Source organism: Pleurodeles waltl, chromosome 7 (genome assembly GCF_031143425.1).
Source record: "Pleurodeles waltl isolate 20211129_DDA chromosome 7, aPleWal1.hap1.20221129, whole genome shotgun sequence".
NCBI lineage: Eukaryota > Metazoa > Chordata > Amphibia > Caudata > Salamandridae > Pleurodeles > Pleurodeles waltl.
Genome location: NC_090446.1, coordinates 873,409,451 through 873,553,629, shown reverse-complemented (window position 1 = coordinate 873,553,629; position 144,179 = coordinate 873,409,451). Strand labels below are relative to the sequence as shown.

The following is a 144,179-nucleotide window of genomic DNA, read 5'->3' as shown; positions in this document are numbered from 1 at the left end:
ACCACAACTCCTAGGTATCTGTAGGAGCTTACTTCCTCCAGGGTCTTTCCATTTAGGAACCATTTACGCTGGCCGGTGGGTCTGTGATTTATGGTAATCATTTTAGAATTGTTGTGGTTGATTTCTAATTCATTTATCCTAGCAAACTCTTCTAATTTGTTTAGCAGTTTAAGCATGCCTATTCTGGTGTTCTTAATTAGTAATAGGTCATCTGCACATCACATATTAGATAGCTGCTGGCCACCCAGTGAGGGAGAATGGGATGATTCCATGTTTAACTTTGCAGACAGATCTGCTATATACAGGTTAAAAAGTGTTGGGGCCAATACGCAGCCTTGTTTAACACCAGCTGTTGTTTTAACCGCCCTGGATAGATGTGAGGCGCTCCCTAGTTTTACCTTCACCCATGTGTCAGAATAAATAATTTTGATTACTTTTATAATAGTAGCTGGAAGCCCCCAAAGCTGCAGTTTAACCCACAGTTTACCACGGGGGACACAATCAAAGGCGACATTAAAATCAACAAAACACAGATAGGTGGGAGTTCTGGTTGCTTTTGCTCTGTTGGTAATGAGTCCCAGTGCCATGAGGTTTGTTAGTGTTCCCTGATGTTTGGTAAAACCACTTTGATTGAACGGCAGAATGTTGTTGTCTGTAATCCAAGTCTCTAGGTGGTTTAGCACACAAGATGAAAAATACTTAAGGTCGACATCTAGGAGAGCTATTAGTCTATAATTACTTGGAGAAGCCGCGTTCCCTCCTTTGTAGATGCGGTGAATTATTGAGCCTCTCCAGGTTGCCGGGACAATTCCCGTTGTGAGCACACAGTTGAACATCGCTGCCAGGAATTTGGCCCATCTTTCAGTTTCCTGTTTAAACAGTGCCTGTGGTAAACCATTAGGCCCTGTAATGCAATCTGTTAGCGACTTCCCAATAATGTTTATTAATTCTGAGGCTTTCTACAACCTCGGGTTTTTGGCTTTCCAAAAACCCCTGGGTTTGCGGCACGATTTCGATGTCCAACTCCTTTAGATGCAACTTTAGATGGCATACCCATGCTTCCTCTGAAATGTTTGCGTTAATAGCTGACATTGGACCCTTGTCCATTGTATTGATGATTTTCCAGAATCTTTTGGGGTCTGATGATTTAGATGCATAGTGCAGTTTGGCCCAAAGCATCTCCTGCTGCAGTTTTTTAAAGGACCATAATTCGCTTTTTAAAAGTTTCCTTTGCTCTCGCAGGGCTGCCAATAGAGGTCTATTGTCTGGGAATTTTCGCATTTGCCTTAGTAGTTTAGCTACGATTGCTTTCCTTCTCTGTATAGGCTGCGGTAGATGTAATCGCTTTTGGTGGATCAATTGTGTTCCCTTTCTCTTGCTTCCTAAGTTGACTTTGATAATAAGGTCGGTGGCAAAGTTCTCCCAGACCGTTGTCAAATTCGCCCTGCCCGTGGCCATTGATTCTAGCCTTAGTAGAGCCCCTTCTGCTTGCCTTACAATGGTATCAGAAGACCATTTAAGTTGTTTGAGGTTTTCGGTGCCAAATGCCCCTTCCAGGGCTATTGCTTTTTACGGCTTGTGTGGTGATGAGCGGATCCCGATTACCTGTGGCTTGTGATCACTTTCCACTCAGTCCAAAATGCTGAAATTACTCACTAATATGTACAGGGCGGTGGTTACCAGTGTATAGTCTAGGTGGGAGACTGTTTTCCCAGAGGATCTTGTCCATGCTGGTAGGATGTCAGGCAGCTTTTGACCATTTAATGCGAAAAGGCCTACACCTTCACAGGTGCGTATGAAACTCTCACCTAATTTGTCCTTCCTGTTTTTTGATGGGAGGGTTTGGGTGGGCACTCTTTCCACTGTTTGGATGTGATTTTCGCCATGAATGTGGAATAGGTTGAGGTTGAAATCACCCGATATTAGCCAATATGCTGATTGTACCGTACTTTTCATCCTTATCAGTTTGGGTAATAGCTTATCTGTTTCAATTGTTTTGGATTTTGGGTTGATGTATATTTTGACTAAGATCATTGATTCCTGTATGTTCTTTCCCCATCCATCAAGGCTGATAAGTTGAAAGTGTAGGTCTTCCTCCTTGTGCTCTGAAATCTTTGCTAGGATGCTCGTGCTAATATATGTCACTAGGCCTCCCTTTGGCCAGGTTTTTCTGGCTGGACTGAGATATTCTGTGAATCCTACTAACGGTATTGATTCCATCGCCAAGGATTCCTGTAGGAGTATGATATCAAAGGTGCTAAAAAAACCTTGTTACCTCTGAGTCCTCCATTTTTGCCTGCAGGCCACCTATGTTCCACGAGCAGATGTTCAATACTTCTTGTGGGAATGATTCTCTAGCTGTTCAGCTGTTACCCATCGCTCCTGGGGGAGGAGCCGGCGCTACTCATTCCCTTCCGTGGAGGGGTCTCTGACCTCAAACCAGTCTTTTCCTGGCTTCTTCCTTCCAAATTTGGACTTGCAATGGGGATTTGGGAAGCCTTTTCTCGATAATGGTTTCTGCAGGGGCTTTGCTGTCAGGGGTGGCTGCGCATGCTCCATGCAAGACGGGCCGCATGCCTTTTGGCGTTTCCAGATGTTGAGAGTCTAATAGTGGGGGTGGATATCGTTCACCTTTGTAGATGACCACCTCAATACCCCTGGCTTTCAATAGGTCCCTTCTTTCCATAATCTGCATGAGTAGGACCGGCTCTGCAAAGATACTAAGCGTTGGGTCCGTGTGTTGGCTACCTCTGGCTTGGATAAATTTAATTGCAGTGATGTCATCCGAGACCACGTGCTGTGCCTTTATGAGTCTTAGAATAGTTGAGCGATTGAGAACATCGGTGGGAGATCTTGAGGTGAATTCCGGAACCCAGAGCAGCTGGAGGTTTGGTTTGTCATTTTGGGTACCTGCGTGAGGGGCCTGGATTTGCTCTCCATGCTCAATATGTTCCATGTAGACCACTTCACCCAGCCTTGTGCTGTGGACATTCCTCTTGCCGCTTGAATTTGAATGCGGTGGCTGTCTGAATTGTCCGAGCATATGGGTTTTTGATTTTGTGCTCTGCTGGTCCCCTTGGGGACTTGTACGATTGTCTGTAGGTTTGCCAAGCACAGCGGGGGGCCCCAACTGGGGCTTTGTTAGCTGGACAACCCCTATTGGGTCAGAACTGGTCTTAGCTTCAGCTGTTGTGTCGATGCTAGTACTTGCTGGAATGTTGATATCGCCGTTCTGCCTACCACTTGGAGCCAAATGCTCCTGACTTTGTTCATATGAAATAATTTCTGTGTTTTTTTAGATGGATGGTTGAAGTGATCGAGCAGATCTCCTTCTTTTTCTTGCGCGTTTGTGTTCTCTTTTTGATAGAACCCGTGTTGAGGGTTTCTCACAGTTCCCGGGTTTGGCAGTAGCTTGCGATGAAAAGTGATTCTCCATGTTTTTCATTCTGAAGCTTGCTGAAGCAATACTTTCTGCCTGAGATATTTTCTCTCTTATGGTCGACAGTGAGGTTGTTTGAGGGGAGCGGGGCCTCTCCTCTTGTTTTTGCGCAAATGGGACAGATGTTAGCAAGGTAGCAAGGGGAGTTGTATGTGTGTGTTCATCATTCCGGGCGGAGCCGATTTCTTAAAGTATACCTTCTAGGATTTGCGGCAGTTGAGACAATTTATCTACCACCTCCTTGCAGGAGCAGATGGTAAAGTCATTGGCTTGTTTAGCCTGTGCCCTTGTGATTAAGGCATTTAACTCTTCCAGCTTGCTGTCAATACCGGAGACAAATACTGGCATTGTATTTAACAAGACTACTTGAATATCCATTTTATTTGAGTGGAACTGCAGAGCCATAACCTTTGCTTGCCTTGAGTTTACGATTGCAGCCCACATGTCATCTGCCCTTATAACATCCGGGGGTCGTATTTGTGATTGTGGTTGCAGGTTAGATTTGTAGTCCCTGCTTGGGGTACTTTCAGTTTTAGTTGCTTTACGGGCGTGGATCTGAGCGACTATCTCAATTTCGTTCTCGGGTGGTCTAGATGGACAACCCTGCTCCATATTCCAGAGCTCTAATTCCTCACTTTCACATCCAAATGCTGGGAAGGAATGGAGTTTGCGGCTTTGGCACAGGGGGTCGCCTTGCCGGGGGTCTTGTTCTAGGATTTCCGCAGTTGGTACCATCTCTGAGTCCAGAATCAATTGGTTTGCTGAGTTGGATGTTCGACTGAGCTTTGCAGGATCTGCACTGGTGCTCCTTGTGGTTCTCTCTTGCCTGAAACTGGGGGCACTCCTGGTGCCAGAGTGCGGGGCTCCTGCGCTGTGTCTGGATCGTTTAATTTCAGAGGCTGCTTCCTCGTGATCACTATTGCTGGCGAAAGAGGGATGGGGACAGGTGAGTTCACTCTGGGACGCTCTCCGAGGAGTCCTGGCATTTGCAAATCAGATATGGCTGATAGGCCGCCCCCTATGGATTGATAGCTTGGTGCTGGTGATCTGGTCCTTTTTCTGGCACCAGAAGTTGTTACAGCAGCGAAGTAGTCAGTTATCTTGTGGTGATTGTGTGATGGGATCCCCTCTTCCATAGCGTCTGGTTTTCCCCAGTTTGTTTCTTCCATGCTAGGGAATTGTTCAACCTGCCCCCTGCCTGGGCCGTTGCCTTGGGAGTGTCTCCTGCACGAAACGGGGTGATCCAATGTCCAGGTCACTGTTTGCTCTCCTTTTTACTGCTACTCCGACCGTAGTCGGTTCTCTTTTCCTTATCCTCCTTGTATGATTTGTTGGTTGAGTGGTGGCATTACTTTGTGGTTTACCTGATCTCATGCTCCTACCCCTGGTTGATCAATCTGTTTGCTAGTTTGCTGGCGGCAGGGTGGTCTACTCGAAGAGACTTTCAGAAAGCTTTCAGTTGAGACTGCTTGTTGAGAGGCAATGGGAGTGTTCGCTCTCTCTTTTTCTCGCTGACTGCGCAACCTCCTATTGGAATTGGGGTTGTGGGTGATATGCCACTTTGCTTGCTTTCTCCTTGCATTGTCGATGGGCGGGCTGGTGAGGAACTGCTAGCCTGTGGCACGGAAAAAACGGGTGCAGTGATTCCGAGACTAAGGCTCTCAGGGGTTTTGCCGGGCTGCTGGGCTGCCTCTCACTGCTTTCTGTTCCTGGTGGGGTTAAGTTGGGTTGAGCTGCGTCTGTGGTTTATGGCTTGTGGCTTGTGGATTGGTACGCGGAAGTCAGTGGGCTCGTATGTCCAGGCCGAGCTCCACTGCTTGCCGCTGCTGTTGCCGGACACTGAGCATTATTACGCACCTCTGCTCGCACTTCCACGCTCTGCTCTGTGGTTGCACTGCCACGGTTGTCGACCAGTGCAGTCCGGGGCTGTGGCGCGTGGCCTAGCAGGCGTGGTACGGGACCTGGCCAGGCTGGGCTGCGCAAGGTTGGAGCTCGGGCAGGCGTTGCAGGAGCTGCATGGGGTTGTGGGGGGCCATGGGCAAAAGATGGCATTCTGGAGTTTTCTGGAGCCCAGTGTCACCCCCCCACCCCGCCACCCACTTCCAATGGCACTTGCAGAGCTGGGGCAGGTGGGATGGGATGGATCAGAGCTTTTGAACTTTGAAGTTGAACTTTAGTAGCAGGGCCTTGGGCCTTAGCCTCCTCAGCCTGATGAGGATCCAAGGATCCAAGGACAGGGGCCCTCGCCCCCTTGTCCCCCGCAAGCCACACCCACGTTTCGGGCCGCTTCCGCAGAGGTCTGCGGTGGGGTCACAGGGGGCCTCTACCGCTTGACTGGGAATGTTGGGGTGCTGCCGCCGGTGAGTCCGGTGGGGTGGGAGAAGCCGGTGCGCTCACCTGGCTCCTGCGGTGGCTCGGGTGCTCCAGCGGTATTTTGTCCGGCAGAAGCTTTCAGAGCTCCCCCAACGCACTTCCCAGCCCTCCGACTACTGGTGGGAACGCCCAACCAGGTCCAAGGCGATCTGAGGTGGTCCGAGGCGGCTGGCGGCCGGAGACGCGGCACGGTGGTGACGGCGGAGGCGGCGGGTGAGCCTCTGCTGGTTTGAGCCACATGGACCGTACTCGCGTTACGACTCTCAGAGACTCCGGGCGCTCCTTCGGTTTCGGCTTTTTCCACTGACCTAATAAATGTGTATATCGAGGCGTAGATCCTCCTCGGATCCGGAGGAAAAGCAAGGTCCTGATTGACTGGACGCAACCTGACAAAGAAGTTGCAGATGCCATTTTGTTTCTTGCATTGACTGTTGGGGTGGGAAAAAAATGTGTAAAAACATATAAAGGGTCAGGATACTGGTATCCTGACCTGTAGGACACACACAGGGACCACTCATGGGTAAAAAATTGCCCTTTTTTCCAACTAATCCATGGGTCCTTGAATCCTCCTCGGACTCAGGAGAAAAACAAGACCCTGACTGGTTAGCCACAACCTGACCTAAATATTTATGTGTGCGTTAAAAAGTCCATAGGAATCCACTGAAAAAACCAAAGGTTACAGGACGTTATTGTTAGGTTGATGTTTTACCCATACAAAACCATAGAAATTCAGCAGTTATAGTTTATCTTATAGTTATACTTATCTCAAGAAACTATAACTCGTGCCGGAAAGTAACCGTGGACAACAAGTTATAATTTCTTAACATAAGTATAAGTGTACCTATTACTGCTGAATTTCTATAGTTTTGTATGAGTAAAACATCAACCTAACTATATCAGTGAATATATATTAATAGGGGTTTCACTTACCTGATATATACTTACCATTTCATGGTAAATACTTGCGTGGTAAAAGCAATGCATGGTAAATACATTGCGTGCTAAAGGATGTGTGGTAAAGACATTCATAGTAATGCCATACAACCAAGAAGTGAACCAGGTAGTGCAAAAGTGGTGTGTTATGCTAACCAAAACAAACAGGAAATTACACACAGAAAGAGTAAGCAGGGCATTGCTGTGACATTCAAGGCCACAGCAGAATCCTTCTCTACACTGCTGCTCTTTTTGATCAGAATGTCCCCGAAATGAGAGAGGAGAACAACAGTGGGCCCCGAGTTTCTCCCAAGAGTAATTGGAGGATTTCTTTAAGCTGTACAAGGTACAGACACCCGGCTGAAGAATGCAGCTCCTATGGAAATTTGGCAACACATTGCCAGGTCCTACAGTGCACTGGATGTTATAACTATAGAGCTGGGGATTTCCCCAAGTTCTGGTGGGGTCTCCTGGGTTGGACTGCCCTACAGGGCAATCTGGTAGTGCCCAAAGGGCTGGTCTGACAGGTTAGTGTATGGGCTGTTTTTTTTAGCAGTTTGTCAACCTGTTTTATGGTCTGATTACTGCTGATTTTCCTGATATTAACATAAATATTGCCTGCAGCAGGCAGATATGCATACAGTCTCCTATACCTTGCAAAACATCTATACGGCTGTGTTTTTACAAGTTCAAAACTGACCCAATTTGCAGAATATGGGACACTTTTGTAGCTTTATTATTCTCTAATGTGGGGCCTTTTATATTATGGTGCCTATCTTCTGTCTTTGTCCAAGCCTGAAGACCTCTGGCACTGCCAGATCTCAAGGAACAGTATACCCATGACTTTCTCCATTGCAGAAGGAGGTGCTTGAAATTGCTTGGCTGACACTTCGTGATCAGCTAAGGTTCAAGAACAATATGGCAGAAAGTCCTACCATGTGAAAAATGTCTTATTTCATGTGCAGATTGCAAATGTTTTAGTGCCATGTCTTCTTATGTGTTTTACAATGCCCATGCAATGTATTTTGAGGTCTAAAATGTGTAATTGAGAACATTTTGTCACTGTAACTAATGTTTGGATTTTACATGTTTCCTAAAATAAATGTATTAAATGGTGTAGGTTTATGAAGAATGTTCAGGTCACCACAGTCATATGACGAAATAATCATCTGAAGTGACTTTGCAATGCATAACATCTATATCTAAGCCTAATTTTATCAGGTCAGAAATAGTTCATAGATTGTGACCCACATGTATTTAGCCATTCTGACTTTCTGACACACAAAATGTTTATTTTTAAATTCATGTTTTTACAACATGGACTTACAAGTATCCACCATCGCATGTCAAGATGAGTGCGGCAGCAATGCATGCTGCACGTATGGGTCATCATGTGTTGACTACGTACCTACATTCTTGTTTGCCATCATGAAGGAATGCCAGGGTGGCATTGCTTGAGTAAGACCATACATGTATTATGCTAAGGTGAAGTTTATGTCTGTAGATCATGGGCAAAGGCCTGTGTTTGGGGGCAAGTAACAAATGCTTCAGTTGCACTTTTGTTGACCTTATTCACCTGCTATTAAAAGTGGCATAGAGGATTATAAATCTTGTGTGGGACAGGGCAGTGGGGTGTGTGGGGAGTGTGAAAACTGTACACTTTAACAACGTGTTAATTGAGAGCAGGGGAAGACTGGACCAGGGGGAGGAGAAAAACGGTCTCAGCTCTGGGTGTGCAGAAGAGTGAAAAAAAGCCATGGCAGAAGGGGAGTATGACATGGATGCCCCCACCTAGAGGATAACATAATTACAATTAAGGAAGCTCTAGGTGGAGGTTGTGGAGATTACATAGGTAGGTGGCTTAGCTGGACACAGTATGCTAAGAAGAGTCCAATGATAGGGTCCCTGCATTGAGGAAACATACCTAAAGTAGGCCACTCTGTCATCAGGCCGGAATGTGCCTCCATCCCACTGCTCAAAAAAAAAAAACACACACACAAAATTAGGGTCTCCCACTGCAACATCTGTTCGTTTGACTTCTTCTACACATGCTCATCTTAAAGATCGCTACCAAGGGAGTGTGGCCAAGCCGCTGACTGTGATAGCCGCACAGCTCTGAGAGTCATCGAGCGGCTCCTGGGTGACTGACCAGAATGGGCTGCCACAGATAAAACTTCTGATGGGGACGGTGGTGGAGTGGTGAGGAGGAGCACTGGGTGGGGCGTGGCTGACTGTTTTGGGGTGGCCAGATGCTGCTTTGGTTGCGGCTACTGTTTTGGGGCGGCCAGACTCTGCTTTGGTTGCAGCTTACACCCATCCGGCTTGTGTGCCTCAGAGGCCCTGAGGCGACAGGGGCCTCGGGTGAGCCTGAGGTGCGGGCCGACCAGGCAGCTCGGTGCTGTCCAGCGGTGTTGGTGGTTGATCCTCCTTTCCCCGCACCCAGTCTGACATTATGAGAGTGCTGGTGCTCTGCCCCCTGGGCTGGAGTTGGAGTATCCTGGATGGTGTGGCCCTGCCTGGCCACCATTTTAACATCGATGCTGGGCAGCCCACTGCAGAGGGCCTTGGGCCCCTACCCGGCTGCCTGTGGTACAGAGGGAGTGCAGTGGGAGGCTGTGGCCCCAGCACTGCAGGGTGGGCCGTGGTGAACATTATTTCTGTGTGAGCCCCTGGGCTTTCCCCGTGGCTGGGCTCCCAAGTGCTGTGGGGTGCCCACCATAATGAGGCAGGATGGCGGCACCTCCCTTTGAGCCAACTTCAACAGGACGCCTCTACCACAATGCAGAGCTGTTTACGACGTGGATGCGCTAATGAGGAGCTTTCATCTGGCTGCCCTGCAGTAATTTGGTGCCCAGGTAATTGCTGTTTGCCTGGCCCTGAAGTGTGGTGGTGCATGACTTGGGCGTGCTCAGTGGACTTGGTGCAGTGGCTGTGGAGTTTTGGGGTCTCTGCCCCCTATTAGACATGGGCCACAAGAACCCGAAATAGCGAAAAATTACATTTGAGAAGAAGAAGCAGATTGGCTTGGCTGCTACGCCTGCGAGGGATGAGGATGGCGCTCATGATGACCCCATACTTGATCAAGCAGTTGGTGCGGTGGATATAATGGCTGAACTGCGTGCCAGGTTCCTAGCCATTGACACCAGATTTGATTCCTTAACCGCCAGGTTAGACAACATTGAACGCTGGGACCACGGCCTCCCCCTGGTGCGCCTGCCCACCTCATCATTGTGCATCTACTAAATTGTAGGGACAGCAACACTGCCCTTCGCCTGGCCTTGGAAAAGGGCCCTTTGCAGTATCAGGGTGCAGCTGTGTCCCACTTTCAGGACTTTACACCTGCTGTTCAGGACACCAGACGGAAGTTTTCTGAAGTCAAACTAGCACTCCAGAACCTTGACATTCGTTATGGCATGATATATTCGGCTAGGCTGAGAGTGGAGATGGACGGTAGGCCGCACTAACTTCAACTATCCAGGTGATGCCATGGCATTCTGTAAACTGCACCACAAACTTGGTGTGTCACCCCGCGGGCCCGTGCAGGTGGCCGACAATGCGGATGCGGGACCCACTTCCAGCATGGATTTGTTTTCCCCGGACTAAGGCGAATGGGCCTGCTTGAAAAGTTTTGTTCTGCGCAGTTCTGAATTGATCTCCCTGGGTTGTAAATAATAATTACATTTTCCATTGTTCTGTCGCCTTTTTCACAGTTTCCTAATATGGATTGCCCATTCCCATTCCGATTATGCTATCACTCCTGTCTGCGTTCTGGGAGTGCCTCACAGTTGCGCTGCCATGCTCCCATGGTTGATACTGAGATATTTGTTGTTCTGTTGGAAATGTCCCTGTTGGGAGTTACATGAGATTCAAACCCATATTAGATTAATTAGTCCGCTTTGGTGAATTCTCAGGGCTGAATATTAACTGAAGCAAATCAGAGATTTTTCTGCTGACCGACAGCAGTCTTCCACCCATAGCTGAGTTCCCCCTGCAATGGTGTGCTGATTTTGCAAAGTACCTTGGCTGGTGTGGGCAGACAGACACTGGGAGGTGCTTACCCTTCTGTATGAACAGGGTTGTTTCGCGGTTCCCCATCTTCAGCTGTACTACCTTGTAGCGCAATGTCAGTATTCTCACCAATGGTACCATCCTGGCGCTCACCTCTCCTATTCAGTCCCAGAGCGACATCTGGCAGCTCCTGTCCCATTGGACACCCTCTTGCTTAGGGGAATCCCCCTGCACTGCAGAGATATCCAAACTCTCTCTACAACTAGCTGGGCGTGCACACACTGGTCCGCCTACTTAAATGCAACATGCTATATTCCTCAGCACTGATATTGATTAATAACCTTTTTTTACCTACTACAAAGGGGACCCTTGTTCAGCGAACATTACAAACGCTCAAACTCCAGAACCTGGGTGATGTCTTTCCAAATAACCACATATTCTCACGTACAGCGCATACCCGCTTTACGGATGCCACCCATCTGCAACACTTTGTAATTTGTCACCTACGAAGCGCTTTCCGTGCACGGTACTCCACTTATCCACTTGCTCTGGTTGATTTTGCACCACTTACCTTGGATGGTACAGCAGACTTAGGGGCACAACTGGTTTCCAAACTATACAGTGTATGTATTGAGGCCTTCTCCCGGTCTTGGACTCACGACTCAGAGAGTCCTAGGAAAGAGATCTGGGATGTCCCATATCCCCAACAGTTTGGGAGGCATGTTGTACACAGAGTTGGTTTGTCTCCTTTAACCAGCACCATAAATCGATCCATTGAAAATTCTGGAGAAGAGCTTATATTACCCCTTGTGATATGGCCCACTTTGACCAGACCCGCACTCCCCCCTGCCTCAAATATCGTGACCGAGATCTGACTTTCCACACGTGACCTGGACCTGCCCAAATATCAGGCACTGTTGGTGTGAGGTGTTTGATCAACTATCATTTAATGTGGGATGGCCTCTCTGTCCTGATCCGCTCTTGGCTCTTCTGGGTTACAACTGAGATACACCAAAAAGCTATTAGGCGCCTCACAGCTAGTTCATTCTTATTGACAAAACGTGAGATAGCTCTTCTATGCTGCATCAAACGTACGCCAACCTCCATTTCCTGGTTAACCAAGTTTTACATATTGCGACACTAACAGTGAACTTTATGCATCACTCCAGCCTGTGACATCTAGGCCAAAATATATTTGGCAGCCACTGAGGAACTACTTGAGTACACTGGTCACTTCTCCACCATCCTCGCAGTTCTCTGTTGAAGCATGGTGCACCTGTGGTACTATCTTTCTCCCTTTTTATTGACACCCTTGTTCTGAATATGCTGGCTCTATCTTTTTCTATGACACAGATTATGCTCCTGGTCTGTTTTGTCTTAGCAAATGCCATTAACCTGTTCACCATGTACTTGTCATAAACAGTAATGCATGTACTATGAAATAATGACTTGCCATTGGTGTGTGGAATAGATTCTCACTAGACCTGCATTGCCATGTGTTTGTTTTTTGTTACATCTGAAAATGATAAATAAAGTGTTAAAAAAAAGATGGTGCCAGGTGTAGCGTGCACTCCAGACACTTATGAGCCCTCATGTATTACCTAACCCAATTATTATCTCACCATGCCTGCATTTCAGGAGGCCGTGATGCAGTTGTTTGCTGGTTAGCAGGAGCTCTCTAAGTACTTTCTCAAGGCTTTTTGAGCAGTGAATGGCTTCCTATCCTGCTGCACTACAGCCATTTTGTCCAGTCAAACTAACCCATCCCTCCTCATCTGTTGTATTTGTGTCTCTCAGTGTGTCTTCCCCGTCTGCCCATAAACCTTCTCCAATGTGTGCTTCACCTCATGAGTTGTCCAGTCCTGCTCCATACTCCACAACGCCTGTGCCCAGGGAGGCTCTGCAAGTTAATGTCAGACCTGAAGGATGGCCAGACATTTGTGTCCTACATACGGAACAATAATTTAGTTTTGGTTCTTTCTCCTTTTTCTAAGGATAACTGATGTGCAATCCTGAGAGCCCATGTCCAATTTCATATCAACTATGACTGTGCAATATTATCAGTATGCAATACTGGTCCCACATTGAGTACAGGGTATGATTGTGGAGTGGGTGTGGGTGTAGGTGTAGGTATGTTGTTGTTTGGTTGGATTGATGGGTGAAGTGGGCCCGGCAGGTAATCGTTGACCCCAAGTAGCCTGAGGCGCACAGCTTGGCCCTGATTCTTATGGGACAAAGCCAGTACAAACTATATGAGCTTCGCATGGCCCGGTGCATCCTATCCATCATCTCCTGAAGATGTTCCAGATGCAACTTCACCTACTCCTGAAGACTAGCTTCTGTTTTTTTTTAAAAAGAGAGATGTACATAGTCCCTCCTATTTCACAAATCTCACCCTGCCCAGATGCCTGCTGTTCAAAGAACTGATCTCCTCAGAGGACAGCATTTGACTGTGCCAACCCCTAAAACACCTCACCCTGTGTACATGTCCCTCTGAATCAGCCAACTAGTTACCCTGTACACAGAGGATTGACATATGGGAGGTTGAATTGGGGAGATTCATGAAGTGAGTACAAGTCCTCTTCATCTAAGGTTTCCTATCTGTGAGAAGGTGGTAGGGAGACAGGAGTTGCACCTGGGATGACGCATGCCAGAGGAGAGACAACTAAGGAATCTGTAGGCTAAGGGATAATGAGAAGAGAGTACTGTGTAGCCAGGACAGGCATCTTTTTTGTTAAGATTTTGCCTGTAAGCTAACAACCCATAGAAAATCCCCAGGAGGACTACGGGTACCTGGCCATGAGCTCTTTCAGGTGTCATCCCCTGAGGGTCCAGCAGTCATCTCTTCCTCTTCAAAAATGATCGCCAGAAAGATGCCAGAAGTGTATGAGGATCAGGCTTTCTCTGAGGGTTGTATGTCTTCTTCCAGTCAAGGATGGTATGGCATAATATACTTTTGAGGCTTTTTGTCCCTTCCTGCTGTAAGAGAAGGGTAATATAAGTTATTTATCGACTTTAAAGATGGTGCATAGTCACAAACCAGACATGTACGTAAGTCTGAAGGGACAGACGATACTTTAGCAAAGTAAAATGAAATATTAAATTATTATATAAGGATATTTGCTGCTTGGCATGTGCTCAGACACATGGGGTGAAAGTGTATTCCGTGCAACTACCTTGGATGCTCACTTTATGGATGGACCCCTGGAAATTAGCTGCTGGGTAGGTGCATGAGAAGATGCCAATGGTCTTGTGTTCTTGAGGCAGCAGGTGCAGAAAACACTAAGGGGCATATTTATACTCCGTTTGCGCCGAATGTGCGTTGTTTTTTTCGACGCAAATTCGGCGCAAAACTAACGCCATATTTATACTTTGGCGTTAGACGCGTCTAGCGCCAAAGTATGGGCAAATAGCGTCATTTTTTTGCGTGAACGCCTTCCTTGCGTTAATGAGATGCAAGGAAGGCGTTTCCGTCTAAAAAAATGACGGCGACGCAAATGCGTCGTATTTATACTCCCGGGCAAAAATCACGCCCGGGAGTGGTCGGGTCAAAAAACCCCGCATTTGCGCCACTTTTTAACGCCTGGGTCAGGGTAGGCGTTAAGGGGCCTGTGGGCTCAAAATGAGCCCACAGGTGCCCTCCCCTGCCCCCAGGGACCCCCCCCTGCCACCCTTGCCCACCCCAGGAGGACAACCAAGGATGGAGGGACCCATCCCAGGGACATTCAGGTAAGTTCAGGTAAGTATACATTTTTTTTTTTTTTTGGGTGGCATAGGGGGGCCTTATTTGTGCCCCCCTACATGCCACTATGCCCAATGACCATGCCCAGGGGACATAAGTCCCCTGGGCATGGCCATTGGGCCAGGGGGCATGACTCCTGTCTTTACTAAGACAGGAGTCATGTAAATGGCGTCTGGGCGTCGTTAAAAATGGCGCAAATCGGGTGGAGGCGATTTTTTGCGTCAACCTGACTTGCACCATTTTTAAGACGCCCTAGCGCCACTTTTCCCAACGCCGGCGCTGCCTGGTGTACGTGGTTTTTTTCCACGCACACCAGGCAGCGCCGGTCTGCTTGCGCCGGCTAACGCCATTCAATAAATACGGCGCCCGCATGGCGCTTCAGAATGACGTTAGCCGGCGCAAAATTTTTTGACGCTAAACTGCGTTAGCGCAGTTTAGCGTCAAAAAGTATAAATACGGGCCTAAGTGAATACTTTTAACATTCTCAGAGTGTGACTTAGGAGAGCCCATACAGGTGGGACAAATGGTGTCAAAGATGATTAATGTAAAAGAGATGTGGCATACTCCTTTCACATGAATAAACAGACATGCCTTTGTTAGACATGACAAAGGGGAAAATAAGTGAAAATGGATCTTGATAGTAATGTATGTATTCTAGTCATAGAGGTACCCAACCAAAAGACGCAAGAGGGATACATTCCTGGTTGCAGGATGTCCCCTTATGTTGTCTGAAGAATGGTGCATACTGTGGGCAGCAGGGTCCCGTGTTTCACTGAAGCTATTGAGAGAGACAGAGTGTGAAAATATGTATCTAAACCCAAATAGTATAAGGATATGGTAACATTAATGTTATTCATTAAATAAAGATCCAGAACTCTCTACTGGGTGACTGGTACTCGGAGAAAATTGTCAGTTATAGACAGAGATGGACATAATGTGAGAGAGTCTTAATTGCTTTTAAAAAGTGCATAGCACTCAATGATTGTATTGCATGGGCGATACGAGACATGTACATATACTTGCCAATGATGTAGCAGAGTTGAGATTTGTAATTTGTGACATGAGGACACGGAAATTAGGGCCAGATGTACGAAAGGATTTTACCAAATCTATGGGAAGAAGCTTTCGTACATATGGCCCTTAGTTTTATAATTTCAAACATAATACCTGTTGAAACATGCTGAACCCGGCGCACCTGTTGCGCTATTAAGGTTTTTGTTAACATGTTTTTATTGCAACCGGGGCATGTTAAGGTACATGTAGCATGTACATGTACAGTGTAGCATCAGAACAGTATCAGTTCCCATTTCATACCCAGTGACATAGCAGTAAAGTTGCCCAATTACATAATATAGTCACAAAGTAACAATACCGCTTAAGAACGAAAACAGAACTAAGCAGCAGACAGCTATATCAATATTCTTTTGATGACAGAAAGTCCATCGCACGCATCTCAAAGGGTGGGGGTGGGGTGGTGCGGGTGAGGAAAGAGAGTGCACACAAGGACTACGAAGGGAATATAGGGGGAAGTAGAGGGTAGGCAGCAGCCATAGTGACTCGCTGCAGCAGCCATAGTGACTCACTGCATGCTGTCCTTGTCCCACAAAAGCCCACCCAGGAGCACTCACTCAATCTCAGTTGCCAAACTAGTGTTATGTCCCTCCACAGGACGTCTCCAACCCTGATCCCTGTGAGGCATTCAGGGTACCATCAGTCAATAAGCCTACCCTCTCAGGTTTCTAAATCTTGTCCGTCATCGTTATCAGGGCACATCGTCTGGAGTCGTCACTCCTCTGCCACGCCCCATTCATGCAAGTCCTCCAACCACTTACAAACCGTCGATGCAGTGGTCTGTGTCCAACAGATGGCCGCTCGTTGCTTAGCGAGCACCAGTCCCAGGAAAGCAAACCGATGGTTCATCTTTGCCCCACGCGTAGGGTGACCAGATTTTTTAAACCAAAAACTGGAACATTTCACAAAAATAGATGTAATACTACAATTTCACTATGCTCACTAAAGTAGCAAACAAAGACACGAGGCACTAAGAGCCATAAATTAAATACAGTTATTACACATACCATCATAAGTGATGATTACATTGATTTATGTAAAGACTGGTACCTACTCTTCACTGGGACTCATAAAAGCTTGTTTAGTAGATTCTCTAAAAAATCCGGGACAAGTGCTAAAATTACTGAACTCTCTCAAAACACATAATTAAAAACCGGGACTGTCCGGACAAATCCGGGACGCCTGGTCACCCTACCCACGTGTAGGTGTCATAAATGCTCCCAGTAGACAATGACTGATAAGGGTTCCACAGGCACCCTAGTTATTGCTCACAGTACCCGTATGACCTCACCTCAGAAACTCCTTAATCTGCTGCAGTCCCATATCATCCAGAGAAAGGGCGACATAGTAGACCCACATCTAGGGCAAGCATCTGACCGAGCGCCATTGATTCTGTGTAGACGCTGCAAAGTCATATAGGTTGGTTGAGGTAATAAAACTGAGTAAGCTTAAACCTCGCATAACTAGCCACATCTGTAACTTGACCTAACACTCACAGCATTATCAGAAAGCGGCTCTGGTAGGTCATTAGCCAACTGTGCTGGACTCATATCAATTCAGTTTGGCAATCTCCCTTAAGTACTTTGTAAATACAAGAGATTAATCCCCGCATAGACCCAGGATCTAACAGTATCTGTAGAGTCTGCGATTCCACAGGCTATGCAGGAAAATCTGTACAAATCCCACAGAACATGCGTGACATCTTGGTGTATTATAGAAACTGGCCGTAGTGAAGACCAAATAGATCCTGTGCCTCCCTCATCCTAAGGAAGTTACTATTTAGATAAAGGTCGCCAGCTGTGGTGTAGCCCCCTTCAAACCCCTCTGATCCATCACAGCATGCATGTTGGCTTTAGCCAACGGAGGGGCAACTGCCTAGCACATAGTGCCCAGCAAGGGCCTTTTGTAACCGTATGTTCCCAGGCCACGGCCACCTGTTTGACAATAAGGGTGTAGTCACCCGGGACAACCACCCTTGCATGTGGCACTGTGGAAGATCTACGTTTGCCACCCATGCTCCCAATAGATTCTTCTGCACATTTGAGCCATCTGCACACCATTGTCCTACGTACTGCAGGAGGCCTGCAAAGTAATATAGTTACAAATCCCGCAGCCCCAGTGCCCCTTGCTCAGTGTCCATTTTAAGGGTATCCAATTTAACTCTATTCCTTTTACCCACCCTCACCAGGGTTACCATAGGCTATTTAATTTAGCGAGTGTGGCTCTTGGGACAGAGTACATGGCATTCTGTAGAGCATATAAGCAGTGGGGCAATAGAACCATTTTACACAGTGTGACTCTGCCCATCACTGACAGGGGCAGATGAGCCTTGATTCCCCCTGACCCTCAGGACGCTGCCTATATTAAATCAGTAGCGGCCTCCGAGTCACCTGCCCCCTGTATCCCCAGATATTGGAAGTGATTCAGCTCCCACCTGAGTTCACTCACTGGAAGATTGTTCAGTTGTGTGCTCGCCAGGGGAAACAGTACTGTTTTCTGTTTATTGACTGGTAGTCTAGACACTGCATCAAAGTCAGTCATGATCCTTAATAACTTTGCAACCAACCTCTCTGGATGCGTGATATAATTAATCATAAGGCAATACGTGTGACCCTCCCACTTTGATGCTCCACTCCGACATGTCCTGACGAAGCCAGATCGCCAGCGACTCCATCGCCAAAGCAAAGAGGGTCAGGGACAGAGGGCAGCCCTGTCTCATGCCCCACTCTATGTGGATGCACTCTGACACCACCTGACATGTCCGTATTTGGCGACTGCTCCAGCATAAAGCAGGCATATCCAGGAGAGAAACATCAGCTCCAGTTCCATTCTCTGGAGTACCTCCCAGAGATACTCCCAATTTAGCGTATCTAACACCTTCTCAATGTCTAAGGCGGTTTGTGCCACCTCCAGCTCCCCCCCCAGCAACAGAGTGCAACACATGTGACAACCTCACTATGTTCATTGGCATCCTCCAATCCGACATAAAGCTGCATTTGTGCACCTAGTGAATGACAACACCCTGTAATCCAGTTGCAAAGGCTTTTGCAAGTATTTTTGTGTCAACCCCTAACATAGACAGAGTTCTGTAAGATCCGGGGTCAGAAGGGTCCTTACCTGGCTTGAGGAGCATACCTGTCTGGGCTTCTTGCATGGATCACTGTAGCATACCACGACCACGCACCTCCTGAAGTGTTTTCCAGCGTTTCCCCCGGACGCTTGTTCTGCCATGAAGCGAGAGAGTGGCATACCATCCAAGAACCCACAGGCTTCCATTAGGTGACCACCCCTCCATTCTCTATAAACATCCGCAAGGTGATCCCATAGGAGGAGATTAACACCTGCCTTTGTAGCAGTGGTGAAATCTGGATGTTTTAACAATATGATCACCAAGGGCGGGCATTCCTTTTTTAGGAGCCACGCCAACAGGCATCCCTATTTGTCACTGTGGGAAGCTGGCACCCTGTTGCAGTACACCTCCGCACACACTTTTTGCCTGGTGTCTGGATTCAACTTGGACTGGAGTGCACTGGGATCCTGCTAACCAGGTCCCCAGTGCCAGTGTTTTTTTCCCTAAAATTGCCAAGGTATTGATACAATTGGCAACACCTTTAGCTGGCACTATCAGCCCCTAGTAAATGGTACTTAGGTACCCAGGGCATGGGGTACTAAGGGAAGGCCCCTGAGGGCAGCAGCACATATTGTGCCACCCTCAAGGGCCATGCATCCAGATGCACCCAGCACTGCCACTGCAGGTTGAGTGTCCTGGTGCAATTCCAAAATGGAAACCTGATATGGCACACAGCCTGTGTGCCCTGTCCACTATATCCTGCATGCAGGTAAGTCACAACTCTGGCAGGCCTTCTAGCCCTAAGGGAGGGTGCACTATATTGTATGTGAGGGCAGAGCTGCATGAGCAATATGCCCCTTACTGTGTGCTTGCCAAACCTGGGACAAAGTAAGTGAACAGCGGTGCCATTTTAAATGTATGTGCTGGACACTGGTCAAAACGAGTTTACCAGCTACGTGATGGCTACTCTGAACCCTGGGTTTCTTGGTATCAAACAACTCAGAATGATAAATCCAAACTGGTACCAGTATTGGATTTATTACAAAATGTACCCAAGGGTCAACTTGTAGTTTCCCCCTGCCAAAGCTAACTACCCTGGCATGGTTACCATGATCGGTCCCAACCAGCCTGCCACCACCAGCCAGGATTCTGGACCCCTGGGGAGAGAGCGAGGATGCTCTGGGTCCATAGAACGCAATTCCTGGGCAGGGGTACTACCCCAACTCCCCCAGGAATGTGCACAGTGCCCCCTAAAAGCTTCAAAGGGCTTACCAACCTAGAAACCCGACACCCAAGCCTGCATCTAGCAGCAGATGGCCTCCCCCATTGCAAACCCCCACTTTTGGCAGGAGCAACGGTGGGAAAACACACAAAGGACAGGAGGAGTGGTCAGCCCCTGCTTGCACCACCCCTAAGGTGTTGTATGCAAGGTGACCTCTCCATTTCATTTTCCTCCATCTTGCACATAGGGAAACTAGCCAATCAGGTGTAGGGAAGTGACTCTTTGCCCACAGGCTAAAATAGCCACCAAATACGGTATTTTGTGGGCATCCCTATACCAAGACTTCAGATTTTAAGGACACAAGAAGACCAGCAACAAAGAAGAACCAAGGCTCGAGAACTGAAGACCTGCTGCACAAAGAAAAGGCTCCAAACCCTGCCTGCTACACCTAGGACTTGACAATTGCTGCTCAGGGGTTGGTTGGACATTAAACGGACTCAAGAAACCCCCAGAGGACCTCCACACTTTGAAAATTGCCAAAGATCACCCTTCAGAACGAAGGCATCACTCAACAGCCAAAAGGAACCAAGAAGCTAGTGAGGTCAACTTCAGGCTACAGCCAAACCAAACTCCACCCAATGGACCGGGAAGACAAACCCTGCAAATGTGCTATGTTTGGTGGCCCTGTGCCCTCCAGCGGTTCAATCATAAAATTGCCCTGGGCAGTGGTCACTTCACGTTGGACACCAAGAAGGACAGTCCACTCCGGACTGTAAAAGGACCAGGAGGGAGCCTCATCCGAGGGACTTCAGAAGACAACAGGACCTCCCACCAGTGTGACCTTACTGACCTGTAAGTCGCCCTCACAGCGACCCACCTCCTGCTTCCAAAGGGCATCTTTGCTCACAGCTCCTGGCTCACAGATCCCCTCTGCACCCAGTCACCTTGTGCCCTGCACCGAAGATCCAGCTGTGCTCCAAGGGCCCCCAACCCCTTGCGACCTCGACACTCCAAAGAAACCCACCAGACTTACCTTTAAGTCCTCCTGTGCAGAGCTTTTCCAAGTGGCATCGCAGAGGCCTGGCACCCGCTCCAAAAACCACTTCTCGCTGCTCCTGCCAGAATTGGGAGTTGCCTGAACTTCTGCAGCTGATCAGTAGTGGCCATCAACGACCTCAACTTACCTGCAAAAGGAGAACTTGGTAAACACACTGATTGATTTTATATGTAATTTAAAAGCATATCCACCACAGATTCCTGTGGTGTAATTACACACAAAAAGACTAATTTTATTAAACTTCAAAAATTCATAACTTAAAAAGTACTTACCTGATTTTCATGATCTTGGTCTTACATTTTTTATAATAATCTGAAGTATTTTTGGAAATTGATCTTGAGGTATTCTTTTGCATGTATGTCTTGATTTATTAATTCTGTGAGTACAACAAATGCTTTGCACCTCTCCAAGATTAGCCTAACCACTCGACTAAGCTTCCATAATAATTTGAGCATTAGGTGGTCTACTTTTTACCTCTGTAAACCAACGTATGGTTGTCTGGACCCACTAAACAGTGTGCCTAGTTTTTCAAACTAGGTAGAGGGCCAGCCTCCTACAGTCACCTTCTCTAAGAAGTAGTTGGCAATGGTCACACCATACCAGTTGGGCCAGCCTATTCCAGGTCTCCCACACCGTTATGTGGACGTTCAATAATGCCTTGGCCATTCACCCAGGACAGGTGCGTCTTGCTGGATGGTTGTCTACCGCCTCTCCTCCTCAATCAGTTGCACGTGTAGGCAAAGCCTAATGCCGCTAATACGGGATAGACATTCCCCTTGGGTCACTGCTTTGAGGGCGTCCCACTGTACTCCCTCTGTGTTGTGATAGACCATTGGTTTTGAAGTAGCCGACTGTCACTGTTCTAAGTTCCTCACAGAACTGAGCATTGCGAAGCTCCTCGGGATGGAGGCACCACAACCATACTTTGGGCCTATTTCTGCATACTCCCCATTCCAGGAGCAGTGGTGTATGATCAGCGAGGAATCTACCTAGTATATGAACGTTTACTATTTCTGCACTAAGGGGTCTGATGATCATCTTTGAGGTCTATCTGTGTTGAATATAAGTATGTGATATATACATTTGCTCTACATTTACAAAAAGATACATTAATGGCAGCACTGAATTATAACAATGACAGATAAAAGATATAGAATTCACAAACTTTTTGTTGTGATATTGATAGCAGTAAGACGTATATGGCTGATTTGTAGGGGTGTGCTGAGATGTGAGGCCTGGGTGTCACTGTGCCACAAAAGTGCAACTGCTTCTCCTACTGCAAGATGCAATGCTTTAAACATGGGGACTGCATGAACACCAAGAATTATAAATGCACTTTACATAGTAGCAACAACAGTGACATGAAGAACATACTGTACATTGAAAAACAGACTGAGAGAAGATGGTGTGTGATGGATGTATGAATGACAAGAAGCAGAACGAGAGAGCCAGATCAGTAAGGAGTGGAAGTAACAAGAGAGGAGAGGGCAAAGGGGGGGGGGGCTTCAGGGAAAGAGGGCAAAGATGTGTGAGATAAACTCTAATGAGGTAGTCGGAGTGAGGCTTAAAGGTAGGTTGGTCTAGATGTCCAGGGAAGGAGAGTTCCAAAAGTTGGGAAGAGAGGGAAAAGTGAGGAGGATCTGGGAGAGATGACATGGACCGGAGGTGAAACAGCTGAAAGGAATAGTGTCAAGAGAGGCAGCAGGCTGGGGTGATACGGTCAAATTTCCTTGATGAACAGAGGAGTCTGGTTGTGGCATGTAAGGCAGATTTAAAAGGCATAAGGGTAGCTTGGGGGACATTCGAAGAAACAACCTTTCTGAAGTCCAAGTAAATAAGAGATAAGAGCTGTCAGGATTAGTATAAAGAGGTTTTACTGCAAAGGAGGGTAAAGCAGTATGAGTGATGTGTGGGATGTATGGTGGAAAGGATAAGTTTATGGAGGGGGCTGAAACAGAGGCCTCACGTGGTCCACTTACTGGGAGATCCTTTGCCACTTGTGTCCTGAAAAACTTCGCATTTACCCACCTCTTATTGTCTTTCTATTTAGTTTTTAGGTTCCTCACAGTAGTTACCTCCCCTCCTAAACCTCTCAGGGAATCTGTGTGCAACTGCCATCCACATTCCACTGAGGGTATGTGTAGGCAGATCATGTAGTTCCCTGTTATGATCTGTTCCAAAGGTAACTGCAAGGTTTGTCTTCTCAATAAACTTCTTTTTCCTCCTGAGTGGGGTAGGCTACATCAAGGAGACTAGAGCTGGTATCCCCAACATTACACAGTAAAAGTGAAAGAAGTCAGAGCCCAGGGTGAGAGCTGTATTTATTTTCTTGAAGGGTTAATGTTTGTCGGGGTACTGTGATTTTGTTCAGGTTAATTCAGTTTTCCTATTCTGTCCCACTTCTGTTTCTTCATGCAGAAGTGGAGATGTCAACAACTACTGGGACAACTCCTTCTACAGGAGTATGCCTTGCAATCAGGCCCTAAATTTAATAATAGTAACTTTACATTTGTAATTTCAGTAGTAGTTGTCTCAACCCTTCTACCGGATGGAACTTGAAACCTGGAGCTTACGAATACCATACAGATGAAGCTCTACATGTGAACGATTTGCTATAGTATTTACAGTTTTTTATGAAATAAATGTGAATCAAAGTCATTAACAATTCTGCATATGTAGTACAATGCAATACCCAAAATATTGAAAAAGGTTACACTTTTTTGGCCAGATAATTTTCTCATTGACATCTGATGGACATGATAAGGGCATGTGAGAAAGTAAATATTTTAGCATGTTAACCCTCATTTCTTTCTGACTGCTACTGGTGGTAACTGACCATGACTTTGCCCTGGGCTCTGTTCACCTGGATAAGGGCCAGTGCTCTGAACAAAAGGTATATGGTAATGTGGTACAATTAACAATGACAGACTCCTGTAAGTTTTTACTATATAATAGGGCAAGGGGGTTTCAAACTACCTATAAGTCCCTAGTATATAATAGGGCAGGGAAGTTCGGAGGCCCAGTTGATTTCCTGCACTGGAGTGTGTACTGCTGTGTTTCCTTATGTGATGTTTAAAGGTAGCCCTACCTTGCAGACTGTCTTTAAAAAGTAAAATGTGTGTACTTTCAACTTTGGAATTAAAGGTACTTCCATAACGAGAACCTTATTTGTTCATATAGGTCACACTTAAGGTCTCCCTTAGGTGCCCCAGAGGTAGGGTGCCATGTAACTATAAGCAATAACATTATAAAATATGTTTTATATGCCCTGGTGAGGGAATAACTGCCCCTTTAATGTTTCTTCATTGTAGATACTTAGCTCCACAGGATAATATAGGAATATGTTGCATACGTATTGCTGGGAAGGAGCTAAATGTGTCATGACAGGACTCAAAAGATTGGTAATGATAGATCCAACAACTTGCTGCTGTTGAATTTATCATAGCTAATTCAGAAAAGAAGTTATAAGACTTTATTTTCTGTGAGCCAAAACCCAGCCTGCTAATGACATCTCCTCATTGATCAGCTTTAACAGGATTGACCACGCTGCTTTAATGAGGTGATATGTGGCCTGCACTAAACAGAGGTTATCTGATGGGTGGAGGTCTGCAGCTGTAAAGACCAGGCCAGGAAGGGGGCTGGGCAAATCAATCTAGGCTTCAAAGGAAGCATGACAGAAAGGAATGCCAGCCAGGCCTGTCCGCTTTGTAACCAAAAAATAGATACCAGACACAGGAAAGGAATTTGCAAATGGATGGTTTAGAGGGTGAGTGTTATTGTAAATGAGCCACACCAGTAGGTTGGTTTAACCAGGTCTTGCTCCTCTAGAGAGAAATCATCCATCTTGGAATTTAAAGTGCAGCACTTTTTTGGGACAAGAAAATGCCACATTTTGGAGGAAGCTGTCATGTTTTTGGACAGCACTCTGCATCTCATTGGACAGGCACCTTCCTTGTCTCCCAAGATGATTGAATAAATATCTGTTAGCTGCATAGCTCTTCTGCCTGAAACCACAAGAAGAGGAAGGACTGTCCTGCTGGAACCCTAGTCTGCAACCCAAAGGACTGCACTCTGAAGTACTACTCCTGTTGCATACTGGAACAACAGCCTCAATGACTATGCCTTGCTTCTAAAAGGACTAAGGAGTAGTCTCCCTGAAAGTAACAAGTTAACAAAGCTTGCCTGCACCAACTGCTACAAAGGTCCCCAGCTTGGAGAGTGTCCAGTGACTTTTAATTATTTAGCAAGGTACATTGTGGGAATTGTAGTCCTCACTCAATCAGAGTTTGTAAGGTGCAACTACTCACCCGTAAGGGTCTCAAAGCGCTAAGGGAGTTTGTCCGCTGAACTTCAGTTGAATAGCCAGGTTTTAAGGTCCTTCCTGATGGTGACTGCCTGAGGTGCAGGGGCAGGAAGTTTCAGCTCTTTGCTCTGAGGTAGGCGAAGGATGTCCCACCATCTGAGGTCTTCCGTATGCGGGGTACGGTGGCTAGTGCTTGTTGAGCTGAGAGTTCTGGTGGGGGAGTAGAAGCTGATGCAGTGGTTTAGGTAGGTGGGTCCTGGGTCGTGGAGGGCCTTGTTCTTCTCGATAGGGAGCCACTGGAGGTCTCATAGGTGATTGAAGATATGTTAGTGGCAGAGAATGTACACGATGATTCTGGTGGAGGTGCTTTGGATGTGCTGTAATTTCTTGAGGTTCTTCTGGGTGGTATTGGTGTGGAGGGCGTTGCCATAGTGGAGTCTAGTCCTAAACTTCCAAGGATCATCTCAATCAATCAATCAATCAGTCAAAGCATTTGTAAAGCACACTACTCACCAGTGAGGGTCTCAAGGTGCTGGTGGGAGGGGGAAGGGGATGGGGGGGAGGCTGCCACTGCTCGAACAGCCAAGTCTTGAGGTGTGTCTGTCAGAGCTTCTAGATCCTTGGATTTGTGTTTTGGACACTTTGAACTTCAGGAAGAAGCTCCAGAAGTTTGGAAAAGTTTGAAGCAATTTTGGGAAAAAGCTCCTCAAGTGGACCAACCTGACGTTGTGAGTCAAACCGAATACCTTCAACCGCGACCCAGCCGGAATTTCAGGTTCATCCTGCTGAAAGCGCCAGAGCTCCTGACTTCCAGGGTTTGACCAGGGCCTTGCGAAAAACGATCTGATGACATTGGATCAAAATCGACTTGCTGGAAAAGACTGCACAACTTAGAGAGAGAGAAAAGCTCCATAAAAGTTTCTAAGTGCTAAGGTAAAAATTTGTCCGAGGCCTCCCGCTCAGTGTATCCGAGCAGGGCTCCATCGCAGTCTGCCTCAAACTTTGACTTTGTTCCGGTCAAACGCAACCAGATGTCCCCGGTTGGCAATATTGATTTCTAAGATCTAGAAAGCAAATTTTTTTGTTTAATCTTTAAAAATTCTAATCTCTGGTTCTCTTTATTGGATTTCTGTCGTATTGGTGTAATTGTAAAGATAACAATATATACTATTTTTATAAACTGGTGTGGGATTTCCATTGTGTGTTGTGTGTTACTTATTTACTGTATTGGTGTATTTATATGCTTTACATACTGTCTCCTAACTTAAGCCTGCCTGCTCGTTGCCAAGATGGCGACCGGAGCGGCAGCATAAACTGCAGCTCCGTTCCCTGGCCCGAATAAATATCCTACAAGCGGCGCCCGCGCCTCCCTTTTAAGGGGTACGGCCGTCGCTCACCTTGCTGCCTGAAGGCCACACCGACGACTGCAGCTGGGACTGGATTGCCGCTGCCGTTCGGCGGGCGGAGGGCGTTTGGCCGGGTTGCAGCCTGTACCCGTTCTGGTGGCCTGCACGCTTGCTGCGCGCGCGGCGCAACATCTCCCGCGACCCAGAGCTGGAGCTCGGGTTCGTGGTGTGCCCGAGGGACGTGCCGTCGGAGTTCGGACCTCGCTGGGGGCGCTGGATTCGCGCGCCGGCCCGTGGAGGTAATACTGTGGCGGCGGCACCGGCCGGGGCTATCCTACCGTGATGCCGCCTCTCCTGAGTTAGGACCTGCCGGAACAGGCTTGTCTGCCCACCGTCCTCCGGGTGAGGTTGCCGCTGAAGGTGACGGCGCCCCGGCTCCCCTCTGTTCACCAGAGGCCGGTGCTATGTTCTGCGGCCCGGCCTCCTGGCCAGTGCGAGGCCAAACAAGCTGTGGCAGACATTTGGATTCTTAATCCCTGGCCAGCAGCAGTGACTGTCTCCTCTGCACCGGCTCCACCAGTACGGTGGAGCGTCCCGCAATGAGGTGCATCACATTTGGGCGTCGGCCATAAGAAGGCATTTTGTAGTAGCGCTGCGATGCGGGGCTGATCTGTTGCGGTCCCGCGCCCCGCACGGCGTGGCCTGCAGGAGCAGGCTTATAATTTCAGGCGCCCCAGGACCAGGGGCTGCGGCGGTCTGCCTGGTGAGGTCACCCTAACGTGCTGCTCTGGCCGGGTTCATTTTTCGGGCACACAGCGTTTTTACAGCAGTCTCCACAAACCCAGGACTTCGCCTAGAGCCTGCTCGTGCTTCACCTCAGGAGGGGTGAGGCAGCAAGAAAACAGTCGGTGGTCAGGAGTGCAGGGCCTGGTCGGTTGAAAGAAGTGAGCCTTTCGGTGACATTTATCGAGTCACAGTGTGCAATTGTGTTAACTACTCTCCGGTCCCTCAGGGAATCTGGTGCAGATATAGCCCCCAACAAACTACGCAGAGTTCCGCCCTCACCCCTCTAGTCTCTACTCATAAATTCCTACCAGTATCATAATCTTTAAACTTCGCAAGCAATATCCAACACATTAGGCCACTACTCTCCAATATTATTGGCCTACTCCTGCTTTGCTCGTCCTCAACATCCAGACTGAACTGGTGTGACTCCTGACTCGGCCGCACACATTGCCTTGTGATTACTTGTTGTGTTAACGGCCACGCAGACCCGTACTTGCCAAATGGTCAAACCAAAGACCTCACGAGCACCACCAGGCAAAATGGGCCCCGCAACCCCAGCCCACGTCACTACGCAATTGGCTTTGCAGAAGCTGGAACTTACCTTACAATCACTCATGTCACAATTTGAAAAGATATTGCAAGCCATTCTAGACACTGAGACCACTCTAGAAGCCAAAATAGACTCGGTAACAGAAGATCTTAACATACTTCGTACTGATCAACATGCACTGGCCAACAGGGTGTCCGAACTTGAAAAAGACTCTGCAATCCTTCCCCGCTCTGTGAAAGATCTCCAATCGCAACTAGCTCATTTATCAACAGAGGTGGACGCCTTAAAACGTAGAGCTGAGGACGCAGAGGGCAGGTCCCGTCGCAACAACATCCGTATGGTGGGGTTCCCTGAGCGTGCCGAGGGCCCTAGCACTGAATTATTCATAGAACAATGGCTCACGGACACAGTTCTTAAAGATAACATCCCAAAGCTCTTTTCCATTGAGCGGGCCCACAGGATCCCCGGCAGGCCCCCTCCACCTGGCTCACATCCAAGCCCGCTTATAATAAGACTCCTTAACTATCGAGATGGAGACCTTATCCTACAGCTATTCCGCAAGTCTGGTCCGGTATGCTTCGAAAACTCTGTGATTACAGCTTACCCAGACTTTTCAGCAGAAGTACAGAAGAAGCGGAACTCTTTCTATCGTGTTAAGGTATGCCTCCGCAAACATAGCATCAAGTATGCGTTGATGTTCCCAGCCAGACTCCGGGTGTAGGATGATACTCATACACTTTTCTTCACCACTCCGGAAGATGCCTGGACCTGGCTGCATGCCAAGGGTCTAGCCGACCCGTTAGATACTAGCACCCTGGGTGATAATAGGTCTTCCTCCACGTCGGGACGCAGGCAACGTAAAAAACAAGGTGATAAACCCTCACCTGAACAGGTACAAACCGAACGCTCCCTGCTCCTGCGGGCCACATCTAGGTTTGTTAACACATCGCCAACTGTCCTATCTACACAAACGGACGTTGATCTAGAACAGGACGCAAACTCTGACTCAGCGGAATCCACGCGTGGTCCTCTCCTCACGCCGCGCACAGCGGATGACATCTGCTAGGCAATTAAGTTCCACCTACTTCCGCTCTCCAGATGCAGTGGCATGACTCCCCCCCCTCTGGCTGCTCAGTGCTGAATGGGTGTCACTATTGTTTCCTTACTGCGGCACGTGGTCCGCTTGTGGCCCCGGGCAGCGCACTCTGCACCATGAGTAATCCGGGCAGGGTAAATCCATGACTCTGAACCAATGTCCTTCGGCACCCCCCTGCTCCATATGGACCGTTCTTTCAAGCCGGCAATTGCTGGAATTGTTTTCTATCTTTTAGTAATTCAACTGTTGCTATATTTCGTGTTAGAGTGCACCTTTTTATCTGGTTGTTGGTTTTGTCACATGTTAGTTAATCGCAAATACAGCAACAAACGTACATGTCATACCTACTATAGCATTAGGATTACAGCTCACAACATCGCAGATATCTACTGGCTAGTCTTAGCGGGTAAGTGTCACAACATTTTCATAATGGGGACGGAGTACACTCATTTCTCCGGTTACACAAAAGTTATAAAAGCATCATGGCCACCCAAACTCACTGAGGTATCTTGAAATATAAGATACTCACATGGAATATTAGAGGCATGGCAACTCCACGTAAACGGCAAAGGGTTTATGCCTTTCTCAAGAGGCATCAGGTACACATAGCTCTACTACAAGAGACACATGTCTCTAAATCCACGTTGGAAAACACACGCTCAAAATGGAAAGGTCAATTGCATGGCACCACTTCCTCGTCCTTTGCTCGGGGAGTGTCGATTTGGATTGCTCCTGAGGTTCCATTTATCTTATCTCGCACACAATGCGATCCAAACGGTAGACATGTGACACTGGAAGGCACCCTTGATGGGTCCCCTTTAGCCCTGGTTGCACTATACTCCCCAAATGCAAACCAACGCGATTTCCTATCCACGCTCTCCACTGGCAATCTCAGCGACCCCACACTAGAGTGCATATGGGGGGGTGACTTTAACAGCGTCCTAGACACTCAAACAGACCGCTCGTTCCCCCACTTACCACGGCCCCTTCCAATCACGCCTCACAAGCACTGGCAAGCTGGGCCTTAAATAATGGCCTGAGGGATGCATGGAGGGTGGGCCACCCCACCCACCGTGAATATTCTTACTACTCCCCTGTACACAAGCTACATACCAGAATAGATATGATCTTCGTATCTGCAGCCATAATTCAGAAAGTGTGCATGTCTGAATACCTAGCGCGCACCATATCAAACCACAGCTCTTTTTTTTCACATGCACACTCGTATACCAACATGGCGATTGCAGCCAGAAGCTCTTTTAGATCCCCCTTTCAAGCAGATATGTCCAAGAGACTGGCTGATTACTTTATACAGAATAAAAACACAACTTCATCCCGCGCTATAGAGTGGGATGCCCATAAAGCGGTGATAGGCAGACATTGCCTTGCAGCCACGGTGGGGGTAAGAAAAGCACTCACCAAAGAACTACAAGACCTGGAGGTAAAACGCTGCAAAGCAGAGACTGTGGTCTCCAGAGACGAGTCCACACTAACAACACTGAACTCGCTTAGGGCTGCCCATAATGAAGAAGACACCAGACTAGGCAAGCACGACTACATACATTATATGACAAGACAACACGCGGAGGGAGACAGGTCTGGCAGGCTATTAGCGTGGCTGGCCCGCGAACCTTCTCAGCCAACACCCATTGGTGCGATACGCCTAAACCCCGACGTCATTGTCAACACTCAAGCAGGCATCAACAGAGCCTTTTCCACATACTATCGTACCCTTTACATATCTCCCCCCCCCCCCGCCGGAGCAGCACCTAATTGACATACTACAACTTGTCTCCCAAAACCAACACATCCTTGACAATACCGATACTTTGGATGGCCCTATCACTATTGAAGAGCTGCGCTCAGCTCTGGCACAAATGGCGCACAGCAAAACCCCTGGTTCGGATGACCTACCGGTAGAATATTTTAATTCCCATGCTACCCATCTCCTACACCCACTCACAGAGGTATTTAAAGAAGCACACCATAACTTACAATTGCCAGACTCTATGCGCGAAGCTTTAATAGTTGTCCTTCCAAAAGGAGGCCAGGATCCTCACGATGTTAAATCATACAGGCCACTCTCTCTACTCAATACAGATTGCAAATTGCTAGGGAAAGTATTAGCAAACAGGCTTCTCCCCTACCTATCAAGCTTGATACACCATGATCAGTCCGGCTTTATCCCTGGGAGAAGCACCTTCTTAAATATCAGAAGGCTGCTCCACATAATGCACAGTAATTCAGAAACAGAAGCGGTGGCCCTCTCGCTAGATATTGAAAAAGCGTTTGATACGTTAAGCTGGAATTATCTTCTATGCACACTCAAAGCGTTCGGTTTCGGTCCCGGCTTCATTAGTTGGATCAAAACGCTCTATTCCATGCCCACAGCCTATGTCAAAAATGGACGCACTATCTCCGAAGCATTCCCTATAGGCAGAGGCACCAGGCAAGGTTGTCCCTTGTCTCCTTTGCTATTTGCTATTGCCATGGAACCATTAGCAATTAAACTACGCAGCTCCGCACATATATGGGGCATCCCGGAATCTAACACTCATCATATTATATCCTTATACACAGATGATGCCCTGATATACCTGCATAATCACTCTACCTCTATGGTAGAGGTGTTGCAGCTGCTGGACTCATTTGCTCTTGCCTCTGGTCTACATGTCAATTGGTCCAAGTCAAGTATCTTCCCCCTTACCCCTACACCGATTGCCCTCCACATGGCACTACCGCAATATAAATTACCATGGTCACATGCAACCTTTAAATATCTCGGGGTGCAGACTTATCACTCTATTGTAGACCTAAAAGAGGGTAACATTGACAGGGCACTCAGTTCCACCCGCAGCTCAATACCATTTTGGAGCTCACTTCCCCTATGGGTCGGGTAGCAATAGCCAAAATGCTTATCCTCCCAAGGGTTTTATACTATTTTACTGCCCTCCCGTTGTGCTTGCCATGCTCGATCTTTGGTAAATTGCATTCAATATTAACTGACCTGCTCTGGGGCAAAGATAGACGCAGAGTAGCCTTGACTATAACACAACACCCGCAAGAGCCGGGCGGGCTCGGCATGCCTAACTTTGAAAGATACTACGCAGCTGCTCAACTATCGTGGCTATCCACGTGGCTTCAAGACACTCCTCCTACCGAAAGTATAATGTTGCAGGCATATATAGCCCCACAAAAGTTACTGTCTACACTGTTCTCTAGCCCTCACCCCTTATCCGCAAAACTCATACTGTTGGAAGCAGCTCGCTTCTGTTGGCGTAGATACGTCCAAAGCAAGGCTCCCTCTCCCCCTTACTCACCCTTGCTACTGCTGTTCCAATTGCTGGGCACCCAAACCCTTTCATCACACCATGATACGCGGGACATAAACACACTGAAGGTGGGCGATTTATACTCCAGCTCCGCGATGTACACCTTTGTGGAGCTGGTGTCTGCCGGGGTTATGCACAACCGTGCCTTCCTGATATACAGCGCCATTAAGCGGCTACTCAATAACCTCTGGGGTGCGGGCAACATCGAGCCTCCTGAGTCCCCATTACTTACTACCATCCTTACCATAGGTAGCACAAAAGGCATTATAACTAAATTATATAAAGCATTACTAGCAGTAGTTTGTACCACCCTGCCGCATGCTAAGGCACGCTGGGACTCTGTCCTCCCTTCACCACTACCACAAAAAACCTGGGCTGCAGCTCTCGCAATGATTAAATCAATATCCCGCAATCCTCGCCTGCGCTACACCCAATTCAATTACATTCACCACTGATATTTATCCCCGGCTCGCATCCAAAGAATATACCCGAGCACAGCCCGGCGTGTCCAAGGTGTGCTACTCCGGCAGCCAACTTTTATCATATGGTTTGGAGTTGCCACTCACTAAACTCGGCCTGGCACCGCTGTAGGAAAGTACCATCTTGCCTGGCATGTTACCCCCATATTTCACTGTATATATGTTGTTTTAGTGTTTGTGTCACTGGGACCCTGCCAGCCAGGGCCCCAGTGCTCATAAGGGTGCCCTGTATGTGTTCCCTGTGTGATGACTAACTGTCTCACTGAGGCTCTGCTAACCAGAACCTCAGTGGTTATGCTCTCTCTGCTTTCTAAATTGTCACTAACAGGCTAGTGACCAATTTCACCAATTCACATTGGCATACTGGAACACCCTTATAATTCCCTAGTATATGGTACTGAGGTACCCAGGGTATTGGGATTCCAGGAGATCCCTATGGGCTGCAGCATTTCTTTTGCCACCCATAGGGAGCTCTGACAATTCCTACATAGGCCTGCCTCTGCATCCTGAGTGAAATAATATCCACGTTATTTCACAGCCATTTACCACTGCACTTAAGTAACTTATAAGTCACCTATATGTCTAACCTTCACCTGGTGAAGGTTGGGTGCTAAGTTACTTAGTGTGTGGGCACCCTGGCACTAGCCAAGGTGCCCCCACATCGTTCAGGGCAAATTCCCCGGACTTTATGAGTGCGGGACACCATTTCACACGTGCATAGGTCACTACCTATGTATAGCGTCACAATGGTAACGCCGAACATGGCCATGTACCATGTCTAAGATCATGGAATTGTCACCCCAATGCCATTCTGGCATTGGGGAGACAATTCCATGATCCCCCGAGTCTCTAGCACAGACCCGGGTACTGCCAAACTACCTTTCCCGGGGTTTCACTGCAGCTGCTGCCAACCCCTCAGACAGGTTTCTGCCCTCCTGGGGTGCAGCCAGGCCTGGCCCAGGAAGGCAGAACAAAGGACTTCCTCAGAGAGAGGGTGTTACACCCTCTCCCTTTGGAAAAAGGTGTCAGGGCTGGGGAGGAGTAGCCTCCCCCAGCCTCTGGAAATGCTTTGATGGGCACAGATGGTGCCCATCTCTGCATAAGCCAGTCTACACCGGTTCAGGGATCCCCCAGCCCTGCTCTGGCGCGAAACTGGACAAAGGAAAGGGGAGTGACCACTCCCCTGACCTGCACCTCCCAGGGGAGGTGCTCAGAGCTCCTCCACTGTGCTCCAGACCTCTGCCATCTTGGAAACAGAGGTGCTGCTGGCACACTGGACTGCTCTGAGTGGCCAGTGCCAGCAGGTGACGTCAGAGACTCCTCCGGATAGGCTCTTACCTGTGTTGCTAGCCTAGCCTCCTTCCTAAGTAGCCAAACCTCCTTTTCTGGCTATTTAGGGTCTCTGCTTTGGGGAATTCTTTAGATAACGAATGCAAGGGCTCATCAGAGTTCCTCTGTATCTCTATCTTCACCTTCTGCCAAAGGATCGACCGCTGACTGCTCAGGACGCCTGAAAAACCGCAACAAAGTAGCAAAGACGATTACTGCAACCTTGTATCGCTGATCCTGCCGCCTTCTCGACTGTTTCCTGGTGGTGCATGCTCTGGGGGTAGCCTGCCTCCTCTCTGCACTAGGAGCTCTGAAGAAATCTCCCGTGGGACGACGGAATCCTCCCCCTGCAACTGCAGGCAACAAAAGACTGCATCACCAGTCCTCTGGGTCCCCTCTCAGCACAACGAGCGTGGTCCCTGGAACTCAGCAACTCTGTCCAAGTGACTCCCACAGTCCAGTGACTCTTCAGTCCAAGTTTGGTGGAGGTAAATCCTTGTCTCCCCACGCTAGACTGCATTGCAGGGTACCGCGTGATTTGCAGCTGCTCCGGCTCCTGTGCACTCTTCCAGGATTTCCTTCATGCACAGCCAAGCCTGGGTCCCCGACACTCTAACCTGCAGTGCACAACCGCCTGAGTTGTCCTCCGGCGTCGTGGGACTCCCTTTTGTGTCTTCGGTGAGCTCCGGTTCACTCCTCTTCCAAGTGTCTGTTCCAGTACTTCTGCAGGTGCTGCCTGCTTCTGTGAGGGTTCACAGACTTGCTGGGCGCCCCCTCTGTCTCCTCATCCAAGTGGCGACATCCTGGTCCCTCCTGGGCCACAGCAGCATCCAAAAACCCTAACCGCGACCCTTGCAGCTAGCAAGGCTTGTTTGCGGTCTTTCTGCATGAGAACACCTCTGCAAGCTTCTACACGACGTGGGACATCCATCCTCCAAAGGGGAAGTTTCTAGCCCTTTTCGTTCTTGCAGAATCCACAGCTTCTATCATCTGGTGGCAGCTCCTTTGCACCCTCAGCTGGCATTTCCTGGGCATCTGCCCACTCTCTACTTTGTCGCAACTCTTGGACTTGGTCCCCTTGTTCCACAGGTACTCTCGTCCGGAAATCCACTTTGGTTGCTTTGCTGGTGTTGGTCTTCCTTGCAGAATTCCCCTATCACGACTTCTGTGCTCTCTGGGGAATATAGGTGCACTTTACACCTACTTTTCAGGGTCTTGGGTGGGCTTTTTTTCTAACCCTCACTGCTTTCTTACAGTCCCAGCTACCCTCTACAAGCTCACATATGTTTGGGGTCCATTTGTGGTTCGCATTCCACTTTTGGAGTATATGGTTTGTGTTGCCCCTATACCTATGTGCTCCTATTGCAATCTACTGTAACTTTACATTGCTTGCATTACTTCCTTTTGCTATTAATGCATATCTTTGGTATTGTGTACATATATCTTGTGTATATTTGGCATCCTCATACTGAGGGTACTCACAGAGATACTTTTGGCATATTGTCATAAAAATAAAGTACCTTTATTTTTAGTATATCTGTGTATTGTCTTTTCTTATGATATTGTGCATATGACACCAGTGGTATAGTAGGAGCTTTGCATGTCTCCTAGTTCAGCCTAAGCTGCTCTGCTATAGCTACCTTCTATCAGCCTAAGCTGCTGGAAACACCTCTTCTACACTAATAAGGGATAACTGCACCTGGCACAGAGTTTAAGTACCCCTTGGTACCCACTACAAGCCAGGCCAGCCTCCTACATTGGTTGTGCAGCGGTGGGATAAGTACTTGCAACTACTTACCACTTTGTTATTGTGTACTTTTCATAAGAGAATAATATACAAAACAAGTTCAGTGTATGTACACCTAACCAAAACGTTTTGCTTTTCTTCTCTTACACTATCTGCTAAGTGCTGAAAAGTACTTCTAAACTTTCTAAAAGTTTCAAAAAGTTTGAAAAGTTTTTTTTCTGTTTCCTTAAAAAGTCCTGAAACGTTTTCTCTCTTTTATCTGTCCCTAAACCTTTTCTATCATGTCTGATGTAGAAACTGCTCTTAATCTGGTCAGCTCAGCTTATGACCATCTTAATTGGAAAAGTTTGAGGAGTCTCTGCATTGATAGAGGTTTAGTGGTAGATGAGAACCCCTCTAGAGATTTAGGCCCGTATTTATACTCCGTTTGCGCCGAATTAGCGTCGTTTTTTTCGACGCAAATTCGGCGCAAAACTAACGCCATATTTATACTTTGGCGTTAGACGCGTCTAGCGCCAAAGTATTGGCAAAGAGCGTCATTTTTTAGCGTGAACGCCTTCCTTGCGTTAATGAGATGCAAGGAAGGCGTTCCCGTCTGAAAAAATGACGGCGACGCAAATGCGTCGTATTTATACTCCCGGGCAAAAATCACGCCCGGGAGGTGGCGGGTCAAAAAACCCCGCATTTGCGCCACATTTTAACGCCTGGGTCAGGGTAGGCGTTATGGGGCCTGTGGGCTCAAAATGAGCCCACAGGTGCCCTCCCCTGCCCCCAGGGACCCCCCCTGCCACCCCTGCCCACCCCAGGAGGACACCCGAGGATGGAGGGACCCACCCCAGGGACATTCAGGTAAGTTCACGTAAGTATAATTTTTGTTATTTTTCAATTTTTTTTGGGTGGCATAGGGGGGCCTTATTTGTGCCCCCCTACATGCCACTATGCCCAATGACCATGCCCAGGGGACAAAAGTCCCCTGGGCATGGCCATTGGGCAAGGGGGCATGACTCCTGTCTTTACTAAGACAGGAGTCATTTAAATGGCGTCTGGGCGTCGAAAAAATGGCGCTAATCGGGTTAAGACGATTTTTTAGCGTCAACCCGACTTGCGCCATTTTAAGACGCCCTAGCGCCATTTTCCCCCTACGCCGGCGCTGCCTGGTCTACGTGGTTTTTTTCCACGCACACCAGGCAGCGCCGGTCTGATTGCGCCGTCTAACGCCATTCCATAAATACGGCGCCCGCATGGCGCTTCAGAATGGCGTTAGATGGCGCAAAATTTTTTGACGCTAAACTGCGTTAGCGCAGTTTAGTGTCAAAAAGTATAAATATGGGCCTTATTGTCTAACATTCTTATTGAAAATGATAAGGCCTTAGCTGGCACTTCAATTGAGAAGTTAGGAGATAGCTCACACTCTGACTCAGGGGAGCCCCCAGTAAGAGTGTTAGAGGGTGACCTTCCTAACCTGCCCCATAGCAGACCACCTAGCATAGCTGGTAGTAATGTAAGTTCACATCACAGTAGGGATGGTTTTATTCCTGCAGGCCAGGTTGCTAGAGTGCCAACTGTTAGGGAAAGGTCTCCCTCTGTTCATTCACATCATTCTTCTGTGTCAAAGCATTCCCAACCCACCCACCCTGATGACAGACTGTTAGAAAGGGAACTCAATAGATTGAGAGTGGAAGAGTCCAGGCTGAAGCTTAAACAGCAACAGCTGGCTCTAGACAGGGAATCTCTAGACTTAGAAAAAGAGAGACAGAGGTTGGGGTTTGGACCCCATGGTGGCAGCAGCAGTATTCCAGATAGTAATCCTGTGAAAGAGCATGATTTTAGGAATCTGCATAAGATAGTTCCCTCTTACAAGGAGGGGGATGACATTAACAAGTGGTTTGCTGCACTTGAGAGGGCCTGTGTGGTACAGGGGGTCCCTCAAAGGCAGTGGGCTGCTATCCTATGGCTATATTTCAGTGGAAAGGGTAGGGATAGGCTCCTTACTGTTAAAGAAAGCGATGCCAATAATTTTACAGTTTTGAAGAATGCACTCTTGGATGGATTTGGCTTAACCACTGAACAATACAGGATTATGTTCAGAGAAACCAGAAAAGAGTCCTCACAAGACTGGGTAGACTTTGTTGACTATTCAGTGAAGGCCTTGGAGGGGTGGTTACATGGCAGTAAAGTTTCTTACTATGAAAGCCTGTAAAATCTGATCCTGAGAGAGCATATTCTGAATAACTGTGTGTCTGATTTGTTACACCAATATCTAGTGGACTCAGATCTGACCTCTCCCCAAGAATTGGGAAAGAAGGCAGACACATGGGTCAGAACAAGAGTGAACAGAAAAGTTGATACAGGGGGTGACAAGGATGGCAAGAAGAAGGATGGTAAGTCTTTAGACAAGGGTGGGGACAAATCTAAAAATGAGTCTTCATCATGCCCACAAAAACACTCTGGTGGGGGTTGTGGGTCCAAATCCTCTTCTAATCAAGTAAAGAAACCATGGTGCTATTTATGTAAAGTAAAAGGCCATTGGACAACTGGTGCCAGTTGTCCAAAGAAAAGCACCAAGCCTCCCACTACCACAACCCCTACTACAACCTCTAGTGCCCCTAGTAATAGCAGTGGTGGTGGGAGCAAACCTACTAATAGCCAATTCAAGGGAGTAGCTGGGCTCACTTTTGGTAATTTAGTTGGGGTTGGTCTTGTTAGGGAGACCACAGAGGCTGTGCTAGTCTCTGAAAGTGCCATTGATTTGGCCACCTTGGTTGCTTGTCCCCTTAATATGGATAAGTGCAAGCAACTTCCCCTAATAAATGGTGTTGAGGTTCAGGCCTACAGGGACACAGGTGCCAGTGTTACCATGGTAATAGAGAAACTGGTACACCCTGAACAACACCTACTTGGTCACCAGTACCAAGTGACAGATGCTCATAACAACACTCTTAGCTGCCCCATGGCTGTTGTGAATCTCAACTGGGGGGAGGGGTTACTGGTCCAAAGAAAGTTGTGGTTGCCTCATATTTACCTGTAGACTGTCTACTAGGGAACGATTTAGAGACATCAGGTTGGGCAGAAGTGGAGTTGGAGGCTAATGCAGCAATGCTGGGCATTCCTGGGCATATTTTTGCTTTGACAAGGGCTCAGGCCAAAAAGCAAAAAGGACAGGGTGACTTGGATCCTGGAACAATGGACCAAGTGCTCCCTAAAGCTAGGGTTAGTAAGGGTAAATCCCTACCCACTATCCCTCCCTCTACAGATGATTCTACTTCTGAGGAAGAAGAATTTCCCCCCTGGGCAGAACCTTCACCAGAGGAGCTGGAAGCAGACACTGCTGAGCTTTTGGGTGGAGGGGGGCCTGCCAGGGAGGAGCTGAGTGTGGCACAGCAATCCTGTCCCACATTAAAGGGTCTAAGCCAGCAAGCTGTCAAACAGCAAAATGGGGATGTCAGTGACTCACATAGAGTTTACTGGGAGGACAACCTCTTGTATACAGAGGCAAGGGACCCAAAACCTGGAGCTGCCAGGAGATTGGTCATTCCCCTGCAATACAGAGAGTTCCTCCTAACTCTGGCACAGAACATTCCCTTGGCTGGACATTTGGGTCAAATTAAAACATGGGAAAGGCTTGTCCCCCTGTTTCATCGGCCTAGGATGTCAGAGGACACAAAAGACTTTTGTAAGTCCTGTGTGACCTGCCAAGCCAGTGGCAAGACTGGTGGCACCCCAAAGGCTCCCCTTATTCCACTACCTGTGGTTGGGGTTCCCTTTGAAAGGGTAGGGGTTGACATAGTTGGCCCCCTTGACCCTCCTACTGCTTCAGGCAATAGGTTTATCTTGGTGGTAGTGGACCATGCCACAAGATATCCTGAAGCAATTCCTCTAAGGACCACTACAGCACCTGCAGTGGCCAAGGCCCTCCTGGGAATCTTTTCCAGGGTGGGTTTCCCAAAAGAGGTGGTATCAGACAGGGGTAGCAACTTTATGTCTGCATACTTGAAGGCCATGTGGAAGGAATGTGGTGTAACATACAAATTCACCACACCTTATCATCCACAAACAAATGGACTGGTAGAGAGGTTTAATAAAACTCTCAAAGGAATGATAATGGGACTCCCTGAAAAACTCAGGAGGAGATGGGATGTCCTGTTACCTTGCCTCCTTTTTGCTTACAGGGAGGTACCCCAGAAAGGAGTGGGCTTCAGCCCCTTTGAACTCCTATTTGGTCACCCTGTAAGAGGTCCCCTAACACTTGTGAAGGAGTGTTGGGAACAACCTTTAAAAGCTCCTAAGCAAGACATAGTGGACTATGTACTCGACCTAAGATCCAGAATGGCTGAGTACACGAAAAAGGCCAGTAAAAACCTTCAGGCCAGCCAAGAGCTCCAAAAGCAATGGCATGACCAGAAGGCTGTTCTGATTCAGTACCAACCAGGACAGAAGGTGTGGGTCTTGGAGCCTGTGGCCCCAAGAGCACTCCAAGACAAATGGAGTGGACCCCACATCATTGTTGAAAAGAAGGGAGAAGTCACCTACTTGGTTGACTTGGGCACTGCCAGGAGTCCCCTTAGGGTGCTCCATGTCAATCGCCTGAAACCCTACTATGACAGGGCTGATCTCACCCTGCTCATGGCAACAGATGAAGGACAGGAAGAAGAGAGTGACCCTCTCCCTAATCTCTTCTCTTCCACAGAACAAGATGCTCTAGTGGAAGGCGTAGTTTTGGCAGACTGTCTTACTGCTGAGCAGAAAGACCACTGCATAAATCTCCTGGGTCAGTTTTCTGAACTCTTTTCTACTGTGCCTGCACCACTTCTTGGTGTGAGCACACTATAGATACTGGAGACAGCATGCCTGTCAGAAGTAAGATCTATAGGCAGCCTGACCATGTCAGGGACTGCATAAAACAAGTGGTTCAGAAAATGCTTGAACTGGGAGTGGTTGAACACTCTTAAAGCCCATGGGCCTCTCCTGTGGTGCTTGTACCAAAGCCTCACTCTAAAGATGGGAAAAGAGAGATGAGGTTTTGTGTAGATTACAGAGGTCTCAACCAGGTAACTAAAACTGATGCTCACCCTATACCCAGGGCAGATGAGCTCATAGATACACTGGCATCTGCCAAGTATCTAAGCACCTTTGATTTGACTGCAGGGTATTGGCAGATCAAGTTATCAGAGGATGCTAAAGCAAAAACTGCATTTGCGACTATTGGAGGGCACTACCAATTCACAGTAATGCCCTTTGGTTTGAAAAATGCACCTGCCACTTTTCAGAGGTTGGTGAATACAGTCCTGCAAGGGTTGGAGTCTTTTAGTGCAGCATATCTGGACGATATAGCTGTCTTTAGCTCAACCTGGGATGATCACCTGGTCCACCTGCGGAAAGTTTTGGAGGCCCTGCAAAAGGCAGTCCTCACTATCAAGGCTTCAAAGTGCCAGATAGGGCAGGGGAAAGTGGTTTATCTGGGACACCTGGTAGGTGGAGAACAGATTGCACCACTTCAGGGGAAAATTCAAACTATCATAGATTGGGTTCCCCCTACAACTCAGACCCAGGTGAGAGCCTTCTTAGGCCTCACTGGGTATTACAGGAGGTTCATTAAGAACTATGGCTCCATTGCAGCCCCACTTAATGACCTCACCTCCAAGAAAATGCCTAAAAAGGTATTGTGGACAGCTAGCTGTCAGAAAGCTTTTGAGGAGCTGAAACAGGCCATGTGCACTGCACCTGTCCTAAAAAGCCCATGTTACTCCATGAAATTCATTGTTCAAACTGATGCATCTGAATTAGGGGTAGGGGCAGTCTTATCACAACTCAATTCTGAGGGCCAGGATCAACCTGTTGCTTTTATCAGCAGGAGGTTGACCACTAGAGAAAAGCGTTGGTCTGCCATAGAGAGGGAGGCCTTTGCTGTGGTCTGGGCACTGAAGAAGTTGAGGCCATACCTGTTTGACACTCACTTCATTGTTCAGACAGACCACAAACCTCTACTTTGGCTAAAACAAATGAAAGGTGAAAACCCTAAATTGTTGAGGTGGTCCATATCTCTACAGGGAATGGACTATACAGTGGAAAATAGACCTGGGACTCCAATGCAGATGGAATCTCAAGATATTTCCACTTAGACAATGAAGACTCATCAGGTCAGGGCTAGTCTTATTGTCCTTCGTTTGGGGGGGGGTTGTGTAGGAAAGTACCATCTTGCCTGGCATGTACCCCCATATTTCACTGTATATATGTTGTTTTAGTGTATGTGTCACTGGGACCGTGCCAGCCAGGGCCCCAGTGCTCATAAGTGTGCCCTGTATGTGTTCCCTGTGTGATGACTAACTGTCTCACTGAGGCTCTGATAACCAGAACCTCAGTGGTTATGCTCTATCTGCTTTCTAAATTGTCACTAACAGGCTGGTGACCAATTTCACCAATTCACATTGGCATACTGGAACACCCTTATAATTCCCTAGTATATGGTACTGAGGTACCCAGGGTATTGGGGTTCCAGGAGATCCCTATGGGCTGCAGCATTTCTTTTGCCACCCATAGGGAGCTCTGACAATTCTTACACAGGCCTGCTTCTGCAGCCTGAGTGAACTAACGTCCACGTCATTTCACAGCCATTTACCACTGCACTTATGTAACTTATAAGTCACCTATATGTGTAACCTTCACCTGGTGAAGGTTGGGTGCTAAGTTACTTAGTGTGTGGGCACCCTGGCACTAGCCAAGGTGCCCCCACATCGTTCAGGGCAAATTCCCCGGACTTTGTGAGTGCGGGGACACCATTTCATGCGTGCACTATACAGAGGTCACTACCTATGTATAGCGTCACAATGGTAACTCCGAACATGGCCATGTAACATGTCTAAGATCATGGAATTGTCACCCCAATGCCATTCCGGCATTGGGGAGACAATTCCATGATCCCCCGAGTCCCTAGCACAGACCCAGGTACTGCCAAACTACCTTTCACGGGGTTTCACTGCAGCTGCTGCCAACCCCTCAGAGAGGTTTCTGCCCTCCTGGGGTCCAGCCAGGCCTGGCCCAGGAAGGCAGAACGAAGGACTTCCTCAGAGAGAGGGTGTTACACCCTCTCCCTTTAGAAAAAGGTGTCAGGGCTGGGGAGGAGTAGCCTCCCCCAGCCTCTGGAAATGCTTCGATGGGCACAGATGGTGCCCATCTCTGCATAAGCCAGTCTACACCGGTTCAGGGATCCCCCAGCCCTGCTCTGGCGCGAAACTGGACAAAGGAAAGGGGAGTGACCACTCCCCTGACCTGCACCTCCCAGGGGAGGTGCCCAGAGCTCCTCCAGTGTGCTCCAGACCTCTGCCATCTTGGAAACAGAGGTGCTGCTGGAACACTGGACTGCTCTGAGTAACCAGGGCCAGCAGGTGACGTCAGAGACTCCTCCTGATAGGCTCTTACCTGTGTTGCTAGCCTATCCTCCTTCCTAAGTAGCCAAACCTCCTTTTCTGGCTATTTAGGGTCTCTGCTTTGGGGAATTCTTTAGATAACGAATGCAAGAGCTCATCAGAGTTCCTCTGCATCTCTCCCTTCACCTTCTGCCAAAGGATCGACCGCTGACTGCTCAGGACGCCTGCAAAACCGCAACAAAGTAGCAAAGACGATTACTGCAACCTTGTATCGCTGATCCTGCCGCCTTCTCAAATGTTTCCTGGTGGTGCATGCTCTGGGGGTAGCCTGCCTCCTCTCTGCACTAGGAGCTCTGAAGAAATCTCCAGTGGGACGACGGAATCCTCCACCTGCAACCGCAGGCAACAAAAGACTGCATCACCGGTCCTCTGGGTCCCCTCTCAGCACGACGAGCGTGGTCCCTGGAACTCAGCAACTCTGTCCAAGTGACTCCCACAGTCCAGTGACTCTTCAGTCTAAGTTTGGTGGAGGTAAGTCCCTGCCTCCCCACGCTAGACTGCATTGCTGGGTACCACGTGATTTGCAGCTGCTCCAGCTCCTGTGCACTCTTCCAGGATTTCCTTCATGCACAGCCAAGCTTGGGTCCCCGACACTCTAACCTGCAGTGCACAACCTCCTGAGTTGTCCTCCAGTGTTGTGGGACTCCCTTTTGTGTCTTCGGGTGAGCTCCGGTTCACTCCTCTTCCAAGTGCCTGTTCTGCGGGTGCTGCCTGCTTCTGTGAGGGCCCCCTGACTTGCTGGGCACCCCCTCTGTCTCCTCATCCAAGTGGCGACATCCTGGTCCTTCCTGGGCCACAGCAGCATCCAAAACCCCTAACCACGACCCTTGCAGCTAGCAAGGCTTGTTTGCGGTCTTTCTGTGTGGGAATACCTCTGCAAGCTTCTACACGACATGGGACATCCATCCTCCAAAGGGGAAGTTTCTAGCCCTCTTCGTTCTTGCAGAATCCACAGCTTCTACCATCCGGTGGCAGCTCCTTTGCACCCTCAGCTGGCATTTCCTGGGCATCTGCCCACTCTCAACTTTGTCGCGACTCTTGGACTTGGTCCCCTTGTTCCACAGGTACTCTCGTCCGGAAATCCACTTTGGTTGCTTTGCTGGTGTTGGTCTTCCTTGCAGAATTCCCCTATCACGACTTCTGTGCTCTCTGGGGAATATAGGTGCACTTTACACCTACTTTTCAGGGTCTTGGGGTGGGCTATTTTTCTAACCCTCACTGTTTTCTTACAGTCCCAGCGACCCTCTACAAGCTCACATAGGTGTGGGGTCCATTAGTGGTTTGAATTCCACTTTTGGAGTATATGGTTTGTGTTGCCCCTATACCTATGTGCTCCTATTGCAATCTACTGTAAATTTACATTGCTTGCATTACTTCCTTTTGCTATTACTGCATATCTTTGGTATTGTGTACATATATCTTGTGTATATTTGGCATCCTCATACAGAGGGTACTCACTGAGATACTTTTGGCATATTGTCATAAAAATAAAGTACCTTTATTTTTAGTATATCTGTGTATTCTGTTTTCTTATGATATTGTGCATATGACACCAGTGGTATAGTAGGAGCTTTGCATGTCTCCTAGTTCAGCCTAAGCTGCTCTGCTATAGCTACCTTCTATCAGCCTAAGCTGCTAGAAACACCTCTTTTACACTAATAAGGGATAACTGGACCTGGCACAGAGTGTAAGTACCCCTTGGTACCCACTACAAGCCAGGCCAGCCTCCTACATTGGTTGTGCAGCGGTGGGATAAGTACTTGCAACTACTTACCACTTTGTTATTGTGTACTTTTCATAAGAGAATAATATACAAAACAAGTTCAGTGTATGTACACCATCAGCACGCTACTCTGAGCTGCCCCACTATCATTCATTTTCATTATTAATATCCTCATCCCCCCCACAATGCAACAACATAACATATCAGGATGCTTCTTCTGCGGTTAAGCTTTCACGCAATCCATATCCAGCCTGCTTATTATCAAACTAGTTCTGCACCCCATCATGCCCCGCAAGACATAATCCATACCTCAATTATGACCTCCGTTTTATTCATACACATTAGCTGTATTCCCTCCTCTTCCTTCCCCCACCTTCTGTCGTGGATAGCCATCACTAGTAATGACATTAGTGGGGTTTAGTTGCGTCTTTAATTAGTAATTAGTTATTGCACAGTTTTAAGTTGAATGTTTCTTTTCTTTCCCCTATATTTCGTTTTATGCTTGCTTTTCTTGCTTTTTCTCCTTTTTGTTTTGACAACTCATTGTGTAATAGCGCTGTGCAAGCTTATATATGTAAGTAAACACATCGCAAAAATATTAACAGCCAATGTACTGTTGAGTGAATGTTATGATTAATAAACAGATTTTTTTTTAAAGGTACCAGGGGTTGAGCCAGGGACTAATGTTTTGAGACCTTGAATGGACCTTACATTGGAATGGGGGCCTTATTGCTAGTGGTAGGTGGGTACTTACCCCTACTGATAGCCAATCTCCAACAGGGCACTAGTTTGCAACAGGAAGCAAAACGTTTGTAGCCATACATATAATTCAAATAGAATACAAAACAATAATTTTTTCATGAAAATAATTTATTTCACCATTCATTCAAATTCATGTTTACATCTCAACCACGGTTCTCAAAGGAACAGTTATTCCAAGGGGGTAGTCACAATGTAGAAGAATCCAAAACATCTTACATCTCATTTTAAGGTCTAATGGCTTGTATCTTAAAAGTGCCTCCTAGTGATATATATACATAATAATACTTACTTATGTGTGTATAAGATTTTTCGCATACAAACTTAGTAACAAAGCAACGGAGCGCTTTATAAAAAATAAAATTTATATTACATTATAATTGCAGAAGTATTATAGAAAAGAACGTTTTAAAAAGGGCAGGAGCTTTAAAAAAACAGAGAGGCGGGGGCATGGGGGCTGGTGGAATAGAGATGTGGCAGTTAGTAGGGAGTGGGGGGGCGGAGGGGATGCTGAAGTTGACACTTTAGATCAGGTGTTGCTTGAGGTACTTATGAATGTATGGAACATGGTGGGTCTATACTGGGATAGAGTTTGCTTGTATGTTACACAATACTCTTCCCTAGAGTTGCTCGTTAATGGGGGCCCTTTCAGGGGCCCTAGAGTGTGTAGGTAGGGTAAACACTCAACTGCAGACAAACTGCAAAACATGATTGGGAAATGAAGAGCGAAAGGCAGGCCTTTATTCCAGAGATTGTGTACATTTCGGCTTATTATCTGTTCAGCGCCACATTGTAGATGTTTTAACCTATTTTAAGTGGAAAGGTCGATAGACAAGGGTTAGCAAAATGATATTCCTGCCGATAGCAGATAATGCTGCAAAATATGCCATATATCTTATATTTTGCATTTCCTTGCTGCACTTTATTTTTCTCTTGCTGCGTAATTAAGCCACCCACACTAACTCGTTCGCCCTCCCTGCCAGATGATTCCAGTGGCCCTGATTATCCATTAACCCTCTTAATGTTCTTGATTTTTCTGATAACAAGGACTAGATTCTTCAGGAGGCCCTATGAGGAAGCTTCATATTTTATGTACAAGTCAACACAGCAGAAAAGCCAAGAAAGAGGTGGAGACAAAATAGAGTCTCTGTTATTGCATCCAGCTAAAAGTGACTTTCCTCTTCAAGGCGCCAGTGCCTCCAGAGTTGAATGTCGACCTCGTTAAAGAAACGTGTGTTCAGTGAATGTCAACGTTTACATTTGTGGATGAAAACTGCCAGTCCATTTAACCACTGCTCACTGTGGCCTTCTTTTGAAGCAACTGTTCAGAAGTTCTGCCCAAAATCAAGCTGTTCTTCCCGTTGGCGATGCACACTGTGGTCTTCACCACTTCCCGAAAATCTCTTGATGTAAAATAATAGATGAAAGGATCGATGCTGCTATTGAATGATCCAAGTGCAAGGGCGACAGTGTACCATCTGTACAACTGGTTGCTGCGCTCCTGCAAGTTGGTGATGGAGTAGCTGAAATAAAGTACGTTGCTAGGAATAAAGCACAGGAGGAAAGTAAAAAACACAAGGAAGACTAGCCAAATGACCCGACTATGGTTCCTACTCTTGGGTGTGAGGTTCAGAATTATAGCACCATAGCAGAACACAACGACCAAAAAAGGGATGGCAAACCCAAAAACAACCAAGCCCAACATGTAGTAGAGCAGCCAGTCATTCTTATAGCATACTGCGGTAATATCATGACAGGTGGTGATATCTGGACTTTTAAAAGTAACTGTCTGCGGAACCAGGAGAAATGGAATCAGGGCTGCTACCACCAGGATCCAAACTGCTATACAGATAAGAACAGACTTTCTCCACCCCCGTGAGCCCCTGGCCTTAAACGGGTGCACCAAAGAAAAGTAGCGGTCCACACTGATGCATGTAAGAAAGAGGATAGAACAATGAATGTTGACATAGAAGAAGGCAGTGGTCATCCGGCAAAGGGCCTCACCAAAGAGCCAGTTGTTACCCAAAAAGTGGTAGGAGATTTTAAAAGGCAGCACTAAGACGAAAAACATGTCAGCTGTTGCCAAGTTGAGCAAAAACAGGGTGGATGGCACTTTCTTGATTTTGACAGCAAGGACCCAGATGGCCAAAGCATTGGCTGGCAGTCCAGTGAACAGCACAGTGGAGTAGATGGTTGGAAGGAAAATGGTGGTCAATGGCCCTGTGAGCCAATCCAGCTGAGAGGTGTTTAGGAAGTTCTCGGTACTGTTGCAACCATAGTAGCTTCCAAGCTTCTGTCCACTTCTTTTACGACCTGGAATCTCTAAGGAAAGAAAAAAGGTCATCTGTTCAGCAAAGAAGTTCAAATGAGAATTGCAACATCACCTGAAATTAATGCACTGCAAGAAACTTGTTTTCACATCACTATTCCGTGCTTCACATGTCCTTCCGGAAACTGAAATACAGCATCGCAGCACATACTCGTGAAAGTCATGGGGGGAGTTCTTTGAAATGCGGGCATGCTGGCCAGGAAGGAAGCCAGAGTCAAGTCTCATTCATTGCAGGTGATCTCTGTTTCCTCACCTACAGCCACTTGAGGCAGGCTCCCTGATTTATCATCGTATGATTGAAATTAGTGCTAATAAATAATAATTAAATAACAGTGTGGAATATAACACTGGCTCACTACTGTGCATTGGAAAGTGTTTTTCAGTGTTGAAAAGAAATGTCGGAACATTACAGTACTTGTTTTAAATAAATACAAAGCATATGCTAAGGCAGCTCTTTGAGCAATTAACACAGCTAGAGTTGTTCTGCAGATTACTTTCCAAAGTAATTATTAACCATCAGCGTGTGAATGTTTTAGCTGGTAGTTTCAAGACTTAAAATGCATCGAAGAAAGATATCTGACCTCTTTTCCCCTTATCAGCTGTATTTGGGACGACATCCCTACAAAAATCTTCCTTTTATTCTAAACTTCCACATTCCCACCCTCTGAATCCAAGGTTGACTTCACAAAATGAACCATATTTCACTCTAACAGAATTAATTTCCAGCAAATGGGCTTCCTTTCAAAAGAGGTCTGCTGCAGGACCTCGGGAGCAAAGTATGCATGCCTGAGCATCGAAGAATGATCACTGAGCCCATAAAGCAGGGACTAGCAACCAGAAGAATTCAAAACCGAAAAAAAACTCCTATTATACTTTAAATATATAGGTGGTCATTATGACCCTGGCGGTATTGTAACCGCAGGGCCAAAACGACGGGAGCACCGCCAACAGGCTGGCGGTGCCTCCCGGCGTATTTTGACTGCGGCGGTAGCGCCACGGTCGCACCGCCGGGGCCGGCGGTTTACCGCCACAATGGCCCCGGCGGATGTAATCCGCCAGGGCAGCGCTGCTTGCAGCACTGCCCTGGGGATTACGACCCCCCTACCGCCAGCCTGTTTGTGGCGGTTTGCACTGCCAGGAAGAGGCTGGCGGTAAGGGGTGTCCTGGGGCCCCCTAACAGGGCCCTGGCCAGCTTTTCACTGTCAGCATAGCAGACAGTGAAAAGCGCGACGGGTGCAACTGCACCCGTCGCACGGCCGCAACACCACCGGCTCCATTAGGAGCCGGCTTCTATGTTGCGGCCTCATTCCCGCTGGGCCGGCGGGCGCAAACTTGGTTTGCACCTGCCGGCCCAGCGGGAATGTCATAATGGGGGCCACCTGAGTGCGGCCGCATTGGCGGCCGCACGGCGGTTACCGCCTGGCGGGCGGCGGTAGCCGCCCACCAAGGTCGTAATGACCCCCATAATGTCAACATGGCTTTTCTTTTTGAACAATTGTCAGAAGTATGAGTGGGCCAAAGAATCAATGTTATGTCTTCAGAGGTGAAAGCATTGATACTAATCCAATAAATAGAACAAGCATTTGCAATGCAATGGGTCTCGCATTTGCTCGAGTTAGATGTATTAGCATTGTAAACTCCTTACAGGACTTTTCTTGCCACGTAAACTGAAAATGAAAAGTAAAACAGTTTTATATAAGCGAGTCGATGACCACCATGAGCTTGAAGGAGACGCACAAAAGGAAACAGAAGTTCGCTCACAGTCAAACGTATCGGCAAAAGTGCAATTGTCCATGTAACTGGCAAAAGTGCAATTATCCCTGTAACAGGGTGGATGTCATGCAAAACGCTCAACTACTGCCCAGCGAGATCGTGCTGCATAGGAAATAAAAAGAAAAAGGAGTCCAGAAGCCATTCTGAAAACATGGAGCCTCGTATGTTTTCAGTAGTTTACCGATGCTCTTAAGGAGGGCTAAACACTGGAAAAGGTATGACATATGCATGCCTTTCACTAATGACATCAAGCGAATTTCAAAAGGCAACCCCACAAACCAGCAAAACTGATGAGCATGACACAGGCATGATTAAAAGCTCACAGAGAGATTACAACAGGAACATATCGCTTGCGCCCTCGACCCTAAAAATGACTTTCGTAAACGGGCAAAGTGTTATTCCTTATTTGTACAGACTATTTACACCCACATTGTTGCTTACCACAGCAAATGTTACTTATCTGTATTTTTCAAATATATTCTAGCCTGGTGGGCAAATGAAATCCTACTCTTATGTGTCTAGTGAGCATAATAGATTTTGGGCAGGGAGCCGAGCCTATGGGCATGATGTCCACCCATCAGCAGCATAAACGTCACATCCTGTCTAGCAGTGTGCAAAAATACGGCTATGCAGATGGCTGTACAGTCTACTGCTCAGTTAAACCTTTTTTGGAGTATTGCTAAATTTTTGAATGTTTAACATTAAAATGTAATTGGTGCCTTTCAAAGATTACAGTGTGCCCATTAACACGAGCACTATAGCAGTGGTAAAGTGCCCAGAGTCCTAAGGCCAACAGAAGCCAAAAATCAAGAAAAATAGGGGCAAACAGGGAGAACGTTTTTGGGAAGACCATCTTTACGTTGACAGGTCTAACAGTGGTACATATATGTCAACAGACCAGACTAGGGGCAAAAGTGCTGCACATTGAAGTCCCCTAGATTTGAAGATACAGGGTCTGTTCAAACTGGAAATAGTTATCTTTTATTGCCAGGTTGGCACAAACCATTCTTTGCTCCTCCCCTCAGAACTGCACACTTTCTTCTTGTGATTATATAAAATTGATAATTCTACACTCTTGGATATATCAGTAGTCCACTAAAGTGAGGAATTAAGAGGCCATCAAAGTTGTTCTTGGATTGCTTTTAAAAACGTAAAAAAATGAAACACACAAAAGCAATGGGAGGAATGCTTACAAATAGTCTAAACCACTGGCAATTCTCTCTGGGCAGCATTCCAACCCATCATTTTTAATCCTCTGTGTCTCTCTTTCCAAATCAGTACCGACCTTGCTTCCCATGGAAATAGTCCATCCCAAACTGCCAGAAGTAGTCCTCTCTGGTAGGGAGCACAAGCTACAGCAGACAGAGTTTGGCCTAGTTAGACCTCAGTGAGGTATAGTTTGGATCATGTTAGAAATGGGGTTTCTGGTTGGCTAGAATAGGCACCTCAGTCAGCAAAAACTGCCACTCTAGTCAGGGCAATTCAGGTACACTCTCAGGATAACCTGTGCTCACCCTGGTAACTTGGCACAGAGCAGTCAGGCTTATCCTCAGGGGCTATGTGTAAAGCGTTTGCTCAACACACTCACCAGTGACACAATAAATACACCACAAAAGAGATTCCCCACAATGTTTTATACAAATATAAAGTATATTATACATAAATCATAGACTAATACAAAATGAACCAGTCATTACTTAGACAATTAGGTCATTGTCAGACATGACAGTTCATACACTAAGAAGTAGATTCAAAGGCTGCTAGCCTAGTGACATGCATCATGAATCTTCCGTGTATTATGCCATCACTTGTATCACATTTGCTATCCTGAACATAACATATGCCAGTGGGTATTTGGGACATAAAAAACAGCAGTTTGGTCAGGAGTCAGGAGTCTAATGCATACATTTGCCAGATATTACCAGTACTACAGACCTCACGAAATCCTACCCAGAACATCAGCCTCAATAAGCCCACGGAGGCACAGAAACCTATTCCCCCCCCCCTATTAACGGGATTACGGTAATGTTCCAGTTAGCCTGGTGAAAAGGAGTATAATGTGAATGCATACTCTGCAGAAGTCTCTGCGCGTCTACTATATGTAATGCAGTAACATTTCTGGTGCAGGCTCCTCAATCCGCAAAGCATTGAAAGGGGATAGGGTGTGGTGGGGTGGGGTCCCATCGCAGACTCACCCAACCAGGAGAAAACAAACAAGGGATTCTACCAGGTGCACCCACCGGGACACACACACACACACACACCACCAGCCTTAGCAGGAAGACCTTTCCTAGTCCTGCCCATGTACAGGATCACCCGTGATCACACTGGGTGGTGGAATCAAGTTGTCGGGGATCTCCACCCACAACCCCACACAGTGAGTGTGAGGGGCGCCCAACCTCCCGTAGTCATATCAGCCGGGAGTCCTGATGGTGGGTATGACAGCGGGCCTTGAGAGCAAGGCCAACGCTGAGGAATGCTCTCAAGGGAGGCGAAGCGCTGCCTTGCAGTGCATACACTGAGCGCACAACTCTCTCAGCTGCCTCCATACAGGGGAATCCTGGCTGTCATGGCAACACGGTGAGAGAGCCACTCCTGGAGGGTTTTCCCTCGGCTGTTGGGTGCTCCAACTGGTCTCCTCGGGCCGGGCCACTATTAAGATAACAGGAGCGCTTCAACCACACTAGTGAAGAACACGGAGGTGAATCCATAAAGCGCTCACAGAGCGCTTCTGTTACCAGAGGAATGGAAGACAACGCAGGCCCCAAGTGCTATGACAGAGCCACATTTATAGTCCCCAGGGCAATGCACTGGGTCATTAGAGGACCAGGGAGCCACAAACCACTGAACGCCCACTGTGGTCCCTGGGAGAACACTAGAGTAGTGAGTGAACAGTAGGCCAGCACACAAAACAAGTAATGGCGGTTTCTCCTGACATCACACCTAGGGGGTTATTCTAACTTTGGAGGAGGTGTTAATCCGTCCCAAAAGTGACGGAAAAGTGACGGATTTACCACCAGCCGTATTACGAGTCCATTATATCCTATGGAACTCGTAATACGGCTGGTGGTATATCCGTCACTTTACCGTAACTTTTGGGACGGATTAACACTCCTCCAAAGTTAGAATAACCCCCTTAGTGCCTTGTAGAACCAAAACCAAAGGTAGCTCGCAGCAGGGTGATCAAGCAGAAAAGTCCTTTATGCCACCCCAAAGACAGTGTGCAGCAGGGCAACCACAAAAGAGCAGTCCAGATGAGTCCTTGAGTGAAGCAGTCCCTCTGGCAGAGATTCGTCCCAGGTACAAAAGTGCTCTCAAATTATGGGACCAGAGTCCCTGTACTTTAACAGTGGTGCCCTGCTTCTAAAAGGTGGGAGAAGTTTCCAGCAAGGTCTGGCAAGTTCCAGGGACTTCCCTCCTCCGTTACTCTGGCTCCAGACATCAATAGGGGATAAACAAGCCCTTTGTGTGCGGGCAGGAAACAGCCTACACAAATGTACGTTTTCCCCACCTCCCTCTCTCCCAGCCCAGGTAGACTACCAGTATGCAGATGCACTCAGCCCCTCCTGTGTGACAGTTGTCTGGAAGGTATGCACAAAGTGTGGGTGTCACTCTTTCCCAGATGTGGATTGAAGTCAGACTGCAAAGCACTAGAATTACACGCACAGAGAAATACTTTCTAAAAGTGGCATTTCTAAAATAGTAATGTAAAATCTACCTACACCAGTAAGCAGGATTTCTCACTACCATTCCAAACATACTAAACATGCCAATGGTTATCCTCCACACAGATCAGAAATGACCATTTAGACATATATAAGGTAATTCCCAATGCAAACCTGCTAGAGGAGCAGCACTCACAGTAGTGAAAAAACTAAATAGGCTGTTTGTCACTACTAGGATATGTAACACATAGAAATGTATGTCCTTTCTTTCACATACACCGCACCCTGCCCATAGGGCTATCTAGGGCCTATCTTAGAGGTTACTCAGGTGTAGTAAAAAGGGAGTTTAAGCCTTGGTAAGTAGTTTGACTTGCCAGGTCAATGTGGAAGTAAACTGTGCACGCAGGTACAGCAGTGGCAGGCCTGAGACAAGTTTGAAAGGTAACTTCTCTCGGTGGTGCAATCTGCTCTGCAGGCCCACTAGAAGCATTTAATTTACAGGCCCTAGGTTTATGGTATACCACTTTACAAGGGACTTAGAGATAACTTAATTAAGGCAGGAATAATCTAACTATACCAAGTTTCAGGGGAGAGAGCACATGCACTTTAGAACTGTTTAGCAGTGGTAAAGTGCCCAGAGTCCTAAAGCCAACAAAAAAGAGGCTCGTAAAAATAGGAGGTGAAAGGCAACATGTTTGGGAATAACCTTGCAGAAAGGGCCATTTCCAACAGATACTATGACACAGTGAGCAAGGATCCAATGTCTGGACATACACTTGGCCACTGAGGGCATTGCATCAAATTCACAAAAGATGATCGGAGAGAAACGTGTCGGGGATTGCTTTTATTCATTCATATATATACACACACACATATATTACCTACTGGCGGTTGCCAGTAGGTAGTTACAGTTAGCACCATGTTTCCATGGTTTCCAGGGATTTTGACATGAATACAGACCGTACTGCTGGACATAGCTATACCAAATTTGGCAGAAAGGTAGCCTTTGGTCCAGAAAGAAGCCTTTTTGTTCTTTGGTGTAAATCCGGTCAGTAGTTTTTGAGATATTAAAAGAAAAAGAAATATAGATGTCATTTGAGATGTCATCAGTGATGTCAATGACCATGTGACGAGTGATGTAATATGTGAGGTCATAAGCAATGGATTACGGGGGCACAAATTATATTTAGCTCAGGTAACTATAATGGCTGAATTTTCATGGTTTGTACGTGTGACATGTAAGCCTAACTATAACACCCCTGTATCCTTTTGTTTTTTAAGTGAATATATAAATATATATAAATATATACACACACACATATATATACACACACATATATACGCTTTTAAAAATATGAAAGATAATGACATATTTTTTCAATACATTAAACTTGAACAACATTAACAATGACATAAAACTAAAATTAATAAACATGTAACCAACAAATATATGTAACCCAATTTAAATATGAAAATTAACATATCCAAAATAATTGTGCTTAATTCTTTAAACTTAGTATGTAAATAAAATATATAGACATATATATATCATAAAATTGTAAAACAATACATTAGCAATTAAATAATTTCATAACTAACATTAACAATAAACCAGAAAATATTAAAAGATATATTAAGGCATATATAAGTAATTCAATTAATACAATTTGTATTGAAAAAAACTATATACAAAAGTACATTAAAATAATATGAACATGAAATATTTTTACAAACAAAAGATTTTTTTAAAAAAGTAGCCAAAATAAGATACTAACTCAAATGTAAACATAAATAAGCATGATTACATTTAATGTTCCCACTCCAATGTAAGCAAAAAGGGGGAAAGTGTTGGTCCTCAGGCGGTTAGATTCACTATTCCCTAACCAGAATAAGCAACAGAAGGGAAAGCTTTGGACTTTGAAGGGGTTAGTACTAAGCAAAAGTAGGTAAAGTGTTGGTTTTTGGAGGAGTTAGATTTATTATTCTCCCTCCAATCTAAGCTTTTAGGGAAAGTATTGCAGTTTGGAAGGTTCACATTTACCATTACAACTCATAACCATTTTTAAAAATACACTTAAAACCTTTCTATATACAGTAATTAAAACATTTAAAATGGAAAATATATCCTATGTAAATAAAAAATAAAATATTTAAATAGATTCAGATAAATGAAGTTCCCTCCTTCCTACCAAAAAAAACAAAAACATCAAAAATAAATGTAATTATAAATAAAACAATAATAAAATTAAAATGCTACTTAAATAAAATAATCAATAGATATAAAGTACATAATACAAATATTATTAAATACAATTAACAAAAAAATAAAAACAATTTTTTACACAATGATTAATTTATTAAAGGCTACATAAATAATGATCAATTAAATATTTAAATAACATTTATCAACTCTTTATACAATGAGAAGACAGTCTGTAGAAAACTAGAGAGAGAGTGGCCTAAATTCTATCTGCAAAGTGATAAGCTAATTTATAAAAACGCTTAAAGGATATACAGAAAAATTGTAGATTTGCCAAGGCCGCTTACTTAACCAAAAAAAATCTCAGAAACCAAAAACTGTCCTAAGACACTTTATAAGGTAGTGAAGTCACTTGCAGATTCGTCTCAGCGAACCCCCAATATCTCTGTCTCCCAATCAGAATGTGAGGAAGTTGCTGGCTTCTTTATCAATAAACTTGAGACCATCAGAAGCATCTTTTTATTTACTGGAAATACATTTGAATCCATGGATACCCTTAGCCCTAGAACCTTAAAAACTAATTTTGAGCCTATGGATCTATCTTGTGCATGGCTTGCATTATCAACCTTGAAATCTGGATCCCTGTTATGACCTAGGCAGGCTTTCTCAATGTAATCTTGTCACAGTGTCCTTTCCTCTGCACGCCGCTGAACAAAAGGCCCACCTTCTGGCGTCACCAACTCAGAGGTCAGATGAAGCTAAAAGGTCACTGACTTATGATAGTGATTCAGATCATGATACATTTATAACACAAGTATTGAGAAATCGTCCTTCTCCATATGCAGCAGAAGAGACAAATCAAGGTGCTAGCGCTAGTCCAAGTGTGCCTTCAGTTGTGGTAACAAAGAGTCAAGTTCAAGTTGCAACTAATGTTCCTACGATTACAGTAACTCAGACTCCTGTGATTCAAACTATAGCTCAGCCTCTAATATATTTTACAGTTCCTGTTGTGAGTTCTACACCGAGTATTACAGTACCGGTGGCACCACAGATTTTCCAGGAACCAATAATGGTTCATTTGGAGTCTACGCCTAATTCAATGACTCCTATGCAAGTTGTTAGTCAAGCTCAGACAATGCCAATGTATACTCCTGTAATAATATCACAATTCAAGTTCCCCAGTATTTACAAGTCAGAGTACTGGAATGGTTTACTGGAGAAATCAGAATACTTCACCAAGTCCAGAAGCATTAACATTGCTGGCCTGTCACAATTGGTCTACCTGTTCCATTATATGCTCAGGGAAATACTGAGAGCAATATGCAGAATCTTTTAAACTCCAATGCAAAAATGGAGAAACTCAATGCTACTGAGGGAGTTATGTCTCCAATAAATCGGACTTTTGACAAAGCAAGTCCGCTTATAGACTTAACTTATTCTAGGATTTCACAAAATTTGGAGACACCAAATCTAAATCTGAATTCAGTTCTAGTGTCACCGGAAAGAGTAATGGGTTCACCATGAAATGCTCCACAGTGTGTGCCCAATGTGAATAATAATGTTTCTTTACAAGGCTTGACAACTCAGAAATTAACAGAATGGTTTGGGAAAGTGAGTGGAGCATCAGCAATGAAAACAGTTGCTGATGGGGAAAGAACACGAAGGGCCTGATTACGACCTTGGTGGAGGGGATTACTCCAACCCAAATGTGACTGATATCCTGCCCACCGTGTTACAAGTTCCATTATATCCTATGGAACTTGTAACACATTTGGGACAGAGTAATCCCCACCGTCAAGGTCGTAATCACGCCCTGAATCTGGCAAGATTTAAATTGTAATTAAATGAAATGATTGAGGAAACACTTGAATTAAATAGAATTGACTCACATAATGAAGATGAGTTATGCTTCATGTGTAAATATGTCACAAACAGAGCTGGATAGGCACATCAGAAATTATCAGGACTAGCAGAAAAATAAGAAGTGGATATTGAGAAATCTAAACCATTGAAGAGGAGTTACAGATTAGAATTCGATTCAAAAGACATTAACAATATGAGATCACCTGGAATGAAAATTCATATTAGAGATTTAATCCAAAGTATTCAAACATGGGGAGCATTAGATGGATGAGAAGGCAGATAAGTAAATAAAAGCGAACAGAAGAAAAGAGAGTTTGCAACTTCGAACTCTACTAACACTCAGCAGACTAATAGTCCAGGGAAAATATTACCAATGAGAGATATTCCTCGAAAGAATTATGATCATGTCCCTTACAGCAGGAGTGATATTTTGTCATGAGAAACCAGTGGAATGGTATCAGCAGACAGGCAGCTTTGTCAAACTTGCAAAATCTTTGTGGGAGGATTTAAATACTATAGAAATAGTGGTTCCAGCCAGCTGATTTATGGATTGAATGCAAGTGTTGACTGGCTGACAAGAGAGCCTCCAAGGGATCCTGTTACAGGTGCACTGTCTCCTGAAGTAATGAAAAGCTGTTACAAATTGATTGATTTTTTAAAACAAGAATTTCCCCAAAAGCTATAGATTGGCAGAAAATTGATAGGACAGCTCAGGAAGCAATTAGGGAAGGTTGCTGCAGACATTCAAGCATTACAAAATGTACAGAGACAATTGAACCCAAAGACATGATTCATTTAATGTGCAGGGGTTGAGACCTGAAATTGGTAACATGCTTAAGAGTCTTTTGATTTGCTGGCAAGCAAGGCTGGTTGATGAAGTTTTACAGTTTGCTAAATATTGCAGTGACAAAATTGAAATGAAGCAGAAAAGATTGAAAGAAAAAAGTAATGGTGATGCAGATTAGAGCAGCACAATCAGGGATGCAGGGAATTCCACATCAATAGGGAAACATGCAACTGAATCTGAGTCAGGGACAGGCGAGAGGAATAAGACGTGGTGGTGGTGGAAATGGAAATCGTGTTGATCTGAATACTAATGTTAGTTCAGGTGAAATGCAGACAATAAAGATGTTACCTTGTCACGGTTGTGGGGGTCTTGGACAGTGGAAGCTGGAATGTCCTTTGATGGTGCAGGAAGGTGTTATGCAGATGAATGAACATAGGGGGTCATTACAACCCTGGCGGTCTTCGACCACCAGGGCTGTTTTGGAGGAAGCACCGCCAATAGGCTGGCGGTGCTTCGAGGGGCATTACGACCGCGGCGGAAGCGCCGCGGTTGCACCGCCGGGACCGGTGGTTTCTCGCCATATTGGTCCCAGCGGTTTAAATCCTCAGGGCAGAGTTGCTTGCAGCACTGCCCAGGGGATTACGAGTTCCCCTCCAGCCAGCTTTTCATGGCGGTAGGAACCGCCATGAAAAGTCTGGCGGAAAGGGGAGTCATGGGGCCCCTGGGGGCCCCTGCACTGCCCATGCCACTATCATGGGCAGTGCAGGGGCCCCCTGCCATGGCCCCATGGAGCTTTTCACTGTCTGCTGTGCAGACAGTAAAAAGCAAGACGGGTGCAACTGCACCCGTCTCACAGCCGCAACACCGCTGGCACCATTTGGAGCCGGGGCCCCGTGTTGCGGCCGCGATACCCGCTGGGCCGGCAGGCGGAAACCAGGTTTCCGCCCGCCAGCCCAACGAGGATTTCATAATAGACCCCACGGGAGTGCAGCCCGGTGTTTCACCGCCGCCCGCCAAGGTTGTAATGAGGGCCATAGTCTTTTTCAAAATTTGAGAGGAGCGAGATATCAAAATCCTAATGTAAATGTCCAGAATATGAGATTCCATAAATGCAAGTTCGCCACATTTTCAGGTACCACAACAGCAAATGCAACAGCAGATGCAAATGATGCCACAACAGCAGCAAATGCCAATACCTCAAGCTCCAATAACACAGCAGCAAGTAGTGGTTCCTCAGCAGAACATGGATCAAAGGTTAAACCAAAACAGTTAACCTCTGATTACGTAATACCCCTTGCACAGTGTGAGTGAATTGAGTGATGAAATTGTGAGTGAGAGTTCAGCTGAAGAAGAATGTGTGCTAGCAGCTTCATTAGAGGTAGATCAGAGTGGCCCTTATGTAAATGGAACAGTTGTGGGTCATGAAGTCTTATTCCTGTTTGACACAGGAGCTACACGCTCTACTGTCAGAACTGCAGAAGTTCCCAATGTGCCACTTTCTGGGAGAACAGTACAAGTTGTAGGAGTGGAGAATCAACACCTGACAAATCCAATTACTGAACCATTCCTGTTAAAACTGGTACTTTTGAAGGCATGCACAAATTTATAGTCTGTGACTCGTGTACAGTATGCTTACTGGGAAGAGATTTATTGTGCAAATTAAGATGTTCGATTACTTGTACAAATTATGGAATTGCCATTCAAACAAATAGTGGTGATGATGAGGAAAAATGCATACCAATTGACTGTAATCTAATTAATAAAGAATTCCCATTGATTACTTTGTTTCTGCATTTACAGTACTGTACTTGCCAAGTAACCTACCAGATACAGTTACTGTAAAAGTGTGGGATCTTTCTGGAAAATATATTGTTTTAATTAAAGGAGTGGGACCAGTCAAAGTCACAGTTAAACCTAGTGCAATTGTCCGGAAAACTCCCAAATATCAAATGGCACCAGATGTAATTGAAGGAGCTACTGATTTTGTTGAGCAAGGGGGTTTGAAAGACGTGCTGAGCAGCCTATGTAATTTACCTATGATTATAGTTTGCGAAAACCTAGTGGGAAATTTCGCATAGTTCAGGATTTGAGAAAAAGTAGTGACATTTTCAGTGATATTGTTCCAAATGCCATGTGATGCAGAATGGTTCACAGTTGTGGACCTGTCACAAGCATTTTTCTCAGTGCCTCTACATGAGGATAGCCAATTTCTTGTCTGTTTCAAATTCTGCAATCGTGTGTATTCCTGGTGTAGAATTCCAAAAGGCTTTTCAAAATCCCCATCAATATTTAATCAAGTGTTGAAAAATATTTTAGAATCATTGAAAATGCTTTTCCAATCTACATTTGTTCAGTACATTGATGATCTAATGGTTGCTTCAAAGACACGAGAAGCATGCAGGCAAGATACTATTGCCTTATTGAATTATTTGGGTGAAAATGGGCATTAAGGGCCTCATTATGAGTTTGGCGGTCTTCTCAGAAGACCACTGCAGTGGCAGCCGCCAAAAGACAGCCATGTTGGTGGTCATTCGACCTCCGTATTAAGATTCACATAATGAAGACTGCCAAAAAATCAGCCACCACCAGCACTGCCAGCCTGATAAAAATTCACCTACCATGTGAGGTGGTGCGAACCACTGCGGTCAAAACTCACATCAGGCAGAACACCACACCACATTGGATAGTCTGAATATCCCTCACCTGACACACATCCACACAGCTGACACACATACTCACTGCAGTATATAACACATCCCTACACAACCCACAAGCCTTTGCAACAAAAACACCATTCACATACCCAGGGAGTAGGAGAAAAGAATTGAAATAGCACCTTCACACCATAGGCACACATACTTATCACACTCAGCACACACTCCTCACCAGCACAAAAAACACATTACACACATCACAAGAACACACAAATCTCAACCATCACACCCCACACGCAACACCCACACCTCACCAATTATCCAACACTGCACCTGTACACTCACAACACCCTAATGCACCATCCACACAAACACTACCATGTACCCACAAAAACACCCATGTTTCACTGATGAGGAGTTGAGGGTCATGGTAGATGAATTTATCATGGTAGAGCCATAACTATTTGGAGCACAGGTCCAACAAACATCGATTGCCACGAAAATGGAGTTGTGGCAAAGGATAGTCAACAGGGTCAACTCAGTAAGCAGCCATCCCCCCTCAAGGAACGACATCAGGAAGAGGTGGGACGGCCTACGGTGAAGGTCCATTCCGTGGCATCACGCTACCAGATAGCTGTGCACATGACTGGCGGTGAGCCCCCAGGTCCTCCCCCACAGTTCACGTCATGGGAGGAGAAGGTCTTGGGCATTATGTATCCTGAGGGCCTGACTGGAATACCTGGGGGACTGGAGTCTGGTAAATACCCACAACAATCATGTCACACAACTGTATTGTCCTGCATGCCTCCTCGCCACCCAAATACTCCCCAGTTAACTAAATTACCCACTGCATCTCCCACCTAATTCCCGTCTCCTGCATGCCACCACTCTACCCATCCTAACTGCCCCACAGCCCTTGGCAATGGCATGTTAACGACTGGCAAATTAAATCACTATGACTCCCAGAATGCTCTAACACAACTTCTTGAACACAGTGAATGTGCACAACACATCGCATTTCATGCATGTACAACTAAAGTACTAACTACACCATCTAAATTGACTTAGTGAGGACCAGTACATGACAATGAAAGAAATGCAATGGTATATTCACAACAGCATACAAAACGACATGCAGCTACAGCTGAGTGACCATTCCTTATGGCCATAGATTAAATATCCCAAGCCAGGGATAGACTGACCTGGTTTGGAAAGTAAGATGGCTGAGTCGATGCACATGCATGACATCTAGATACAGGACAATGGGCCAGATGTATCAAAGGGTTTTACCCATTCTGTGTCTATGGGAAAATGCGTTGGTACATATGGCCCTATAATCCTTGCATACTCACATGCTCTGTTCCCACTAGGACATCACTGTGCATTGTACAGCTCTAATTTGTGACATCCAGCAAGCCTCACAAATCACTAGGTGAACAGTCATGTCAATAATCAGACAATAACAGAACTCATCTGAAGTGCAATCTGTACCAAACCTCTATGACAGCACCCAACATTGAGTATGGCAATCAAATCACAGAGTAGTATGTACAGGTATGCTGTGCAGCATCTGTCAATCTTATTGCACGGCATCAAGTAGAGCCACTATCATGAATCTCATTCAGAGGTAATCAAACACACATTTAACCCTGAACTCTGTGTCTCACTCTCTCCACATGTAACCCAGCCATTGCCACCATGGAGAGGATACCAGACACTGCCAGTCCCCCTCAGGATGAAGGCCCTATTGAGGACAACACACCTGGATGTCTCAACAGTGGCAAACAACCTAGCCCATCTGGGGACACCTGGTCAGTCAACGACTCCCTGCCTCACCCTGCCCACATAAACACCCCCCATCACTGGTGCAACCATATCACAAGCAACCAATCTCCCCCAAGCTGTGTCCTAAGGCTTGTTCAATCTATTGTGTGCCCCGCAGTACAGGGACCTGAGTCAAACCTTGACACCCCTGGCAATGATGGCCCTGCTTCTATTGGGAGTGGGCACACCGTGCCATGGGCACAGCCAGCTGGGTCTAGGATGCGTGGGAGGGATGCTGTGGGCCAGAACATGGGGCCTCAAAGGGGCTCCACTGACCAGGAAACCATCTCCCATGTCCTGGAAGTATACCAAAGTTCCCAGGACATGATGGGCCAAATTAACACCTTGCTGAGGGAGAATCAAAGGCTGCAGAGGGAATACCACCAAGAAGTCATGCAGCAGTGGCAGGCACATAATGCCATTGCAGTGGCGCTGAGGGACATCAATACCACCTTCATTGGTTCCTCAACACACGATAAGACACCTTCCACTACCAATCTAACATCTGCCCCATCTACATCTGCGGCAGCTAGTGGAATGGAGGCCCTTCCAGGGGAACCAGAAGCCTCAGACACTCCTCCCTCTGTAGCAGATGCCAAGACCAAATCCACTGCCAGGAAGTGAACCTCTCCTGATATGGCTCCCTTGTGTGCCACAACCTGTAGACTGTTTTGAGACATGACTCCATTTTCCCATGGTACAAGGACACTGGACCTGTGTAACCAACTGGCGTAGCTGCTACTCTGATGAATCCATCTACCATGACCTAACTCAACACCCCTTTTTTCATTTAACCACTTTGATTTTGACCTTATTCATCATGATATGCACAATAAATCACTATTGGGCACAGCTACTGTATATGTGTATTTTATAATACTTCAACAATCGCCATGCTTGCCAAATTAGGTGAGGTCATTCCCCCCCTACATCGAACAGGCATTGTAATGGTCATCAGACAGAGGCTCCCTCAGCATAACGACTGAGATGTCACAGGGCAGGTGTCAGAGAGGTTACATAGTATAGTCAGTATTCAAATCTGCAAATAGAGCATGACAGGGTACTACCAGGATGAAAGACATGGTGTCACACTATGCACAAATATAGGATACAGAAATCATGCCCATGGTAACCCACCTACAAAGCAGGGGCACCCAGAATGGACCTATATATCATCAGGTACAGACTCTTCAAATACACATAACATAGCTACATGATCACATATCCCATGGAACACACATATGACATCACTGAGGACCCAGTACAACCATACACAAACATAGGGCCTATACCTGGAGCAATGTTCTAACTCCTTTGTCACTATACAGTTATCTGCACCTTGGACAGCAACGTCAGAATACAAACACAGCTAGGCCCCAGGGTGATCACGAACTACTCCACCCACTGTGTAGCCATAGGCTATGATCCATTCTTCACACAAGTGCCACATACTTCAACTGTTATGAAATATACCATTTCACATCCCCACTAACCCCACTGGTAATAGGAACGGACAAAGCTGTCACATGTCCACATGTATGAAGGGAGTACAAATGAGTTTACATCCCACTGCAACTATATCCAATTTACCTGCTATCTGTCATTAACAACTCTCATGTCTGTCATCTACTACCATTGGCTACTGACAATGAATACCTCAAGCCAAATGTTGCAGAGGCAAACAGGAAATTGCAATTGCAGTGGGTGGAAGGAAAAGAGGATAGGAGAATGCAAGAAGCATAACTCAATAAGGAGCAGTCTATTCTAGAAGTGAATGTTAGAATCAGATGTAACAATACATGTTTGAGCTGACCGTCAATTACTGTACACCTTACAATATATCAGTCTGCTTCCACAACTCACATATATGCATTGGAGCTCATTACACCACCACTGATGAATCTAGTCAAAGGTGTTATGGCAGCCATCAACATACAAAATGTGCACATTCAACACTTGTAAAGATCCACTTCACATACCTGGATGTCACTGGAAGTACTGATTGATGAGCTCTGTCCTAGACTCAGCTGCTCCTTCTTCCTCTGGCTCTTCATCACTTGCCATATCAGCATTACTGGCCACTGGTTCTGCTGCCTCCTCCTCATCTGCTATCAATGGTATCTGATGTCTCAGGGCTAGATTGTGGACCATGCAGCAGGCAACGATTATTTGGCATACCTTGTGAGGCAAGTAGAGGAGGGCACCTCCAGATAGGTCCAGGCACCTGAATCTTGCCTTCAGGTGCCCGAATGTTTGCTCAATGACATGCCTTGTCCTCCCATGGGCCTCATTGAAACAGAGTTCCCCTGGTGTGGCTGGGTACCTCACGTGTCAATAGCCCAGGAAGGTTTGCATAGCAAGAGTCACCTGTGAACACAATGGTAGAACAAAACATAAATAACTTCAATGACTGGCTATTATGTGATGGCAGGTGATATAACACTGAAACACACAGTACAATGCATACTTACCAAGCAGCCAGGCCCTCTCTGTTTGTAGTTGTGCCATCAGATATCGGATGTTGCTGTTCCGCATTACGTAGGAATCATGCACTGATCCAGGAAACTTGGCTGTGACTTGTGAGCTGAACTGGTCTGCCAGAGACACCACCTGTACGTTGATTGAGTGGTAGGTCTTCCTGTTCCTATACACCTGTTCATTGGCACTGGGAGGGACCGGGGCTACATGGGTGCCATCAATGGCTCATACCACATGAGGATTGTGTCCCTTCTCATAAAACTCTGCCTTCACAAAAGCCAAATCTGCTCTTTGTGGGAACCTGATGTAACTGTCCAAGTGCTTCAACAATGCACACAGTAAATCCTTCAACACCAGACTGAACATGGGCTGAGACATCCCTGATGTTATGGCAACAGTATTCTGAAAGGACCCTGTGGCAAGGAAGTGTGGCACTGATAATACTTGAACAATAGGAGACATGCAATAGGGATTGCGAATGGCTGGCATCAGATCTGGCTCCAACTGTGTTCATAGATCCATGATGTTATGACAATTCAGACGATAAGTCTGGATGACATGCCTGTCCTCTATGGTTGTCAGGTCAACTAGTGGACGGTACACTGGTGGTTGTCTCACTCTCCTCATGGCAGGATAACTATGTTGAGAGGAGAGAATGTACAATGAGTTATGCAGTATGCACACATCACCAACACATTGTATATTACCTGACATCTAACATCTGCAGAGGTGGCGTAGGACTGCTGACATATCAAACACAGAGACCATACATATGCACCTAATACACCCTCATTGCTTCACATTGGCATACATGCAAATTGGAAAATACATATGAAACATATGTCATTGTACATGTGTGTGTGACTTAGCTCTCTTGGGCTCATTCCACATATGTTTTGGTATGTACTTATACCTAGCCATGGTCGATGTACCTCATAATCGCTTTACTTAGTTCTCAACATATAGACAGCCTGAACACGTCATTGTATAATGATTGTCACAGTATGTTGCACAACCATGATAGCCCAACATACGGTTACACTGAAAATAGTGGGAGTAAGTGACTGATGCAGATTATTTAGCACATCCATCGATTACATGTGCCCAAAATGGCAGGCGCCTGACCTACTGTTGTGGACAGTTGGAAGTGACCTATGTCCGCTGGCGGAAGTCATCATGGCCGTAGGCAGTCGCAACCTCCATGCAGCTTGCTATTGGGTAACATTGTTGCCTTTGGCGACTAGAGCCAATGGGCATGACCGCCGGCGGTGATGGTCCTGTACGTGGTAGCCGTGACCGCCATTTCCTGTAGTTTTGCTCACTTGACTCCTGACACTGTTGCCAGCAAGACCTCCACGACGTGAGCTGCTGTGTACTGCCTCTGGGAGCCATCATGCCACGTCCTGCAGGTCATAGGATCACTGCCTTTACCTCTGAAAAGCTAGATCAGCTAGTGGAAGAGTTCCTACCCCTATATGGACACCTATGTGGGGCACCAGAAGAGCAAGTGAGTTGAATGGCTCAGCCATGTGTGATGTGTTCTGTGTGTCATTTATTTGGGCAAGTGGACTGGTGACGGTGTAGATGCATGCAGCTGGCATATTGTGAAGGCGTGTGAGCGGAGAGGATGGGTCTGTGTGACTACTTGCAGATGTGTAGTGATCACTGCTATTGGTATGGTGCATGTGTACATGACTTTATCCTTCTGTTGGTCATCCATGCAGGTGAACGCCCATCAGAAGAAGGGGCTCTGGCATGCCATCGCCAAGCAAGTGCAGGTCCTAAGCCTGTGGAGCACCCATTGTTGCAAGCGGTGGGAGGACCTGAAATGCTGGGCGCGGAAGAGGGTGGAGGCCCAGCTAGGGAAGTCCTCCAAATGAGGGAAGGGTGCCCGTTGGACCCTGACCCCCCCCTAATGGCCTGCATTTTGATGGTGGCCCATCCTAGGGTGGATGGGCATTTGAGGGCAGCACAGCAGCCACAAGGGGGTAAGTACTGACTGTATCCTTGTACTTGGCGCTGGTTGTGGTGCAGGCACACTGTAGCAGCTGTGACAACGTTGTAGGTGCTGCATGTATGTAGATTAGCGGGAATACATAGTATCCACACTGCATTACTATTAGATGTAGTTCTGGCATTCATGGTTTGCTATGTGTATGTTTAAATCACATGTGCAGGCATATCTGTGACTGCTTGTGGAGATGCTCAGATGAAAATGTTACATGAGTGACTCCACCCAGCCATATTCATGGATGTGAGTTGCTGTTTCATCCTACCCATAGAGTATGTCCTGGGCCATCCTTCAGCATATGTGCTTTAGTAGCTCTAAGGTGTCTGAGCACTCCCATCTGTCTTGATCAACTGCATTTGCAACTGGGTGCCTGCCATATGTTGTATAGGGGCTATGTAACATTTGTCCTGGTACAGGTATTGACTCCATATGAGACAGGCATATCAATCACTCCACAGATTAGGCCATTATGGGACAGTACATATGGGTCTGTAGAAGTATCCCCATTGTCCCATCATCTTCATACTATGGGGTAAGTGAAGGTAGTAAGGGAAGCCTAATCCACTTTGAGTGTCTGATTGTGTCTATTTGTCCTTTTTGTTCATTTCCATGGCATTGAAATATGGGCAAATCACATTTATCCCAATGGCTTTGTTCTTGAGGCAGTAAGTGGCTAGGCAGAGCTCCCCTTTGACAATATGCAATGTCCATGCTTTCAGTGCCAATATCCTACCAAAAACAGTGACAAATATGTTAGTATCTGCCTACATCATGTCTCAATGGTTACTTGGGGCACATGTAATAGAGTCGGTCAATCATTGCCACCCTTAGCCTAGCTGATGTGGGCAGCTTGGACAGGATTTGTTATTGAATGATTTCTAATTTCTAGAAATAATGGTTTAGCTGTACTACTCTTTCTAATACAGGTGTTGGTGTGGGGCATGTTGTCAGTGCGATGGCTGTCATGTACTTTTATGTGTACATCATGTGTACATATCTTTTCAGTGGAGTATGTGTGTTGGCTGGATTTAGGTACAGGTAATCACATGTCAGGAAAGGTGAAAGTGGTGTTGCTTTACTCGTGTAGTCATGTGGGGAAACTGTAACAGCATGTCAGGTGGAATATTGGCTGCCTATGATGTATTTCGTGGCTGATTAATGTTTGGGTGTTCTTACACTGCACTCAGTGATTGTCAGTAGATGTCTCATGTCTGCTATGCAGCCGACTGTAGCTGCACATGCATGTATGAAGTGATGAAGTGTATCTGTGTTTAGTGTCTGCAGATGTTCCTCTGGGATTTGGTACATGGCTGTTCTCCAGACATGTATTCTACACATCAGATGTCACCTGTATGGAAGGGCCTCATGTTCTGGCTACATCAATGATTGTATCCATTATGGCATATATGTACAGAGGGTTCAGCCAAGCAGGTGATTAGTATGACATGTGCTGTGTAGTCTGTGAATTGAGTTTTCTTAACTATCATGGGACATTACTTATGGACAGGGACTGGTCAGGTGTAGATTCGGGACATGCATGTCTTGTAGTGATCAGTCAGCTGATTTTCCTAAAGGTTATAGGAGTATGGTGAGTTATGTAACAGATTAGGACAGATTTTCTGCTTCAGCCAGGGCACAATGAGCATGAGACATAGCTTTACAGGTGAGTTTGTGGAATGCTCCAATTGTGCTACCTTAATTGGATAATGATGTGGGTGAGAGGGAAGACTTAAAGGGGTGGATAGGAGTATCATGTTGTGACATGATGTGGGTTATGTGGGTTATTGAATGACATAGCCTAGCCAGAGATGTATACCTACAGTTGTCCATGTTTTAATGTGTGTATGTGAGGAATGTGATGACCCTCTCTCTCCCTCTCTCTCTCTCCCTTCATTCTCTCTATTTGTGTGCATCAGCATCAGCAGGTGAAGGAGACGGGGCACAGGTGAGTGGGGATGCTACTGGCCACAGGATCCGGAGTGCTGAGACCACCGACACCAAGGGACCCAGTGGCCCGGAAGGCGAGGGGAGTGCCACGGGGAGCAGGATCCACATCATCATCTTCGGAATCCTCCAGTGGAGACTCCCTGGCAGTGGTAGACCCTTCTGGGACCACCCAGCACCATCTTTGTCCACCACCCTTACTGCCACTGCCCTCCCTGTAGCTCCCCACCCAGTTGTCCGTGCCCGCTCACCCAGGAGAGTGGGTGTCTCCTTCCCTGCAGGAACCTCTTCCCCTGCCCCTTTCAGCCCTGCTGCCCTCAGTGAGGAGGCTATTGACTTCCCGAGGTCGATCTCTGTGGGCCAGTCAATCATTGTGAATGTCATCCAGGGACTGGCAGAGCAATGTGTTCCTAGAGGGCATTCACAGTGCAGTGGCTTGTCTACAGAGATCCTTTCAGGCTCCGGCTTTCACACTGATGGCAGCCAGTCCCCTTTGTCTTCATTTCCCCCTCCCACCTTTCTCTTCCCAATCCCATACCCCTCTTGCCCATCAAAGTCAAAGCACATAGACAGACAAGCATGCATCCACCTCAACATCCAAGGGTACCACTGACAGACACAAGCACCACAAGACCCACCACGGGCATGCACACTAACAACACCCACCTGCAGACACACCAACACTCACAACCTGCCCTGACTCCCCCACCACCCCACCTTTGCTGACACTACACCGGACACACATGTAGATACCACACCAACATTCACCGATACAGCCACAACTCCTATCCTACCCACAGTCACCACAACCACAGGCACGCCTACATGCAGCACAACTACCATACCTGCAGTCACCACCCCAACAGACAGTCACCTGACCTGATGTGGATGTGGTGTTGTGTCATTTGGTTGTGTTGTGTGTTGTAGTGTTTGACTGTGCCGATGCTGTGTATCTGGTTGTTGGTGTGCATGTCAGTGTGAGGGTAAGTGTGTGTGTTGCCATCACCATCCATTCCGGATGTGTATGTCGTGTGTGCGTAGATACATTGGCATTGTGCAACGGTGTCAGGTAAGTGTGTGTACTCACAGTTGCTGTCAGCGTTGTTGCTGGCTCCTGAGTTGTTGGGCGAGTAGGAGCAGTGGGAAGACATGTAGCTCAGGTTTCAAGGCGGCTCAAGATGGGTACATGTTCCTCAAGGTGAGTGTCTCCTTATATAGAGTTGGTTTCCGGAGGGTTTCCATGGTGGTGCCAAAGCGGTGGAAACCTTGGCGGTGTGCAGCCTTGTAATTTGTCCAGCAGAAACATGGTCCGGAAGGTGGCTACCATTGTCCATGGTGGCCTGACCGCACTAGCGGTGCCGGCAGGGGATTGGCTGTATTCTGTTGGGAATACCGCCATGGTCATAATTTGGCGGTCTCCAGCCTGTTGGCAATACGACTGCCACCCCCAACGTGGCGGTCATGAGACCGCTGAATTCGTAATGAGGCCCAAAGTGTCTCCTGCAAAATTATAGTATTGTCAAGAAAGAGGTGAATTACTTGGGACATCAAATAGAGAAAGGTGCAAGGAAAGTGTCCAGAGAAAGGGTTACAGCTATATTGCAAATGATCCCGTTACTTAAAGAGATGTCAGAATGTTTTTGGGAATGGTAAGTTACTGCTGCCCGTGGATTCCCACTTTTTCTGTAATTTCAAAGCCTTTACAGAGATTGACCCATAAAGATATCACTGATCTGGTTCCTTTTGATGAAGCTTGTATGAAAACATTTACTGAGCTGAGAGAAAGTTTGTGCAGAGCACTAGCTCTGGGAATGCCTGACTGCACTAAACCATTTTCACTGTTTTATCATGAATGTGATTGTTGTGCTCTTTCTCTCCTGACACAGGTACATGGTGGTGTAAATCATCCTTAGGATATTTTTCAGATACATTGTATCCAGTTGCTGCCGCTTTAGCAGGCTGCCTAAAGCAGGTAGGAGCGGTTGGAGATAGCCTTGGCCAAAGTGAGAGCATTGTGATGGGACATCCTTTAACTGTTCTGGTCCCTCGTTCAGTTGAGGTCTTGCTTACCAGGACCAAGACTCAATATCTGACAAATGCTCTGTTGACTCGCTATGAGTTATTGATTTTGGGGTCCCTGAATGTTACCCTCAAAAGATGTGGGGTACTTAATCCTACTACTTTGCTACCTATAGACATTGCTGACTCTGAAAATTTAAATGAAGTGGAACATGACTGCCTGTTTGTTACTGAAATGTGCACCAACACAGACGTGATATTCAGGATACACCATTAGAGAAAAATTGTGAAAAAAGTGTTGTTGATGGTTCCTGTTTAAGAGACAATGCGGGAACATTGAGAACTGGTTATGCTATGTGCACCATCTCTGCTATACTCGAATCTTCATGGCTTTAAGGAGTATTTTCTGCACAAGTGGCTGAATTGGTGTCTCTTAATAGAGCATGCTGTATTTCATCACAGCTCACAATTATGACGTTTACAGACAGCCAGTATGTATTTGGTGTTGTGCACAACTTTGGGCAGTTATGGTCCCAATGAGGTTTCCTGACCTTTTCTGGTTCCCCTATATGGAATGGGGACAAGATTCATGAATTACTGAAAGCTTTACAATTACCTGAGAAAGTTGAAGTTGTCAAATGTGCTGCACATCGAAAAGAAAATGATTTTATCTCTTTGGGTAATGCATATGCTGATCAGGTTGCTAGATGTTGTGCACTTAATTGTGCTATGTTCAATGAAGAGTGGAAAATGCAACAAATACTGACGAGACAACTCAAAGCTTTCTGTTGACAATGGTTGACACTTGGGAAGAAATTCAAAATTGCAGGGAAAGGTTCCAGAAGACGAAAAAAGAAGCTGGTAAAAATTGGGTTGTAATCAGAGAGAAACTGATGACATCTGGGTTTCAAATAAAGGGCAGGTAGTCTTGCCAAATTGTCTACTGACACAAATGGCTAGATACTACCATGGTCAAACTCACATTGATAGAGATGCAATGATTCAAACGTTTGAGCAATCTTGGTTCAATCCAAAATTTAGACAGGCTGCAAAAGCAATTTGTCTCAGATGCATTACATGCCAGCAAATGAACGTGTGAAAAAGAACTGTTGTCAATTTGAGCCACAATGGAAGATCAGGTGGTCCATTTAACAGAATGCAGATAGATTTAATTGAAATGCCTGTGTTTGGTGGTTTGAGGTATGTGTTGGTGATTGTTTGCATATTTAGTCATTGGGTTGAAGCCTACCTTACACGTGGAAATGATAGCCTCACAGTAGCAAAACTGTTACTTAGGGAATTGATCCCAAGATTCCGTTTTCTGGCCTCTTTAGAATCAGATAGAGGAAGTCACTTGTGATAAAAATGCTATGTTCAGCCTTAAATATCGAACAGAAGCTGCACTGTAGTTGCTGTCCTGAAGCTTCTGGATTAGTAGAGCAAATGAATGGCACTTTGAAAGCTCAACTGGCAAAAAATGTATGAATCCACTAATCTCAAATGGCCTGATAGTTTACCTTTGGTTCTGATGAGCATGCAAAGTACACCTGACAGAAAGACTTGTCTCTTGCCTCATGAGGTACTGATGGGCAGTGCAATGAGATTGCCAGCTGTTTGTGCAAATGAGCTTATAAGCATAACAGATGACTTGGTGCTGGATTACTACAAGGGTCTAGCTGATGTGGTTCACTCTTTGTCTCACCAGGTGGAAGCTACAGCTGTGTCACCATCCCTAAACCAGTGTCACAGTCTTCGGGCTGGTGACTGGGTGGTAATCAAGAAGCACATACGGAAGACTTGCTTGGAACCTAGGCCGAAGGGACCTTTCCACATCATTCTACCAATACTGACTGCTGTGAAGTGTGCTGGAATTCCAAACGGGATCCATGCCAGCCTCACTCGTAAAGTGCCATATCCTTTGGTGGATAAAGATCCAGTGTTCCTGAGAGCACCAGCAGAAACTGTACAGTCTCAAGAAAAGCAAGTAACAAAGACAGAGCAAGAGACTGCAAGAGTAAATACAGTGCAAACTGGTGAATATCCCAGTCCAGGTACTGCTCTGAAAGATGTAATTGAGGACAATCATGATTCTACTCTATCAGTAGAAGTGGAAGTGGGTGTAGCAGGAGAGGCAAGTCTAATGATGACTCTCCCAGAAGCAGATGATTGGGAAAAAGAGATAAAGTAAATCTTGTTTCCTGAAATAGCTGAAAGTGGAGTTGAGTTGAATCAAAGTCATACAGATTTGAATGCTCCTGAAGTGGCTGATGATGCAGGTGAAGAAAGTCAAAGAAGAACTTGTCAAACTCCTGCTAAACCATGAAGAACCATAAGTCCAGTTAATTGTGCCATCACTGTCTAGAAAAACTGTGAAAGGAGATAAGTGGCCTTCTTTGCATACAACTGAAAAAGTTCCTGATGTGTTATCAAGCATAAGTGAGGAAGCAGAAACAAAAGAAGGAACAGATCAGAGCAAAGAAGAAATAAGTGCAAGTCGAAAATCAAAGAGAAAGAGAGTTGCAAGTCGAAGTTACTCAATCCTGAATGGACATAGCTTGCAGCTGATGAGTGCAAGGGTTTATGTTCCTTTGTTTCGACTGTGAGAATTTACTTCTACATTTTGGAAGTTAAAGTCATAATTGAGCTGAGTTTTGAAATTACATTGCCAAATGACCAAGAAAGACATTATACACTAGAAGTAATAATTAGTGATCAACAGATTGTGATCTACTAAAAGAGACATTTGAAACAGATTTTGGCAAAGCACCTAAAACAATTTTTGACAAGTTCTGGAGAGCCTGAAAGCTGCTGTAAATAATCGCAAATAAAACTGACGATTTATGTTTTGTTGATTGTGGCTGTATAGTTAAATCTATTTTTCTTTCTTCCACATTTTGATTCTTTACAGGCCATGAATACCAATCGCAATAGAAACAAAGGGTGCAGCTATATGTGTATTGGATTGGCAGCTGTATGTATGTCGATAAGTTTGTTATTGATCATAAGCATGAGTGTTTCTGATAAAGCTGAAACTACACATTTTCTAGTACAAGAGACTATTACACTTTCTTAGTTAGACACGTTCTATAAAGATGAAAGTTACTTACACATAGCTAGTTCAAAAGGAGATATTTCTTCTAATGTTGAAACTATGGATGTGAGAGAATGTTATGTGTGTACACAAATTCCTTTCTCAGTGCAAGAAGGGATTGCATATCACAATTTACCACTAATTTATGGGATTAGTTGTAGTCTTTTATTAACAAGACTTCATGATCAAGATATATCCAGTATTTTTATTCAGATTTTGACCAAGTCTTTTCTTTTGTTCCAGTTAACCAACACTTGAGTACTGTTGCTAAAGCTAGAAACATAGACATTGTAGGAGGTTTCTTTGAAACTACACTGATATTTGGCACAGCCTATGCACATAGGAACAATCTGAGATGTATACTTCCACCAATTAAGAAAAGTTTTCTTAATCAGGCTGATGACAGAAGAAAGGCAATGAAGGAGAAAATAGAGAAGGGTTTAGTGAAACGCAACTACAGGAATGACCATGCATATAGAGTGACTAACATACAAGAAAAGCTTGCTTTAGATTATCAACATATAGGAAAGCTTTGTATATACAGGCCTCAACCCAGAACTGATACTAAGTTTGTGGGAACAAGTGAATGCAGACATGTATTTCTGTTTAAAAATACATGGAACTTTATGCTAAATGGACAAGATCCTGTGACTCCTGGTGTATATTACGTTTGTGGAAGAAATGCCTATTATCGTCTCCCTATGGGATGTTATGTGACTTGTTACCTGAGAGTGGTTTTCCCGAAAATGTACCAGATTGACAACATAAATGATTCTCATGGGAACTTAAGACCGTGATCAAAAACAGCAAGTTATTCAGTAATAATTGGGGATATTTTCGGAGCAATTATTCCTTCTATAGGAGTAGTTCTGAATGACATGAAGATTAGAAAATTATCAACCATTGTGGACAAAATTATAACAGATTTTTCTGGGGCCATGCTTCTGATGAACACAGAAATGGCTGCAGTGCTTTCGATGTTTCTCCAGAACGGTCTTGCATTAGACATCCTTTTAGCAAAAGAGGGCAGTCTCTTGGATGCTTAAGGTGCAACATTGCTGCACTTTTATCCCAGACAAAAGTAAAGAAATTAGAAATTATATTGGAAATTTGACAAATTTGAATTCTGACTTAAAGGACTTGAAACAACCAAGTGTATGGGAAAAGATATGTAAACGTTTCACTAAAATGGGAAATCGGTTGGGAAATCTTGGTCTGGGTGCTGTGGGAATAATACTGAAACAATTATTGATAGTGGTTGCGTGTCTCCTTTGTATTATCTGACTTTACAAACTGTATAAATTCAAACAATTACAAAGGATGAAAGATAAACAGAGGAGGGAAGAAATAGAAATGGAAAAGATAAGAAGCAGATACTTTTGTGATTTGAGAAATTTAGAAAATTTGAGAAAGCCTAACAGTAGACATACTAAACAAACCCAATTTTGAATTGTCTCATTAGTGTATGTTCTTTTGTGATGGCACATATTGCAGTCAGAGGAGGGATTGTTAGTTAGCGAGCAAACATTAATAATAAAATATGTATAACTAAAATGAAATGATTAACGTGTATTAAAAGGCTTAAACTGAGAAAAGTGTGTTAGAGAAATAAAACGTGCAAGTTTAAATGTGGTTAACATGGTGTCTGCCACCTAGATTTCTATGGGAATTAATAAATGTCTGTGAGAATGTATTTTGATTAATTATAACTACATGCATTGGCAAGCACATGAATATTATTGTACTACAAAACTAAAGGTTTGAAATTATTAGAAATGTTTTATTCTCCATGTATTAGCATTAGTGAAAAGGCCTACATTTTTGTATTTTTCCAGAAGCACAATGTTGAAATGTCATGCTGACTTTACTGAAATGCTTTTGCAAACATTCTTTATTAAACGCTCATAGTGGAAAGCTAGTACCTTCTCTGTCCTGCTCATTCTGTACTTCCTTGTGATACATATTTCAAGTTTTAACAATGACGCTTGGGGCCATATGTACGAACACTTTTTCCCATAGACACAGAATGGGTAAAAACCTTTGATACATCTGGCCCTTAGTTTCTGAAAGGAAGCAACGTTAGCCAAATGTCGTGTTCGGTGCTGCAAAATTATTGTTACACGGAAACTGCTAGCTGCAGAGAGGAGTGTGAACGTCACCCTATCTTGGAAAAGGAACAAAGAAAGATAAACTGTAGCCCAGATTACATTTTATTGGCTGTATACTAAAATACCTCATAGTCTTCTCTGATAGAAGCATAGCTAGTAACTTTTGGGACTTTAATGTGGCATAGCTTTAGGTGATGCAAGTCAGTTTATATTCTGGTTAGCTCCTGTTCGGTTTAGTTCTGCTATTCAATTCTTCTGTCCAGCTACTTACAATTTTAACAGTTCAGGTACATTAGGCCTAACACTACTGAACTGTTTTCCCTTTTCATGTTCCTAATGCTGACCGCTGAAGACCTGCTGTTTTTGTGCTCAGCTGATGAAGACTCTGCAAGCTGCTGTCTCATTTAGGAGAGGTATATCAAATGTACATTCATTTTTCTTTTCCAGGTTTTTACTTTTAGAAATCAAACCACATATTTTTTGTTAGTGCCATAGTTAGATGTTTTTCCAGGATAATTTTTCTCTTATTTTAAATTTTGCATGTGACAAAGCCCATCCCCACACAAGCTTTTCAAATTAGAATTTGGTAGTTAGGATGTCTGATCTAGCAATTCATTTAAATGTTTATTAATTAATTTTGATTGATTCAGATTCAATTGCACAACTATATGAAGTTTGCTACTTTTTCCAAATAATTCTGTTGTTATTCTGTACAATTCTTTTGGAGTGTTTAATAGTGATTGCACTTATAAAATTTAAATTCTTCAACACTTTGCACAGCCTGTGTTATTTTTGTATTGCTATCATTTGGTTGTGTGCATCATTTATGTGACCTTACCATTGTCAATGTAAGCGTAATAAATGTTTAAACTTTACTAAATTAGTGTGGTGAGTCATTGCCACATAGGTCATGGTGTGTATAAATTACTGGCTCATTATTACATATTGTTATTGTTGATTGAATTTGTTCTCATTGTTTGATTTGATGATCTCATTACTCCTGTTTGAGTCAAAAGATTTGAGTCGACCTCTGAGGGTAGTAACTGTCACTGCCCTATTACGTGTCACCTTAGCCTAATATTAAGAGGTCACAGGCCCATATTTGCTAGCCTAGGTTGATAGTTGCAGCTTCACCAGTTATCCCTCCTTCATATTTTAAAATATCTTTTTATTAACATTTTGGATATCACATCGAAAATTAAACACAGCACTGTCACACTTCTTGCAAGGTACCCACATGTTCGGCTCCTATAGTTAATCCAGTCACTACAGGATTTATCCCATTTCTGTGGGCAGCCTGTGCCCACATAAACCACCCTTTCTGCCAACTTATACCAGCCCATATCACCAGCAGCTCCTCCGCAATGGCGGAGGAGCATCTCCCCGTTGGCCCTTTGAAATTAGGGAAACCCACTGACCACAGGTTTATAAGCCTTCCAGAGAGTTGGTGCTGAGTCAATCAAGGTCAGGTTGTCTGTAAAGTAATGTTCTGTTGTGTTCCGCGGGGAATTGGTACATTATCCCACATGCCAAATGTTGCGCTTGTGAATAGTAGTGAACTTGTCGGTGATGTGTAATGAGGTAGTCTATTCTGGAGAGGCACCCATGTGCCCCCGAGTGGAAAGTGTACTGTTGTTCCCTGGGGCTGTGTGCATGCCATATATCTACCAGTCTGAAGTCTGTTGGGAAATTGAAGAGTGGGGTGTGGATCAACCCCACATTTTTGAGGGGCCATCGTTCCCGATCCTCATTGAGCACCTAGTTACGGTTCTTCCACCCCCCACAGGAGCAGTACACCATAAGGCAACTGGAGCAATAGGGTGCTTAGATCAGGGACAGTAATGAAAGTACAGAGGAGGTGGGACGTAAAGCAAACAAAAGTTTAGTGTCACGCACTCCCATCCCCCCGACAGGGCCACATATTTCCTCTGTGGGCCTGTCCAAATGTGTTGGATCATAAATTGGAGTAACCATTTCAATAAGATCCCCACCCCCATTGAGGCTGATGTATAATTGGCATGTGCCAGCATCTTGTATCACCATCTATCAAGAGCCTGATAGGTGGTGCCCATCATGTGGGTCTCCTGTAGGAGGACCACATCAGGGGTGCAAGTTTAAGATACTGCAGTACTACTCCCCTCTTTATTTTATCTCCTCCAAGTCTGTCTACATTCTAGGACATTATCCTCACAGAGGCCTTTCCTGCCATTGTGCCTGTTTCAGACCTCGAGTCCAGACCTCCGCGGACCCATGTAATGCCCCCTCCAGACTTAGGACTGGCCTGGGCTGGCGTAGGCGATCATGCCCTGTAGTCCAGATTGACAGTGCATTCAGATCAACAAAAACTCCAAAACAACCCACTTAACACAAAACATTCCCTTCTTAACCCCTCCTGTCCTGCAGTCCAGAATTGCCCACCCCTCCAACATTGCAAAGCACCTGTTGCCCCAACTGGAATAAAAAACAATGGGGAACAGTGGTCACAACCCAAAAGTCCCCCCCCATGTTTCCCAATCCCCACAGGAGTCTTACTGTATATGTTGTCCTACTATAGTTACAGAAGCCGTCTAGTCATAATTTTCCAGAGCATTGTAGTTCTGTTCAGTTCTTCCTTAGGCCTAATGCCTAGTGTCAGTCTGGCTCATGCGGTCATGTTGGTAGCCTCCGGCATCAGCCTACGTTACCAAACCAGTCCCTCTGGTGCGGCCCTCCTGCTGAAGTCTGCTATAAGGCTAGCTTCTGCGGCACTCGTAGGCTCGCTCTCTGATGCTGTTTTCTGATCTGGACCCTTCTTTTCAGTTTGTTGATGGTGGGAGCGATTACGAGTCCTTGTACCCCATGCCAGCCTCCAGTCACCAAGCCTATTCCAGGCCTCTTCTGGAGATCAAAAATACCAAGCTTTCCCCTCTACCACCACTCTCCACTTGGCCCGGTAACATCATTGAGTATTTCAGCTCTCGTTTTCTCAATGTTCTCTTCACTTCAACAAAGTTGCAATGGAGTCTTTTAAACCTAAGAGTTATATATGGGAAGAAACTAAAGTTTGTGTGGTTGTATTTACTTGGCGGGCATGACACAGCCTGGAGGATAACATCACAATCTCTGTAATTAAAGATGAGGGCAATGATGGTGCATAATGATGGGCCAAGGACCCTGAACTCTGATGAAGCGTTCAATGAAGGAAACTTGAACAGACCCTTTGGCCTGAGTGTGTTTAGGAATAAGCCTTTGAAAAAGAGTTCTACTTGGGCCCTCCAATTTCTCTGTTCTCCAACCACCCGGATATTGTTTCTCCTAGAGCGGTCCTCCAAACTCACACCCATGGTGGCTCTCAGTTCATCAACTTGCTTTCTCAGGGTTACGGTCTTTTCCTTGAGGGCTATTATCTTAACTTCTGCATCTTTTAACTTCTCGCCCAGGTTGCGGAGGTCTTCCCTGACCAGCCTTACCTCCGTGGAGACGGAGTCTGTCTTTGTCTAAAAAAAGCCACAGATCCCTTGTATTGCCAATGTGATGTCTTTTAGTGTGAGAGTCTCATCTGCCTGGGGGGAGTTTGACCTTCAGCCATTTGCATTTCCCACATCGTTGCTCCCCTTGCTGTGTCTATAACAAAGGTTAATTTATCTAACTTTGCTGGGGGGTCCGGGCATCCTTGCCTCCTGTCATTATGGGTATTAAGGATACTATTCAGCCACACTCCAGAATGCTGTGGTACTCATTGCTGCCTGCCAAGGACTCCTGGAGCCCTAGAGTCATAGCCACATGAGTAAGCAGCCATCTTGAGAGGTGGTTGGCCACACACCCCCACCTTCCTCCTTCATTTGTGATACTTCTGCACATTTTGTCCCTGCCCGGAAACTGAGACAGAGAAAGAAAGTCTTCAAGAAATGCCCATAAGCTGCAGGAAACTTTTTAAAATTTCTTTAAAGTGCTGAAAATGTTTAAAATTGGCAAAAAAAGGAGGGTGATGGGAGGTTACTAAGAAATCTGTGTTTTCTTTTTTCTCCTTTGCCATAGGTCACTATACCCATGCGCCCTGTACTAGAAATTTACAGTGGCCCAACACATTTAGCACCAGAGTTTAATGTATGATGGAAGTGGGCCCAACTGCAGATGTCTGCAAGATTATTCTTGGATGCAACTGAGCGTGAAAAATGTAAGATCTGTCATGCTATCACTGTATTTGTTTATGAACCTGTAACACTGATGTAAAACTGGGAACATTTTAGAAAAAGTGACTTTGTTGTGTAGATAACTTATCAGGTACCCTGTGTAGTATATTGTGTGTTATTTATGATGGAACCCTTTTGGCTCTTGATGGACTTTGTAGACTGTGACGTAAGTGTTAGAGCGTGGTGAAGTGAATGCAGGTTTAGAATGTTGAGTTTGTGGTTACACGCAGATTAATAAAGACGAATAAAGACGTGAAATACACAGCTCTCTATGTGTCATAGTCATTGGGGGTTACCCAGGTTGGGGAAGATGTAACAACTGGCGACGAGATAGGGGATTAAGTACCCTGAAGATCGACAGTGCTCTCCCAGAGAGTTTGCTATGGTTCAAACAAACCTCTTGTGCATGCCACATGTGCCTCTTTTGAAGTGTGAAATCAGCATTTGGCATATGTGGAGTCAAAGAGCAACTCCAGCAGATGTGAAGCACTTGAAAATAACAAAGTCTACACATCCTTGGCCAAGAACATGCTGGCAAGGCTGTGAAGAGAGGCGCTGCATTATGCTGTGCAACATAAAGTTAAACATGCGGCTTGATGAGACTGAAGGCAGATACAACTAGGTTTTGAAAGTGCAGCAAATATTGACGGCAAGTTGCAAAATAACACTGCCATCAGAAGCACTGCACTGCAAAGATCAAACACGGGTCAAAAAGCATAAAAGGACCCCTGAGGAAAAAAGCTATTCAGATAAAAGAAATGGTCATCTGCTTACCAGAACCAATTAGAAAGTCATCATACCATACTGGTGAAGTGGCCCAAGAAAAAGTGCCCAGGTTTGTGCTCACTGAGCCATTCACACCCGAAGCGACACACCGCTGCTGAGTGGGCTTCAGAACAACCCAGAGGTCTCCAGAAAACTGAAGGGCTCCAATGAAGACCAACAAAGATGTCACAGCTCCAGAGACTGTCCAAGATAACCCAGAGGCCTGCATATCACAGGACGTTAGGGATGGCATAGAGGAAGCGGGTCCTCATGGACAGCAGATAATATTGGAAAGAACTCCATTCTAAGGGGCATATTTACAAGAAAGTGGCATATCGGTCCCTATGTGCCACTTGGCTTACGTCATCCCTGCCCCACCTAACGACACTATAACAGTCATTAGGACAATAGTGTTAAAGCCCCTCATTACAACCCTGGCAGTCTGTGATAAAGGGCAGTAATACTGCCAACAGGCTGGCGGTAATTACAACCAAATTATGACCATGGCGGTGAGAACTCAGATAGACAACCACTTACCACATCGACTGCCAGGGCAGAAACAACAGCCAGCACGGCGGTAGGTGCCTACAGCCAGGAGGAAGACAATGTTCTGCACACCGTATCAAGACAACCCAATAACCACCTTTTCTGGGGCGGTACCAACGACATCAAAAGCCTGGTGGAAACTCTGCACAGAAGGGAAAGGACTCACCATTGGTGTCACAGGGAAGAACCACGCCGCCATGGAGCAGAGGCTGCAGATCTTTCCAATGATCTTCTACGTCCTGCTCCACCAACGACGGCGAAGACCACCACAGTGAGTACAGCCACCTAGCACAAAGGGGAGGGAGGGAAGAAAAAGAGAGTGACACACACATGCAATACACCCACCCCCACCCCAACACAAAACACAGAATCAGATGCAGTAAGAAAACCTATTTACACCGTACCCCTCAGGAATAATGCAAGGACCACAGGAATAGAAGAAAGTGAGTGTAATAATATAAATATAGTTGAAATACGAAAATACAATCTAATGGTATATACATATGTACAGTTCAAGGGAAACTGCCCAGTCCTCAATGCGCGTGGGCCACAGGGCCACATGACAAAGTCCAAGGCCCTACTTGTCTCCTGTAGCAACACGGAGAGAACACTGCAGGGGCATCCGTTGGAAAATTGGCAGACCCCTTAGGGGGACGGGGAATGGGGGGCACCTCAGCCAGCAGATGGAACAACACCACTGGTCCTGGAGGGAGCAACATGCCCTGTGCTTGGTACTAGAGAATGCAAGGCCACAGTCTCTCAAGTGGGTGATTTATCCACTGGTTCTGGAGGGAGCATTGTGCCCTGTGCTTTTGTTCCTGGGGAGAATCGGGTGAGTGGTTGCCATACCCACTGGTTCTGGTGGTGGCATCGTGCCCTGTGCTCTTGTTCCTAGGGAGGATGGGGTGAGTGGGTGCCATACCAGTGGGTCTGGAGGAGGCATCGTGCCCTGTGCTTTAGATCCTAGGGAGTGCAAGGTCACAGTCTCCCAGCTGGGTGTCATTCCCACAGGATTTTCAGGGGGCAGGCCACACAACAGCCCATGGATGCAGGACTACAGACCATCCGTCGGCGGTGACGGCTGCTCAGTGGTGGTGGTGGTGCAGCTGCTGCTGGTAGTGATGGGGGAGGCTCCAGCCCATCCCCTGCAGCCTCGGACCGCTGCCCACTGCTGGTGGTGGTGCTGCTGCTGGTAGTGGTGGGGGGAGGCTCCAGCCTATCCCCTGCAGCCTCGGACAGCTGCACAACAATGGTTGGTGGTGGGGGCTCCGACTGAGTCCCTGAACTAGGACCCTTGCCCTTCCGGCCTGCTGATGCAGGCCCCTTGCCCTTCCTGGCAGCACTTGGGGCAGGCTCCTTGCCCTTCTGGGCAGCACTTGGGGCAGGCTCCTTGCCCTTCGTGGCAGAACTTGAGGCAGTCTCCTTGCCCTTCCAGGCAGCACTTGGGGCAGGCTCCTTGCCCTTCCTGGCAGAACTTTGGGCAGGCACACTTTCTTTGAGGCTGGCTGGTGTCCTGGATCCTTTCCCACCACGAGTGGGTGTGGAGACTACTGGGCCCGTGGACTGGATGGCTGAGGTGCTTGCCTGGGTTATTGCCACCCTGGCCAGATGTGAAGGACGGGGGGTAGGGAAAAGGTCAATGGTGGATAGGAAAAGCTTCTTAGGGACATTGGGGTGGGGAGAGGAAGAAGGTTTGAGACTGGAGGAAGAGGGAGTGGTCGTAGGTGGTGTCTGTCTGCTGTGTTTGGGTGCAGGTGCATGGGCTGGATGCTGTTGTGAGGTGGATGTCTGTTGTAGAGGTGTCTGCCAGTGAGGTGTTTTTTCTGCTAGGTGTGGTGGTGATGCTGGTAGTGGATGAGGATGTAGTGCACGCAGGTGTGAGTGTAGACGCAACTGGGAGGGAGGTGGAGGAGGAGGAGGAGGGGGATACAGTGGAGGCAGTGGATGTTGGTATGTCTGCATCTGGATGGTGTTTGTGTGAGTGACTGTTGGATGATGTGTGGTGCTTGTGTTTGCCTGAGCCACTCTTGTGTGTTGTCCTGTGTACATTCACATCTGCTGGGTGCTTGGGATAGGTTGGGGTTGAGGAGAATGGGACTGGGAAGAGGACGTTGGAGGGGGAGGGTGGAAACAGGGACAATGGCTGCCATCAGAGAGGAAGCCAAAGCCTGGATTGATCTCTGTTGGGCCGCCAAGCCAGAGTGAATGCACTCCAGAAATGCATTTGTCTGTTGCATTTGGGCTGCCAGCCCCTGGATAGCATTCACAATGGTTGACTGCCATACAGAGATGGATCACAGGAGGTCAATAGACTCCTCACTCAGGGCATCAGGGCTCACTGGGGCGGGGCCTGCGGTGCCTGGGGCGAAGGAGATGCCCACCCTCCTGGGTGAGCAGGCACGGGCAACTCAATGAGGGGCTGCTGAGAGGGCGGTGCTGGTACGGGTGTGGCAGCTGTACCTGTAGCTGGGGTGGTCACAGAAGTGTCCGCCACCACCAGGGAGCTCCCATCGGAGGAGGTATCTGTGTCTGAACTGTCCCCTCCAGTCTCCACCGTGGTGCTCCCCTCGCCCTCTGTCCCACTGGTGCCCTCACCGTCGGTGGACTTTGCCTCCTGGGTCCTGTGGGATGCAGCTCCCTCCGACGCTGGTGCCTCTGCTCCTCCGCCAGATGATGCTAGTGCACATAAGGACAGGGTGACAAGACAAAAAGGGGGGGAAGAGACAAAGGATACACTTGGTCAATGGGCGCATCAACACCACTGTTAGCGCCCCGGCACACTCACACACAGGGTACAGGCCTACGCACTATGCAATGCACTACCAGTAATAATGCTAGCCACCAGGGCATGGGCATGGACACATACCGCCAATTGCAGCACACCTGGGACCCACACAGCCCTGCCCAATAGTGGATGCCAGGAATATCACTTCTGAACCCTGGCCAACATGGGACCTACTCTGCAATGTCAGGCCTGGCCTAGCGGCACCCACTGACACACATCCCCAACCTGGGTACACCCCTACCATGCGTAAGTTGTAATGATAGGAACTGTACTCACCCCCTTGTGGCTGCTGTGATGCCCTCAGGCGCCCATCCAGGTCAGGATAGGCGACCGCCAGTATGCAGGCCATCAGGGGGGTCAGGGTTCAACAAGCACCCCTTCCTCTTTGGGAGGCCATTCCCAGCTGGGCCGCTGCCATCTTCCGTACCCAGCATCTCAGGTCCTCCCACCTTTTCCGACAGTGGGTGCTAATCCAGCCAAAGACCCCCCAGGGACCCCACGTCCTTGGCACACCATATACCCTTTTTTTGATGAGCGCTGACCTGCAGAGAAATACACACAGGGAAAGGTATTAGTCAGACCGTCTTGCCTGTTACACTCATGACCCCCGTTACTTCTTCACATCGCCATTTGCACACAGAGGGCCCAGCACACAAGTTGTCCACCACCCAGGGGCCATCTACCACCCCCCCTACACGAGGCCTTCACACACACCACTCCATGCATTCATGCCCCATGCATCGTGCTCACAGTGTACTCACTTGTTGGTCTGGAGGCCCATACAGAAGTCAGTAGTGGGGTAGGACCCCATCCACCAATCGTTCCAACTCCGCTGAGGTGAAGGCAGGGGCCCTTTCCCCAGTCACACGAGCCATGGTAGGTTCCAGACACAGGACACAGCAGCACATGCAGTGTAGGTCCTCTCCTGTTGAAGGTCAGGTAGCAAGTGAGTGATCAGAGAGAAAATGGCAGTCACGTCTGCGGCAGTGCATACCGTCATCGCCGGCATACATCACCATTGGCCGCAGGATCCCATAGGGGCCAATATTATCCAATGAGGAGTTGCACTGCGGTTCCAAACCGCCTCCCGCAATGGCGCACAACGTCAACGGAATTACCTCACTTCCACCTGTCCCTCCACACAGGACAGGCAGGCACCATTTCATGGGGTGGGGGCAGGCCCAGGATTATAACTGCATCACAGTACACAATTGGACATACAGGACAAATGCCACATATACATTAAAAATGAACATCATGCATTGTACTTTTGTTGTTACGATGTACAGTTTGTGACCAGCTCCTCACTCTTGTCCCATAGATTGCAACCGCTGCGGATGAATAGGAGATGGAGACATACCCCCCGTGTACAGAACCCTGGTGGACTTGGCAACAATGAAGGACAGGCACATCATCCTCACCTATAAACTTGACAGGGCAACAATCACAGAGCTGTGTGCCCAATTGGAGCCTGACCTGATATCTGCTATCCTTCACCCTACTGGGATCCCCCCTCTTGTGCAAGTTTTATCAGTGCCCCATTTCCGGGCAACTGGTTCTTTCCAAGAGACAGTGGGCTTGGGAGCAGGAATGTCACAGCCAATGTTCTCAATAGTGCTGACCAGACTGTTTTCTGCCCTGATTAAACACATGTGCAGCTACATTGTTTTCCCCCAGATGGACGAGGTGGCCACTGTGAAGGCTGACTTCTATGCAATGGGACATATCCCCAACATCATTATGGCTATTGATTGAACACATATTGCATTTGTCCCCCCCCCCCTGGGCAAAATAAACAGATGTTTAGAAATCGAAAGAGTTTTCACTCCATGAATGTCCAGATGGTGTGCCTGGTGGACCAGTACATCTCCCATGTCAATGCCAAGTATCCTGGGTTAGTGAATGATGCCTTTATCCTGAGGAATAGCAGCATCCCAAATGTGATGGCCCAAATACAGAGGCACCGGGTATGGCTAATAGGTGAGCCCTGGTTCCCACCAGTGGATGTTGGTGTAAGGGTATGGTGTGGGCCATATGGGATAGTGTGTGGCTAAATGTTGTCCCTCGATATTTGCAAGTGACTCCTGTCACCCCAACCTATCATGGCTACTGACCCCTGTGAGGAATCCCAGGACAAGGGCAGAGGAGCGTTACAATAAGGCACATGGGCAAACAGGAAGGATAATTGAACGTACCTATGGCCTCCTGAAGGTCAGGTTTCGGTGCCTCCATCTAACAGGTGAATCCCTGTGCTACTCACCCAAGAAGGTCTTCCAGGTAATCGTGGCATGCTACATATTGCACAACCTTGTTTTGAGACGCCATGTGCCGTTCCTGCAGGAGGAGGAGGAGGCTGGAGATGGCCGTGTGGCAGCAGTGGACCCTGTGGACATGGAGGATGAGGAGGCAGACAATGAGCATGAGGACAACAGAACTGCAGTGATTCTACAATACTTCCAATGACACACAGGTAAGACAGTGTTACTTCACATTTCATTGATTTTTTTTTGTTTCACTTTGTCACTGTGAGGTTGTGATTTACAACTTCTATGCCCACTCACTGTACCCTTTGGCAACTCTTTCTGTAGGTGTTGGTGCCCCACTATCGTTTGTGTTGTGATCACTGCAGCCACCTACAGGTGTATCCTTTTTGAACATTACTGTACAGTTGAAGTGCAATGTTTGAACCTGGTTAAACAAATACATAGTTAAATCATTTGACATACTTCATACTTATATTTGTTCAAAGGGTATTTATTGAAGTGATAAGGAGGATTGGGGCATTGGGATGGGGTGATGATGGAGGAAAGTCCAGAGTATAGTTCCAGTCTATTTGTAGCACAGATGCATTGTCCATGGGGACATAGGAAGGGGAGAAATGGCAGTTCAAGGTGGACAGGGTGACAGAGTGGGACACAAGGGGGACAAACAGGAGAGTCTCATTTCCTGGCAGGGTCTTGGCAATAGTCTCTGACTTCTGCCTGGATCGCAGGGGAGCGTTTGCAGGGTGGCTCACCTTCTGCAGGGGGAGGAGTGCTGGTAGCCCGTGGGTCCTGTGGCGGGGCCTCCTGTCCACTATCGGTAGTGGAGGTGAAAGACAGTTCAGATGTCTGGCTAGTGGCAGGGGCCCGCTGTTGTAAGAATGCCTCCCTCATAGTGTTGGCCATGTCTGCCAGCACCCCTGCAATGGAGACCAGGGTGGTGTTGATGGCCTGCAAGTCCTCCTTGATCCCCTGGTACTGTCCCTCCTGCAGCCGCCTGTTCTCCTGCACATTGGCCAGGATCTGGCCTAGCGTATCCTGGGAATGTTGGTATGCTCCCAGGATCTCAGTGAGTGCCTACTGGAGAATCAGTTCCCTGGGCCTGTCCTCCCCCTGGCGCACAGCAGTCCTCCCAGTGTCCCTGTTGTCCTGTGCCTCTGTCCTCTGAATTGTGTGCCCAGTGCCACTGACCCCAGGTTCCTGATTATCTTGGGGCGAGGTGTGCCCTGGGGTCCCTTTGGTGGTGGACACACTGCTGATTGACTTGTCCTGGAGACAGAGGTATGGGTAGGCTGGGTAGGTGCTGTGGTGGTGTTTTCTGAGGGGGGAGGCTCTGTGTTGGTGTGTGGCTGTGCCTGGGTAACCCACTGTCCAGAGGTCCCTGATGGGCCAGGCTGGTCATCCAGATCCAGGCAACCAGAGTCGCTGTTATCACTGTGGGCCTCTTCTGTGGGGGGACTGGATAGTGCTAGCACCTCTTCTCCACTGACATTGGCTGGGATACCTGTGGGGATGTAAATGCAGTGTTACTGTTTCTGTGTGTGACATATTGTGCATCGGTGGGTTGCCCTCTTTGGTTGTATGTGCCCTGGCAGCTTGCACTTGTGTGAGTTGGTATATGGTGGGATAGCTGATTCTCTCTAGTGTGCGTGCTTTAGTGATAGGTGTCCATGCAGGGCTGTGAGTGATGTCCATGCATTTGTGGTGCATACAGAGCTTGGCATTGGGATGGGTGGGATGGGTGGGATGTGATGGTGGGGTGTGTGGGAGGTGGTGGAGTGATGGGAGTGAGGGTGGGGTGGGGGTGTGGGATGGCATGCAGGTAGGGGGGTAAGAATAGTATCAAGTTGACTTACTAGAGTCCAGTTCTCCTCCTACTCCTGCCAGGCTCTCAGGATGCATGATAGCCAAGACTTGATCCTCCCATGTTGTTAGTTGTGGAGGAGGAGATAGGGGTCCACAGCCAGTTCTCTGGATAGCGAGTTGGTGTCCTGCTGCAATGGAACATACCTTACCCGTAGGTCGTTCCACCTCTTCCTGATGTCGTCCCTTGTTCTGGAGTGCTGCCCCACGGCGTTGACCATGTACACGGTTCTCAACCATAGCTCCATATTCCTAGCAATGGATATCAGCTGCACCTGTGCTCCAAATAGCTGAGGCTTTACCAGGTTGATTTCCTCCACCATGACCCTTAGCTCCTCCTCTAAGAATCTGGGGTGTCTTTGTGGTGTCATGTGTTGTGTGAGTAGTGTGGGTGAGGGTGTGTAGGGTGATATGTTGGGGTGTGTGTTATAAAGTGCGTGGGTGGCGTATAGGTGATGGTGGTGTGTGGCTCTGGTCTTGTGTGTGGTCGTGGTGTCTGTCTCGTGCCAGTGGTTTGTAGTCGTAAAGGGTTGTTGGCAATGTTCCCAGTAAGGTGCGCGTGCAGGTGCGCGCGCACCCTTCTTTCCCCCACTGCGCAGGCCCCTTTGCCAAGTGCAGGTTTTAGGCACATCACGTCACTGCCTACATCATGCAAGAGAGAGTACGTCAGTGCTGCATTTAAAAAATAGAAGCAGCACGAAAACAAGGTCACTCTCTTCGCGGCAGAGCAGGACGAAAAACTACAGTGCAGCCACCCGAGGACAAATCACTGCACAAAGGGAGCACCTAATTAAAGAAGGTATGTGTTTTGAGAGGGCCTCGTGGGCACAGCAAGCATCTTCTCAATCTGTGGAAGAAAAAAGTGGTGGTGCCAAAAGTCCTCCACTTAACCACGCAGCTGCTGCAATTAAATGTTAGTAGGAGAGGTATGCTCATTGGCGCTAGCGCTGATGAGCACGAGGGTGTCAGAGTGGAGCTGATCGGTACAGCACTCTGTCAGCCAGAGCACCTCTCTAGCCCTTAGCTGATTTATTGCTGAACTATTCAACAGGGGCTCATTACATTATGAAATGTATGTCCGGGTGTTGGGAATGTCACGGTCACTCTGTGTTTGACAGAGTAGGGCCCACTGAGGCCCTGCTCTATCAATCACATTCACGCTCTTGGTGCGCAGCAGCAAGACAAATCCCAAATGAAGTAAGTATGTAAGTGTGTGTGTGTGTGTTTGTGTGTGTGTTTGTGTGTATGTTTGTGTGTGAGAGTGAAAGCGATATCAGAGAGAAAGAGAACTGGACACACGAAGTAGCTTCAAAGAAATGTGTGGAATGCTTTGTGTATGCATGTGTGCTTACTTCTGTGTGTGCACTCAATAATATTTAAATATTTTGGCAAATGCAAGTTAGTAGGAACAGTATGACAGTAAGAAGCTGCTAATATTGCAAAACAAGCAATCAGCAACATATTGTGTTTGGCATTCATTTCCAGTAACTAGTTAACATGTTTTGATTATATTGATACATTTCTCACATTTTGGTATGTCCTGTAACTGGTGTAGAGCTCATTATTAATGCTGCTACTTTGGAGTCTCTTTTGTCCTGGGGCACACTGATTATTAGCCTGAAAGTGCTAATAGTGCTCTTGATGACTTGGCTGCATTCATGGTTCAAAAGCCCCAACCATTATAATTTAGGATCTGTTCCCAGCAGGTATTCACACTAGCATATGTAGCCAGTGCTTAATTTGTAAATAAAAACGTGCCGATGTGGAAAGCTCTCCTCTGAATCATGCAGCTGCTGCAATTAAATGTGCGAGCACAGAATACTGAGGCAGCGTAATTCTGAGGCCATCTCGGGCCTCTTCAATCCATTTAGAGCCTCTCCCTACCCTACAGCTCACTCTTGCAGCTTTCTTGTTTCTTTCTTTGGGGTGTTTTTTCGTTTTTCACTCCCTCTGTCTTTCCATATGAGGCTTTCACTCGCAGTAAATGCTTGAGGCAGAAAAATAAGTGCCGCCCGCAAAAATAAGTGCCAGTGCTCCGCACCAGATTCAACAAGCACAAATTAAGCACTGTATGTAGCTAGCTGTTAATTTGCACATAAGGGAGCTTTGAGACCACTGTCAAGGGTAATGCAAGGGCAAAATGAATACTCTATAGAAATGCCTTGTATAATTATGTCTCTAACTCCACCCAGTAGCCAAGCCCCCTTGTTCAATTTAACGAGTACCACCACTTCATGTAATTGTTATGTGGAGTATGGACTGCAGAAGTAGAGTAATGTGAATTTAACCTTTTTACACTGGTTTCATGGGGGACAATTTGTTCAGACTGAAACCAGATTTGTGTTTTTAACCTTCTACCACCCACGCACATTGCATCTGGAAGCAATGTATAGCGAAATAGCATTAATTACTACAGTGTTTTATATCACATTGTTGTGTGTCTCATCAATGCAAAAAATAGAAGGTGGTGTGTTATTGCAGGTATGTAACTGAAGGCAGTGTCACTCACGTCAGAGCTTTATGGATGTGGAAGAGGAACTGATCACACATGAGTTGAAGCAGAACTAACTCAGCATCAAATTGTTGTTAGCATTTGCTGTACATCATTGGCAGAACCTAAATGAGTAAACATTGGAAAAAAAGCAACAGGTCTTACCTATGAAATGTATTGGATTTGTAATTTTCTTTCTATCTAGATGGATGTGCATGTGCTTCCGTGGCGTGGAGGCCTTCTTGTTAGAATTTTTCTTAAAATGAAACACAAACCATTCAAAGATGCCCCATGCTCCTGCATGGCAGCTAGTTTATAATGTTTTTTCTATAACTTTAACACACTGCAAAGCCATAGGAGTTGTGAAGTTGACTAAACAAGTGAATGCTCATGGTTTCACCAGAATCTTACGCCTTAGTGATGAGAGCTCCCAGGGAGCTGGGTAGCTCTCCCCACTTTCAGCTGGATGGGGGGGGGGACACATGTTAGACATCACATCCTTAGGGTGGTCATCCCACAACTTTTTGCCTGTCTCCCTCCAATTTTTTTACACTGTTCTTGTTGGTTTTAGGACTCTGCGCACAGTACCACTGCTAACCAGTGCTAAAGTGCCCCTTAAACATGGTATCTTTGATTCATTCCCAATTTGCATATTTGATTTACCTATAAGTCCCTAGTGAAGTGCACTACATGTGCCCAGGGCCTGTAAATTAAATGCTACTAGTGGACCTGCAGCACGGATTGTGCCACCCATGTAAGTAGCCCCTCAACCACGTCTCAGGCTTCCTACTGCCACTTCGACTTGGCATTTAAAAGTTCTTGCCAAGCCTTAAACTCCCCTTTTTCTACACATAAGTCCCCCCTAAGGTAAGCCCAGGTATCCCATAGGCTAGGGTGCTGTGTAGGTAAAAGGCAGGACTCTGTTTGCGCCAAATTAGCGTCATTCTTTTTATGTTAATTTGTCGCAAACTTAACTCCACAGCACACTTTGCAGTCAGGATAAAATAAGCAGCAAATTGTAAGAAGACATAAGCTGGCACTGGACTTCTGTCGTTGAACCCACAGTAAATGTGGCAAGACAATAACAAGACTTAAAGGCATCTTCATTGCTCATTCCCTGTCTGAATGAACAGAACACTTTTTTGTCAGCTTGCCAGAACGGGCCAGTATGCCTAAAAATGGCTCACCCTTATAAATCCGATTAGTCATAGCGAATGGGCGAGCAGATAACTTGAGGCCTGTAAAGACTGCATCATCGAAGGTCTAACACGTGATGTAGGTTTCCAAACGGATGATAATATGGAACCAGAGTTCATCTAAACTGAAACCCCAGATAACTACTCAATTGCTCTGTAACTGTCATACATATTTCATTTGTAACTCCTATAAAATAATATATGCTAAATATCTTCTTTCCAAATAAAGAAGGTCAACATTTGGATTTGAATGGCCAGGCGTGAGTACCAAGGAAGACCAGGTAATTCTGTAGACTTTCCATGTGGGATTAAGGGTCTCTACATAAATCACGTTCATGCTTCACGCCTTTGCTTCTATTAAAGGTTTGGCCGACTGAGCTAGTTATAGATTTGAATGGACCGACATGTGTAGAAGCATAAGGACCAGGTAATTATTTGGTAGGTACCCCATCTGGGTTACCTGGCACATTATAATATGACACAATGCTGTAACCAACTGTTAACTATCTTTTCTTTTGCTGCAGGCATCTCAGACAGTACTGGTCATAGATGAGGACGGGCACTCCGGAGTAGCAGCAGAAAGAGCAGGTTATTATTTGCTAGTTTTTCCTTATGGTGCAACTGAGATATTGGAACGATCGGGTGCTTTAATAATTTTTTCCTCTTTTACAGGCATCTTAGACCCTGCTACACAAATTTGAACAGGCACATGTGAGTATAAGCAGAAAGACAAGGTAATAATTTAGCAGGTTATCATTGTGGTGCACCTAGTACAGTGGAATATAACAACCTACTTTAACCACCTTACCCACCTTTTCTTCTGTTGCAGGCATCTCCAACAGCACTATTCATATATTACAAAAAGGCACATGTGAGTAGAAGCAGAACGACAAGGTAACTGTTTGGTAGATTTCACTTGTGATGCACCTAGTACATTATAAAATGGCAACATTCTTCAAACCTTTTTTTTTTGTTCTTTTGCAGGCTTCTTAGACAGTGCTAACATTGGTTAGAAAAGTCAGACGTGACTACAAGCAGGAAGACCAGGTAATTATTTAGTCGTTTTTCCTTGCAGTACATCTGAAACACTGGAACATAAGCATGTGCTGTAACTATTTTTTTGTCTACTATTGTAGACATCTTAGACAGTGTTACATCTAAAGGCAGGTGTGAGAACAAACAGAAAGACCCAGGTAATTACTTGCTACCTTTTCCAAGAGATAGCTCAGTCCTGTCTGGTAGATTGCATTCAATAGCATAAAAACCGACTTTAAATAATGTTCCTCACTTTAAATAATGTCCCTCTTTTTTTTTTGCAGTCTTTGCGGCACAGTAGGCTCAGACTTATTGCCACCAAAATGATCAAGCACAAAGCTGTGACTTCTGCAGAGAGCAGTGCCTCACCGCAAAGGAAGAAATGCTGTCTTGTGTTCAAAGAAGAATGGCTGAAAGAAATTGTGGAGGCTGAGACACAGAAGTCCTGGAGCAAGGTTTGTGTACAACTGGGAGAGCTATTTCTATACCATCCAGGAGTAGGCCTGATTTGTAAAGTATGTGCAGAAGCAAAGATTGTAGGGGACTGTTCTACTGGGAAGAAATGGAGTGATGGCTGGAAGCTGGAATACTTGAATCACCATCTATGTAGCAAAATTCATGAATCTGCTTTGGTGACACTGAGAAATAAAAGTGCTACTGCCAGGCTGGGTTTTGGAGTGTGCACCATGCTGACGGAAAACACCAGTGACAGAGCAAAAAGACTAGAAGTGGTTGAACGGCAAAGATCCCTGCCTGAGGAGATGAAGATTCTCATCAACAATTGTTGCTAACCGTCAAAATGAACACGTCAATGTTATCTGTTCAAGACATCCATGACCACGTTGCGTTGTATGTGAAGATACCAGACACCTGGAGGAGCAAGAACTATGCCTTTGAGTTTTTGGAGGCCATCAACAGTGTGATACGCACTGAGTTCATGGCAGAACTTTGCAGTGCTCGGTATCACACATCGATAATTGATGAGAGCACAGATATTTCAGTTACAAAAATGTTCATCCTCTACTTCAAGTTCCGATCTGTAACATCAACAGAGCAAAAAACAGTGTTTGGGGGAATTGTAACTCTGAGCACATGCAATGGGGAGGCTATCACTATAGCTGTAAAAGACTTCTATACTGCCAATAAACTGGATCTTATGAAAATGGTCATGTTCACATCAGAAGGCGCATCAGTGATGCTGGGAAAGAACAATGGTGTTACTACCCGCCTCAAACAATCCATTCCCCATCTAGTTGAGCAGCACTGTGTTGCGTATAGAGAAGATTTGGGAGTTGATGATGCCTGGAAAAAAGTGCTGATGATCAGGTAAATGGAAACATTACTGAGGACTGTCTCCACTGTGTTCTCCCGCTCACCTGTAAGGAAGTCCAAGCTGGACGAAATTGCTTTGGTCACTGAATGTGAAGCGGTCTCCTTTCGGTCACTCAGTCACTCAATGAGGTGCAGTGGCTTTCAAGTCATTTTGCTGTTGGTGAACTCTTGCGTAATTATGAGGTTGCTCTCAAATACTTTGATCATGAAAGAGTTGGGGAGAATGACCTAATTACTAAATATTGCTACAAAAAGTATCTGACTCAAACTACCATATTTTCTTTGCAGCACTAAATGACATTCTGGGTGAACTTGCATCTTTGTGCAAATTGTTTCAGAAAAAACTCTTTGACCACCGTTGAAGCTGTACAGTATGCAAGAGCAAAAATTGCCCAAATAAAGAAACAGTACTTGGGCGACACTGTCTTTTGGAGCAACACAGTAAGAGATCTGACGGCTTTGTGCAGAGAGGACTGAGAGTATGATAGTGAGCCAATGTTATCTTTCATTATGAGCACATGGAAAGAAGGTTCCCAGAAGATGAATTGAACGAATGGACAAGCTTTGATTTCCATGCAGTAACAACACAATCACAGTTTGATTTTGGGACTGAGAATGTACAAAGACTCGTTGAAAAGTATAAGAAGGTCTTGGTCCTGGGTGATTGTGACACCCCTGATGATGTTGTTCGGCAGTACAGAGATTATAATTATGTGGTGGCAGCACATATAAACAAGAATTTGCAATGCACTAGGGTCTCGCATTTGTCGGAATTACAGCTATTGTAAACTCCCAACCGGATTTGTCCTGCATTTAAGAGAAAAAAAACAGTGCGATCGCGCTGTACAGTTCACACAAAGTGCGTTTATTAACGTAACCGGCAAAAGTGCGATTAACGAAGCGCTCGACTTCTGCCCAGCGAGATCGCGATCCGAAAACAGAGAAAAGTAGTCTACAACCACAGCGAGCCTCGCATGTTTTCTGTACTTGGTCGCTGCGCTCGAGGAGGGCTAACCACGGAAAAGGCATGACATATGTGTGCCTTCCACTAATCAAAAGAAGCAGATTATAACAGGCAAGCCAACTTGCCAATGAAAGACACTGACGTGACGTTGACGGGGCTCCGAGCCCTTCTCCGATACCTAAAGCGTCTCGCTAGCGATACGCATGCACAAGCGCATGCGACGCAGGCTCGACCCTAAAAAAAGATTGTTTAGGACCTTTCAAGACATGGTGAATTCACTGTACGGAATGCTGCACAGTATAGTGTTGTATCTCAGCTTGTTGATGTCTGTGCAACTTTCCAGGCTTCAAGTGCAGACTGCGAACGAAGATTCAGCCTCATGAACTCAATCAAGTCCAAATTAAGAAACAGACTAGAGTAAAGTCACCTAGAGATGCTGAGGAGGACAAAGGCTTACCTCTCAAATGAGAAAGTTGACTTAGACTGTGTTTATCAGCACTGGGAGAATGGCAAGGACCAGAGAGAAAAACAAACATGTCACACATCTAATGTTGGCACCTGACTTGTCTAAACTCTGATGTGGCTCCTCCTACAGTCCATGTGTGGGTGGGGTAGGAACATTTCTCAGCCTGTATCTTGACGGGGCATCATGGCATTTATCAGCAGGGTGTTCATCAAATTGTAAATGTTAACTAATTGTACAACTGGCTGTATTTGATGTGCAGGGCCCTCTGCAGCACTCTGAGAGTATTCATTAAAGTTTCGTAATCGTCTAACCTCCTGATTTCTGTGTTCTCTGTAACTGGGGTGTAGGTGGCACTTCACAGGTCAGGTCCTTGGGGTGTTCAACCAAGTCACAAAACTGCCTTAATGCCGTATTACATGGACCAATGTTTATACAAATATCCCTTTTTTGCTTTAGTGGGAAAACAAAGCTATGGAGAGGCTAATGCCAAAGATCTTGGTAGTTATGCACTACGCTGGTGTGAATGGTCAATTTCTTGGTGCACGTACCCTTGGCTGCAGTACACAGAGACCTCACACTGCTGCACACAGTGGAAAAAAATTAAAGGGAACATTGGTTGTGGGTACTGTGGGTGTGTGTTTTATAGTGGTGTGGGTGTGTGGGTGTGTTGTGTGTACGAGTGTCAGGTGTGTGTTGTTTGAATTGTCCAATGTGGTGCAGTTTTGTTTGTGTGTGTGTATTTTGAGCGCAGCGGTATGTACTGCCAGTGGTGTACTGCTGTTGAATGTCCGCTGTGTTGATTCATGGGTCATAATGTGATGAGTGTTGTTCTGTTGGCTTAACGGTATGGGTTTTGATACCCCCAGTTTATCACTGACCTTTGGTGTGGTAGACTTGTGTATGTGGCTGAATAGTTACGGATTAGTGTGTGTATGTGTCATAATATGTTGAACGGATATCCGCTGCAGCGGCGGTATGTTGGCGGCAGTCAGTGTGGCAGTAAGTGGGATTTACCGCCAATGTCATAATGAGGGCCAAAGTTTCTGATGGTTTGTGGTGCTTTGCTGCACTAGCGACAAAAATGTTGATGCTAGTGCAGCAAAGCACAGTGAGGCCCATTGATTAAAATGGGTGAGTCATTTTAACACCTGCTCTGTGTAGGCGTTAAAAATGACACAAAATATGGTGCAGTGATATGTTGTAAATTTCACTACACCATTTTTTTGGGCCTCCCGACATTGGAACGCCACTCTTGCATACATTATGTCTGGCGCAGGCATAATGTGGCGCAAGGGTTTAAAAGAGGTGCAATGCAAGCATTGCACCACTTTGTAAATATGGCGTGGGAGAAAGGCCTCCTTAATGCCGCCTTAGCATACAATAATTACACTAGGGCAGTGCAAGGTGGCACTAGGGGCTTGTAAATGTGTCCTTAAGTGTCAGCCAATCCCCAAAACATTTTTATAATGCCGGCAATAGCCAGTATTGGAAGGGACACGGCGGGAAGGAGGCACGGGGGGCCTAAAATTAAATTAAATTACATTATAAAAATAGAAAAAATTACCTTATTGCCTCCGTCCCGCGCCGCGCTCCTCGTCCCTGCTGTCCAAAGCAGCGTCAGGAATGGCTGGGAGTGCCCTGGCTGGGCGCTCCCAGGCAGACTGGGAGCATGTGCAGGCTCTCTCCAGCCCGGGAACACAGTTGCTGCGCTGGGGACAGCCTACAGCGCATGTGTGTTTGGCCAGCCCGAGACGGCCGGCCATACACAGATGCACTCCGAGGGGGAGTGCTGAACACTCCCCCTCAGTGCACCGTCCCTTTTAAAGAAAACGATAATAAACATGGTTTATTATCGTTTTCTTTAAAAGGTTTAGCAGCTGCCGCTGCTGGCAGGGGGTGACACTCCTCTGCCCATACGGAGGAGGTGCCACAGCCAATAACCACAACCATTTAATAACGCCAAAAAGCAGAATATTGGCAATAGATGGACTGCTTGGATAGAGACATATGATGATTTCATTGTTACACTAGAAAAAACAGAAAACTAGACGATTATCAAATACATTAAGAATATTGCTGGTGAGGGTGTAAAAGAAGTCATAAAGAAAATGCTGTTAGTTGACGAAGTTACACACTGTCAAATTAAGGAAACCTTGAATCTCAAATTCAATCCAATGCCAAACGTAGATTACGAAACATAAATTTTCAGTCAAGAATGACAGGGAGGTGGTGAAACCATAGACAGATTTGTTGAGAGACTGGATACACTCATCAAACACTGTAGGTTCAATGAATTTAATGTTGAGGAAGCAATTTGGCTCAGAGTTATTGATGGATGCCTGTCCGATTCATTCAGACAACGAATGCTGAGAGAAACCGTTAGTCTGGAGCAAGTTCTCATGGCTGCTAGAGCTCAAGAGCATGCCAAACGACAAACTGTTGACATGGAGGCTGGAGGTGCCCAAACTGAGTCAATCATGAAAAATAAGCAGAAGCACAAGGCTGAAGGACACACAGTGATGTCTCTACAGAAAAAGAAGTTGTGGCTCAGTTGTGAATTTTCATTTTCACACAAAAGTAAATGTCCCACCTTTGCACAGATATGCAAATGGGGCGGGAAGGAGAACCATTTTGTAGTGGTTTGCAAGGCAAAGGAAACAGTAAGTGTGTCACGGTGAGAAAACAAAATGACCATCCGAATGTTTCTAAAGCGGCTTTCAACACACACTCAGAAGGTCAAGCGACAACCTCAGTTGAGACAAATTGACACCAAATGAAGTTGATCGTCATCTAAATAATCATCAAGGAAGTTCATCAGTATCAATATCAAGTGAAAGTGAAGAAGATGGTTGTGCGATGCCGATGTTTAGCTGAGAAAAATGTATATGTTGGACTGGCCGCATGTGAAGGAGAATACCAGTCAAACAAAAGTTGCCATGAACAAGCACCAAAATCATTCTAACATTGTCTGGAGATTAAACTGAACTTAAACGTTGTTCAGTATCTTTCATTATAGACAGTGGTGAGTCAACAAACATTACACCTGTGGAGAAATATAATGACTATCTCCACGTCATCGAAAACTAAAATATATACATGGGCTGCATCAACACCTTTGAAAAGTCAAGGATCATTTGTAGCGATGTTGAAACATAAGAAGACAAAAGTGCAAGCACCCATTCATATACTTCAATGTACGGCATCAAGATCTTGTTTACTCACTTTCAGCACAGCTGCTTGTGTGGGACTGATCTCAGTGAACTACAACATGAATGCTTATCATGAAGTAGTAAGTCAGTTCCCTTTGTTGTTTCAGGGGTTTGAATAATAGAGTAAAGACTGGAAAAGTGTTGGAAGTGGAATAGAATCCCACCCCACGTTTGGTGTGTTAAAGATCAAAGCCCTGCCGACCACTTTTTCAGAGTACTTAAACAGGGTCATGGTACCCCTTCCAAGATGGCTGCAGCCCACATAAATTTCATTGTGAAATCAAACACTCCAGCTGCCTTTTCATTGGACCAAATTGGCACTGCCACAAGTCAAAATAATGACATATTAAAATGATTACACATCAGTCTTGAAACCAGCACACTCAACCCCTTCCCAGTGACAGTGAATACCAGAAGTTTAAAAATGTCGAAGAGGAACTGTCAGTGACTCAAGAAGGCAGTATCCCAAGGGGTTTGGGAATTGTTATTTCAGAAAGTCTGCAATAACAGATAATTGAAGTGGCCCATGAAGGACATTGTGGAATCGTTGCTGCAAAACGAGCTCTCCAAGTCTGAGTCTGGTTTCCTCATCTCGATGAGAGAGTTGAAAGAGAGTTGAAGGTCTGCCATCTAAGCAACTGTCATCGAAAACCACTCAGCACACATCAAGCATATCCAAGTTGCTAAAGCATGTATGTGAAAGAATTGCTGTTGACTTTTTTGGTCCTCTTGACAATGGACATCACCTGATGGTGATTGTTGATGAATACTCCCATTTTCCATCGATAGATCTCTCATCTATCCCTCAAGAGAGTCATCAAGCAATTAGCCAACATCTTTGTGACATGGGGGATTCCTCCAATCTTAAAATCTGAAAATGGCCCACCTTTCAACAGTTGAGGATTCAGAGACCTTCCCAATCATCTTAATGTGAAGTATCAGAAGTTCACACCTCTTTGGCTACAGGCCAATTGCGTTCTTGAATGTTTCATGAGTACATTGAAGAAAGCTGTTCAGTGTGCTGTATTGGAAAAGCTTGACCTTAAACCTGTCTTGAATTCTACCCTGTGAGCTTACGATTCGACCCCTCACTTGACCGGTGAAAGCCCTGCAACTTTGATGTTCGGAGGTGCCATAACGATCAAATTACCTCAATTGACCAACAGAAGATCAAGTACTTAGAAAGAAACATGTAACAAAGACTTGGATTATAAAAGGAAAAAGAAGGCCTGTTTTACACTAGAGGAGATCGAGGGCTTGCCTCAGTCGAGAAAATGCAAGGCTGATGCTCTATTCAATGCTGAGCCATTCCATGTCTTATTCAGCAAAGGAAACATGGTGAATTCCCATGTCCTGGGAGATTTCTCACATTTCCAACATGTAGCTTGTCACTCATCAGATACTGGCATCAACGTACAGACTTGTTCTGAAAGGACAACTGGAAAAACCCTGACTGTTGTTGCTCCTGCATCAGCAAAGCAAATCCTGGACCAGCTCCCAGTTTCCCAAGACACGATCAGGATGAATAATTAGAGCACCATGAAGGCTCATTGAAGAACTATGATTGTGTGTATATTTGTAAAGAAAATGTAGTTTTTTATTTGACAGTGGGGGAGATGTAGTGTTGTGTGAGCTATTAATGACAAAACCATTTTGGCTCCTGATAGACACTGTAGAGACGTGCAAAACAGAGCTCTGTGTGCAGCATAGTGATTGGCGGGAACCCAGGATGGGGAAGACTATACACCACGTTCATCAATGCTAAATAATTATTGAAAGGAATACACATTTCATCTAGGTTATGAGACAATTTAACATCTTTGCCCCATTATATTGTAGAGATTTGTATAGCACGTATTCTGCCATTAGTACGACCTGTTAGACTGTCGGAGTTTTGGTGCATTTATGCCCAGTTTGAAGGACTCTGTCATAGGCCAGAGTCTGAGTTATTTTTAAGGTGGATGTTCAGTAATGTGGGTGCGGATAATGTACTGATTTGTGTGGTTTGTGCTTTTGGTCGCATCGCATAGTGTATCATAGTAGTCAGTAGGTTTTTGTGTGTGTACCTGGAAATATTTAGCATTGGAGGTACAAGCCATCTGGGAAAATTTGTATGTGCATTGGCTTACATGAAAAATGAATGCATGATGTAATTGTGTGTGGTGTCTTGTTAGAGTCCACAGTGTGCCAGTACCAGTACCATCCTAAGGGCCTGATTTAGAGTTTGGCGGATGGGTTACTCCGTCACAAACATGATGGATATCCCGTCCACTGTATTACGATTAGGATATAATGGGATCGTAATACGGCAGGCGGGATATCCATCAAGTTTGTGACAGAGTAACCCCATCCGCCAAACTTTAAATCAGGCCATAACTCTTGGATGTTGGGTGAGAGTTGTTTTACTGGTTTATATATTGTTGGGGAGTGGATAGTTATTTGTTGTGAATGGGGGTCTGCTGTGAGCTCACTGCGGTCCATCTATATGGTCAGGTGAACGGTATTGGATTTCTGCAGTGTTCTGTTTCTGTGTTCAGTTTGATGTTGTGTTATAGTGCAAGAGGAGAAGCAAGGGATGTGGATAGTCACATAATCTGATGAGGAAATACTTAAACATATTTACGAATTTGAAATGTTGAACGCTGAGTGAAATTTTCAGTCAGCTGATAAAGGATTGATTACAAGGAAAATTGATATTGCCATGAATCGAGAGGTTGTTCTTGATCTTGGTTATGTTATTATGACATGGAAGAGCTCTCAGTAAACAATTCCTAGGTGTCCATCCCAAACTAGATTATGATTCAGCTTGTAAAGATGTGCAATCAGTAGTTTGAATGGGTATGTTCCTATGTTAATTGAATGTGTCAGTCATCTTCACTGCACTGTGTGTCAATTATTATGACAAGTTAAAGAGACGGTACAATTAGCAAAATCCAATTATTTCTGATTTAAGCAGCAGTAACATAGAGGTGAACATAAACATCACATTGTGATGTTACTGCATGTCTATAAAAGGCGGACACACCCTGCAACCTTCTGTCTTGTTGCTCCTGGCAGCAGATATATTGGCTCACTGATTCCCAAGTATTTCTGTTAATCTGTCTAGATATTTCTTTTCTAGTGTGCTTTTTTTATTCCCACAGCACTTTGTTTTTATATTTTGCTATCCTGACTCTTTTCAGGTGCTTTTTGTTTCCCTTCTTTGATTTATTTGCCTGTTTTTTATTCGGCGTTCATGCCGCTTGGCTCATGCCCACGTCCTTTTCTGACCACTCTTTCTGCCTGGTGGGAACTTTTTTATGGTCTGGCTTCACATCAAAGCTGTCACCAGGCAATGATGTGAGCATCACTTCAGAGGGGCTCCACCCACATATTGGAAGTCAGAAGTGCATGTTTCGATTGGGCAGACGTTGTGTGCTTCCACAAAAAAGTGATTGCCCATCACACAGCTGTGATCATTTTGCTTCCTTAACCAGCTTACCAAGCTTGAACTTTCAGGGTCACATATTACATTGGAATTCTATTAAAGTGTCTTTGATAACTAGATAATGTATGTTGTATTTCTCTAGCAGCAGCAAAGATGGGAGAAGGGCAGTCAATTAACCTAAATGGATTTTAGGTCTTTCTTACCTGTGAACCTTGCTGCCTGGCCTTTTAACCTTCACTAATACTACTCTACAGTTCTTTCATTCCACAAAAATACATTCTATTGCCATGATATTTACTTTGAATGATTCACAGAGAAAAGAACACTTTATAAAAGGGACCATCCCTTTACAACTTTAAGGACTTGGGGCTGGTGTAGAATGAGGAGTAAGGGCATGGGAAATATGGGTAGGGGACAAGGGGCATTGATCTGGCTGTGGCCTGAGATAGAATTGTAGGGCAGGCTGGTGGGGTAGGGCATCCTAGGACTCAAGGGGTAGGTGTTGCTGTGGAGGCTATTTGTGAAACGTGGCTGTACTGCAGACACAGGACTGCATAATAAGTTGAATAGGGTGGATGGGGAGTTTGGCAGAAAGTGACGACCTGGAAGCCTAGCACTCATGAGCCTGAGCCATCCTCTCATCTTTAACATCTTCCTGGCAAGCAAACTTGTAGGTGTCTGCTGTTTATGTTGAGCTCTTCAGTAGAGAAATTTTGTTGTGAGGCAGGAGCCTAATTATCAACATGGGTGTTGTTGTGAGGGTTTTCAGTCCTGGCGAGGTGGTGTTTAGTAAATCTAGAGGCAACTATAAACATCGCTTGGAGAGGGAGTGGTTTGATCCAGGTACTACTCGCATCTGTAAATAGAAGTGAAGGTCCTGTGGTAACTGTCTTTTCAACGTGGAGCTGCAGGTGAGTGGATGTCCTTCTGGTGGATCTATTGGTGTCTGTACAGAGAGTAATAATCTCTTAGTGCCAGTAATTGGGTTGTTCCCAGGAGTAATTAGAGTCTAATAACAGCTATCCTCAATGTATGGATGTATGTGAAGGCTATATCCAGGAGTGATAATTCCATAGAGCCAGTAAACTGGCCCCTGTGGTGATGAATGCCTGCTCATCATGAGGCCCAGAGGTGGCGTGGCAGAGTTTCTGGCCCTAGACCATTTCCAGGCCTAAACCGCTTTACCTGTCACACTCTGAAAGCCCAGGCTGAACAACATGAGTACCCCCTTTAATACACAAGGCATTCCATCTGTTTTGCAGACAGAGTTGTGATGGAATATGTCTGATTACCCCATAAAGGACAGATACACATCATGTAGGCACTGAGAGAGTAATTTCTGCACAGACAGATAGGATCAAGTTCCTGCCATCAAAAATCTCATAAAAGCTAAAATGGTTCAAGCCTTATGTTTTGTGAAGTCTGATTAGCTAGTCTAGTGCTGACGTAATAGAGACACCACTGGGACTTTAAGGGCACTCGTTTGTATTGATTTCAGAGATTGTGGTCTGGTTATTTAGATATGTTCTCAAAGGGCCTAGACCTCTTTAGGCCTGTTTTTGATAGTGTGACCAAGAATTTTTCAGAAAAGTCATCACTTTAAGCTGCATCGTCCGGCCATTTTTGAGTAGCTGGAGGAGGGCCACGCATCTAAGTCATGGCCACTCTGGCACTGATTTATCAAGGGATTGCATTACCCTTACTCATGAAGGGTCACACAAGAACAATGCAGTCCTTAAGCCAGATTTAGCAAGACACACATGGCCACCATGCGTGGCCCTGCATTGCTTGGTAAATCTGGAGTAACGCAGGCAGTGCAAGTCGAGGGCTTGCGTTACTCTGCACCAGGAAGCTGTTACATAGGTGGAGAGTGGCTGTTCCCACGTACCCACCCATGTATTATGGTGTATTTACAGATTTAGCAAGACAAGTAAACCTGGGAATGTGTCAAAAATGTATGCCTTCCAATAGAGGTGCAATAAGGAAACATATCTTTATTTCTTTGAACACTTCTCCAAGGATTGTTTCTGTGCAGGAAGCTTTCCCTTCCTGCACAAAAACAATCATGTCTGCACTGCAGGCACCCTTGCGCCATGGCTAAGGGGGCCTGCATTTGCGCTTGGCAGTACATAGTGAGCCAGCACAGTGAGAGAGCAGGAATGTACCATGTATTTGTAAATATGACACATTCTTGCCCTCTCCATTTTACGCAGCGCAGCAAGTGTCTTGCTGTGTTGCGCTGTGTGCATATTGATAAATATTGGCCTCTGTGTTTTGCAACTAAAACAAGCATTGCTGCTCTTTGTCAATAGCTTTGGAGAATCTTACCCACATATCCCATGATGGCAATTAGAGAAGACGTCTCAATTTCATTGTCAGTAATCACACTAAAACTGGACAAAATAAATTTCCAGAAATCAGCAATATAGGGCAGTGGAAGTCTAAGTGCATGAAACGCTCAGTCGACCATAAACAGAGATGATATCTCTGGAGATATTCGGATCAATTTTACTTAATTTTACAGGTGTGTAGTTGAAATGGGTTAAAATTTTAAGTGGAAGAGCTTATGTCTATTGTTCATAGATATTTACTTTGTTTGTCTGCAGCAAAAGGACCATGTGTCAACTTCTAAAGGGAATTGAAGATCATGAGCCCATTGTTCACGTGCTGAGTGGACCATTACTGTGTACGTTTCAGCGTACTCTTGATATAATTTAGAAACCCAACCTCCCATATAAGAGTTTACAATTATGTCCTCTATAGGAACAAATATTGATGCCTCTACATGAAATGTAAAGAGAGATCCTCTGGCTAAAAGCCTGAAGCCTGTCATATAAGAGCGTCAGAGATATGGACTGGGTTTCATCATTTAAAACCTGGTCTAGTGTAATAAACTGGCCCTCATTGAAAGGATTGCCTAGAAAGGGTATAGATTTGGGTGCTAGGATCTCCTTAACTTTTGTTTCTATAGTCAATGTCAATAGTAAGTTGTCCACTAAATGTATATTTTGAGCATATAATTGTGCATGTCCATCCCTTCTTCATGTATTTGAGTGGGTTTGGGAGAGAAATGGAGAATACTGTTTGCAACATACCTGACTCTAGGTGGTCCTTCTCCATCAAAAGGTGTGACGCTTAGTTAACTGATATTCACCAGAATGTTGCTAAGTGTGACTGTGCTGCATAGAAATATATTTCTCTGTCAGAGAAACAAAGCTACTATTTCTAACATATCCCAATAGACTCTGGACCAGTCTAGAAAGTAAAGGTGAGTTACGCAAAAAAATGGCTTCTTCAGTATGAAAGGTATATTAGTAAAGATATTTAATAATCTGGGTAGTATCAACCCTGAGGGCCCTTTTTTAAGTATTGGGGAAAACCTGTGTTAAGGTGACAAACTCTAGCAATCAGGTGATGTTAGAAATGGGGTCTTTGGTTGGTAGTCTGGTTACCACCTGTCCAAGCAAGGACCCTCTCTCTAGTCAGGGTAAGGAGAATCACCCTCAGTTAACCCCTGATCACCCCCCTTGGTAACACAACACAGGTTTAGAAAAATAGGTAATATTAAACAAAACAAGACAAAAACAACAAAAATCCAACATACACAAGTCAAGTTATGAATTTTTAAAGAATAAGAGTCTTAAATCCTTTAGAAAACAGTGAGAGCACTGTGAGCGTGAAAAAATACCTGGGTTGTGTCAAAATACCACCGCACAGCTGAGTGTGCACCGGAAAAGGCCAGCAATGCATCGGTTTAACACTCGCAAGCAAGACCGTGCGTCGTTCCTCCTCTGGTTGGGTTGCGCGTGTTGCTTTTCCTCTCTGCAAGAGAGTGATGCGTAGATCCGGACAGGCACCTAATGTCCGGGCAGGCTTTGTGTTGATTTTCTGCACCCAGAGATGCTGTGTCGAAATCCGGTCACACTGTGTCAAGAAACCACACTGTGTGGGGCTTGGGTCATTAACAGCAGCCACTGTGGGTGTTGTACGTTGTTTCCCCAGCCACGTTGCATCGATCTCCCAGCTGCGATGCAAGTGGAACATCGATTTTAGGCATGAGGCCGGCGGCGCTTCGTTTTTCAGCCGCAAAGCGGGTGGTGCGTCGAAAGTTTCCCCGCACGGCGGTCTTTACATGGAGTTCTGTCCTTTTCCACCAGCTGCACATTTCAAGGGCCCAGAGACAGGTTAGGGCACCACTTGGCAGGCAGGACTCATAGCAGAAAGCCCAAGTGCTGGCAGAGAGAAGTCTTTGCTGTCCCTGAGACTTAAACAACAGAATGCAAGCTCAGTTTCAAGCCCTTGGTGATTCTTCACCAGTGGGAAGTCACACAAAAGTCAGTCTTTGTCCTCTCTCCGGTAGAAGCAGCTACTGCAGACCAACCCAGCAAAGCACAGTCACAGCCAAAGGGGCAGTACTCCCCTTCCAGCTTCTCCAGTTCTCCTCCTTGGCAGAGGCTCCTCTTGGTTTCAGAAGTAATCTACTTTCCAGGGGTTTGGGTGCTCTTCTTATACCCATTTCTGCCTTTGAAGTAGGCCTACTTCTCTGTTGTTTTTAAGATCCTGCCTTGCCCAGACCAGGCCCCAGACACACACCAGAGGGCCGGAGACTGCATTGTGTGAGGGCAGGCACAGCCCTTTCAGGTGTAAGTGACCACTCCTCTCCTCCCCTCAGCCCAGATGGCTCATCAGGATATGCAGGCTGCACCCCAGCTCCCTTTGTGTCACTGTCTAGAGGAGAGGTGCAAACAGCCCAACTGTCAAACTGACCCAGACAGGAAATCCACAAACAAGCAAAGTCACAGATTGGTTTAAGCAAGAAAATGGCTACTTTCTGAAAGTGGCATTTTCAAACACACAATCTAAAAACCAACTTCACTAAAATATGTATTTTTAAATTGTGAGTTCAGAGACCCCAAACTCCAGATGTCTATCTGCTCCCAAAGGGAATCTACACTTTAATCATATTTAAAGGCAGCCCCCATGTTAACCTATGAGACAGATAGGCCTTGCAACAGTGAAAACCTAATTTGCCAGTATGTCACTGTCAGGACATATAAAACACATTAGTAAATGTCCTACCTTAAACATACACTGCGCCCTGCCCAAGGAAAGGTTTGGGCCTGGCAAGTGGGTACACTTGCCAAGTCAAATTGGCAGGTAAAACTGCACTCACAGACACTGCAGTGGCAGGTCTGAACCATGTTTACAGAGCTATGAAAGTGGGTGGCATAATCAGTGCTACTAGTAGCATTTGATTTACAGGCTCTTGTGCACTGTACTAGGGACTTTCTTGTAAATCAAATATGCCAATCATGGAAAGTCAATCGACAATACAATTTACACAAAGATGACATGCACTTTAGCACTGATTAGCAGTGGTAAAGTTCCCAGAGTCCTAAAGCCAACAAAACAAGCCAGAATAAATAGGAGGCAGAAGGCAAAAAGATGGTAGATGACCCTGCAAAAGGAAAAAAGTCCAACAGGTGACATAGGTCTAATGTGATTCCTAACAGGTGACCTGAGTCCAGTGGGAGAACTAGGAGGGAAAGCCCAAGTGGTCAGGTGACCTACCTAGTAATCAGGTGATGTAGGTCTAAGAAGCTTCCCAGGAGAGAAATCAATCATGGTTAGGTGATCAACCCTAGTAATCAATTGACCTGAGTCCAACGGAAGACTGGCCAGTTTAACGTAAGGCCACATCTAATTCTGAAATTACAAGCTTTTTGAGTGGAGCTCTGGTACATAGCAACCCTGTATTTTGGGGGGGTTTGGGAGGGGCAGGACAGAAATGAAAAGTTGATTAACAAAGGTTACAAGGTTGGCTTAGTACTATAAAAAAGGAGAATGGTCTCAGACCAGTCATAAACTTTCACTCCCTTAATTGCATGGTGGCTATCAAGATTTCAAAATTGAAGGAATTCACCTTTTATGAGACACAGTTGTTCCATGTGGCTGGATGGTCGGACTCAACTAAAAGGCTGCCTATTTTCTAACCCTAATTGCTAAGGTAATTGACACTTTATGAGGTTCTTCTGATAGGATCAGAGGTGGCAGTTTCATTACCTACCTTTTGGTCTGTCCTCTGACCATAGGTGCTTTACCAAAGTGATCTGGTTAGTGGCTACACCACTTTCCTTCCTTTCCTTCTGTCTCAATATTAACCTTGATGACATCCATCTGAGACACCTATGCCCCAGCACCCTGTTCTGAGAACTGGACCTGTTATTAAAAGTCAGCTGAACATATTGCTGAATGAATGCTAGTGAGACTTTGAACATCCATATTATATTGCCACATTGTCTTGTTATCAAAATGGGAATTTGTTCTAAGTTTGGCACAGATTAAATCTACAATTTAATTAGACAATGAGATGGGTATAATATCCCTCACACCCTTCCTGGCATTGCAATGTTCTAGCTATCCAGTAGGCTCTGTTTCCTTGAAATTCTCATGATGTGTTGTTCTTCAATTCTTGTTACAATGTGGTGTTGTGGCCTTTGTTTTTGCTTTGTCATGTCCTGCTTTTGCCTTCTTGCCAGTGTTTTGTAGCTGTGATCGCCAGATTCACTGCCTCGTGGTTGCTCGCTTCTTCCTCATTCTCCCTTATTCCTCCTCTCATGATAGGATTCTTTTTGCACCAAATGCCTTCCCCACATCATTTGTTTTCTTTGTGAGAGTGGTTCTTGCCTGTGCGTTATTGGATTATCACCTGTACTTCAAAAGGAGGTAGGGGGGGTTGTTGCTGTCTCTTACATACATGCAGCAACATCAAAATAGATCTGTAATTGTCATCTCTCAATTGCAGGGATAAGTAATAAATGGATTTTGCATCACATAATTGTCTTGTTGTCTTTAGGAAATTCCTAGATTTCCTGTACTAAAGCTAAGGATAGGAGAATTCCCATTGCATATTGGTCATTTTGTTTATTCCAAGTTCTTCAACGGACAGCATTTACACATTCTAGCCATAACAAAAAATCTGAAAAAATACTCCCATGATCTGTAGGAACCAGGGGCAGCACACTTAAAGCAATCTCCCACAGCCCTGTGGGCAGATCCAAATGGGTGGGATCATTACAGTGCAGTGGAAGATGAGGACTCAGAGGAGTGAAATTACAGGTGAGTAACTGGGTCATTACGTCCTTGTCCGTCTTCCTCATTCCAGTGTTTATGAAATTAGGTAGTACACAAGAACACACGACCTAGCTACAGTAAAACAGAAGAAGGGTCACAGGTGTAGCATATTGTTATGCTCAAAGAATGGCAAAAAGAGGAACCAATCAAATAAGAAGGTGAAAATAAGTGAAAAAACACAGCAACCGAGAAAAATACTTTGAAGGTGGGAGGAAACACCTAAGACACATTGCTCATGCAACATTGAGAAGATAGGTTAAAAGGAAACAAAACACATGGGAAACTATCAGGAGAAAAACCTCAAGGGGCAGCAGATCCCTAATTGGGAAATCAATCAAAGCAACTGTGTAACACAAAAAATGTGCTACACATATGCCCACAGGAAACAATCCCAAGTCACCACTATGTTGGCTTCCTTGGCCATCAAGACAGAAGCAGGACACACTGCATAGGCCTGGAGGTAAATTCCTAGGAGGGGCAGTGGCAAAGAACAGCATGGAGACGGCTGAAGACAACAGCAACAAAAACTTTCTACTAGAAAAGTCACACAGTGCCCCCTAGAACCTGACAGATTTGTTCACCCGCTGACAACCCTTCCTCCCCCGTGCCCAGAACCAGCATCCACAGGGAACACTAAAAGCACAGTGATATACCAGTGCCTGGATTAGACTTCAACCTAAGAGACCAATTACCCGCAAAGTGACCTCTAACATTTCAGTACTGAATCTAGAGTCCTACACAAAACCGCTGTACAGGCAATAATTCCACAAGGCGGTTTCTGTCAATGTACTGTGATTTTGCTGTATAGCTCCAGCAACATGATGAAGCCATACAGCAAACTCCCATTTTGAGATTTTCTTTTTGAAAATAAAAAATAACAATGTCCACATTACCATAGGAATTTTCTCTCATGGTGAGGAGGGGCATTGAGCAAACCACTTTTCAGTGCTATTTACTGTCAGGTTTTTCCTGGCAGTGATGAGCACTGTCTGTCCATCTAAATTATGTAGGTGGACTTAACAGCCTTCGACAGTGCTTACTCCGTCAGTTTGTGAAAGAAGTTTGACCATGGTAGAGACTTAGAATTCTCCGCCGTTGTCAAACTATGGCCCGCCCACATTTAGATCAGGCAGGTGAACTATACTTGACTGGGAGGGAACCCTCTCCACAAAGAATTAAATCGGGCCCTTAGTCCCAGTCCTTCAACTAGCATCTGCCCAGACACACAAACAGAAAGTCTATAGCAGCCCCACATCTGAATCCAACCTTTGCAAGCTCCAACCCATAGACAGATAGCTACCTAGGAAAACAAACTTCACCAGGGAGATAAACCACGTAGGGAAGGGCAAAAGGAGCCTTAAAGGTAGGGCATAGAATGTGCTTCAACTCAACCTAAAGCTTCGGGAATGGGGCCAGCAGTAAGAACAGGTGAATGTCTACCCTGAGGAGGATTGAGACATCCATAAGACATCCATAAGACTACTACTCTGTTGGAGAAAGGGTGAAAAGTCACAGGAACAGGTGAACAAAGCACCGCCCCCCCACAAGGCATGAAGGATCCCCAGCAACAGTACAATACACATCAATAATGCAAAAATACCTGACCATGGTCTATCATTAAACAGAGAGGCCCAGCGAGGAAGAGCACAAGCTGCAAAGGGCCTCACACATTGAGAGAACACTGCACAGCCAAAACAGGCTAGGAGTGCAGGTTGAAATGTCCCATGATTGCAGCAACACTTACTAATGAAGCTGAGAGAATGACGGAAAACAAGAAACTGGAAAGGCAGCCACAACAGGAATCCCAACCAAACTGAGACTGTAGAGCAGATGAGCAATAGAGGAATCAGACAGTCCTGTATACAAAGCAATGGACAGAATGGACCACAATCCAACTCTGTGGATGTGCAGAACCAAGAGATATTGTGCTACACTTCATGAATTGAATGACTTCCATGCTCAGAGATGTGCCAATTTCGCCATGCTCTCCAATTGTTGTGGGCGTCCTGCCGCACACAGATGCGCCATGAAGTTCTCTTTGATTGAGTGGCCTACAGTATTTTGTGTTTTTCTTCGATGAGTTATGTGTTCTATGTGGAAGGTTTGGCTGGTGAGCTGGAATGATTCAGCTCAGCAGCAGTTTGAGCTTCCCTTTGTGCTGAATGGCACATTATGTGACTCACTACATCCAATGCTCAATAAAAATTGATGTTCCAAGGGATAGGTCTCTGATTGTTCTGTGCAGTAGCTAGGGGAGCACCACACAGACCTTTATATGCAACATGCTGATTTGGATTAAACAACAAGCATTCCCAGTCAGGCCTGCCCAAGAAGGGTGGATTGGATTGGATTGCAGTGGGATGGATTGAAATGGGGTGGATTGGACTGAGGTGTGGTGAGCTGGAGTGAGATGGATTGAAGTGGAGTGAGGTGGATTGAAGTGGAGTGGGGTGGATTGGATTGGGGTATGTTGGATTGGATTGGGGTAGATTGGAGTGGGATGGAATGCACTGAGGTGGGGTGGGTGGATGGATTGGATTGGAGTGGGGTGGACTGAACTGTGATGGGGTGGGGTGGATTGGATTGCGGTGAGGTGGATTGTAGTGGGGTGGATTTTAGTGGAATGGAGTGGATTGGGGTGGACTGGATTGGAGTGGGTTGAATTGGAGTGGGGTAGGCTGGATGGATTGAATTGGAGTACAGTGGACTGAGCTGGGATAGGGTGGGGTGGATTGGAATGGTGTAGGGTGGGGTAAATTTGAGTAAACTGGGTGGATTGGAGTGGGGTGGATTGGAGTGGGATGGAGTGGAGAGGCTTGAAATGGGGTAGGGTTGATTGGGGTGAGGTGAGGTGGACTGGAGGGGTGGATTGGATTGGGGTGCTGTGGGTGGGTTGGATTAAACTGGAGGGATTGGGTGGGGTGGATTGCATTGATGTGAGGTGGATTAGATTGGTGTGGGGTAAATTGGATTGGAATGGCGTGGACTGGAGTGTTGTGGATCAGATTGGGGTGGATCAGACTGGGGGTAGATCAGACTGGTAAGGATCAGATTGGAGTGAGGTGGATTGGATTGAGTGGGGTGGATTAGGGTGGGGTGCAGTGGATTGGATTGAGTATGGTAGTGTAGATTGGGATGGATTGGATGGGGTTGTTGGACTGGATTGGGGTGGGGTGGGGTGGTGTGGATTGGATTTGGGTGGGGTGGATTAGGGTGGATTGGAGTGGGGTGGAGTGGGGTGGATTGGAGTGGTTTAGGGTGTATTGGACTGGAGTGGGTTGGATTTAATTGGAGTGAGTTGAATAGGATTGGAGTAGGGTGGATTGGATTGGGGTGAGGATACGGCAAAACCACTAGAGCTGCTGACTTTAGTGTGATGGAGCCAGGTTTGAGTCTCAGTGTTGGCTAAACATCCTGTGAGTCTGGACAAATCATGTAATCTCCCCGTGCCTACCAAAAAAATAAGTGTGCCCTTGTGTAATATAACTGGTGCTCATGTAAAGCACTCCTTTACCTCCGGGGCGGGTTTGTGTTATATAAACCTGCAAAAGCAAAATAGGTGTGGGGTATATTAATTGAAGAGGTGTGGACTGGATTGGAGTTTGGTAGATTAAGGTGGTCTGGAGTGGGGTGGACTAGAGAGAAGTAGGAAAGATTAATGTGAACTGGAGGGGGTGGATTAAAGTAGATTGTATTGAGTGGGGTGGATTGGGGTGGTGTGGGTGGGTTGGGTTGGAGTGAGATAGATTGGACTGGGCTGGAGTAGGGTGGATTGGATTGGTATGGAATGGATTGGATTGGTGTGGTGTGTACTATTTGTAGTGGGTGGATTGTAGTAAATTGGAGTGGGGTGATTTGGGATGGAGTGGGTGGATTGGTTTGGGGTGAGGTGGATTGAATTGGAGTGGAGTGAATTGGAAAGGGGCTGATTGTTTTCGATGGTGGAGAGGCACAGGTTGGGGTGGGCAGATTGTTGTGGATGAAAGGGGAGCAGCTTGGAGTGGGGCAGACTGAAATGGATTGGAGTGGAGCATATAGTTTTGGATTGGAGTGGGGACGATTGTTTTGGATAGGAGTGGGGAAGGTTGTATTAGGATGGATTGATTTAGGTGGATTGGATTGCAGTGGGATGGATTGGATTGGAGTGGGGTGGATTGGGTTGGTGTGGGTGGATTGGGTGGGGTGGGGTGGATTGGATGGGAGTGGAGTGGATTGGAGTGGGGTGAATTGGGATGGAGTGAGGTAGATTGGATTGAGTTGTGGCATATTGTTTTGGATTGGAGTGGTGTGGATAGAAGTGGGACAGATTGCTTTGGATTGGAGTGGGGCAGACTGGAATGGGAGATTTGGAACGGGGCAGATTGGAGTGGAACAGAATGTTTTGGATTGGAGTGGGGCAGATTGTTTTGGATAAAAGTTGGGCAGAATGGAGTGAGGTGGACTGGAGTGGGGTAGGTTGGTTAGGATTGGAGTGGACAGATTATTTTTGATTGCAGTGGGGCAGATTGTTTTGGTTTGGAGAGCAGTAGATTGCAGAGGGGCAGATTGTTTTGGAGTGGGGCAGATTGTTTTGGATTGGGGTGGGGCAGATTGTTTCGGATGGGAGTGGGGTAGATTGGAGTGAGGTAGGTGTCAGTGGGGCACATTGTTTTGGATTGGGGCATATTGGTTTGGATTGGAGTGGGCCAGATTGTTTTGGAGTGGTGCAGATTGTTTTGGATTGGAGTGGGGTGAACTGGAGTGGAGCAGATTTGACTGGGGTGGTTTGGGAGTACTGGAGCGGGGTGGGTTGAAGTGGACTGGGGTGGATTGTGGTGGAGAGGATTGTAGTGGGGTGGATTGGGGTGTGCTGCACGATCATGCGTTAAATCCTTATTTCAAAAATTATACATAATAAAGAAGCAATGTCACTTGTCATCTTTTGAAAACAGTGCCCACGAGTAAAAAAAACAAAAGAAAACATGAGTGCAAAGTGAGAAAAGACAACTTGGAAAAATAAAAGAAAGCTAGCTATAAAAAATAAGACTCTGCAATTGTGTTTTTCCTGCTGGGCACGTCTTTGCCAGTTACAAGCCTTCTTTTTGCTGGGCACTAGAAGTGAAAAAGAACAAAATAGTTCCTCAATCATGTCTGGAGCGGCGGACGGGCATTGATTAAGTTGAGTCAACCAGTGCTTGGTCCCTGCTCCACAAAGAGGAATTGAAAGGATGCCCTTCTGGGAACGTTTTGCCACTCACTTGCCTTCTGCTTGCAGGGCACTAGAAGTTAAAAAGAACAAAATAGTACCTCAATCATGTCAGGAGCAGCAGCAGGGCACTGATTAAGTTGAATCAATCAGTGCTTGATTCCGGGTCCACAGAGAGGAAAGGAAATAATGCATGGCCTGCAGTGATGAATTACGAGGCTGTAAAGAAGAGTGCCACGCAAGCCAATAGGCAGCCTCCGAGCCCGTTACTGTACAGAACAGTCTAGCAAGTGAGTCTCATGCACTAATGCATGCACTCGTGACCCTAAAAATAATGTCATGCTCGTACAGGGAACCCACACAGTGCGTAAATTAAGCTGGTGGTTGTTAGTGGTGCCCACCAGTACTCATTTTTAGGAAACAGCCCTTATTTTTCCTCAAACATTTCCCAAGAGGGCAAGCAGAAAAACACTCTTGAAAGAAGGAGGAAGAGAAAGACGGAAACCTGTCACCAAGGAAGAAAGCAGGAACCTGCAAGAATGTGATAAAGGGGTAGGGCGTGTCTGTCAGTGGATGAAAGAGGACTAAGGTGGATTCAGCAGTATGCAGCTTTGATATTTGGCTCGCTGATATTTGCTAGCGCCAGCAGAATGGCTTCTGAACAGCTCTTTGGGCACCGGCACTCAATATTGTACAAATTAATCACTGAACGCACATGACTTCATTTGAAACCTGGGAGGACATAGAAGGCCCCATCCTGCTCAGCAGGGGAGCTAATACAGGGTACCAGCTCTAAGCAGAGCCACCACCCACTGCCCTGCTTGGCAGCCGCTGGACCCCGTGCTTGCGAAAATACCTGACCTACTTGTACCAGGAAGGCCAGTGGAAGGGAAACTGAGGGAGTGATGTGGTAAGTAGGAACACTGCTAATGGATATAAAGAAACGAGCAAGAATGTTCTCCCTGACTGGAGCACAGCTGCAGTAAACGCTGAGGAAAAAATGTGAAGCTCAATGGAAATATAAACACATCTAATGTAATGTGTGAATAGAAAATATGACAAAGATTTCCAGCAAACTGAACAATTGAAAATGTACTGCCCCTTGTTGATTCTAATGGCAGATGCGAATGGGATAAGCCATGCATAGGGAGCAGCGGCATGTTTTTCAATGTCCTACTGCAAGACTGAAAACAAGCATCGCAAAGCCAGTAGCTCTCGCCTACGAGAGCTACTGACATTGTCGGTGTTTTAGCCATGTTACACTGCATGGCTAAAGGTTAAAAAAAAAAAAGCTTCGATGCTGGCCGTGTCGTTTTATTCAGGTGAAAGGGTGCATGTGAGGGTAACTGCCAGAGGGAGTAGGAGGGAAGGGAGAAAGCAACAGGAATTGAATGCAGGAGGGCGTGGGAGGGTCCAAGGCAAGCAACAATGTGGGTGGAAGGGGTCAGGGAGCAGGACCTGCAAACACAAGCGCTCTTATGAACTGCTCCATTTTAAAACTAAAAAAAATACCTCCTAAAGCTTCCTGTGGAAGGATACTGCTTCCTCAAAGGAAGCAGTACTTGATCTATGTTCCACTGCATGGTCCAACACACAAAGAGAAAGTGAATCGACATGAGCTGACCGATGAGACGTAAGAAAATGAGAATATGATGAAGCCAATCAATGGTAAGTAATGGGTGGCTCTAGGCCCTTTAAAAAAATTTTTTAACTTAACTTAACAAAATGTCTCGCAAGAGACAGCACATGAAATCTCTCAGACGAGACCCTAAAAATGAATGTATACTGCCCTTATCGGTTCTAATGGCAAATAGGAAGGGAAGGAACCATGCCTATTGAGCAAGGCGCGTGGTTTTATTTTTTAAAGGGTTAAGATAGGTAAACACTATCTGTTGAATGAGGCAAATCACATTCTTTATGTTCTGTGACAAGGAAGGGGGCAATGTGGTAATGCTGTGCTTCGGGTGAGTCTGGAGTGCTGTACTAAATTACCTATGGATCTTGTAGGATAATGGTAGACAGCTCTTGCGGTTTTGTAAAAAACAATATAATCGTATGAGCAAAGGAATATAATCTAATTTAAGGGGAAATCTGTAGGAAACGTCGTCTCACTGTATGCACGTGTTATCATCAGATTAAAAGTAAAAACGGTCACCAAACCGAGTGAAACTTACATTGACATGTTTCATTCTTACTTATGGCCTGCAAGTTACTAGGAACAAAACATGTGAATTAATCATGAGAAATTACAACATGGAACAGTTGACCACCCTAACAAAAGGGGTCACTGACTTGTATTTGTTCTAAAGTCTGTGAATAGAACTTTGATTGCTAAACACATATAATGATACCCTGTTGCAAACGTTTTGGGTATCTTGACACATGCAGGCGTTACTGGGCCACAACTGAGGTGGTTGAGATATTTTACCTCTGCTATCCCAGTGCCTGACCAACTGTAGTTACTGATAACTGAGCACCAAGTGCTCCCTTTCAGGACTTTACTCTCAAGGTCACAAGGGATGCAGTTCAAGGCCCTAGTGGTAATGTAAGTGAGCCGCGTAATGGGGATGCTTAGAGACTCAACAGACACACAATGGAACTTAGTAATGACTGTCGAGCTCAATTACTAAGCTTTATAGAAAATGAAAAACTACTTAATTATATCAGGCACATATTACAAAACATATAGATTATGAGAGTGAACATAGGTTTCTAACTAGGCGCTACAGGTAAGGTAATAGTGATCTTTTAAGGCAAATTACAGGTGCAGCCTCAGAGAGGGAAGTGTAAGCAGGTTCCTTTGTCTACGACCCACATATCCTTCTCTTAATGGTACTGGGTTTTAAAACAGTTAGAAAGGTTGACAACGATCTCATTTTCAGCCCCACGACTCTGGGACTGAGTTCAGTTGATGTTTACTTTCTAAGTGACAGCAGGACACTGGGGCAAGATCCTCACTGCTTGCTATATGCATTTGGCTATTTGTTCTCTAGCAATACTGCCAGTGGAGTTGTGGATCCCACAGCCATTCAGCATGGGCATCTTCAATTCCCAGTTCTTTAATTCAGGACCAAACACAAATCTCCTACCCAAAAGGTGAAGGGAGCTGACCCACAGGTCACTGGTCTGTATACAAGCAAGGTCATGATTGGTGCTAGCACATGTCACAGTTCCCGGGAGCACAGCATGAGTTTGACTATGGGAGACAGTAACGCTTCTCTTCCCTATCTTGGCAGGGAAACCTCCTCCAGCACTCTGGTTGAGATGTTCCTCCTAGTCAGGGATGACGACGAGCAGCAGTCAAATTTGGGATCTTCAGTACAGTGCTCCACAGTCAAATGCGGTGGGAGGGGGATTCAAGGAGACCCACACCAGCACAGGGGTCAGCTCCTACCATGTCCTTCCTTTCAGGTGTGACCAAAGGCACTAGTCATGCTCGAGATCCTTTGTCCATGCACCATGCTTAAACAGCAAAAGGCAGGGAGATCCAGTCCAAAACTTGGGTTGGCTCATCCCTTCTCTAGTGCATTCTTCTGTCAGTTACTTCATCCATCTTACCCAAGCTTGCGTCTCCTCTGGCCATATATCCTTTTTCCAAAGATGCTCTTTGCTCCTCATTCTTAGCAGGCAAGGTTGACTCCTTTTCAAGGCAGATCCCCAGCTCCCTTCTAGGAAATAGTTGCAGGTTTTTAAATGATGTCTCCTGTCGGAACTTTCCCTGATACTCTGTCATGTCTTTGGTCAGGGAGAAATCCTTCGATAATTTCAGGAAGTTTGAAGCCTTCTCTTAAAGTTCTTTCCCAGACAATGAATATTGGTTCAATAGTCATGATTCTGGAACTAGGTTGAGGGTGCCTCTTTGTTCATGCATCCCTCTCCTCCAGAGTAGACTCGAGACCTGATTTAGAACTCGACCGATGGGTTACTCCATCACACCGGTGATGGGTATCATGTCTCCCAAAATCTAAATTCTATTCTATCCTCTGGGATTTAGCTTTCGGAGGACGGGATATCCTTCACTGTTGTGACAGAGTAACCCATCCGCCGAGTTCTAAATCAGGCCCGCAGTCTTTGTCTTCAGTTGCTGGCCCACAGCTGGGAATGGTGAGGGATGTTTCCAAGGAGAGCACGAAAATAAAAGAACAAGACATGAAGTCCTTGGGCCTGACAGCCATCAGATTTTTTTGAGTAGCATATCATGAGTAGCACATCTTGGGGGGACAATAGACAGCCTCTGACAGAATAGTTCACCCTGCTCCTAAAAACGAAACCATTGTCACTAACTCTCTACACCCATCATCCATCCTAATGGGAGTGCTCAGGAAGGAATAATCAGGGAGTCACTGTTACATTTCTGTAGAAAAATCTGTTTCTGTACTCCCACCACACCTCAATATCTGGCGCCATGGTTTACCAGGCGAAATCCAAAATGGATCCCATTGATCTTATAACCTTGGTGTGCTATACAAATTTATGATATCAATCACCGGATACACCTTGCTCATGTACCAAACACTCAAAAAAGGGCCTGTTCGTGGCACTTTGGCCGAATTTTGGTGAGCAGGACTGTTACTCTTCTTACTCGCTACCATGGACAAGAAAAGGCAGGTGTGCTGCTACAGATCCAAAAAAGGTATGCCACCATCATCCCTAAGCAGCTATGAACCTGTACATAGACAGCAGTCTCGTGTAAAAAGGAAGGCACACTTGGTGTGCCCCTCTAGACCACAGAGCCCAGCTCTGGGATTTCAGTACTTTTTAGCCATACAAGACCTCAGGGCTGCATGTGTAATTTTATTGTGCTTTGGGCTTTAAAAAATGCAGTAGATACTTGCAGTTGGGTAATTCTGGGTAGGGCTCATGGACGTAGGAAGTGTGGGGGACGCGGGGGAAGTATCCCCCCCAGATTTTGGAGGGTGGGGGACACAGGGGACGAAGGTGGGGGGGACAAGGGGACAAAATAATTTCCTCTTTTACATCTATTATTCAGAGGGCCATTAGCGCACAAAAGCGCTACTTATAACAGCCCTGCACCGACCATCCTCCAATCTAATGGTAACAGAATGAAGGTGAGTCAGGAGGCCCCCTGCACCCTCTGCTCTTTTGTTTGTCCTGTTCACAGCTGTGGGCATTAAGGGTGCTCATAAGAACAAAGGGCACAAGGAGGAGAAAAGAGTTTTGGATGATTACTGTCTGCATCACCTGCCGCCTTGAAGAGGAGCACTGCAAGACGCCTTCAAGAGGAGCTGCAAGACAATGAGGAAGATGTAAAGAGGAAACACTCAGCCTGGTGCCTGCAGGCTAGAAAGGAGACTCTGTGAAACACAACATTTGTATTTGCCTAAGATCACACTAGTTGGTGAAACAGTGAAATCGAGACCGGGCCCAGATTTTACCTTTTCACACAACAATTTAGCTATTAGAAGGGCATATTTTTCTAACATTTATGTTTAATGTTTTGTTATCTAGGTAATGAAGGGCTTGATTATAGTGTGGCTAACAGGGAGAAGCCATATTTCATTTTGGGATGTTATGTCTAGGGTTATTATTTATGTTGTTGTTATCGTTACATACTTCAGCATATTAAAGTATATTATCTTTTCTCTATCTTTTCTTCACTGTACTCTGAAACAATCTACCCTATGCCACTGCACCCTACACCACTTTTCTCCACTCCGTGCTACTCTACGCCACTGCAATCTATGCTGTACCACTCTACTCTACACTGCTCTACTCTGCAGCACTCTACACTACGCCACTGGAATCTATGCTATTCTACTCTAACCATTGTATACTACACCCCTGCACTCTTCACCACTTTATTAAAAACCAATGCACTCTATGCCACTGCACTCCATGCCAATCTACTCTGCACCACAGCACTGTAGTCCACTGCTTTCAATGCCACTTACTCTGCGCCACAGGACTCTAGGCGACTGCACTCTATGCCACTCTACAATGCACCACTGTACTCTGCGACCCTCTAATCTGCAACATTGCACTCTGCCACTGAACTCCACGCCACTCAACTCTGCACCACTGCATTCAATGCCACTGTGCCCTGTCCCACTGCACTCTTTTCTGCACCACTGCACTCTAATCTACTCTACTCTACACCACTCCACTGTAGGCACTTCTCTCTACTTTGAAATCATCTCCTCTATGCCACTGCAATCTACGCAACTCCACTCTATGCTATGCCAGTCTAATCTACCCTGCACCACTCCAATGTACCCTGCGCCACTCCAATCTGCTCTGCACCGCTCTATGCTACTGCACTCTACATCACTATGCTCTACTCTGCAACATTCTACTCTTCACCACTATACTGTACTCTGCAGCAATCTACTCTATGCCACGGCACTCTATGCAACTCTATTCTACTCTGCACCACTGTACTCTAAGCCACTCTTCTCTACTCTGCATAACTCTACATCACTGCACTCTACACCAATGCATTCTATGCCACTCTACACCACTGCCCTTTATGACACTCTACTCTGCAACATGGTACTCTGCCACTGAACTATACTCCTCTCTACTCTGCACCACGACACTCTACTCTGCACCTCTCAACTATATGCCACTCTACTGCACTCTACACCAATGTACTATATGCCACTACTCTCTATGCCACTCAACTCTGCATCACTGCACTCCACCACTGCACTCTACACCAGTCTACTCTACCTTGCACCACTCCACTCTACCATGCACCGCATCACTCTGACACAGCACTCTGAACCACTGCAATCTTTGCTGTGGCACTCCACTCTGCTACCCTCTACTCCTCACCACTCTACGCTACTGCACTGTACGCTAAACCAGTGCTGTCTTCGTCAATTCACTCTACACCACTTTACTCAAAACCAACGCACTCTATACTACCACACTCTACACCAATCTACTTTGCACCATTGTACTATTTGCCACTTCACTCTAGACCACCCAACTCCACTCTATGACACTTCACTCTGACATTACACTCCATGATACCAGACTCTGACACTCTATTCCATTAAACTCTAACACTTTCTCCACTCTGTAACTCCCTACACAACTCCCTGTATGCCACTCCATTCCACTTTACTCCACTCTATGCCACTCCACACCACTCTATGCCACTTCAATCCACGATACTCTACTCAACGCCACTGCACAACCCTCTATGCCACTCCACTATACAACAATGTACTATGCTCAACAACACTTTACCCAACTTTCTCTATGCTAGTTCACATTACTTTACTTCACTCTACTCCAGTTCACTCTTATTTATGCCTTTCCACTCTATGACACTCTGCCACTCCACTCTCTGACCCTCTATTACACTGTGACACTAATCCACTCTACTACTACTTTAAGGCATTGGCGCTTGATTAGAGATTCAGATCTCCATTGATTGCCTTGTCACTCATATGAGACGTGAGTCAGATTTATCTCCGCTGTTTTGGTTACAAGCACTCTGGAACCCTTTTACCTCAAGCTTAACGAAGGCTTAGGATGATCCTGCTACTTGTCTATGGGATCGAAATATCATCGGCCAAAGTACCTTGACTTGAATGTGTGATATTGTACATAAGTTGGCATAAGCATAGGTACTATGAGCTAATGACTTCTTGATTCACTATTTGAGTCATTCATGTAAAAGTGGGTGTATAAAAGCTTGTAATTCATTATTGTGGATGCTAACCTTGTAGGAAAGTAGCCTCTTTCTAGCTTGGTTACCCCCACATTTGGCCTGTTTGCCAGTGTGTTTGAAGGTGTCTACTGGGATCCTGCTAATCAGGACCCCAGTAGTTATGCTCTCTCCCTTAAATTATGGTTGTTGCATACTGGTAACCCAGTATTTCACCCAAGATTGGCATACTGATGCCCCCTTATAAGTCCCTAGTATATGGTACTTAGGTACCCAGGGCATTGGGGTTCCAGGAGATCCCTATGGGCTGCAGCATTTCTTTTGCCACCCATAGAGAGCCCATGCAAAGGCTTCTGCAGGACTGCCATTGCAGCCTGCGTGAAAAGGTGCATGCACCCTTTCACTGACAGTTACACTGCACCAGGTCACTTGTAAGTCACCCCTATAGCAGGCCCTCCAGCCCTGAGGGCAGGGTACAAAGTACCGGTGTATGAGGGCACCCCTGCACTAGCAGAGGTGCCCCCACGACCTCCAGAACCATTTTCCCAGACTTCAGGAGTGTGGGGACGCCATTTTACATGTGTACTGGAAATAGGTCACTACCTATTCCCAGCTACATAATGGTAACTCCGAACATAGGTATGGTTGGTATGAAACATGTTGGAATCATACTCCAAGGCTTTTGAAAGCATTGGTTGTATGATTTCATGCACTCTGGGGGCTCCTTAGAGGACCCCCAGTATTGCCATTCCAGCCTTCTGAGGTTTTCCAGGCAGCCCCAGCTGCTGCCACCTCCCAGACAGGTTTCTGCCCCCCCGGGGCCTGGGCAGTCTGGTCCCAGGAAGGCAGAACAAATGATTTCCTTTGGGAGAGGGGTGTTACACCCTCTCCCTTTGGAAATAGGTTTGGAAGGGGTATCTTCCTTCCCCAGGCCACTGGAAATGCTTTGAAGAGCACATTTGGTGTCCTCCTTACATAATCCAGTCTACACCGGTTCAGGTACCCCCAGTCCCTGCTCTGGCACGAAACTGGACCACCACCCCAGGTGTGCTGCTCAGAGCTCCTCCAGAGGGTCCCTGGGTTTTGCCATCTTGCATTCCAAATTGGCAGCAAACTCTGGGAGCATCTGAGTGGCCAGTGCCAGCAGGTGTGTCAGAGCCGTCCACTGATAGGTGCTTACCTGTTTAGCTGACCAATCCCCCTTTCAGGGCTATTTAGGGTCTCTCCTTTGGGAGGTTCTTCAGATTCAGATTGCAAGACTCCAGCAGGAATCCTCTGCATCCTTTACTTCACTTTCTCACCGAAGAAACTGCATCTGGACCCTCCAGGAACTCAACAAACTGCAACAACGAAGCAAAGACGACTTCTGCAACATTGTATCTCCAGCTCTTGCCAGCAAATGCAACTGTTTCCCGGGCGTGAATCCTCAGAGGACAGCATGTCTTCAGTCTGCACCAGAAGAATGAACGAATCTCCCTTGGAGTGAAGGAGTCACTCCCCTGCTTCAGCAGGCACCTCTCTGCAACAATGACCATCCGCATGGGTCCCCTCTCCTGACGAGTTGCATGGATCATGTATCACGGGTGGTGGACTGAAGAGGTCCTGATGGTCCTGACGTCCTACTGTCCAACTTTGGTGGAGGTAAGAGATTGCCTTCCCACGCAAGACAGTACTCCTGTGCACCACATGTTTTTCAGTTGCCAAGGCTTATTGGCATCCTTCTATGAAATTCTTTGTGCACAATGTATCTTCGGTCCCCAGCACTCCTTCCTGAGATGCACAGCTTCCTGAGTGGTTCTCTGGCAGCATGGGATCCTTTGTTTTTGTGCTGCGTGGGCCTCCTTTTGCAACTCCTTTGTCCCCGTGCTGGGGACTCCTGTGTGCGCTGGCTGGTATTCTGTGGGCTCGCTGAGTTGCTGAGAGCCCCCTCTGACTCCTCCTCCAGGGTAGAGTCCACCAGGTCCCTCCTGGTCCCAGGCAGTGCCATTTTCCGCTAACCATGAGCTTTGCCTATGCCAAGGCTGCAAACCAGACTGCAATCATCCATCCGGTGTGGGATATCATCTGCGCCAACCAGGAACCCGCATCCATCTTCTTGGGTGCAGTACTGACTGTTGTTCTTCACCAGTGGTTCTTCTTTTGCACCTTGATTCGGGTTAGCAGGGGCTCCTGTCCTCCCTGGACTCTTCTGTGCTTCTTGGACTTAGTCCTATTCTTCCACAGGTCTTTAGGTCCAGGAATCCACCCTTTGTGTCTTGAAGTATCTTCTGGTTCTTGCATTATCTTCTTTCTCGTGTTCTTGTGTGTTCTAGGAAAGTTACTGTGATTTACCTTTGCTTTCCTGGGATCTGAGGTGGGTTCTATTACTTACCTTTGGTGTTTTCTAACACTCCCAGTCCCCCTCTACACACCATACTTGCCTAGGTGGGAAACCAACATTTGCAGTCCACTTTCTTAGTATATGGTTTGTGCTCCCCTAGGCCCATTTCTAACCATTGTGATTTTCACTAATTGCACTGTTTTCTAACTGTTTTTATTCCAATTGCTGCATACTAGTGTAAATAATTGGTGTATTACTTACCTCCTAAGGGAGTATAGTCTCTATGTTATTTTTGGCAGTTGTGTCACTAAAATAAAGTACCTTTATTTTTGTAACACTGAGTATTTTCTTTCATGTGTGTGAGTACTGTGTAACTACAGTGGTATTGCATGAGCTTTGCACGTCTCCTAGATAAGCCTTGGCTACAGCTATCCCTAAAGAGCCTGGAGTCTGGACACTGCCTACATGTCACTAATAAGGGTTAAATGGACGTGGTATAAGGTGTAAGTACCATTGGTAGCCACTACAAACCAGGCCAGCCTCCTCCAAACCACTGTACTATGTAGGTTACTTTTTACATTTTTCTTGTAATTGGTGACATTGGGTCATCCAGATAACTTGTGTAATGCCCGAATACCAGTCTTTCTCGTATACACTGTTGATGTTTTCCCACTACATTTGATCTTTTATATTTTGATTCAATAAATGCATAAAACATTCCCTTTGCATACTACTTTAATATCATTGTTTATGGGAGTGGTGTTGCATTTTATTCAAGGGACCCCTGTTCCTTTAAAGTTAGTTTACTGCTCCATTCTAGGACACTCTATTTACTCCATGACAATACGCCACACCAGTTGATGAACCATCATTCTCCTTTATGTCATTAACTTTGAGCCATGCTGAATAGTAGTCTTACTAGTGTACAGCATGGCTAAAACACATTGGCAAAGGCAATAGAACTTGCATAGGCGAGACCTATTGGCTATGCCAATGGTTGTTTATAAGGTATGAACTTTAAGGTGACTCGCAATATCCTTATGTACACAGGGGGTATTTTACCCCATATAATACATGGTCACACCACCAACTTTCCCACAAACCACTTAAAACCCTGGTGCACAGCTTCTGTCATTCCAAGCTATTGAAGTACAGCAGAAGAAAGAAAAGCAACATTCCATTGTTTGCTTTAAACAGCTGCATTAATTATGCTCTGTGACCTGATCTGCCTTTTACCTTGGCTGCTAGCTCTGGCAGAAGGCATTATAATGTCAGAATTTGACTGTAATAACCCTATCATAGTCATTTTCTGATGTCTGTTCTTTATAATCAGTGAATGTCTTTTCTTTACACACAATGACTTGGTGCATCACAAACAGACGTTTCTAAAGAAATTAGTGACTGCAGTTTATACAGAGATTAGAGAATCCATGTTTATATAGCCTGTAACTCCAAGAGCTTCTTCAGTTGAAATGCTCCTGGTTATGACTGATGTGGAGCTGAGCTTCCCAAGATCACACACACATGAGTAGAAGTGTTATTAGAACTATGGTTTCCGAGCACAGTTTACAACTGTTGTACCTAATCGCTTTTGATCTCTCCAGTGGGGTTCCAATTGGCATGAGGCGAAGGGCTTGGTGGGTGTGGGGCGCAAAGGGTATGTTCTTCCTTTTTACCCTCCTACCTTTATTTGCTTGGTGCATGAAGATGCAAGGTTAATCAAAATTTTATTTTCACATTTGAGCTCATTACTTTGTGAATGTAAATAACGATAAAAGATACTTTCAGACTGTGAAAAGATGCCTTCCTTTCTCCCTATTTCACTTCCAATATATATGATTGTGTATATTTATCGAAGCCTGCAGTTCGTAAACAACGAGCGATGTGCGTAGTGTTGATTGAAAGTCCCCAAGGCTGTCCCTGTCCCCCCCAGAAATTCATTGTCTCCTACACCCCTGGTAGGGCTGCATGCTTGCAAGTCCATGCTAGGGACCTTCCCGTTTCAACATACCCCAAAGGAACTTCCACTATCTCCCCGATTAAATAAATATTGTGAGTGAAGGCACCCTCAATGTAAATGGAGTTTCTTTTTATGTGCAATTTATTACATGGGTGTTTATGTGCATAAGGACCCAGGCCACATGAATTGGTTGTAAGATGTTGCTTCTTTGCACATAGCTGATATGGGTCATTCTAACAATTATTTCACTATTTACAGATTTGAAAACGCCCAGACCTAACCACCATGCCAGAGCTAAGACTTGGGAGTTAGAGAGTGAATTTCTGCTCCCCCACCCGTCCTGGGGCCCCCTCCCCCTAAACTGTGTGATATCAGATTTGTTATTCCCCTTTGATTCCACTTCCCATAACATTCGTTCTTGACATTTCGAATTAGAATTTCTAATTAATATTTATTGATAATTTAATTCATATTAAATTAATTGAGTCATGAAATGAGAGGCTCAATCACTTACTAGGTTTCGTTCTTCCTGAGGAAGTGAGAAAACTGAAGAAATGCGGATACACTTAGAAAACGATGACTCATTTTGTTGCAACGACCTTCCGATAAAGCTAAAAGTTTTTCTTTAATGGGGAATTCCTGTGGCGTCTTAATCATCCGAGAAGGGGCAATTAAGCACGAGATTGCGCTTGAGTTATAAATGCAGTTTACGTTTTTTGCCAGTTGGTGCGCAGTTGTAATTGTTGGTTTTGTTGTATATACATTTTTTTGTTTGTGACAAAAATATCATAACTAGAAGAATCAGAATACAATGAAAAAACATAAATGCATGTAAAAAACGGAAGGGGCTTCTACCGCAGACTTTGCGATCGCTTTTTTAAATGTATGTCCTGGGAAAAATGCCACCACATTCATTGTGCAATAAAGTTGGAAGGACCTAGGCAGTTATTTTGACTTTGGTGACCTGTACTCATCCGCCAGGACAGGAGGGAGTCACTTCACTGCCTCGAAGTACTGTAGCCTGTCTCATTTAGAGATCTCTGTCTGTCTGGAGGAGATCTCTTTGCTTCAGAAGAAGCCACGGCAACTCTTCCATAGCTGCCAAGTTTTTAGTTTCCTTTAGCGTAACGCTTTCATGTTTTGGATGTGTTTATATGTCACATTTTAATGCCATAGAAGTGACACTTCAAATGATGGCACTTTACAGTGAATAGGACACGCCACGCATGTCCATGAAATAGGGTAAATATCAGAAAATACCCACTTTGTACAATCTAGTTGTGTAGAAGTAACCTTAAAACTCAACTAATGCAAATTCTCTTCAATTTATCTTTGAAAAATATAGGATCTTTAAACATCAACCACTATTATCTGGTATGTTGTAAGCACTACCGAAAAGAACAACAAACTGCAATTTGCAAAATGTATTACGTTGTTAAAATATTATTCTCGACTGGCCCGAGCATTTGAATATCTGATGCAATTTACGGGTTGATCTTGCTCCCTAAGAAACAACTAACTCATGACAATCTTAGGGGCATATTTACAAGCCCCTAGGGCAGTGCTTAATTTGTAAATACAAAGGTGCCGGTGCTCAAAGCCCTCCTCTTAAACACGAGGCTGCTGTAATTAAATTAGTCAGCACTGAATACTGAGGCAGTGTAATCCTGAAGCCATCTCAGGCCTCTTCAATCCATTTACGGCTACCTCCTGCCCCTTCAGCTCATTCTGCAGCTTTCTACTTTCTCCCTTTATGACGCTTTTTCGTTTTTCTCTTCCTCCGTCTTTCCCATATGAGTCTTTTGCTCGCAGCAAATGCTTGAGGCATAAGAATAAGCCCTGGCCCTCAAAAATAATTGCCGATGCTCAGCACCGGAAACAACAAGCACAAATTAAGCACTGCCCTAGGGCCATCGGAGTGTCAATTTTTGTGGAGCTCTGGTGGTGCTGTGCACTGTGCCGTATTTAAAAGGCAGGGTTTGTTGTGTAGCCATTTTAGTTATAGCTCCATGCATGTTATTTTAGCACATTAGGCCTGCCACTGTTCACTTTAACCTAGATTTATTTTATTCAGCTTTGTTTATTATTTTAACAATATCCACTTTTGCGGTCTCATTTTATTTCTCTCTATCTAGCTCTTCTTGCTTAGGCCAGCACTGTCGTTCTCAAACAAGACATTCTTGTTCACTCTGTGCTTCTTTCAAGGCTGCAGTAAGATAGGTTGCTGGTGAACGTGGTAAAAGTTTTGTCTCTGGTATTCATAGAAAAACACACATCCTTACGTAGAGACAGTTTCACAGAACATCAGCTGTTTTATTACATAAACACTTCCCTGTCCCTTTTAAGTTAGAGGAAGATTCCAGCCAGAGGACCACAACTGTATGCTGATTGCTGAACGCTTCACTACAGCTGCTTATGCAGACATCAGACCTTTGCTCAGGTGTGGGGCATTATGTCTTCCGTGGGGAACCTGAAGGGCAGAATTAGAGCTTAACATGCTGTGCTCTATTATAGCCTAGGTAGGAATTAGTCTATTGACTCTAGTGACAATATGGTACTGACTCTAAATAGTACTTGGTCTGCCAAACTCTAAATAACCTCATTAGCCTGCATTGCTGCTTTGTTTTCTGTAGGTTGTTGATTGTTCACTTCAGATTGTATATTGGTGGTGGGTATAATATGATTTGCCTGAAAATACCTCACAAGGCCAACACACGGAATTGTGGAGACATTGGGCCTGATTACGACCTTGGCGAGGGGATTACTCCGTCCCAAATGTGACGGATATCCCTCCCGCCATATTACAAGTTCCATTGTATCCTACGGAACGTGTAATACAGCGGACGGGAAATCTGTCGCATTTAGGACGAAGTAATCCCCTCCGCCAAGGTCATAATCAGACCCATTTTCTTATAAGCACTTTACTAGTACTGAAGGTACTACTTCTGAGCTCTCAAGATTTGAGCATATAAAGGTGACAGGCACAGATGAACAGATTTCCGCAATATAATTGCTATTATCTATTGTCCTCCTTGTCAGAGAATGTTTATCTTTCTTGTTTTTGAGTTTTTCGTAGAATCTCCTGGAATTAGGTTCTAAAATTCGAATTATGGGTGACTAAATTCGAGTTGGATACTAGCTTGATCACTCTCAGGGAATTTAAGGATGTTAGAATGTTCTAGAAACCATCAGGTTCTAAGAGTTTGCTGAGGGGCCTGCACATTGAGATGGGCATCTTTTTGATTTGGTCCTTGGTTTAATAGAGCTCTGCAAGATTTGGTATTGGTCACCATTTCTTGGTCTGATCGTTTCCTGGTCTGATACTCATTCCCTGTATGATGCAAATATTCAGAAGTGAGATAAATAAAGAAGCTGTTGTATGATAAGGGCAAGGATTTTCATTTATTGAATATATTTTTTTTGCATCAACTAAGTTGATTCCTGTATCCAGTTGGTTGTTAGACTTCAACCAACTGCATTAATTTGATGAGAAGATGGAAGGGGACTTACAGAAAGTAGTCCTAAAGAGACTTCAAAAGCTTAATGCATACCAATCCCAAACCCAATACGTTGCTTCCATTCGACCTGTCCATCTAAAGTGTATGTAGGAAGGTTCTGTGCCCAAACAAAGGCATGCTGCAGGAGGCATCATAAACTTTATTAGAAGTCCACTATATTGGCCAAAAACGACTAATGATGCGTAACCAATGTTGTAAATCACTTTGAGGAGTTTTATGCACTATAACCAGCTCAAATTGTAACAGCAATACTTCCCTTGATCAATACGTTATTTGACCTACAATTCTGCTTTTTGTAGATATTCATACGTTTACTGTCAAATACCTGACAGTAATTAGTCAGATAAGGAGGTTGATCAAACTGACCTTGACACATGTCAATGTTTTTTTTTTTCTTACCATCACCTTCTGGCATTGTTCAAAAAGTAGGTTTTTGTAAGTCCATCATGTTGACCATCTGATATCCCCAGTTCAAAGTTTCTGAAAAGAGGTTGCTGAGCTGCTGGTGGAAGATCTAACAATAGTGATAGATGATTCACTGATGAGGAATAGATATCCAGGTCCTCTCAAACAGGCCACAGTTCTTTGTTTTCTTTAATAACTTCTTTTTAATGTTTTTCGCAAAATATAATCTGAACAGTACCACCACATTACAGTCCTGCACCACACCAATCCACTTTGCTAGTAGCTCAATCACTAGTGCAAAGGGAAGTAGGGAAAGATGCTATCCCTGTCTTGTACCTCTCTCTATTGAGAACAGTGAAGACAGCACCCCATTGGCAGACGTGGACCCAAATAACATGGCACAGAGCCTCAACATAGTGGAGATACTGTGCACCAAAGCCCATTCATTTCTGAATCTGGAACATGAAGGGGAAATACACCAAATCAAAAACCTTCTCAAACTCTATTAGGACCAGGGCAGCTGCCTCTTTCCGTTCAGCTGCCCTAGTCATGTCCAATTGAAGATGCCACAGACAGTGCAAGGTGCATGGACTGGCATAAAGCCCTTTTGGCTGTAATGGATCAGGGATCCTATTACATTTCTTAATCAAGTGGCCAGTATCTTTGCCAGAATTGTCACTTCCTAGTTGATCATTGAAAAGAGTCTATCAGACAAGTACCTACTTGGATCTTTCCCCTGTTTGGGAATCATCACGAACATGGCATCCCTCACATCAGCCAGCAGTTCTCCCACCTCCATTACCTCTGTGTACATATTTAAGAGATGTGGTGCCAATATGTAGGAATATTCCTTGAAGAACTCTGCAGGAAACCCATTTGGGCCCGGGGTCCTGCCACTGTTCAAAGCAGTGATCGCTTCTTGAACCTCCTCAAGAGTCAGAGGGGCGTTGAGGTCACCCATCTGCAGTGGGTCAAACAAATTTACTGGTAAGTTGTGGGTTATCGGGTGGAGTTGCTCAATGGGTATGGGAATATACGTGACAAACAGAGTGGCATAATACTCAGCAAATGCACTGGCTACAGACGTGGCTTCTGACACCAATGTGCCATTGCTTTGACATATCTGTAGAACGATGCAGGGTTCTAGGTCATGAGTCACTAGTCAATAAAATAGTTTGCCTGACTTGTCACCCCATTCATAAACATTGTGTTGGGTAGCAAGTCAGGTGAGTTTGGATGCCCCTAGCCTCTTTTGTTTGAATTCTCCTCTATGGCATTCAGTCGCCTAATGGCATGAGCAACCCACAAAACTGTAACCTCATTTGCAAGTTCCTGGATTTGCTTCTCCAGGCCCTGGGCACTTCTAATCTCCTCCCTCCTGATCCTTGATATTCAGGCCTTAAGTTTATCGTGCACTACTGTCTTGAAAGCTCCCAAATGGTAGCTGATGAGTTTACCTACCCAGCCTTTGTGTCAAAGTAGAATAACAAACCCTCTGTTGCTGAGCCACCATGTTTTAAAATACCATCCACTGGATCCCATCAGTAGGCCAGCGCTATAAACTAGTTCTATTTAAGAGTCGTCGGATAGGCTTTTTGGGGGAATTCACACCCTCCTCAATTCCATCATGTCAATGTCAGGCATGTAATAATAATCCAAAGGAGAGAAGTTGTGTGAGTGTAAAAAAATAGTTTACTGCCTCTCGTCCAAGTGCCATCTCCTCGAAACATCGCATTGACCCATGGAATGAATCCACGATGCAAGGGGGAAGACCTAGGTATCCTTTTACTGCTGAGGGTGTCAAGAGTTGGGTCCATGACATCATTAAAGTCAATGGCCACCACTAACCGCCATTCAGAATTAATGTCAGTTAGCTGGATAATATGGCATTGTCAAGTCCACCATGTTTGGAGTAATATATGAACTCACAAATGACAGGTATGGCCATCCATTGTACCTGTGAATATCACAAAGCAACCAAGCTAATCGGTGTGAACTTTTGACACAGCCAAGAGGAAGGACTTCCTAATGAGGATGGCTATACAACTCACCCACCTCGTAAACCCAGGATAGTAAGTCCATGCCTAACCGTGCCTATTTAGAAAGTAGTCATTATTACCCATCAGGTGAGTCTCCTGAAGCACAAAGGTGCCTGGAGCTAGTTTTCTACATGGGTGAGGACTGCTGTCTTCTTAAATTGGTTGTTAAGCGCAGTGACACTCCAGGAAAAAGACCAGAATGATTCGTCTATTGGGGTGTAAGCCATCTATTTGGGTATGATGTTGGTGGTGTTTGTGTGAACTACTATTCAGTGCAAAGAAAAGTATAAACCTTACTCTCCTTGGCATAGGTTGCAACCAGCAATCCCAGGCAAAAAGTCCCCCTCCCTACACTTTTAAAGTTGATGCATATGTCACCGATCAACATAACTGTAATAATTAAACTCCTCATTCCTCAAAATACCACCAAAAGAGTAAAATTAAGAGTAAACTATGACTTCCAAATGAGCCACGTATGGGGTGGAGGTGAAAACAAAGCTATTCCATCTCACTCGTTCAGTGAGACCAGTCAACCTCTGTCTGCTGCCCCACTCCACTTTGCAAGTTTACTAATTGCAGCTTTTCTGCATACAGACCTATAATCCCACAGTCCACCAATTGAAAGTTGCCATTAGAATGTTACCCATTGTCAGTGTTTGTATGATACCATACTGGGGAGTCACGTGGCAGTCAGGGAGCATATGGCCCTCCTTGTGGTCAGGCCCCCAAAGGGAGCTGGCCAGGACACATTCCGGAGTTTTGGGCCATGACTCTCAGAAGCCGAGAAGTCTACCTCTTTGCCTGATCCAGGTCTTCTGACAGGGGCAGATTTGACCCACCCATGTTGTCTCTGTCTTTTGAGTTTGAGGAGGACAGAAATTTCCCAGATGTCTGACCCTGGGGCCCCACCCAAGCCCTGGAGTTGGGGCGAGGGAGTCCACTTCTAAACCTAGGCCCAGGTATTGTCAGCATTCTCAAACAAGTGCATTTGGCCTTGGTGAATGGCTTTAGGTCTTACTGGGTGCAGGAGCATACATCTAATTTGCATTGCCCTCATCTTGACCTTGACTTCTGTGAATGTTCTGTATTGCTGCTAGTCCCTCACTGTGTAATCGGGAAAATCAAAACCTTCATTGCTTGAAGGAGTACAGTTTGTTGGGTTCTGGCCACTTGAAATATAGCATCTCTGTGCCGATAGCTCAATAATCTCAGAATGGCAGGATGTGATGGGGCCTCCAGCAGCCATTTGCTGGTGAGGACTATGAGTGCTCTCTCGATGAGAAAGGTCTTGTCTCTGGGTCCATAATTTGAACCATTTTGTGAAAACGATTTCTACTCATAACCCTTCTGTGTCCTCCAAAACACCTACCAAGTGCAGATTATTGCATCTGGAGAGCCCCTCTGCATCTTCAGCCCTCCTTTCCAGTTAAAGTGTCAGGTCACGTAACTTTATGAAGTCCTGCTGAAGAGTGCGCGTGTCATTATCTGTAGAGGACATTAGTGAGTCCAACGCTCTTATGTGTACGCCACGTTGGAGACAGGGGGGAAATCTCTGTGCCGACTTTGTCTATCCTCCCCCCAAAGCCGTTCTGGATTCCCTAATAGCTTGAAGCATCTCTGACATCGGAGCGGATCCACCCTCAGGAGCGATCAGGTTCAAGCCAGGACTGCTGCTGTCCTGGGCCGCCGTCTGACTCTCACTCTGTGTTGTAAAATGGTTGTTTTTTCCCTGGGAGGTAGTTATCTGCCATCCCGAGTTCACCATTGTGGATCACCTCTGGGTGTCTGCAGTGCAGACCACAACAGTTTTATCCAGTGCCTTTGGAGAGTGTGTCATCATGGCGAGCAAGCGGAAAAAAACAACAGGAAGGGAGGGCAGGCAAACCCAGTGTGGGATAACCTTGAATGCCAAGGAGGTGGTAGTTAATGGTGGTAGGTGGTCACCTTGCTCCCTCTCTCTGTGAGCCACCAGTGAGTTGTGCCTCCCAAGGTCTCCAGCCCAGTCATCGATTTGATGAGGTGTGAAGATAGGGTGAGTTCTGTTAGTGGCTGGCGGGGCCGTTCATGAGCACTATCCCCTGGTGGAGGGTCCAAAACTCCGGTAACCCGGGCCTGTTGTCCGCTTTAAGGCCCATGTTTAAGGAAAGTTTGTGTTGCCTTAGCGTCATTTATTTTGACGCTAAGGTGGCGCTAACTTAACTCATATTTATATTTTGCCGGTAGACCCGTCTAGCGTCAAAATATTGGAGTCAGTGCCATTTTTAAGAAGCACCAACCGACCTTGTGGCAATGAGATAGAAGGTAGGCATTCCCTTCTAAAAAAGGCGCTAGCCCCCCAGCGCCATATTTAACTCCTGACGCTGAAATGTAATGCAAGTAGGAGGCTGAACTATATAATAGCGCTAAGCTCGCTTAGCACCATTATTTAACGCCAGGTCAAACCAGGCGTTAAGGTGCAGAAAACACCATGGAATGGGCACATAGATGCCCATCCCAACCCCCATCATCACCACGACCCACACCACAGGGACACTACAGGAGGAGGGAGCTCATCCCAGGTAAGTTGCAGGTACGTGTATGTGTATAAGTGTGGTGTGCCACAGGGGGCCCCTTACATGGGTCCCCTGCCTGGCACTGGGTATGTTGGGCTTGCCCTGTGGACACTGGTCCCCTGTGGTGGACATTGGGCTGCGGGGGGCTTTGTTATGCCACTGGCATTGCTACATTCTGTAGAAATTGATATCTTTTAAAACAAGCAAGAGTAGAATCAAAAGAAATACTTTGCAAACTGTTGTAAGATTATTAAGCTGGTAAATGAGAGTGGTAAGCCAATTTATAAGAAGTCACTAGTAAGTCATTTCATAGGAGGTCAGAGTGCTTGGAGCCTGCACTGTGCTTGATGCTGCCTTCATGCTGCATCCTAATCGAATCAAGTTTCTGTCTTTTGCTATCTTGCCTCTAGATAGTCCAGTTGCCATTGGCAGACACTGAACATCCCTTTGATGTTTTCCCTCACTCGGACTGGAATTCCTTCTTCCCACCGCAGATACTGACTCCTGTAAAGGACACTCCTTTGTAGAGCTCCCAACTTAACTGTAGGGTGGGAATTACCTGTCTAAGCAAGCCCTTCCTGGATGCATTATTGTTATTATAATTGACATTTATCAAGCACAACTGTCACCTAAAAAAGGGCAGCCTGGCGATGACTATCCTGAATGAAGTTAAACAAAGAAATTAAAAATGAACAGGGTAGTGGAGTGCAAAGTTTTTACGACTTGCCAGAGTGGTAAAGATCGCTAATGGCTCGAAGAGCAGGAGGGAAGATATTTCACTGTTGAGCAGCCTGTACCGAGAATCTCTGCCACGTGATTGAACTTTATTGAACTTAAGAACTTTTAGGAAGTTGGCATTCAAAGATCGTTGAAGGACGTAGCTTAACAATTTATCCTAAAAGAGGCTCCAACCAGTGCAGTGGAATGCCTTGTCAGCTACAGACAGAGATTTAAATTGAATTAGTTTTGGCACAAGGAGCCAACAGAGAGAGTCCGAGGGAGTAAGCTAACTTGGCAGTAACTGAGTCAATACAGAAAAGACGCCTAATAAGATACTTTGACACCCCCAAAAGCAGCGCAGTACCACAGCTGGGGCTACTCGGGATGGTACTCCTCACTAATAATGCCGCGTAACTGACTAGGAAGCAGAGATACATTTTGAGTAATATCCGCATTAACGCACAACGAGTAGATGAGAGTCTGTTGACGGGGGTCGTGAGTGAAAGATCACAATTCATATGCACCAATGACCATACTCAGACACCGCCTGCAGGGAGCATAGCTAACCACCCACTGTAGGACGTATGTTTCTCAACAGGAACAGTTGAGAACTCTGCTGTAAGTGCCAGACACACTAAAAATACATGACTTCACTTTGCATAGAAAAAGAGGAACTTGCAGATGTCTGCAGAGACTTTAGGGGTTTAGTGGTGTAACAGACTCAATGCTTCATAAGCTCTTCATGTCAGACCCTGATTTCTCTCACATTCATGAATAGTAGCGCTCTTCCATCCCACACTTGCGAAAACAAGAAAAGGTTTTCGCGTACAATCACTCGCTGCCTGACAGCATTTAGTACGGCGGCCTGAGCACCGAGCTCAACCAAGACCTCCCTAAGTCCCTATATATCCTTACTTGTAATAGCAGTGGTTTAGAATAGAAGTTATCATTGGCTGCTTCAAAAAACCCTTTTGCTCTCTCCGCGTAAATACGAATCAAAAGTGTTTGTTTATTTTTTCCTAGTACTTCGCCACGTCACAGCACACGTGCGAACTGTACAACAGCGTCGCATCTTCGTTAGTTCCCCTTCTGATCTCCCTTCCCGAATGTTGACATTTCCGGTCTCTAGTTATGGAAATTTTCGATTGTACATACTGCCGGGGCGTTTTTGAGAAACAGGTGACTATGCCTTTTTTCGAGATTTCAGAAATAACCTAATTTAAAATCCCCATGTTTCTGCTAGCGCAAAGGGGGGCCAGGGGATGTATGTCAGACGCCTGGTGCGAGGGTGGTAAGCCCAAGAGCAAAGACTGGCGAAGGAAACTCCGTTTTTACAAGTCAGAAAATCTATACAAAGATGTCACACACACCCAGATCCCTCCCGCATCGATTGTATGCCGTTTTTCCGTACTATTAATTAGTGCTTTAGATGGACCGGTACTGTCCGGTACTGAGTGCCGGCACTTTTTTATTTTGAAAGGGAGAATGCACTTCTCAAGAAAATCGCAATCCCTTTATTGTGAGAGTACCGGTACTTCTCAGAAACAAGCATGTACTCTTGTACAGACTACCAGCACTTCTATTTTTTCCATTTCAAGCACTGCTATTAATATATTGTTGTAGTGAGGGCGTTTTGCCATCTGTAAACACCTAATCAATTAAAAATCAAACTAGAGAATCTAGTCGCATATTAAACATACAATCTTTTCGTGTGTTGCTGAGCCTTTGTGGCTTAAAATACTCCTGTTTGGGCCCTAGTGCTACGAACATTTTGCAGTACACAAACTACACATTACATACTTTAGCAGACTTGCACTTTTATTGACAGAAGAATGAAACGTACGTTTTCCTCTGCCTGTGTGGACTCATTCACTGATTCATGGGCACTGTTCGGTGAAAGGAGAGAAGCTCTGATGGCATAAGACAGAGTGAAACAGCTGTTTCCCACCTGTTTCTCTCTCTTACCAACCCCACGAAAAGAGCAAATAAGGAGTCTGGGAGTAGTAAGTATGAGTTGTAGTGGATTACTTATATAAATCGGTCAGTAGTTAGCTAGATGCTGACAGTAATTATGTCATCAATGCAGTGTCACCTACCAAAGGTCACAGTAGCCTATGGGCGCTCAACACTTCTGTTTAGAGTTAGGCACATATGCTTTGCACTTGCTGGGTCAGATCTGACCCGGTTTACTACTGGACAAAAGTTATTTTCAGAAGAGAATCGTTCAGGAACCTTTTCGAACCAGCTACGCATTTCACAGAGTTCGGGAAAATCACAATTTCGCAGAGTTGGGGTGTGTGACGGAAGCCTGTCAGGAGCTGTACCAGCTTTGTGCACTAGGAAACGTGCACCCTTGTTTGCTGTGCAATCCATAACGTGTGTGCATGAGTGGGCTTCCAGTGTTGCTGTAGGCCGCGCGGTGCTTGTTTTATCTGCAAGGAAAGCGTGCGCTCTTGCTCCCTGCGCTCTCGGAGTACTGTGTGTGGGGCTTCAGGGCTTACACTACTGCTGCTCGTGATGTACCTCTTCTGTGTGTGAGGGAAAAAGGCCCTGAAGGCAGCTATGTTGTAATTTTTAGCTGAATGCAATGGGAATCTGCGTTGCACGTAATGCTTTTACATCTGGTCTTTAAATGAGAGGTAAACGTGTAAGGTGTGTGTGTATGTGTCTGTCTCGCACTGCTGCTGCCCGTGCTTTTCTGCATAGAGGAAGAGCCCACGGCTTGCTGTAACGTGCTTAATTTGTAATAGAATGAGTGCCGGTGCCAAAAGCTGTGCTCAGCAGCATCTCCCCCCAGCCCTTGCAATTAAATGACGACCCGCCTTATACCAAGGCTGCCTAGTCTTAGAACCACCTCTTACCAGACACTACCTGCCCCTTTAGCTTGCTCTTGCAGATTCCTGCTTTCTACATTTGTGACTGTTTTTTCCATATTTCTCTTCCCCCATCTTTCTCCTTTGTGTTTTGCACACTCCTGCAATTGGTAAATTTGAAAAAACACAAGTGCCAGCCCCAAAATATAATGTGCCAGTGGCCCGCACAGGCAACTACCAACTCAAATCAAGCACGGTTGCTGCCTGTGCTGCGTCAGGTTTTTGTATGTGAGGAAGCTTGCACTAGTGCTGATGCTTCAGCTTCTAGCTCGAATGTAGCACAGAACCCTCAAGCAGCGCAGAAGTGAGAGAGATCCAGCCCCATGCCAGATCTGGCAGCTATTACTGACCCATTTCTGGGAGCCAGGTCGAGGTGGCGAAATATGCAGGATTTGTCTGTAATTTGCAGACACCGGGACACATTCAGCAGCGCACGCACGGTGTCTGCTTTCTTTTCCAAGTAGCACTGTGCAGGGGGAGAAAGGGACTTCTTCATTCAATTCTAGCTGAACCCAAAACAAAATGGTTCTGAACCCATGCCTTGCAGTTTTCATGCAGCTTCGTGATGTCGTAGCTCACTGTCAAATATTAGCAGGTTGCAAGATAGGAACTAAAGGTAACCAAAGGATCTCTGTGTCAAAAGCAGTAGCCGACTTAATCATCTACATAAAATACAGATCCGTGATCTGCATGTTACTTCGTGTGATTTGCAGGCGACACAGTTATCCGCCACATTACTTTGTGAGTCAAAACTGTACCTAAACAAAACACCAATCTCTCCAGCAAATGCTTTAATAACCAGAGTTATCTTTACATTATTATTATTCTCTAAGATTTTCTGCGAACACAAAGATCTCTGCAGCACATAACAAATAATATGTTTTTAAATGCAGCCTTTGCAAGCCAGAACAAATTTACTGCCATGTTTGCCCTTGTTTCCAACTTCTCTGTGGCAGTTTTACACAACATAGATGTTCAAGTAAATTCTCAGACTGCTTTGCATGACTCCACATCCCATTTTCTTAGCTACATCTTGACCTCCAGTTCGTGGTTTACCAGAGCAAATGGTTTCCAGTTCCAGCACTGCCTTGCGATAGTGATCAATACTACCGTGCCTGCCTCGCGCACAGTCGCTTGCACAAGGGGCGCCAGCGCTGTATTCCATTGTGTCTGATGGAAGCTTGCAACGCTACCTGTGCTGCAACCGTCCAGCAGTCCATGTGATCCTGCTGGGGCAGGATGTGCTCGACAAGAAGCCTCCTGAGAAGTACGTACCTGGTGAACAGCCGTGCACCTGACAGAACCCGTGCACGGCGAGCCAGCAGATGGTGGTGCACAGAGTTGTGGCGAAGCTGGCGAGTCGCCCCTCGGACGCCATCTCTTCTTGCCGTCTGGTGGCTCTAGCGTCGGAAGCGCCTTGTAGAGGACCAGAGACCTCACGAACCACCAGCCTCTTATCACTCCCGATAGACTCCGTCAGGCAGCGAAGGACATTACTTCAGGCCCACGTCACGGTCTTCACGTCACGACTGCAGCATGTTTCATTGTTCGCGCGGAAGGTTATTATTTTTAACCAGGGTCGGAAAAGATTCGGCGTCTTCACTTCCTCAGTTTCACATTTGGGGCAGCGAGAAGCCACCTCGTAGTCACGTGAGCCTCCCTTGTTCCACATACAGCTAAGAGGGGCGCTGACGAAGCCAATATTATGATCTTTACCACAGTCATATATTACAGCCCTTGCTTTAGCTTGAACCGGCGGAGCCTACTGTTAGTCCTCGACCTACGTGAAAATGTCCGCAGTCCCCACCAAGTTTTACGCCTCAAATAAAAAGTATCTTAGTCGGGTGTACATAGGAAGAAAGGAAACAGCGATTTCGGCTTTTTTTTTGTTTTGTAATGAGATTTTCAATACTTTTACCTTACCTGAAGGGTTAATCTTGACTCTGACCTTCCGAAGGCTAAGAGGAAAGGAGGGTGTCCTGAACTATTCTGTGTGAATGAGGAGTAGTACACGGCAGGCAAACAAGAAATACACCCCTTTCATCTCCTGCTGGCCAGGACAACTTCTTTATGAATGAGTTGTCAGAGATGGGGTGATCAGCAGACCTGAGTCCCTTTGTTCCGGATCAGTGAGGTTCCCTGCTGTATATCCCGTATCTCATTTTTGATCTGATTCATTCAGAAATATAATACCATTCCATACCTCACAAGTGACCAAGGGCCAGATGTACAACGCGTTTTTCATGGCGCAAACTGCGAAATTCGCAGTTTGCGCCATGCAAAACGCGCATTGCGATGCACATTCCTATTTTGCAAGTTGGTACCGACTCACAAAATGGGAATGCGACTCGCAAATAGGAAGGGGTGTTCCCTTCCTATTTGCGATTCGCACCGCGATGCAGAATTGCTTTGTGACCGCGAACACGGCCGCAAAGCAATTCACAGTTAGCACCCATGTGAAGTGGGTGCTAACTCATTCGCAAAAGGGAAGGGGTCCCCAGGGGACCCCTTCCCCTTTGTGAATGTCACCCAAAATATTTTTTCAGAGCAGGCAGTTATCCAATGGATCACTGCCTACTGTGAAAAACTGAAACCAAATGGTTTCATTTTCCCGAATGTATTGCAACTCGTTTTCCTTTAAGGAAAACGGGCTGCAATATAAAAAAAAAAACCTGCTTTATTGAAAAAGCAGTCACAGACATTACCTCCCGTCCCTCCCTCGCCTTCCTTTTAAACCAATGAGGCCTCCGCCTCCCCCCTAGACCCTCCCTTCCCCTTTTAAACCCCCCCCCCCACCCCTCCTGTTTCTTTTGTCTAGCCCACGCTAGACGTTTTTCTTTCCCTTACCTGCACGGCGGGGCCTGGAGGTCTTCGTTGGGCTGCTCTGAACTACGCGGAAGGAGGGCCGGCTGACGGGGTCGACCGGCCCTTGTGGCTGGGGCTTTGTTTCCGGGTTACCGCGCTGCTGAGCAGCGAGGAGCTGCGGGATGGAGATTTTTGGGCTGAGATTCCACGAATCAACGGGTAGGACGGGCGTTCTGCCCGCAGTTTTGTGATTTTAGCAAGGAATGTTTGACCTTTTTGGGGATTGGTTTATTTCTAGGGGGGAGGTCCTAGTCACTATATATGAGGAGTGATTTGGGATGTAAGGCAGTGTTTATTGGTTATTGTCATGCCGAAGGTTCAGGCAAAGAGGCGTAGGATTGTCTCATCTTCCTCTTCGGAGGAGGAGGGTGCTGCTAGAGTTTCCAATCCTGGGGACTCACAATTACAGGATAGGGGCACTCCCCTCATGTCCAGGGAGGAGGTGCAGGAGATGATTGAAGTGGCTGTTACCAGGGCTCTTCAAGCAGATGTGACCAGGACTGGTCACTCTAAGATTTCTCATTCATCGGCTGCTACAAGGAAGTCCTCGTCAGACAGTGAGGGTGATGAGGCCCCGTCTACGTCATCTGGGGGAAAATATGTATCCAGAGAGGAAATGTGGGAGGTGATGGCACATGTTCAGGACAATTTGGGTTTCCCAGTGTTTCATCCTTCAAGCTCGGATTCTCACTTATTTCCTCAATATCAGACCCCTTCCAAGTTTGCCATGCCTTTTCAGGGACCTGTGAAGGATATGGTGTTTCGTGAATGGAAAGATGTGGATAACGCTCAGGTTCCACGATTCCTGCAGAAACTATATTTACTTGAGGGTGAGGAGGTATTACCTCCTTCGGTCCGACTGGATTCAATTTTAGCTACCCTGATTGGCAAAACGGCAGTAAATCCGGAGGATTGTGTGCCTACGGATGCCACGGATGGTAAAGTGGATTCAGGTCTTAAAAGGGCATTTGCCGGTAAGAATCTGGCGCTAAGGGCAGGTATTTATTCTGCTTATGCGGCCCAGTCGTTGGTGCAAGACTTTGATAAGCTGGCGGTGGCTGTTCAGGAAGGTGCAGAATGTTCAGAGCTCCTGGCTGTTATGGAACAACAGGCCAGATTGTTGGCGGATGTTTCTTCGGATGTGGTCCGTACTTCGGCGCTGGCCTCTGGGGCTTTGATTGGGGCTCGTAGGTCCCTCTGGTTACGTTCCTGGAAGGCTGACCCAGGGGAGAAGGCGGCATTGCTGAGACTGCCGTTTGAAGGTCGTAACTTGTTTGGAGAGCAGTTGCCATCCATGCTGTCCAAGGCGTTTAAGGAACGGAAACATGCTTTACCTTATAAAGGGGGTTCTACTTCTAGTAAAGGGTGGAAGAAGCATTCCTGATCTTCTCCGAATAGGGAGGCCAAATCTTTTTCATTTAGGAAACTGCGTTTTCAGCCGCGTTTTTCTCCTAAGAAGGCTGCTCCTGCGAACCGGGGTGGTTTCAAGAAGGGGTCCTGACAATCACTGTGGGCCTGGCATAGGGCCGGTTGGGGGAAGGCTGAGTCACTTTCTTTCAACTTGGGAGGAGAGTATCAACGATCGTTGGGTGCTAGACATTGTGGCCAATGGTTATGTCATCGATTTTGTGAGGGTTCCTCCAGATTCAGGGGTGCGTCCCACCCCTCTGCCTTCAGGGGGGTCAAGGAGAAGGGCATTATTGGACGGAGTAAGGGACTTATTGGTCAAGGGGGCCATTTCCCGCGTTCCACTGGAAGAAAGGGTTGCAATGGTGGTTGGATGCAGATCATCTTCGGGTAGGGGTTTCTCTGAGGCCCGTGGTGGTGACTACAGATGCCAGCCTCTCCGGTTGGGGTGCGTGGATAGGGTCGGCTCAGGTTCAGGGGTTTTGGTCCCCTCGGGAGGCGAGTCGGTCATCGAA

General features: G+C 45.8%; 1 protein-coding gene across 1 annotated transcript; it reads right to left on the bottom strand.

The window, feature by feature from the left end:
- Window positions 1-45,899: 45,899 nt before the first annotated feature.
- LOC138245674 (proteinase-activated receptor 3-like) lies at window positions 45,900-140,995 on the bottom strand. Its single transcript, XM_069199481.1, has 2 exons — window positions 140,668-140,995; window positions 45,900-48,111 (listed from the first exon to the last, which is right to left on the bottom strand). The coding sequence occupies exons 1-2, from the start codon at window positions 140,768-140,770 to the stop codon at window positions 47,075-47,077; spliced, it is 1,140 nt and encodes a 379-aa protein (XP_069055582.1). The 5' UTR covers window positions 140,771-140,995; the 3' UTR covers window positions 45,900-47,074.
- Between the last annotated feature and the right edge of the window lie 3,184 nt (window positions 140,996-144,179).

What these genes read in the sequence shown, in the direction of transcription:
- LOC138245674 (XM_069199481.1), bottom strand. Translation starts at nt 140,770, where the DNA reads ATGGCGTCCGAGGGGCGACTCGCCAGCTTCGCCACAACTCTGTGCACC. An exon ending in GGTGCACGGCTGTTCACCAG is followed by an intron (nt 48,112 to 140,667) that starts GTACGTACTTCT and finishes TTCTTTCCTTAG; the next exon opens with AGATTCCAGGTCGTAAAAGA.